The sequence below is a fragment of the Phacochoerus africanus genome, chromosome 8 (genome assembly GCF_016906955.1).
Source record: "Phacochoerus africanus isolate WHEZ1 chromosome 8, ROS_Pafr_v1, whole genome shotgun sequence".
NCBI classification, from domain to species: Eukaryota; Metazoa; Chordata; class Mammalia; order Artiodactyla; family Suidae; genus Phacochoerus; species Phacochoerus africanus.
In genome coordinates this window covers 76,761,037-76,903,331 of record NC_062551.1, presented here as the reverse complement: position 1 = coordinate 76,903,331, position 142,295 = coordinate 76,761,037, and the positions used below count along the sequence as shown (strand labels likewise).

At 52.9% G+C, this 142,295-nt stretch overlaps 1 protein-coding gene across 1 annotated transcript; it reads right to left on the bottom strand.

Moving 5' to 3' along the window:
• Positions 1–24,927: 24,927 nt before the first annotated feature.
• PAX7 (paired box 7) lies at positions 24,928–132,479 on the bottom strand. The gene is made up of 9 exons (XM_047790584.1): positions 131,632–132,479; positions 128,826–129,061; positions 128,157–128,286; positions 127,120–127,248; positions 74,230–74,429; positions 69,688–69,853; positions 68,063–68,265; positions 35,896–36,142; positions 24,928–28,047 (listed from the first exon to the last, which is right to left on the bottom strand). The coding sequence occupies exons 1-9, from the start codon at positions 131,714–131,716 to the stop codon at positions 27,932–27,934; spliced, it is 1,512 nt and encodes a 503-aa protein (XP_047646540.1). The 5' UTR covers positions 131,717–132,479; the 3' UTR covers positions 24,928–27,931.
• Between the last annotated feature and the right edge of the window lie 9,816 nt (positions 132,480–142,295).

The following is a 142,295-nucleotide window of genomic DNA, read 5'->3' as shown; positions in this document are numbered from 1 at the left end:
GTAGATTTACAACGTCGTGTTAGTTTCTGATGCAAAGTGATTCAGATCTTTTCATAATCTTTTCGGTTGTGGTTTATTACAAGGTGGTAAATGGAGTCTCCTGTGCTATAGAGTAGGATCTGTTTATCTCTTTTACATGCAGTAGTTTGTTTCTGTGAACCACAAACTCCTCATCTATCCTTTATGTCTGTGAGAATAGCTGTGTTTTGTAAATAGGTACCTTTGTGCCACATTTTAGATTCCATATATAGGTGATATCATATGGTATTTGTCTTTCTCTGTCTGACTTTTTCTTGGTATGATCATGCTGTCAACGGCGTGATTTCATTCTGGTTAATGGCTGAGCAATGTGGGATTCTCTGTTTAGACGAAGTCATGCTGATGGCTCATGGAAGGTGGCCTTGGTGCCTCTGGGAAGTTTTCTATTCTAAATTACTTGTATTGTCATTGGAGCATCACTTTCCCTATGTCGTAAATGCCCATTTGAATGGTTTATTGAGTGGACATGCCATATCTATCACCCTATTGTTGGGCCTTTGGGTTGGTCTCATTTTATTTCACTTTCCTGGGCATCCCCTTACAGAGAGCTTTGACCCATCATAGGTGTTTTCTTTTTTTTTGGTTTGTTTGTTTTCTTTCCCCTCTGAGGCTTGGATTCCCAGGGGTGGAATCCCTTGGCCAATTATTATGAAGATGTTTCATAATCATGATTCCCCCCCCATTGCCATCACCTCCAATCAGTTTTGCTTTAGCCACTACTGCCTTATAACAGACAGGGCTCTGACCCAAGTGACATGAATTTCATGTTTGTTTCCCCTCAAGCATCTCCAAAGTTCCTGAATCCAAGACCCCTAGAAGCAGGTACAAATGACTTTCCAAGCCACCAAGGATGGTCCTGCCTCAATGTCGAAGCGGCACAGTGAAAGACAGAAAACTCTGCCACCTGCAACCAACCTGTATTCCAGCCATCTCCACCCACCACTCATCCCTCTCCCTTTCTGATCTCCTCGCAAAAGATCTTAGCTACTCTGAGCATCCTTTATCTTTAAAGTAGAGTTAACCTTCCACCCATCTGCATATTGGCTGGTAATTCTCCTAAGATCGATGCCGTTCTAAGAGGAGAGTTCATTCACTCATTCATTTCTCAGTACATGTTTAATTACTGCTGCATCAGTCTCCAGATTTGATTCCTCCTTGCCCACAGTTCCGTCTATGCTCATGGGTTCCAGGCCATCATGGGTGTGGGACTTGAACTTCTCTGAATGTCCATCTCCTCCTCTGTGAGTTGGGAACAATGGTACCTGCAAGATGGTTGTGCAGATTAAATGATATATTGTGTGTACTTAGTAAGCACCCAGCAAATGTAGCTCTGATAATAATTAATACACTGTTATGACATTGCATAAGAGGGTCTCAAACAACTTCTAAGAGAGTCATCTTCCTCCGTTTTAGGGTGACCAATTGCCTTTACTCTGTTCCAGGTGTGTGGCTATAGAGGGGGAGAAAGGCTGGTACCGCCTGGTACCTGCCAGAGGTTCTCCAGGGCTTGTTCATGGGGCTTGTTTCCCCCCACCTCCCACCCCCACCAGTGTCTGGTCACCCTCCTGTCCATGACAGAATCAGGTACAGGTGAACTGAAGATTAGAAAGCTTTAGAGGGAGACCAGACAGATTAACTATTGGAACGAGGCAGGGCCCGAGTGTTAGAATGATGGGTGACAATGTTGGAATATTAGGACGTGAAAATGACTTGTGTTAAAATGGGTGGATATTATAACAATGGCTAGAACTTTACACAAGAAGATCTTTGGCTTTGGAAGGGCTTATTCAAGAGATCTCGTCTTTGGCTGAATTTGTAGATAAGCAAAGCCGTAGGGGAAGAAAGGCAGTGTAACTTTTCTGGAGATTGGTGGTGGTGGTGGTTTTAGGTGGAATTGTGAGGAGGAAAATTCAGAACCATACCAGCACCCTTTGTATATTACAGCCTGCACGTGGGAACAGAATGTGAAGTTAGGAGGCATTTTCAAGATGAAAAAGCGTGGCGATTTAAACGAATGTTGGTTTGGGGTGGGCTGTTTGGGGTTACTTGCCTACCCTCAGGGCCCTGGGCATGGCACTTACGGTCCCTCTTTTCTTCCTTGGGAGGTTTGTGGAAATATGGGCAGACCATCCATTTCAGACCAGATTATCATTCTACAGGTAAAGATGAGGAGGCCTGGAGATACCACGGGATCTGGTCACGTGGGGGCTTTGCAGAACTACAGGTGGAATCTGACCTGACTCTGCATCTCCTATCCCCCTACCCCAACCACCTCAGCTGCCCCTTGGGTCATGGCGTGACCACAGTGCCCTTGCATCCTTGGTAACCTTGCCTCCTATACTTGGCGCTAGTGAATGCTGATGGAATGAAGCTCATTGTGACATGTCATTCTCAGCCCACCAGCTATTGATGTGCCTTTGGTTCCTGGGGCATGTCTTATTTAGTGATATCTTTTTGCTGGAAAAAAAAAAATAGTTGGGAAAAGACAGTCATCTGGTCTACCTAGAACACTTTACTATGGCAGTTTTTAAGAACTAGAGTCACCAGCTCTGCCACTTCTTAGCTGTGTGATCTTAGGCAAATAACATAACCTCTCTGTGACTCCGTTTTTCCACTGATTAATGGGGTTAATTGTAACCTCACAGTGCTGTTGTGAGGATTAAATGAGATAATGACTCTGGCGCAGTACCTGTAACGGAACATGCTTAATTAGCATTATTCTATTTATAGCGATAACCTGTAATAATTTGTAATGATAATCATTCCTTCCGGCTTCCCCTCAGCTCCCACCACCCCATTCCCTGGATGCTCACACCTTCATTTTTCAGTCCCTGGTGTCTGCTTCAGACAAAGTAACTCGATTCACCTCCAAGTACGAACATCTTTCCAAGTGATAGACTTTGTGGAGCTTGGAGTTTCTTGATGAACTGAAAGGATTTTTTTGGTAATATCTCAAAATCCCTTAGCAAGCTGGGAGTCACTGCCTGAGAGGAAATAGGTACCTGCCAAAGGCCTGCTACATGCTCTCAAAGTTAGTTCTCTCAGCCTCCATGCAGGAAACGTATCATTATCTCCACTTTACAGATGGAAAAAAAAAAAAAAAAGGCACAGAATCCAATTACTTTGGCCAAGGTCAGAGAGCAAGAAAGAGATGGAGGTTAGATCCTGAAAATCTGAATACTTGACCCTAATTCCCATTCTGTTTCCACTAGGACGGCCCATTTTCCTTTCTGAGCTGGAGTAGGACCCAGTTTTCATCTTTCCCAGGGGGCAGGGGCAGGCAGGAGGGTCGAGTGGAGGGGAGGATGAATCCAGAGGAAGAGGATGTGTGGTCCACGTTCACAAAGTCCCATGAAGTGCCTTGCAAACAAACAGCTGGGCGACATGGCAATGAGTCTGGAATTACTTTGGCAGTTTCTGGTGCTGGTGTAGAATAGCCAGTGGTCACTTTCTCCGTAACAGACTGAGTGTGTCCCTTGTGAGTGAGGTTTTCCATGCTGGACTGTTGCAAGAGGGGATGGAGTTGAAGCAAATCAAAGTGCTTGGAAAACAAAAGCCAATGTGCTAAGAAAAAACCAGGGGCTCTAAGCCTTGCATCTTATCATCAGTGTTTCTGCTCAGGCTCCCTTTATATCACGAAGGCGAGGTATGAGGATGATCCTGCTGAATGAAGGTACCTCAAGCCAGGCTCTTGCCTAGCCCAGGCTGGGCTGCAGATGAGCCAGAATTACCCTCAAGGAGGGAAAGGCTGGTGGAGAGAGTGAAGTGAGAACACAGCGGATAGGAACCAAATCTTAAGGGCAGCAGCTGGAGGACTGGGAGTGCAGAACCCAGCCCTACCTCCATCCCCAGCAGACGAGGGGTCAGGAGCAGAGGCTCAGAACCAAGACCAAGAACCAAGGAAGAGGTCGGAGGTCTGCTCTCCAGGGATTCAGATACAGATCTAGGGGTCCAGGAGGCTCACCCAAAGCTCCGACCAAAGGGGTGTGTGTTCAAGATGGCAGGCTTCCAGACCCAGGGACAAGACAGATGAGCCAGGGATGACCTCATCAAAGTCACCGGCTTGGGCAAGGAACAGAGAGCTGCTCCTGGGAAAGACGGCCCCCCTGGCTGCCTCCCCTGGCTGCTCCTGCTGAACCCCAAAGTTCTTCATGTAGCCCACAGGGCTGGAGCAAAGCCGCAGGCAGCGGCTGCCCATCCTTTCGTCTCCAGCCATAAAGAGACAACAGAATGGAAAAATAATTAAAAAATGAGTGTGGAGGTTGCGGAGGGGGGTGCCATGGTAGGGGGGAGCGCGGGGGCTGGGGAAGTGATTTCCAGAGAAGAGAGAGATGGAGGGTTGGAGTGGCTGGCGTTGCGATAACCAACAGATGCGATTCTTCAGATAAGCGTAGCAATTTAGATAAATCTCAGGCTTTGGAGCTGGTTGCCTGCGTCCCTTCTCCTCCGTCTGCCTTTTTTCAATTTTATCTCTGAGCCAAGGGGCGGGGGGGAGGGCCGGGAACTCTGAGGGGTGAAGAGACGGGAGGAGGGGAGGGCGGCGAGGGGGGCCAACTTCATCTTCGGGGACTTTGGCTTTTCTTTTTAATGTGTTTTTCCCAGAAGGTGGGAAATGCCAACACACACTCGGAGACCTAGAAGGCGGCCTATGTTTTTTAAAAAGCGGCGGACAAAAATCAAAATATTTGAAAATGTATTTCATGGTAATTATGTCATATTTCATGGGCTGGTGCCACTACTGAAAGAGAGGCTGAATGCCTTAATTTGTATAGAAATTGTAATCATTTGTTCATTTCAAGGTGAAAATTGCATTTTTTAATTTAAATTGTATCCTGCATGATAGTCTATTATCTAGTAAAATTGTCTCCATGTCTGAATGCCTTATATGCAGCTGCAATGCTTGTTACAAATCCACTTATATTCATAAAAGCAGGTGGACATCTCAGGAAATGGAAGCCGTTGTGTGCACTGCGTGCGTGGGGACGCGTGGGGATGCGGAGGCTCCTCTTGCCCATCTCAGTCCTGCCTTCTCGACCCCCCTCCCGGTCCCCCGCCTCCGACTCTCATGTCGGCATTTCCAGATCCGATTAACAAATGATCATTAGTGGGAATAAATGAGGAAGCTGCACAATGTGGCGGGAGAGCTCAGACCTGTGTTTGGGGACGGGGCAGGGCTCTCTCACTACTTGGCACTCTGGGGGGGTTGCATCCTTGATCCTCACTCTGGGCCTCAGTTTCCCCATCTGTAAAGTCAGAAGCCTGACTTCCCTCTGCTGAAGCTTCTGTGCTCACGTGGCAGCAGAGTGGTTAAGAGTCTGGGTCTACAGCCTGACTGTCTGACGCTGAATCCTGGTTTTGCTACCAGCGAGCTGTGTGATCTGAAACAAATTCCTTAACCTCTCTGAGACTCAGTTTCTTCCTCTTTAAAATGGGGGAAGAACAGGAGTTCCTGTTGCACCTCAGTGGGTTAAGGACCCGATGTTGTCTCTGTAAGGATGCAGGTTTGATCCCTGGCCTCACTCAGTAGGTTAAGGATCCAGTGTTGCTGCAAGTACAGCATAGGTCGCAGATGTGGCTTGGATCTGGCATTGCTGTGGCCGTGGCTGGCAGCTGTAGCTCTGATTCAACCCCTAGCCCAGGAAATTTCCTATGCCACAGGTGTGGCCATAAAAAGGGAAAAAAAAAAAATGGGTAACAACAAAATCTAGTTCATCTACTTGTTGGCAAATAATGGCCAGTGGGCCAAATCTGCCTGTCCCTTGTCTATACAGCCTGTCTGTTTAGAGGGGTTTCTACATTTTTTAATGGTTGAGAAGTAAATCAAGTAGTTCCCGTCGTGGCTCAGCTGAAACAAATCCGACTAGTGAGGTTGCGGGTTTGATCCCTGGCCTTGCTCAGTGGGTTATGGATCCAGCGTTGCTGCGAGCTGTGGTTTAGGTTGCAGACAAGGCTTGGATCTGGCATTACTGTGGCTCAGATCTAGTGTTGCTGTGGTATAGGCCAGCAGCTACAGCTCTGATTTGACTCCTGGCCTGGGACACTTCCATATGCTGCAGGTGCGGCCCTAAAAAGCAAAAAAAAAAAAAAAAAAAAGTAAACCAAACACGGAGCAATGTAACTGTGGCATGAAATTATATAACATTCAAATTTAAGAATCTATAAATAAAATTGTATTGGAATACAGACACACTTGTGGATTTATTTATTTTTTATTTCCAGGGCTGTACCTGTGGCATATGGAGGTGCCCAGGCTAGGGGTCAAATCAGAGCTACAGCTGCTGGCCTACACCACAGCCACAGCAATGTGGGATCCGAGCCACATCTTCGAGCTACACCACAGCCCATGGCAACACCAGATCCTTAACCCACTGAGTGAGGCCAGGGATCGAACCTGCATCCTCATGGATACTAGTCAGGTTCACTAGCCCTGAGCCACAATGGGAACTCCACACATGGATTTATATAGGGCTGCTGTCACCCCACATCAGAGTTGAGTAGATGCAACAGGGCCCATAGGCCTGCAAAGCCTAAGGTATTTACTGTTGACTCTTTCAGGAAAAGCTTGTCAGCCCCTGGAATAACACGAGCGAAGTGCTCAGCCCAGTGTCTGAGATGTCAGAAGCAGAAACATTAATTTTTTTTTTTTAATGGCCACACCCATGGCATATGGAAATTCCTGGGCCAGGGATTGAATCTGAGCCATAGCTGCAGTAACACCAGATCTTTAACACACTGTGCCAGGGTTGGGATAGAACCTGAGCCTCCTCAGCAACCTGACCCACTGCATTCAGATTCTTAGCCCATGGTGCCAAAGTGGGAACTCCAGAAGCATCAGTTCTTGTTTGCAAGACTCTCCTACTACAGGTTGGGCGGTTTAAAAAGTTTGAGTGTTAGGAAGAAAATCAATCCACCAGTATTTACACAATAGTTATCATCTGCCTCATAGATACAGAATTTCTCTTTGGAGCAAAAACCAGAATTTGGGGACCTCGTTTTCCCAGAGGAGATTTACCCAGAGTTAAAAAAAAAAAAATTCGGAGTTCCCGTCGTGGCGCAGTGGTTAACGAATCCAACTAGGAACCGTGAGGTTGAGGGTTTGATCCCTGGCCTCAATCAGTGGGTTATGGATCTGGCATTGCTGTGAGCTGTGGTGTAGGTCGCAGACGTGGTGGCTCGGATCCTGAGTTGCTGTGGCTCTGGCGGAGGCCAGCGGCTACAGCTCCGATTAGACCCCTAGCCTGGGAACTTCCATATGCCGCTAGTGCGGCCCCAGAAAAAGGCAAAAAGACAAAAACAAACAAACAAACAAACAAACAAATAAATAAAATCCAGAAGTGCCAGAAGGGACTCTGGACCAGAAGAAAGATGCTACTCTGGGCCTTAATTTTCCATGTAAAATAGATCCCTTCCAGCAAGAGGTACAACTTCGAGTGCCCCATGCCACGTGTAAAGGGTTAGTCTGCTCCTAGGCATGTAGCACCTGCCCAGGTGATTCATTTCTTCCTCTCCTTTCACTGGAGCAGAGTCCTTGGTGATTGGAGGACCTGCTTAGAAGCACCTACTCCCATCTTTTAGCCCAGCTCCTTCCTTCCTGCCTCCCCTCCTTCCTCCCTCCTCTCTCACCTTCCCTTCTTTCCGCTCCTTTTCCCTTTCTTCCTCCCTCCCTTCTCCTTCCCTCCTTCCCTCCTTCCTTCCCTCCTTCCTTTCTTCCCTCCCTCCTTCCCTCCTTCCTTCCTTCCTTCCTTCCCTCCTTCCCTCCTTCCTTCCCTCCCTCCCTCCCTCCTTCCTTCCCTCCTTCATCCAATGATTTCTAAGCACCTCTATGTCCCGGGCACTGTCTTGGAGGAGATTCCAGGTGGTCCTTCTTAATTCCAGGCTCCCTTTGGCAAAAGAGAAAGACACAGGCGCTCAAAGCCAAGCTGCAGGTCCTTCGGTGAGTGACTTTATCTCTGAGCCTTGTTTTCCCAACCAGAAAATGGAACTAATAATTTCCTTCTCCCTCACAGTTTTATGGGGGTGGATTCAAAGGCATGGTGTGTATCAAAATGCCTTGTCAACTGTAAAGAGTCATGCAATGGTTATTTAGGGATTTGCCTTTTTCAGGCCTCAGGTCAAGGATGACTGGCCCCCAGCCACACAGCTAAAAAATCATCTAGGTGAGTTTAACACCAAGGCTTCAGTTATGGACTCAAGGTTTTTGGGTTCATCTTCCCTGCCCTCTCCCCCAGTTCATGTATTGAAGTCCAAACTCCCAAAGTGATGGTGTTTGGAGATGGGGGCTTTGGGTAATTGGGGTTTGATGAGATCAGCAGGGTGGGGCCCGATGATGGATTTAGTGCCCTCATAAGGAAGAAGAGACACAACAGCTCCAAGTGTACCTGGGAAGGGCCAAGAGGGCACACAGCAAGGAGGCTGCCATCTGCAAGCCAGGAGAGCGTCCTCACAGAACCTGATCACACTGGCGCCCTGACCTCAGATTCCCAGCTTCTAGAACTGCGTGCAGACATCTACGGTGAAGCCCCAGTCTATGGTAGTTTGTTAGAACAGCTTGAACAGACGAAGGCCCCCAGGCTCGTAACCACTCAACACGCTTCCTCCCTGGACCTAGTTTATGAAGGGAAGAGAACACCAACCTTCTGTCTGCAGCTTGGGGGAATTTGGGGTAGGACAGTGTTAGGTGAGAGCTCCAGGGTCTCCGTTTCCCCACTGAGGGTTGATGCTGACTGCGTGGCAGAATCAACTGGGGAGCTAAAATAATAATAATAACAACAATATGATCATGATGGTAATGACCATTGTGATGATGATGCTAAAGATGCTCTGATTTAATGGTCCAGGGGGTCTGGTCGTTGCCCCTCCCCCTGTCCCACTCACCCGTCCCTCCGGGTTTCCATACAGGGTATTTCCTGGGAGGAGGCCCTTCCCCAGAGAGCTGCCCTCTGAACATGAGAAGATTCCCCATCCCTTCCCATCAGCCCCAGGGACATGAACAGGTGCCACGGAGCAGGGAGGGGAGACCGTTCACAGGGCAAATCCATCCATGCCTCATATCCTGCCAGAATGCCTGGAGGGTTCCCAACACCTCCATGCCAACTCCTGAGAGTCTGGGAATGTTGAAATGAGTCAACAAGAGCGGATCCTGGGGATGGAGAGCTGGAACCCGGAGTCCCAGGCCTGCATTCCCAGCCAAGGAGCATTTGCATCGGTGAAGAGGGGCCAATGGTGGATTGATGAGCAGTAGCCAGGAGTTGGCAGATGGGGCACTTTCTTGGCAATCTTCCAGGCAATAATAACAATATTTCCCCATAACCGCGGGCCTGCTACCTTCTAGATGCTTTGCTTACATCATATCATTGAGGACCTACTATGTGCCTGTGTGTTCCCTCCTCTCCCACCTCCCCTCCCAGCTTCCGGCACCATCCTCCCCTGCTTGTCTTCTTGTCCCCAGTTGCCCCCTCCCTGGTTCTTTCCCCAAATGTTCCTGTTTGTTTGAGCTCTAAAGGCTGGAGTGCCCGCAGCCCATCCCTCCCTCTTTTCTTCCATTTTCTACTGCATTCGCTCCCTAAAGGGTCTCAGCCAAACTTTAGATACCAAGCAAATTTCCAGTGTCACCCATGGAACATCACCCTCCTCCAGCTACACAATTGTCAGGTGGTGTGGTCTCCACCTGAGAATTCTCAGCTCTAACATAGCCGAGCAGGCCTGATGAATCTCTGCCCCCCATCTTATTAAAACAAAATCCAACGCTTTGCCACAGTCTAGAAGGCCTTGCATTATCCGCTCCTTCCCGCTTCACCCTTCCAATCTCCTACCCCAAATGAAAGACTGATTGGCTGACTCAATGTCCGAAGGTGTGAATGAATGACTTTACCTGGAAGGGCCTGGGCTGAGAGTTAAGACAGGGGCTCAAGCTCTGGTTACTCTGGAGCTTTGGACAGCCCTCCCCCCAACCCTCGGTCCTCTCTGGGCCTCTGCTCCCATAGCAAATAAATTCTTCTATGAAGTATGTATTGTTACACCATTTTACAGATGGAAAAAAACCATCTTGGAGGGGTCAAGTCCACGCCAAGGCTGGTTCCAAAGCCCACCCACACTTCTCACTGTGCTTCTGCTCTGAATATGCCTCTCACCCCAGACTCCTCCCCTAGGGTCCAGGTTGGGGCCCCTCATTCTGCAGACCCCTCCATGCCCCAGGACTTGGCCATTCCCAGACCAGCTGCACAAGCCTGGAGAAGGCACTTTATAAGACACAGCACACTGGACTGAAAATGGGCACACAGCCCCATCCAGCTGTCTTCCAGAAAGAACCAGATCAACGCTACTCCAGGGAAGATGGACAAATTCCGTCCATTTAGTGAGTCTGGACGCAGCGTGGGCTGACCAAAGTCTCCATCTCCCAGCATCTCTGTAAAGGAGCTAACCCCCTCCTGATCCTCCTCTAATCCCGAATTTCTCTTCTGTGCACGGTGGGAGGTTTAGCAGCCTCCCTGGTCTCTGCTCCCTAGGTGCCAGTAGCAGCCCACTCACCCAGCTGTGACAACCAAAATAATCTCCAGGCTGCCCAGTGCCTCCCTGGGGACCCAAATTGCCCCTATGTGAGAACGGCTACTCTAAGCCTAAGTGTAACTTGATCCTTATGTGTTCTATTTTACAGGGTGATGACCATTAGCCTAGACGGTTATTGTCTACCTGGCAGGCTTCTGATGCTTAGTAGCTCGTGTTGAGCACCCACTAAGTGCTAGGCAGAGACTAATTCAATCCTCACAGCGGCCCTTTGGGGTGAGTATCATCATTAGCCTGTTTTATAGATGAAGAGACAGGCACAGAGGAATTGGGTGAGGCCCTTTGTCTCTGTGTCTGCAGACCACCTGCCACAGCTCGGCTGTGTGCAGTCCACGGGCTCTCATTCATGTTCTCATTCGCTCCCAGCAACTTTGCAAATCATGGTACCCTGATGCTCAGATTCCCGGGAGGAAACTGCGGTCCCTGTGGTTTCCATGAACTCACCAGTGTCCCGCAGCCATTGCAATTGGCAGAGCCTGGGTTTGAACCCAAACTTTCCGGTAAAGCCCATTATTTTCCTACCTCTCCCCAGATGCCTTTAGAGACTTGTAGATATATCTGCAGCCACTTAAAAATCATTCACTTACTCAACAAATATTTATTGGTGCCCATTCCATGCCAGGCCCGGTGGTTAAGAATGTGGGCTCTTTGTCATGTGTTAGAGACCCTTTGCTGAAATATCTAAGAATAAGTCGCAGTGCGATCTGGCTTTTGCTCCAAAGTATGGAGCAGGGGTGGGGGGACGTGGGCAAGGGTACAGATGAAACAAGCTTGGATGAGAGTTGGTAATTATTGAAGCCAGCTGATGCTACCTCTTTGCTCTAGTGGAATTTTCCATCATAAAATGTCTTTGAAGTGCGGATACTGATTCCTTGTCTGGGTTCAAGTCCCAGGTTCGCTACCTATGGTATAATCTTGGGTAATTTTCTCTGCCTCTCTAAACCTCGGTTTCCTCATCTGCCAAGGGAGGAGATGATAATTTGTAGCTTGCAGGTTCTTGCGAGGGTTAAAGGAGATAATACAGAGAGTGGGACAGTTTCTGAACAGAGTAAGGATCTGGCTGCGAGCAGGACTCCTGGGGGCGGGGGGCTCGTAGCAGCTCATCCTTCTTCACAGCAAGGACCTCAGTGTCTCCAAGGGGATGGGGAGACCTAGCCTCATCACAGAAGCCCTCCTAGCTATAGGTATCCTTGGTCCACCTCCAGCCTGGTCGCCGGGGACCTCTACACCCTGTGATGGCCCTGCAGGGACTCTAACCCTGAGTTACCCACCAAGTGACACAACTCCTAATCCCCATGAAGGACTCTGAGTCCATGCCAGTGCCCCCCTCGGTCCCAGCTGTGACGACGACTCATCTGGAATTCCTGGTGGCCGGACTGCCAGCAAGATGCTTGCAGAAACCTCAGATGAAAGGCCCTTCCTGCCCATTTGGCCCTCTCCCTGCCCTCTCTCTGTTCTCCTGGGGGGCCGGCCCCTTGCCTTCATCTGCTGTCTGCCCTGGTTGAATGAGTTTAATGTTCTCAGGCTCTTGGAGGTTGGCATGGAGTGTTGGCAGCCCTCCAGAAATTCTGACCGGGTACAGGGCATGTCCATTCCTCCCTGTCCAGCGCCTGTGCCTGTCCCCTGGGCTGCTGGGAAGGGATCGTCCATCATCCTCCCAGACGGTCTCAGTCCCGACTGCAAATTAGAATCACTTGGGACACTTAGAAAATTACCCCACTCCCACCATGATGATGGTATAATTGGCTGGGGTGGGTGCAGTCAGGGATGACGGCCACTGGGCTGGATGCTCCTTCCCTGAGCTCCCCGCTGTCTGAGCCTCACTTATTGCCAATGAAGTTTTCTTTTCTTTCTCTCTGTCTTTTTTTTTTTTTTTTTTGGTCTTTTTAGGGCCATACCCACCATATATGGAGGTTCCCAGGCTAGGAGTCAAATCAGAGCTACAACTGCTGGCCACAGCCACGCCAGATCCGTAACCCACTGAGCAAGGCCAGGAATTGAACATGTGTCCTCATGGGTCCTAGTCAGATTCGTTTCCGCTGAGCCACAACAGGAGCTCCAGCCAGTGAAGTTTTCTACTTGTCTCTTCCTAACTCCCGGCTGCTTCTGAACAGGTCCTAGCATAGACCAGCCTCTCAGGAAAATGTTTCTTGGAAATGAACTGTTTTTATCTATCTATCTATCTATCTATCTATCTATCTATCTATCTATCTATCTATCTATCTATCTATCTATCTATCTTTTAGGGCTGCACCCTGCAGCATATGGAGGTTCCCAGGCTAGGGGTCGCATTGGAGCTACAGTTGCTGGCCTACACCACAGCCACAGCAACACCAGATTCTTAACCCCCTGAGTGAGGACAGGGATCGAGCCCACATCCTCATGGATACTAGACGGGTTCGTTACCGCTGAGCCACAATGGGAACTCCAGAAAGGAACTGTTTTAAACAGATCACACCAATGGGATACATATGCCCTTATTCAGTTCAGCCTGGTGCTGAAATCATCATATGCTATCCCCAGATTCAGCTCCTAATGTTTACTTGGATCCTGGTCATCATCCTTGTAGACAAAAAAAAAGTCTTCTTTTTTATTTTAAAAATTTTAAATATCTAGGATTCACTACCTTGCTTGTCAGCCCACTGCCTTATTGGGAGGCCATAGTTTTGAGGTGCTAAGCCCAGTGGTTCAGGGCAGGGTCTGGGATCCTTTAGGTCTGGGCTTGACACGGCTCCACTACTCCCTGGGGGTGACACCCAGAGCTGGACCCCAACTTCTTATCATAAGATGAGCCGTCCATGGAGTTCCTGTTGGGGTTCAGTGAGTTAAGATCCCGACTTAGTGTCCATGAGTCTGCAGGTTCAATCCCTGGCCTAACTCAGTGGGTTAAGGATCCAGCGTTGCCACAACTACAGAGCAGGTCACAGATGCGGCTTGGATCTGGCATTGCTATGGCTGTGGTGTAGGCCAGCAGCTGCAGCGCCAATTGGATCCCTAGCTGGGGAATTTCCATAAGCCAGTGATGTGGCCAGAAAAAGAAGAAATAATAATGACGCGCTCTTCTGAGAATGAAGAGTGATAGCATATGTAGAATGCTTAGTGCAGTATCTAGCACGTATCACATGTGTCATTAACAAAATCTGTACAAAAATTGAGACACTATATTGTACACCTGAGACTAACGTAATATTTAAAATCAATGATACTTCAATTTTAAAAAGCTATGTAAGCCCTTCCCCACGCCCAAAAAAAGTATTATTAAAAAGAACTATTCTTAGTAGCTACTTTTGATAATGTTAGGCACCTCCAAGCATTAAAACTGTCTGTAGAATCTGGGGTGCAAGAAGGCATAGAAGACTGGGGTCCATGGGCAGAAACTTCATGGACCAGGGGCCGCATGGATCCCATTCATTTGCAGGTGGAAAGATCCAAAACGTTGTCTTTCTGGCCATAGGACCAAGAGAAAATGTACCTGTGAGCCAGAGAGTGGGAGAGAAATCTCTATTTTCTTCTTGTTGTTTTAACCTATGCCCTGTCCCAAGGACAATCCCCGCAGGGGAGCTGTACCACCATGAAGACAGGGGTGGCGCGTGGATGCCTAAAAGTAGAGAAAACCTACCCTCCGGATAAAGGAACCAGGCAAAGGGGCCTCGTGTTGTGAGCAGTGTGGGAGAAGTCCCAGGGTTTTATTATTTTTAAATCTTTTTTGCCATCTCCCTGAAGGCGGGTCTCGTCACAGGCAACTGTGTGACATCATGGGAGGCTAAAATATTGAGAGAACCCGGTCATTTTGGCCAGAAGGGCCAGAAAAGGGAGCCCCTGGGAGTCAGAGGATATGTGGGAGGTCTCCAAGAGGAGAGAAATGGGCAAGGTGTGTGAACTGGTATAAGTGCCAGATTCACCTTCAGGCTGTATGTGCATAGAACACACATGAGAACACAAAGCAACACGGACCTACTCTATAGCACAGGGAACTATATTCAATATCTTGTAATAACCTATAATGGAAAAGGATTGATTTATCTATCTATCATCTATCTATCATCTATCTATTATCTATCTATCTATCTATCTATCTATCTATCTATCCATCCATCCATCTATCTCTGAATCACTTTGCTGTGCACCTGAAACTGACACAACACTGTAAATTAACTATTCTAAAAAAAAGAAAAATATATGCTTTTCCATTTGCTCAAATCTTATATTGTCTTCCAGTAAGTTTTAAGTGTTCTTCACATAACTTCTGTGGTTTTCTTTTAAAATTTATTCCTAAATAATTTCATATTTTTTTCATTACTGTGAATGGAGCATAGCCTTCTGCTTCTGCTTTTAGGCAATCACTGCTTATAATAAAGAAAATCTATTGTCTATTGTATATTTAACTTATATGTAGCCACATGTGTTTTCTTCAGTCTAGTTGATTTTTTTACTAGACTCTTTTTGACTTTCTAGATTTGCTATCAGCAGCAAAAACACAGTTTTACATTCAATTTTCTCATCATCATGGTAAGCCTTTCCTTAGTGCTTTCATTACCATTTTTTAATAATAAAAATAATTGCTCTGACTTAAATAAAAAACAAAACATAGCAAAGACTTTGAAGACTGAAGATGATAAAAACCACTACCTGGAGTTCCCGTCGTGGCGCAGTGGTTAATGAATCCGACTAGGAACCATGAGGTTGCGGGTTCGATCCCTGGCCTTGCTCAGTGGGTTAAGGATCCAGCGTTGCCGTGAGCTGTGGTGTAGGTTGCAGACACGGCTTGGATCTTGTGTTGCTGTGGCTCTGGTGTAGGCTGGCAGCTGCAGCTCCGATTCAACCCCTAGACTGGGAACCTCCATATGCCATGGGAGCGGCCCTAGAAAAGGCAGAAAGACAAAAAAAAAAGAAAAGAAAAAAGAAAAAAAATAATAAACCACTACCTAAGTCTCAAGCTAACCCATAAGTGATACATGAGTAAGACAGACTCAAGCAGCATGGCAAAGGCTTTGAACACTGGGCTGAAGTTGAAACCACCATTCAAAGAAGGCAAGACAAATCTTGAGATCTGAACTTAAATAGGTTAATTGTCTACTAAATTAAAACAACAATGAAACAAACAAAAACCCTATTTTCCAGAGGGTTTTAATAGGATCCAGAGACTCACAATGTAATGCTCAAAAAGTCTAAAATTACCTGACATATCAAGAATCAGAAAACTCTAAACCAATCCTCAAGGAAAAAGATAATCAACAGATGTTAACTCTGAGATAACCCAGATATTGGAATTATTGAAGTCTACTTAAAATCTTTCACCATGAGGTAAAGGTGAATATTCTTGAAATAAAGGGAAAAATAGAAATTCTTAGCAGAGAAATAGAAACTACGAAAAAAAGACTAATTGGAAATTTTATAACTGAGACATACAGTATCAGAAAAAAATTTTAAATTGTTGGGCAAGTTTAATGACAGAACAAAGATAACAGAGATAATAGTCATTGAAGTTGAGAACAGATCAATAGAAATGATCTAATCCAAAGAGCAGAGAAAAAAATATTTTAAAAAAATGAACAGAGCCTCAGGGACCTGTGAAACAATAAGAAAAGGTCAAATGTTTCTATTCCTGGAACCCCTAAATAAGAGATAGACACAGGAAAAATATTAAATAAAAAATAATGGCTGGGAGTTCCCGTCGTGGCGCAGTGGTTAACGAATCCGACTAGCAACCATGAGGTTGTGGGTTCGGTCCCTGGCCTTGCTCAGTGGGTTAAGGATCTGGCGTTGCCGTGAGCTGTGGTGTAGGTTGCAGACGCGGCTCGGATCCCGTGTTGCTGTGGCTTGGGCATAGGCTGGCAGCGACAGCTCCGATTGGACCCCTAGCTTGGGAACCTCCATATGCCGTGGGAGTGGCCCAAAGAAATAGCAAAAAGACAAAAAAAAATAATAATGGCTGAAAATTCCCCAAACTTAAATGAAAAGACATACATTGGCAGATTCAAAAGTTTATAGAGCCCCAAAGAGAGTAAGACCAAAGAAAACCAGGCCCAAATACAACCTAATTAAACTTCTGCAAATCAAGGATAAAGAAAATTCTTTAAAGCAGTCAGAGAAAAACTATGTTACATAAAAGGGAATAACAGCTCAGGAACTATGAATATCTCATCAGAAACCACAGAGGCCAGAAGACACTGGGACAACATCTTTTCAGAGAGAAAATAACCATTGACCCAGGATTCTATACCCAGCAAAATATCCTTAAGATACGAAGACGAATTAAGGTATTTTTAGATGGGAGTTCCTGTCATGGCTCGAATGTGGCCCTAAAAAAGATATTCTTTTTTTTTTTTGTCTTTTCCGGGGCCCCACCAGTGGCATATGGAGATTCCCAGGCTAGGGGTCTAATCAGAGCTGTAGCTATCAGCCTACACCACAGCCACAGCAACACAGGATCCAAGACATGTCGTTGACCTACACCACAGCTCATGGCATCACCAGATCCTTAACCCAATGAGCAAGACCAGGGATTGAACCCACCACCTTATGGTTCCTAGTTGGATTCGTTAACCACTGAGCCATGACAGGAACTCCTTTTTTTTTTTTTTTGGCCTGTTTTTGAAATTTATATAGGTAGAATCATTTGTATGTTATCTAATTGTGATTTTATATTGAATTTTTTTTTGTCTTGTCTTTTTAGGGCCTCACTCACAGCATATGGAGGTTCCAGGGGAGGGGTCTAATTGGAGCTGTTGCTGCCGGCCTAAACCAGAGCCACAGCAATGCCAGATCCGAGCCACATCTGTGACCTACACCAAAGATCACAGCAACCTGGATCCTTAATCCACTGAGTGAGACCAGGGATCGAACCCGAAACCTCATGGTTCATAGTCAGATTCGTTTCTGCTGCACCAAGACAGGAACTCCCCAAGATATTCTTAGATGAAGGAAGACTAAGGGAATTCTTAACCAGCAGATATGCTCTAAAAGAAAGATTGGAGGAAGTCCTGGCTAATGGGAATTGATACCAAAGGGAAACTTGGACTTCAGGAATAAAGCAAGAGCAAAAGATGTGGTATGGGAGATATCTGGGTAAATATAACACATCATTTTTCTCCTCTTAAGTTCTTTAAAATATGAGTATGTTTTCTTAAAAGCATTACATTATTTGGGAAGTTTCAATGTATGTCCATGTAACACACACAACAATGGCATTAAGGTTTTAAGGCTTCTATATTTTACTTGAAGTCGTAAAATATTAATGCCAAGTAGATGGTGAAAAAGTTAGGTATGTATATGGTAATCCCTAGGCCAGTCATTCAAAAATAATATAAAGAGAGCGAGCCAAAAATCCAAAAGTTAAACTAAAACAAAACACTGAAATATATTTTTAAAAACCCAAAATAAGGCAGAAAGAAAGGAACAGAGAAATTAAAAATGAGGTTACAAACAGAAATACAATGAAATGGTAAACCTAAATCCACCTATATCAGCCATTACATTAAGCGTATTTCAAGAGTTTATTCTTGAGTTGTTATTCATTATATTGTATATCACACTGTCCTATTTAGGAAGATACCAGGGAAAACCTTCCTTTAGCAGGTTTCTTATTTCTCATGGACATTGGTTCTTGGGGAACACATCATTTCTCCCATCTTCCATTGGCTGCCAGGAAGCTCCAAGAACATACCCATAATGTTAATAAGCATTCCTACAATAAGAGATCCTGTGGTCATATGAGTATGTGAAACACAGGGCTAAAGAAAGTTAAATCAATTTTTTATTCTGACATTTTTAATCTTCATAACTGCCTTGAAAGATGGTACCATCACTATGCTAATTTTATAAGTGATGGGAAAACCGAGTCTTCAGAGAAGTTTAGATTTGTGGTCCAGGTTTACCCAGTTGTGGTGTTAGGATTGGAATATTGGACTTCAGAGTCTACCCCCTTTGAAATGCTCATCCTTATGGCATGGGCTGCTCAAGGGCTGGCCTCAAGCCTGGCTCAGCAAAAGGAGGGAGTTCTATAGCATCGGGCAGGTGTGACCCAGCCCAAAGAATCACAAAATCCAGCCATCCCTACCCCAACACTTATCTAAGTCCTTCTGCCTTGGAATGCTCATGCTGATGCTACTTTTATCTAAAGCTGCTCCTGATGACCCACAAACCTGACACTGACACCGTAGTCCTCACTCTGATTTCTCCCAGATCCACTTTCCTCTCTTGGAGGCTTTCTCCAAGAAATAAATTTACAGGGCAGGGAAGGGGGCTTCATGGACTTCAGATGCATCATGGAAGTAACCTCTTGTTGGTAGCTGTGTACCCATGGCAGTGGAAGAGAACCAGACAATTTTTTGCTAAATTTCTTGTATAATGGGTTTCAATTCTTAACTCCCCTATAATAGGATTTGAAGTCCATACCCTCTCCATGCCTCAAAATGGATGGAACGGACTCCTCCCAACCCTTGACTTTGGGCTTGCCCATTACACTTGCCTTGGCCAATGGATTTTTAGTAGATCTGACAAGAGAAGAAGCTTGAAATTGAATCCCCCTCAATGCCCTTAGAACTGTAGTGATCTGTAATCATGGTCCAGTCTCTGCCTTCTTCATGGGCCTCCCAGAACAAATATCTTCAGGCTTTGAGCCTGAAGCCCATCTGTATTATTTTTCTATTGCTGCATAAAAAAAATTATTAGAAACTTAGTGGCTTCAGCCAAGTCATATATTATCTCATGGTTTCTATAGGTGAGAAGTCTGGACACAGTATACCTGGGTCCTCTGCTCAGGATCTCAATAGTTGAAACCAAAATGCTGGCCAGGGTTATGATCTCATCTGAAGACTTGATGAGGAGAACGTTTTTCCAAGCCCATTCAGGGTGTTGGGAGAATTCAGTTCCTCATGAAGGACCAAAGTGCCATCTTTCTTGTTGGCTGTCCATCAAGGGTCACTCTCGGCTCCTAGAGGGTGACCTCACATCCTAGCAATGATCCTCTCATAACACAGCATCTCACTTCTTTAAAGACAGCAGGAGAATCTCACTCCAGTCTGCTGTGATGGAGTGATGTGATGTGATGTGACATAATGTTATCACTGGAGTGTCTATCCCATCCATTTTGCCAGATAACATAACCATGTCAAGACAGCAATCCCATTATCTTCACAGATCCGACCCATGCTCCGTGGCAGGGGACTATATATGGCATGTACACCAAGGGGCAGAAATCTTGGTGGTCATCATAGGGTTCTGCCTACCACACCATCTAAGCCTAAATTAGCCAAACCATGGTCAACCTACCAACCCATGCGGGTGAGAATTTAATGCTTGTTGTAAGCCACTAGATTTTGAGGCAGCTTATTATGCAGTATTGTTATGGCAATTGGCTGGCTGATACACTTCTTTTCAAGAAGCATTGCCCTCCTTGTTCATACAGCATCCTATTTCCATTTTGGGGAGGGACATTGCAGTGATGGACAAGACAGTGGGACCAGCCAGTGCCTCCTGGATGGGGGGACCTTGAGCCAGTTTACTTCACTTGTATGGACCCATTACTCATCTGAATAGTGGGACCCACCATGCCTACTTCATCTGGATGTTGGGAAGGTTAAATAATGATGGATGAGGGCCACCTGACACATAGTCACCTCCATAAACATTAATGTCTCATCTCTCTAAAGCTCATATTTCTAGCCAACATGCCTATATCTTTGGAGGATGTATGTGATATGAATTCTGGGAGGGGCCACTGCACTGCTGATACCCGTGGGTTGCCTGAATGTCGTTTCCTCACCAGGGGAGCAGGTGACCTGCAGGGCTCTCTGACCTTGTATGGACTCTCTGTCTGAGCCAGATTGTGGAAGGCATCCCTCCCTGGTTTCTAGAGACCCTGGGCATCTATCCTCAGACAAAACCCCAGCTCCATCTCTCCCATACTTTAATTTTACATTAATTAAAAATGTGACTTGGGAGCCTTCTGTTGGAGAGCTCAGTCTCTGTCATTAATCAGCAGTGGGATTAGGCAAATGACCTTAACTGTCTGATCTTTGGTTTCTTCCCCAAACATGAAGGGTAAGATTCCCACCTCACAAGGTTATTAGGCAGATGATATGACAAAAACTGTATGCCCGGGCCCATCACAGGAGTTTTGCAGATGGTGTTCTCATTCCTGCAGAGCAGAGACTGTCTATGCCCACTCTTTTAATGCTACACCCTGCCCCACCCTACCTCCAGGAGAAGAGCACAGAGCAGGTGCTTAAGGAAATGTTTGCTTTTGCCTTCTCATCTTTAGCCTCATTTGATCCTTGTGTAAACCCATGGTGGCAGATGGGTGTGGTAGTCCTAAGGGTTGTTTTCAATAGTTCTGCCTCCTGCTTCCCAAGCCCAGGTGGATTACGCTTCACCGTTCCCTTTCAAGTTCGTTGTGGCCATATGATTTGCTGTTGTCAGTGAAGGGTGAGCAGAAGTGTCCTGTGTCACTGGAGTGGAAGCTTTAGGAGACCACGCACAATTCGTCACCTCTCTTTCCTTCTGGTACCAGCAACCAGCAACACTGAAGATTATGCCTATTCTCAGGTGGACTGGTAAGAGTATTAAACATGAATAGGAATAAGAAAAAAGGGAAACCTTTGCTGTTTTAAGCCATCTAGATTTGGGGTTGTTGGGTACTGCCTTCCAGCTGGATAGAGTTGGTTTAGACTTTAAAGGATGAGGGGAAGTGGCTTGCCTACAGTCACACTGAAGGGACCTGGGGCCAAGAGTGGGGCTTTACTTGAGAAAGCACATTTGATTCTTTCCAGGGGAGAGAGCAGAGGTGACTCAAGCTCTGTACACACTCTCCCCAGTGCCTCTGGGGAGGGAGTCCTTGTTCCTTGCTACGGCTGTTCACATGATCAGGAGCAGGAAAGTGATTCTCTGCTCAGAGTAAGTCGGTGGAAGCTGGGGAGTGGAGGCAATGGAGTTCTGGAACCTGTATTCTCGGGTTGACTAGACATTGTAGACTTAACTTTGCAACAGACAGGTGGATACTCAGAAGCCCCCGTCTCTGTTCTGTGTGCCCCTCCCCATCTCAATGTCTCCATTTATCTCCTGTCTCAGGAGCCTCTTTCCTTCACTAGTAAATTTTCTCAAGGAGAAGCTGTGAATTTCATCCACCGTAGGGTGTGTCTGCCAAATGAGACCAGGAACAGAGACTGCTACGTTACGCAGCATTGCTGCAGCAGTAGCTGACTGAAACACTTGTTTAATCAATATCCATTCTTCCCTCCTCCCTTAGGCACAGAAACCTGGTTTTACTCTGGATAGTAGTGTGCCTAGGCAGGTGACTATGTTTTTCAGCTTTCCTTGGGGGTATAAACAAAGGTTGTTAAGTGGAACTCCCAGGAAACCTTTCTAAGAAAGTGCCAGAGAGCTCTGCGGGGGTCCTAAGAGCAGGTCTGCATCTGGAGTAACTTGGCATCTTACATTCAGCACCCAGCATTTTGTGCTGCTTCCCCAGCACTGGTGATGGACAGCTCTGAGTCACCTGGGCACTGTCTGAACTGCTTCAAGACCAGCCTTTGGCTCAGTTTATTGTCATGGTAACCTAGAGGATCCTTAGATATCATATAGCCCATTTTTAATAAACATATTGAAATAAGGTCTGAGAAGGGGAGAAAATTGTCTCAGGACCCACAGTGAGTCATGTGCAGATCTCAGAGTAGAACTTGACTAGCTCTTGACTCTCCCTCATATCCTCCTGGCTTACTGAGATATAACTGCTCAGTTGGGCTGGAAGGTAAGTAGGGAGAAGGACATAGGGTGAAACATATTTGGGAGCCCTGGTCCTGACATAAGCTGCCTGGATTCCACAGGGGGCTGGTACAGAGCTCATCACACTGCAGGGATCCTATGTGGAGAAGGATGCTAGGAAGCCTTCTGATTGGTCTGACCCTGGGAAGAGAACTTAACTGGGTTGATGGACACAGGTCCTTCCTCCTGTACACTTCACCCAGCCTTCATGTACACTTTCTCCCAACAACTCCCCCACCTGGCCCCTTCCTGTTCAAATCATCCACATAAACCAGGACCCAGGACTGACATGGGTGCCCTGGTTTAGATCCAGGCGAACACGTGCGGTAGACGGTGCTGGTTCTTGCCCAGATGCCCTTCTCCCGGGCCAGGGTACCTGTCCCCTAACTGATGTGCATGTTGCTGCTAAGGACTCACTGCCACACCTTTCTCTGGAGAATGGCCCTCAGCCCATTGGAGCCACTTTAACCAGAGGCGTTTGGGCACGTAAGCCCTTTACCCACCCATCGACATCCCCAGGGACAGCCAGCAGCCAATGAGTGACTGAACTGTGCAAAAACAGTCCCTTGGTCTTAAGGTGAGACTAACTCCATGTTTTATATTTTATTTTATTTTATTATTTTATTTTTACTTTATTTTATTTTATTTTTTGTCTTTTTAGGACAGCACCCACGGCATATGGAGGTTCCCAGGCTAGGCGTCAAATCAGAGCTGTAGCCACTGGCCTACGCCACAGCCACAGCCATGCCAGATCCAAGCCACATCTTTGACCTACACCACAGCTCACGGCAACGCCAGATCCTTAACCCACTGAGCGAGGCCAGGGGTCGAATCTGTGTCCTCATGGATGCTAGTCAGATTCATTTCTGCTGAGCCACGACGGGGACTCCTAACTCCATGTTTCAATGCACCCTCCAGAGCTCCCTGCAGTGTCAGGTTGAGGCTAGACTCCAGGCCAAACCTCCTTTTTGCTTGGCTCTGCCCCCTGCCCTATCTTGCTTCCTTTACTCCCTTACGGATTTCTCTCTCAATAATTCATTTGCCCAAGAATCTCTGTATCAGACTCTGCTTCTAGGGCAGTATGTACGCTTCTGCGGTCTCTCCCACCCTCCAAATTCTGTACCCTGAGAGGTGGCCGCAGACAGTCCTAAGTTTAGTGGCAGGAAAAATCTGTCCTGGTGAAGAGGACCAAGGTTTCCCCAGAGAGGTGCTTGAGAGTGTCATCCATTGATTATTTTTTCTTTTTAGGGCCACACTTGCAGCATATGAAGTTCCTGGAATCGAATCAGAGCTGCAGCTGAGCCCTATGCCACAACCAAGGCAACACTGGATCCAAGTCACATCTGCGACCTGCATGGCAGGTTGCAGTAACCATGGATCTTTTACCCACTGAGTGAGGCCAGGGATCGAACCCACATCCTCATGGATACCAGATAGGTTCTTAACCTGCTGAGCCACAATGGGAACTCCCATGGATCAAATACCGAAGAAACTTCTTCTCTGTGTCCAGCATCTGCTTAGAACCGGGGGACCTGGACGAGAGAAGTGCAGTTCCTAACCTGACCCTCTAAATTACAGGCTTTTGACTTAGCCCCTGAATCCCTTTTAAGGGCAGCCACACCATGGGGATCAATTGAATACATGGAACCTCAGAGATGCTTTTAATTTCTTTTTAATGTATATGTAACAGTTACGCCTGAGTTACAGAGGAAGCGCTTACAAGCAGGTAGTTAAAGCAAATGCCAGTTTCTCTTTCTAGTCTACTACTCCATATAGCTGAATAAATTATGGTGCGATTATATTTAAACACACACCTTCGCGCCCACACGCCCACACGGACACCCCACTCACACTCTCAGGCACACACGCACGCACTCCCACGTGGAGGAGAAATGGCTGTGAGTCAAACACGGGAGCAACCACGTAGCAGTTACTGGGAAGAAGGAGTGATCTAGAGGGCTAGGCAGAGAGTTCCCGGGTGGGGGACTGGCCTGGTTAGAGCTGACAGAGAAAGCATTCGATACACAGAGGTCTCCAGGCTTTTCAAGACGGCAGCTAGAGGATCCCCCCACTTGGCCTTGGTTTGGTGCCTCTGCAGGAGGGGAGGTGAGATCTGTCAACCTCAAAAAGCGTCCAACAGTCAAGGGCACATTAGGGAGCTCGATGAGCACATCGACCTGAGAGAGGCCTCAGAGCATGTCTTTTGGGGGCCATCAAGGAGTTTCCCAAGTTTCAGGATCCGAATCTCCGAAGGCTTCACCCACTCCATCTCAAACGGCAGTCGGTGGAGTGATCAAAATCTGGGGCCTGCCATGTTCTCGAGCCACAGTCGGATTGGAAATCTGACCTTCTCGTGTTCCTTCTGGGCCCACCTCTCTCTTGATTCCACTCTCCTTCTCCTCTCTCCCTTCTCCTTCATGCTCCTCTGGCAAAAGAACGGCAAATGGAAATCAAGGAAAACATAAGAATATAAAAGCAGAGCTTGGTTCTCACACATCACTTTTTTTTTTTTTTCATAGCAAGAGAGAAATACCAAATGAAAAACAAAGCAATAAAAATGAAAGAACCCAAGAGAGCCCGGAATGTATAATTTGAAACACACAATATGCAGATATATCCCTACAGATGGTCCCTGGCACTAGCACGACACGCACTGTGGGGGGGGGGGGTTCTTTCCATTTTTAGTATATATATATATGTATATATATAAAAGTCAACTTCCTATAAACGAACAGCACATCACCACGTTTCCAACTAATGTACAATGAGCTCAGAAGAGGGGCCCCCATAGGTAGGACCAACAGCTACTTGTGATAAGTTGGAGGAAATAGGTTTTTGTTTTTTGTTTTTTGTTTTTTGTTTTTTTTTGCTACAGACTCTATTTACAGGGATGGATTGCGGGGGGGGGACTGTTTCTGGGGCAGCCTAGCCACTGGGATTCAGGCCTTCTTTCTCAGCCTGTGGTCCACCCTCAAGAGTTTAAAGCCTTGCAACTCTTACCCAACACCAACTTTCTGGTGAAGTGGCAAGTGGCCGACACGAGACTGAGTTGTACAGATGGAGTTGGCTAGCCACATAGTACACTGGGTTTAAGGAAAACCTGCTGGGGTCAAGGTCTCTTCCTGAGGAGTGTGGGGGCCCCTGGGGGAAATAAGTCCTGATTTCTACCAAGATGGTGGCTTGGGAGAACTCCAGAGAAGAAGGACTTCTTGAGAAATCATTTGGTTTATTCCCATTTCGCCACAGGGGGCAGATATTTGGGATTGGTCCTAGCGCTGGAATGTCACTTCCTAGGCGTGGGGCTGGGTGGTTTCGAGGTCACCTGCCTGAGATCCCTGCTCCTGGGTAATATACGTTGTAAGGAGACTCATAGCATGTCTGAGACTGGCCTCCAGGGGGGAAAGATCAACCATTCAAGGAATGTGAATGAAGAAGATGGTTGATCTTAAAGAAGAGCTGCTTTCTGGCTGTGATAGCAACAAAAGCAGGGACTGGGTCACCAAGAGATAATACACTTTTTCTGTCCAGAACTTGAAGAACCCCAAGTCTCCTGGGGTGGATGCTCCCATTGAAACCTTGATGGCTGAACTTGATGGACCACACATGTCTGGGTGTCCGCTGCTACCAAACACCATTTATCCTCAATCAATGATAGGTTCCTCTAAACCAAAGGTACAAGCCTCCTTGGTCATGGTCCAGGACAGGCTTGATATTACTGAGTATGAAGATGAGAAGCAGGTGAGCATTTGTCACAGAGGTGATGTCCATGCAGGAAAGTGTCCCAGTATCTTGCTAACTCAGCTCCCCAGCAGAGAGAAACTCAGATGGATTCCCCAAGCAGCAGCCTTTCCTTCTGGGAATGTCTCGTTGGCGAAGGGCAGGAGGCGTGGGTTGAGCAAAGAGGTGGCTGCAGGGGCCCAGATGGGGACAAGCAATTTGGTCGCGTCTTCATGGATTCAATGCTGTGTCTTCCGCATCAAATGCCTTTTACCCAGAAGCACTTGAGAAAGGGGATCCAAGTGTAGATTATAACGACGGTGAAGATAAATACAGTTTTGCTAAACAGGTGGAGGTGGTGAAAAGTTCCAAAGGAGGCTGTGGTCAGGGGCTGGAACCATTCCCCAAAGGTCTCAACTTGTAAAGAGAAGGGAGCTTGGGAGAGCCCCTGGAGTGGCCAAGGAAGGAGATTCGGCCCTCTTCTCCAGAACCTTCAGTGTCCCCTCTGCCCAGGGGTGGTGGCTCAAAGATTGGCCACATCTCCCCATCCAGCTGAGCTGGATCAACACACAGAGGCAGCACAGCTGAGAATGTGTCAACACTGAAAGACACCACTCTGGGTGGGATAGGGACACTTCCCAACCCCTCCAGGGCCAAAGGCAATCGGTCGTCTTGTCTGTGGGGCAAGCAGTCCCTGATGACCCAAGAACCCTCTTCAAGGACTCCAAGAAAAGCTCTCTGCACCCCTGGTGGCTTAAAGGGACTCATGGACAGAGGGATGCCCCATTCCTGGAGGGGTGGGCATACAGGGGGTGGGCCTGGGTCTCTGAGGGAGGCTTTGTGAGAAATCGAAGCTCCATGGGGTGTGGACTTGGAGGCATAAAGCTGAAGCCTTTGGCAACAAAGGTTTGCAGCCCATGAGCAGAGGGACCCCAGTTATGAAACCCCTTTCTGAGCCTGCCCCTTCACTCACATGTCCCCAAGGCTTGATCCCTTTCCCCTGCCATTGATTCAGTGACTGAAAAAACTGAAGGGTCTGTGGGCTTCCTGGGCCCCAGGTGGGCCGGGTAAGCCTGGGACTTAGCTTCAGTCTAAGAGCCCAAAGCTGCTTCTGGAGGCCCCTTGGGTCCTGGTTCCCTGGGCCCTCCCACTGCTGACAAGCCCCACCCACATGGCCCCACCCCCGGGGCTAAGTCTCTTCCTGGTCCTCCCAGTGCCCCTGCCTGGGCTGCATTCCACCCTCCACCCAGCAGGAGTGTGTGGTCCTGAAGTCTTTAGAATTCCTGGGTGATTCTCTGGGAACACCTCAGGGCTATGGTCCCCTCTCTGCCAAAATCCTAGTGTTCAAAGGAGGAACAGGCTGTGGTTCTGGCCCTGAGCCAGAGGCCCACCAGGGAGGGTGGGCTCCCAGCACAGCCAGCCCAGAGCTCCACCTCCACTCTGGCCAGGGGATGTGTGGAGTTGGGTGCAAAGGGCTCCAGGACCTCCCCCTGGACAGCATCCTCCTATGGGTGCCCAAGGTGTTCTGTTCAGGGTGAGCTTCCATCTCTGCATCTGAGATGGCACAGAGGCCATGACAGGACCTGGCAGGGAGGAGACTGAAGGCTGACCGGAGACCCTCCTGGGGCTAGAGTGAAGGGGCAGACTCCAAGGGGGTCACTCCAGATCCCTAACCACATGCGAATGGTGGGCGGGCTGCTCGTTTTCAGAGGGCTGGCCATGAGAAGGGGGTGGGCTCCTTTCCTGGCCTCCTGGGACCCCAGGGCAATGAAGGGACTGAGGTGGGGAGGCTCATGGATCAGTGAGGAGTAGGCTGGGACTTGGGCTGGGGCAAGTCGCCCCAGGGGCCCTAGTAGGCCTGGCCAGTTTCCACAGGCAGGAGTCCCAGCACAGCTGAGTGCTCGCCAAGCTTCATGCGGCGCTGTGTGGAGAGGCTCACGTTTTTCGCCAGGTAATCAACAGCCGCTGGAAAAAAAGAGAAACTCCTAGAAATTGAGGTTCTTTTTGCTCTTCTTCAATCTGCCCTATATCCATCCATCCATCCATCCATCCATTAGTTATTCATCAATTCATCCATCCATCCTTCTGTCCATTGATCCATCTCTTCTCCCATCCATCTATCCATCCACCCATCCACATATCCATCCATCCAACCATATATTTATCCACCTGTCCTTCTATCCATCCATCAACTTCTCCATCTATCCTCTATCCATCTGTTCATCTATCCATTTATTTATTCGTTAATTCATCCATCCATCCTTCTGTCCATCTATCCATCTCTTCATCCATCCATCCATCCATCCATCCATCCACATATCCACCCATCCAACCACATATTCATCTGTTTACCCATCACCTATGCATCTATCCATTCATCAATTTTGCCATGCTATATCTACCCATCTGTCCATCCATCCATTTCTTCAGGAAACTCTTTCTCTTACTTCCTCTCCAGTCCGTCAGCAAACATTTGTTCAACATTTATTATTTACCCAGCTCTCTTGTGGGTTCTGTAAAGAGGTACAGAGGGTATTACATTGTTTAGTGTAGAAACGACCCCTCTTTCCAACACGCCTCTACATATCCCTACAATGGGGGACATCCAGCGAGTCCTGTGGTGCCCGGGGAGTAATGAGGGCAAAGTCCTTCTGCCTTTTCTGGACCCTGAGCCCAGCTCATGGATGAGGCAAAGCAAGACCTCAAAGCCAAAGGAGCTTTTGTGAGTGAGCTGAGGGGTCCACGCAGAAGGAGGGGCCCGGAATCTGTAATGCAGGGGGCTGAGACCCTCAGCCTTGTCCATACTGGTCACCCAGAGGAGAGGGATGAGAGTCCGAGGGGGTGTAAGTGTGAACAGTGGAAACCAGAGTTTCTACGAAGTAGAAACAGGCATGAATATTCACATGTGAGCAAACCTTGCACGTGAATGTGCACCCCGATGTGGGTGAGTTGTGTGCACCTGCGTGAGCAGACCAGTGGGAACAAATGTGCCTGCACAAGTAACTGTGCACAGTTCTACCTAAGCCAGGTCCTGGGTACTGGTGTGCTTGTGTGTGCACAGGTGTGTCTGCCTGTGTCCGGCCTTGACTGCCCTAATTGTGCCAGCCTCAGGCTGCTCCAGAAATGACTTCTGACCAAATGATTTGACTGGCATGTGACCAAGGCCTCTTGAGGCACAGAGATGCTACGTCCCAAGCTGGAATCTCTGGCTGTGGCCATTCCAATCCTCTGGGGTCTCTAGGATCCAGAGGCGAGAGGAAGAGGGAGGGAGGGCCTCAGGAAACATGAGGCCTGGCCCAACACCCTCGCTGTCACCTACCACCTGCTGGGGGACCCTACAGAGGGAGAGAGAAAGAGAGAGGGGGAGGGGGAGAGGGAGAGGGCACGCTACATGCCTCCCCAAAGTTGGGGGCTCTTGCCTAAGGTGGGTGGGTGGAGCCTGGAGGTGGTGGGCATGGCTGGGGGGCAAGTGGGCAGTTGAGATGGGCTGTATCAATAATTGAGATACCGCAGGCTGTATTGCCTAGGGGCTCAAATGACTGAAGTGCAAACCCTGCGGGTGACAACTCTCAGTGTGTGCTTTGGGGCACACCATGTCACTTTTCCAAGCTTTGGTTTCCTTAAAAACAGTAACAGCACCTAGGGTGAAGGGTCCTTGAGAGCATTACGTGAGAAAAAAGTCTATAGAATGGTCAGTTAGCACTGTGGCTAGCACATAGGGAGCTCAAGAGATGTGGGCCCCTAGTATTGGGGTTTTGTAAGCAGACGTGCCCTTTGATGGGGACAAGAAGGAAAGGAGCAGCAAACGGAGCAATTCAGAGTCCCAGGTGGCTCCTGCTCATGTGGCTCTGAGTATATCATCTTCCTCTTCAGCCCTGTTTCCTTTGTCTATAAAACGGGGAGAACAAATGCCAGCCTCCTCAAGGGCTGTTAGGAGGATCAAATGAGATAAAGTGCTTTAAGATGCTGGACACAGGGGGCTGAGGGCATGGCTTCTTAGATTCCCAAAGGATGTGCAAATGCCCTGGGGTCTTCCTGGAGCATCTGTACCTTGTGCCTCTCAGCTTCCCAGGCTCTAGGGCCTGAGCTGAGCTCCCTGGGTGCTGCCTCTGAGGTCCCTCAGCCTCCAGGCTCCCAGCTGGTAGGACAGAGTGGTGATGGCCAGCCTTGTCTGGACCTGGGTCTGCCCTGGGTCTGCCCTTTACTCTAAGTGAGGTTGAAAGAATCTCCCATGTTTGGGCTCAGGGGGAACCTAACAGCTGGGGCCACACCACCTCTGTTCCTCGAAGCAGGTCTTATCCAGGCTCCAGGTCCTCCCTACAAGGAGGTCTCATTGTCAGTAACACTGTCAGAGCAGTATTAACAGGGAGAGGAAGAAGGCTAACATTTACCCAGAGCTAAAGCTCGATGCCAGTCCTCTTCCTTCCTTCCTTCCCTTCTTTCTTCCTTCCCTTCTTTCTTTCTTTCTTCCTTTCTCTCTCTCTCTCTCTCTCTCTCTTCCTTCCTTCCTTCCTTCCTTCCTTTCCTCTTTTAGGACCACACCCATGGCATATGGAAGTCCTCAGGCTAGGGGTCAAATCAGAGCTGCAGCTGCCCCCCTACACCACGGCCACAGCAACACCAGATCTGAGCCGCATCTGCTAACTACGCTGCAGCTCAAGGCAATGCCGGATCCTTAACTCCACTGAGTGAGGCCAGGGATCAAACCTGCATCCTCAGGGATGCTAGTCAGGTTCATTGCACTGAGCCGTGATGGGAATTACCTGCCAGTCTTGTTCTAAGTACTTTCTGTGCATCATCTCATTTAATTCTCACGACAACTCTGTGAGGCTGGTCTTATTGTTATCATCCCCATTTTACAGATGACAACACTGAGGCCCTGCCCTGAGAGACTGTATAACCTAAAAGATCACAGGGCTGCTAAATTGTGGAGCCATGATTCAAACAGGCAGTCGATTACCGGCTGCTAACCACCCCCCACCAGCTCCACCCAGCGGCCTCCTAAAGAATTTCCCCTGGGTTGCACACAGCCCTTGGGCGCATATACAGAGAGCTCTACACCCCAAAGACTGCATTAGCCCCATTTTCTACTCCAGGAAATTTAAGTGACTTGCCTGAGGGCACAGCTCTTCCTGCGGGTGGGACACAAAGGTCTGGCTTTGAATGATGATGGTGGGAACCATGAAGCAAGCATTTACTAGATGCTAGGCAGACACTATCCCATTTAATTCTTTCAACAGCTCCGCGTGTTAGGTACAGATGTTCCCATTTTACAGATGTGGAAACTGAGCCTCGGAAAGATGGCTGACCCAGAGGCATGCACAGGGCACGTGAGCTAGAGGAGCCTGAATTTGTCCTGCCTGCACCTCTCCAGCCTCTACAGCCTCTCCCCGTCACCAGCCATGGCCCTGCGCACGTAGGCGCTGGTTGTCAAGATGAGCAGAGAAACACCAAGAAGGGGAAATTTACCGACGACCCAGCCAACTTCAAGGGCACCTGTCATCCCGCAGAGCCTGCCTCTCCCTGGGGTCAAGCCGGGGTCTGGCGAGGGCAAAGCTGTGACATTTCTCATTACGGCCTCCGTCAGCGGCCCTTCCTGTCCCTCTGTCTCTCCGCGTCTCCTCTCCTCTGCCTCGTGCCCGGGCCTGGGCTCTCGACGTCTCAAATTAGATTAATCGGGAGTTGGCAGGAGATGTGGCAGCGATGCCAACCAGTAAACAAATCTCAGCCGTCAGCGTCTCGTCAGCCCGCGGCCCCAGAGGAGGACCCTTCTAGACACAAATTCTTATTAGACTTGTCAGATCTATTAAAATTCTTTTCACACTTCTGCGTTCTATCAGCCCCATCATTAGTACAGCCCTGGCCTCTGGGAACATTGGGGCCATATTAATCTGCTGTGTGCCCCGTCACTGCCCCCTGCCCCCACCCCTTTAGGGATGGGGAGAGACAGACGGATGGACGATGGCAGAAGAAAGAGGGGAAGGTGGGAAGGCATCCCTGGGAAGATGAGGGGTCCGGGGAGAGGAGATGGACTCTGCTGCTTAAGTTTGGGCCACGTGCACACTCCAGGCACACCTGCCAGAGGCTCTCCATGGCTGCAGGTGGGGCCAGTGCACATCCGCACGTACTGCCAGGTGAGCTCAGGCAGATGGCCTCTCTGGGACCCACTTGCTCATCTGCCCAATGGGAATAACCCTGTACCTTGTACAGGCCGGCCATGGGGATGGAAGGCCAGACTCATAGTAATGCTCAATAAACGATTCCCTATCTTTCTTTCCTTCTTTCTTTCTCTCTCTCTCTCTTTCCTTCCTTCCTTCCTTCCTTCCCTCCTTCCCTCCTTCCTTTCCTTCTTCCTTTTTTCCCTTTTTTTTGGGGCTGAACCTGCAGCATATGGAAGTTCCCAGGCTAGGGGTTGAATTGGAGCTGCAGCTGCCAGTCTATGTCACAACCACAGCAACACAGGATCTGAGCTGCATCTACAACCTATGCCACAGCTTGTGGCAATGCTGGATCCTCAACCCACTGAGTGAGGCCAGGGATTGAACCCACATCCTCATGGATACCAGTCAGGTTCTTAACCTGCTGAGCCACAAAGGGACCTCCTCCTTTCTCTATACACGTACATTTTGTATCGTTGTACCTTGAAGCCATGTACGTACACACGTTAGTGAACACACACGAAGACATAAATCTCTGCCCACGCAGAGGTGCATGTAGTGTTGTGAACATGAATCCACACCCAGGTGTGTCTAGATGTGCATCATTACTCAGTGTCTTACACACATTTGTGGTGTGGCCCAAAGAGAACTGAGTGTGCAGTGAGGAGAACTGGTGACCATCATTCGCTTTCTGTGTGACCTTGGGAAAGTTCCTAGCCTCTCTGAGCCTTAGCTTTTGTGTCTGCAGCCGGAGGGCAAGTTAACACCTACTTGGGTGAGGTTTTTGAGAGTCACACAAAATGAGGACCATAAATTTCTCCCAGTGCCCAGTGGGCTGACCGCATGCATGAGACAGATGCGGGAGAATGACAGGTGGCCCCAGGCATATTCAGAGCATCCTGGAACATGAGACCGTGGGAGCCCCGTCATAGGCGGATTCGGCTGCGCATGAACATGAGCCTGTAGTTGGTGGGAATGCGTCCCTGGGCTGTCCCCGAATGTCAAAGATGAGGGGGATGGTACCATGGGAAAACCTGGAAGTGACAGAGTCTGATCTCCAGGCCCCCATTTCACAGATGGCAAAACTGAGGCTCCAAGAGTTGGGTGACTTGCCCAGAGTATGGTCGAGTGGGGGGCAGACCCTCCCTCAGGCCCCTCCCAGACTGACCCTAAGGACTGTGTGGGGTTGGGTGGAGGGGGACGGGGTCTGAGCTGGGGTTCCCTCTGGGTTGGGCCTGAGACTGATCAAACCCTGGAGGAGCCAGGGCAGCGAGAGTGGAGCTGGAGGGGGAGTGATGGGGGGAGAGGGGCCAGAGGAGGGAGGAAGAGGGGAGGGAGTGGACGTCACTCAGGCAAGCTTTTCCCCAGCAAAAGGGAACAAAACTCCCTTCTCGCCTCCTGGGCCCTTTTCCTTTTGATCCCTCCCCCCTCGCGGCCCCCATGCTGACTTTGGGGTTAATTTTATTTCCGAGTTGGGCAGGCGCCCCTGGCGTGGGGCACGGGCTCCGGGTGTGACTAACGCCTGCCCCAGGCCGGGGCTGCCGCCACCGCGGGAGCTGCTGTAAACTCTTTATCAAGAGCATGTGTGTCCCACCCCACGCCTGAGAACTTGGGCTGGGCCAGGGGTCAGCCTGGCCCCTCTGGAAACACTCCCCAGCACGTGCGTGCCCCCTGCTCTCAGATACACACATGCACACACATTGTATGACCCCAAGCACACAAAGTCACACACAGTTAAACACCCAGGTGCACAACTGGACACAGGTACCCACAGTCACACCTATCACACACTCAAGCATGCATACACCCAAGTGTACACTTCGCACGCACAGACTGCATGCCCACACACGTACTCCCAAATACACGCACTCATAGACACACTCAAGCCTAAGTACCTGCTGATGCACATGGAGATGCCACACAGCCACACCTGTATTTACACTGACACATACCCCTACTACCTGCACACGTATTCCTTACACATTCAGAGTGACAGATGTCACACAGGCACATCCATAGACACCAAGCCACGTACACACACCTGCATGCACATTTAAACACACATGTGTAAGCGTCGCAGCCGCATATACACTCATACCACCAAATGTGGGCACACGCGTTCACATACAAACCCACAGGCTACCATGTGCCCACAATATGCTGTTATACGCACACAAGTGTGAATCCTCATATGCACATATACTCGCATGTGCCACTCACACACTTTCATATGCACACTCACTAATACACAAAACGTGTGCACTAACACGTGTATACCAAAACCCGCACACAACACACACACAGTGATGTATCCATGACACAGGTATTCACACTCACCCAGATTCATATGTGAACATGACACGCACAGGGGAGGGGCCGTGAACACAGCTGGAGGCGGAGGCCGGCACAGCTGGCCCTCATTTAGCCGTGGAGGCCAAGGCCGTGTGGGGAGGGGTGGGCGGGCGAAGGGTCAGGAAGCAGAGGGCAGTGGGGCCGGGTCAGGGCTGCAGCGGGGGGCAGAGAAGGCCCTCGGGCTGGGAGGTCTCACCCTCTTGCCACACGCCCTTCTGATTAGTTTGACACCAGCAGGTGAGGCCTCTGCCAGAGGAGGGGCAGGAGGGGCAGCCCGTGACCTCGGCTCCCTGGGCCGGCCCGGCCTGCCCTGCTGCCGCCCTGTGCTGCCGGCAGCTGGGGGCTGCGGCCGAGCCTGCCTTTGGCAGCCTTTGGTCTGAGGGTCTGTGGTCCCTGCCTCCAGGTCAGGGGCCAAGGGCATGGCGGCCCGGGGAGGGGCAACTGAGACCAGCTCCAAGTTTGGGGACACCAAGGCTGAGGATGGGGGGAGGAGATGGTAGGAGGAGAGAGCTCAAAATACAGCTTTGCCTTATGGGGAGGGGCAGAAAGGGGCAGGATCTCTCCCACGGCGTTGTCTGACACGGCCACCGCCAGCCACATGTGGCTCTCGAGCACCTGAAATGTACCTGGTGCAACCGGGGACCTGAATGTTACCTTTTTCTTTAATTGTATCTAATTTAAATTTCAAAAGTGAAATTCCATCTAAGTTAGTGGTTGGAACGTTTTCAGCAGGAAGGTTTAGAACAACTTGTGTGCGTGTGTGTGTGTGTGTGTGTGTGTGTGTGTGTGTGTGTGTTCGTCTACTTCCTCCATTGTCAATTTGATGAAACAAATGCAGATTGTGTAGTTCCAGTGAAAACTTAGTGCCTGAATGAAAATGGGTTGAATTTCAAGGACAGTGTGTGAAAAAAAAGAATGTAAAAGAGATCTCATTAATAACTTTATATGGATTACAAGTCAAAATGGTCCTCTTTTGGATATATTGGGTTAAAATAAAAAATATTAGTATCCCAATTGTAAAATGTGGCCACTAGGAAATTTTAAATGACATTGGTGGCTCATATTATGTTCCTTTGGGACAGCGGGACTCTAAGACAAGAGCAGTGTGAGTGCAGGGATCTGGGTCAGCATCATCTTAGGACAACTGTTCTTTTCTGGACCTCGATTTCCCCACCTGTGAAGTGGCTGCCCCACCCCCACCCCAACACCACTTTGCAGCACTCTGCAAATAAACCAGAGGTCCTTGGGCGGGGTGGCGGGGACACAGGGAGGGAGGGGGACGCCCAGGGCGCCAGGCACTCACTCTGGCCATACTGGCCGTACTGGTAGCCAGCCACGGGGTCCACACTGTAGCCGGTGGTGCTGTAGGTGGGCGGGCAGTAGGACTGGGAGGTGGGCAGGCTGTCTCCCGGCTTGATGGAGTCAGCCCTCTGACTGCAGCTGGCCGAGATGGAGGTGGCAGAGTCCAGGCCGCCGTGCAGCGGAGAGATGGAGAAGTCAGCCTGGGGCTGTGGCGGCACCGCACTGGGGTTGCTCAGAATGCTCATCACCTGTGGGGGAGAGAGCGTCAGTGCCGGCCGTACCGCAGGCGTCGGGGGCTCAGACGCAAGTGTGAGCTGAGGCCAGGCCAGGCTGGCCTTGGACAGGCCAATGCTGGAGTCACTCTCTTGAGGTCCCTGCAGCCTTGAGATCCTTGGTTCACCCTTGCCCTGTGGGTAAGATGCTTAGTCGTTTCTCTGGTTAAGTTCTGGCCCCTGGCCCTTCCCTCTACTGAGAACTTTGGGGAGCAAGACAGGCCTAGTTTACCCCCCACCCCATTCCCAAGCCTGGCTCTGAGGGTTTCCTCGTGCCTGTTTGCTGAATGGATGAATGCCTCTGTGCATGCATGACTGAGTGAATGAATGAAGAACCAGCTAATTATGCCTCTCTCGTCAGACAGGGAGCTCCCCTGGAATAGAGACCTGTGTCTCCCCCATCAGACTGGGAGGCCCCCTCTTCCAACATAAATGTTAAAGACTCCAGATCTGTCCAGCTTCACCCCCAATCCTGTGCTTCTTGACTTTGAACTTCTTCCCTACAACACCAAATGTACACAGCCAATGCTTTCAAAGAGCCTTCCTGGCACCTTTGATTCTGGCAGCTCCTGGATGTCTGTGACCACCCCCTCACCTGCTTTGCCTGGCTTCACTAGCAGGAAATTACCATCAGTGCTGGCAACCTCTAATGCCAAGGTGAGGCTTGTGTCTAGAAACTCAGCTTAAAGAATTTGGTGTTGGTTCATTGGTGCGTTCACTTATTCATTCAACAAACATGCATTGATGGTGATTATGGCTCCAGGCCTCAAGCTGGGCCCCGGCATTTCAAAGGAGGAAGAACCATGGTCCCTGACCTCGGCAGGGGAGTCTCTGGGTGGGATGGGATGGCAACTAGAAGCTGTCAAGATGTGGAGGTATAAAGGCATGACAGAGGCATCTCAGGGAGCCCAGAAGAGAGCACCCAGGAGGCTTGGTGGTCCAGTGACCAGAAAGACTGGGGAAAGGCAATGCAGGCAGCAGGTGCAGGCAGCAGGTATAGACAGGGTGAGGGGACAGGGGTCTCCTGGTCAGTCCAGAGGAGAAGAGGGGGAGATGGAGAGACAGGCAGGCCCTTGTGGACCTGACCTGCAGGGCCTGGGACCCTGGGTGACCTCCTGGTAATGGCCCTGCCCATGGAGGGCAACCGCAGGGCCAGGGGCGGGGAGTGGGCAGCCTTGCTGATACTGCGCTGTGCATGGAGCTGAATCCATGCTGGGCACACGGTGAGCTCTCTGATGTCCCTACCCAGTCCCTGGGGAGAAGGCAGCCTTCGGGCACTGGTGCAGGGATCGTCTCACCAACCGGACGTCTGGTGAAAATTTTTACCTTCCCATTTTCGACCCGTCCCTGCCACAAGCATGAGGTGTGGCCGGGGAGATGGCACAGCTGTGGAATCCTCAGGCCAGGGGCAGACCCTGAGCTCCTCCACTTACTGGCCGTGCAGCCGCCAGGGGCCCCTTCACCCCTGTGACCACTCCCATCCTCACGGTGTGGCTGGGAGGCTGAGAGGCACTCTGGGCACGGGAAGTGCTTGGGTGTCCTGGGCCCCAGAACCGCCAATCCCCCTTACCCTCCCCACCTCTTAGCCACGAACTCACATGACCTGCCCTGCGGAGATGAGGAGGGCAGAGTCATGACACCCATTTCTCAGATGGAGAAACTGAGGCCCAGGGACGGCTGCGGCTTCTTCAGATCTCAACCCCTTGGGCGACCCCTAAAGCCTGATAATGTCAGGTCTGACTCTCAAGGATGGGTTTTAACCGTGGTAGAGGTTCTCACTCCAGATGCTTGCTCCCTGGGCAGCTATTGATGGGGGTGGGGGGTGGGGGGCGTGGCTCCTCTGGAAGCCCACAAGCACTGCCTCCCCCGATTCTTCATGCACCCAGCACACACTCCCCTCAGCCCTGGGGGTTGCCGCTCTGTCCTTTCATTCCCCACCCCCTCCCAGAGCCAGAGTCAAGGGCACTCGGCCTAGTGGGTCTGCTCTTATCTCCACCGCCACTGGTGCGGGTTTAGGTGGGACTATATGGTGTGTCATTCCAGTGAGACGGCAGTCACGGGGGTGTGGCTTGGGGACAAATTGCCTGGACGACCTTGGGCAGCAGCCCTGTTTTGGGGCTGAGGTCTTCCAAGCTCACTGCTGAATACACTTCTGAGGGCTCTGTCATGGCAGGGTCCCGGGGGGCTGCTGGGGTGCCGGTGAGAAGGACCCCGTGAAGAGGGTGGTGTGAGAAGGCATCTGACACCACTGGGCTGGGTTTGATGCTTTCCGACTGTGGAGGAGTCCTGGGCCTGAGGAACGGGCTGTGTGTGTGTGTATAGTGGGGCTGGTGGGGGAACTCGGGAGTCTAGCACCACCCTGGGGTTAGGAGAGCCGAGTCTCTTTCAGATTAGTTGCTGGATTCCCAGTCTAGACAAAACTTTCCATCTAAATTAAGAAAATCACCATCCATCCCACTCCCCAGCCCATATAAACACTAACCCTGCTCATCCCTCCAAGGAGGTCCAGTCCCTAAGAATAAACTCAGAGGCTTGGGGGAAATACGCAGAGCTCATTTCCTTCAAAGACAACGGCAGGGTTGGGGGGGACTCTCATGAGAGTTTGACAGCTCTGGTGAGAGCGCAGTTGCATCCTTCCTTCCTGCCTATACCAAGATGCCAAGCCAGAAAGGATGGGATGGGGGGAGGCCACGGCGGGGGGTGGTTAGGGAGAGGGTGAGGGTGCTTTGAGAAAAGGCTGGGAGCTGGGCACAGACCCAGGATTCATGTTGCAAGGCAGGGACCTACCGACAACCACTGTCAAATCTGACCACACCCATGGCTCCTCAGTACCTCCTGGATGAACAGGGCAAAGGCTTCTCGGGACTGGACCCCTGCCTGCCTGTCCCACCTCCTTCCACTCCTTCCTACCTTGCACTTTATGCCCCAGCTATCCCAAAGGATATTGTTTTTCCCTAAGACATCCTTCATTCATCCACTTATTCATTCATCAAACCTTTCACAGAGTGCTACTGCGTGCCAGGGTGGAGATAGGGCTGGACTGTGAGCTCCTGGACGGCAGGATGGAATTGCGTTTCATCCAGCTCTGCAGCCCCAGTGCCTACATTGTAGCCGCTACATGCTATAAGCTCAGAAAAGCCTGTTGAATTCATGTGTATTCACCTTTTTTTTTTTTCTTTTTAGGGCCGCACCCACGGCATATGGAAGTACCCAGGCTAGGGGTTGAATCAGAGCTGCAGCTGCCGGCCTACACCACAGCCACAGCAACACAGGATCTGAGCCGAGTCAGTGACCACAGCTCACGGCAAAGCCAGATCCTTAACCCACTGAGCGAGGCCAGAGATCGAACCCACCATCTCATGGTTCCTAGTGGGATTCATTTCCGCTGCGCCATGATGGGAACTCCCATGGAACTTAGTGTTCCATGCCCCCAACCCTGATCTCTGGGCATGGCCATGCCCAAGCCAATGCAGGGAACTTAACAAATATTTATTGAGCACCTAATATATGCCAGACACTGAAATACAATAATGAACATCAGCAGCTCCATGACCTCCTGGAGCTGCCAGTCAGATGACAGAGGCTGCCAACAAATGAACAAATAATATAATTTCCGAGGAAACAAAGTGTATGCAGAGTCGTCAGTTAAAACCTCTCCAAAGAGGTGACATCCAGTAAGACTAAAAAGATCCAGCCAAAGGAAGGCAGAGCAGGGAGTTTTCCAGGGAGAAGAGCCAGCAAGTGCAAAGGCCCTGAGGTGAGTACACATGCAGCAGGTTTGAGACATAGCAAGAAGGTAATGGGAAAGATGCCGGGAGCAGCTTTGTCAGAAGGGGCTCAGGGGGGCTTGGACCCTGGGCCACTAACAGACAGCTCAGAATCCGCTCAGGCCCAGGGAGCTTTTCCTGTAATGGGATTTGTTCAATGGGATTTTCCCTGGAACATCAAATCAAATTCACATCTGGGCTAGGTGTGAATGGGGGATGTGAGACATCTGCCTGCTTGCTCCCGGAGTGCCTGGAGGCCTGGGGACCAAAGGGCTGCCACTGTCCCCAACCCTGGTCTCTGGGCATGGCCATGCCCAAGCCAGTGCAGGACTCAACTGAAGAGAGGTGGGAGAAGGGAGCAGTGAATGATTTTGCAAGTACATGGGCTATTACCCCCATTCTGCAGATGGGGAAATCGAGGCCCAGGGAAGTGAAAAGGCTTGCCTGAGATCACACCGCCAGTGTGAATTTAGCCCGAGTCTCTCTGACCCCTAGCTGTGTGCCTTCCCCACAGCTAGCTGTGCTGGACAGCATGGAGAGACAGGCCCTCGGCCACCCCACTGCTCAGAGCCCCGCAGGCCCAGGCGGCCCCCTCCGGCCTCTGGCTGCCCATGGAAGTCCCTCTTTGCCCACGGAAGCAGGAAGCATTTGCCCACAGTTAGGGGCCCGGCCAAGGTCTGAGGCCTGCAAACTTTTGAACTTGAGGAAGTCCTGTTCTGATGAGGTAATCCACCCCCCTCAAGAATGCTAAGGCCTCTCCCCCGGTGGGTTTTACTTTTTTCCCGGTGAGCTTGCTTTCGCTAATGTATTACTTCTTGGTACGTTACCGTTACTAACTCAAAATCAATACCGACCTCCACATCTGTAAGGTTTTATCTGAAGGCAAATCTCTGGGCTGTCCATCAGCCTGAGTGACAGCCATCCTTTCCTCTTCCCCCCACCCGCCATGGCCCCCACCCGCCCCCAGCCCCTTCCTCTGCCTCTGCTCTAAATCAGTCCCAGCCTCCACCAGACTAAATCAATAAGGGGCCAGCCTCACCCCCCTTCCGCCGCTGGGGAGAGGCTTGTAGGTTTTGGGGGGGTGGGGGCCGCGGGAGCCCAGCACCAGCCCCCCCCCCACATCCTCTGCTCACCGCCCCCTCCCGCGGGACGTGCCGGCGCTCCCCTACTTTAAAAGAAGGGGATGGGAAAAATGTAATTAATTCCCTCCGTTCCTGAGCTGGCCCTGAGGGCCTGGGACCGAGGAGGCTGAGCTATGAGATCTGCACCCTCTGTGATAACCGAACGTGGCTTTGGGAGCGAGGCTGCAATTAGAAGGGGTGATCGCCATCATTGGGGCTCTGTGGCCGGGTTCGGGGTGGGTGAGTGGGGGCCGCAGCAGGAAGCAGAGGGGGGAGAGAGGGGTGGGGCCTGAGACTGGTGAGGTCAGGAGGGGGCACCTGGAGAGGCGCCTGGGTCCAGGATGAGGCCAAGGACCACAGGACCAGTGACCAGGGGACAGGTCGGGAGCCCTGCCTCAGCAAGGCTGGAAGGCGACCCTGAGGCCTCAGAGGGACAGGCTAGCACCAAGGGCCCTCAGTCCATCAGGGTACCCAGGGGTTCCCTGCAGCACTGGGGGCCAGAACATCTGCATGAGCATCCATGCTCTGCCGCTGACCAGCTGTGGCCCTGGGCAATTTCTTTAACCCTCTGTGCCTCAGTTTTCTCATCTGTATAATGGGAATGATAATGATTGTAACTACCTCTGGGGCTACTGGAAGGATTAAAGGAATCAATGCACAGGGGATGCTGAAGGCAGCGCCTGGCTCCTTACTTGTTCTCCATAAGTGCAAGCTCTCTTTCCTCCTGCTGCACCTCCTCTTCCACCTGGACTACATGAGAGAGGCAGACCCAGAGAAATCTTCCCTGTTGGGGACCCCGTCTTTTCCATCTCTTGTCCCATGGGGCCTGGCACACAGTGGGTGCTTTCGGAATGGAGGATCCATCTGCCTGCGCTCTGGAAAGGGAGCCAGGTCTGTATCACTTGCCCAGATACCAAGCAGATCTGGGGCAACTCAGCTCATGACGTGCCTTGGTCCCTAAGGGTCCCTGGATGTGCTCATTTGTAGAGAGTGGGTCATATCTTAGGACACGGGGCCCTGACGGTGAAGCTGTGAAGTCTCCAGACTACAACAAGTGAGGCCCTGAATTCACACACCTACACACCCCAGGTATCGCGCAGAGCAGCCCACGGCACCTCCATGGGGACACACACCTGAATCCCAGAAGGTGAGACAACTCAAAACGCCTCTTCTCTGGATTGTCAAATAGCTTTGCATCAAAACCCCAATAAGCCATCATGATGAACTTTGCCTCTGCACAGCTACTTTTCTTAAACTCACTGATACACTTACACACACGCCTGCATGGAAACGCACCGAAACACACGCATGAGAATGCTAGGAGGCACCTCAGAGCCTGGCGCATCTTCAGAGAGGAGAAATTGAGGCTCAAAGAAGGGGCGAGTGTCACTGCAAATTGATGGCCATACAGCTGACCACGGCCCCTCCTCCAGCCCCCAGGCTCCAGTCTGCCCCTCAGATGACGGGCTGGCTTGGCACCTGAATACTTTTATCTCCAAGCCTCGGATCCAAGGGCAGCCCTGCCTGGCCCACCCTCTGACTAATTCATGCCTGACTTGCACAAGAGGTGGGTGGGGGCTTTTTGGGGGAGGGGCAGCCTGTCCCCACCACCAGGGGAAGAGAAGGCAAGGGCACAGCTTGCAGGGATGGAACGCAATTTTCGCCTGGATTACATGACCTGTGTTTCTATGGACCACAAGCTGTCCCCGGCTGGGGGATGCTCTGGGGAAGCCAGATTCACAACCTGCCCTGATCCCTCAGGGGTCTGGGGCCTGGAGCCCATCTCTGTGTCCAGATCAAGCGCCCGCGGCAGGCTAAAAGCTAGGGAGAAGGGACAAGGCTGCTCCCGGGGGATTTGTCTGCTCAGATATTGTTTCTCCACCTTGACTGCCCAGTGCAATTGCCTGGGGAGTCTCTTAAAAAGCTGCTGCCAGGACCCCGCCCTTTAGAGATTCTGATTAGTTGGTCCGAGAGTCTAGGCAGCAGGATTTTTTAAAAGCTTATTCCCCAGGTGATTCTAAGATGTTGCCAAGTTTAAGAACCACCGCTCTCAGATCATCACTCTCACTGCTACACACGCACAATACGACCCCCTATCCACACCCATGTGGGTGAAATCATGAGTGTGCACACAAAATACATACAGACGCTTGTGCCAGGAAGCACACTTCACTATGCAGACAGGCCAACACGGACACACAAAGGGTGATACACATGAACAGCCACCCACCCGCACGCCATTCACACACTTCAAAGACGCACCCAGGCAAAGAGACCCCCACATGTTTGTTCACACTGCAGCCCCTCAGCCCCATAATCACCAGCACAGTAATGCAAGCCTACGTGCCTCTATTCACAACCGCTCTAGCCCCCAACAGACACCCAGACACACATCACATAAAAGCGCCCCCCCCCCATCCTGCCGCCTGTCCCCAGCTCCATGCTGGGATTAGTGCAAGCGAGAAATCACCCACCCGGGCAGCCATCCCACCGCCGCTCCCCCTCTCTGGCACTCAATTCTCCGCTAAGAGGATCTGGGCCCCCTCCCCTCTCCCTGCCCCCTGTGGACAGCGGTAATGGGCTTCGGGTGCTGACTCTGAGCTTCCAAACAAGATTTCCTGCAGATCTCCCTGTCCCCACCCCCAGTCGCCCTCCATCTCTCTGCTGATGGCCCTCGCCTGCCAGCTCCTCCACCATCCACATCTCGCAGCGCAGCCCCCATCGGTCTGGAGAGCTGGTGCCCAGGCATGGCCAGCAAGCTCCCCTCCCCTGCCCTGCCCTGCCTTGAGCCCTACCCCAGCCCCCTGACTCTCATTTGTCCCCACCCAGGCTTCCATGAAGGTTTCTCTGAGAACACAGCACCTTATGGTTTCCAAGGCATCTCCCTTAAATCTTCAGAACTACTCTATGAAGGGCTGTGACCCCATTTCTCAGATGAGGAAACTGAGGCATAGGAGGCGCTTACCCAGAATCACCCAGGGGATGAGTGGCAGCATCGGGGCAAGAAACCCTGACCCCTGGCTTCTAGCCCAACACTCTTGCCCTGCACCAGTGTGCTCTTCATTTACATAGAGGGCTCTGAGTCATTCTTAACCCAGGGTGTGTGTGTGTGTGTGTGTGAGTGTGTGTGTCATATGGGTACATATGGGAATATCACACGGCTGCGATTAGGGTAGGCATGCATGCATGCATTTACTTATGGAAGTATTGCATGTATGTATATCTGAATTTTATATGTGTGTTTGTGAGTCTGTGTGTGCATGTATATGAGCATGGCGTGTGCAGGTGTGAGTGTTGTGTATGTGCGCACATGTACACATGGGAGGATGTGTGCAGGTGTGTGAGTTCTGTAGGTGTGCTTATGCGTTCGTGTGAGCGTTGTGTGTACACTGCATGTGACGTGTGTGATTCTCCTGTGTGAGTGCTGCTGCGGGTACAGCCCATGTGTCTGGGCACATGTCACATGTCCGGTCTTCCTCTCTAGTTGGTCTCACCAAGGCCACATGCTGGGCCCTGGGGACTTCTGAAGCTCCGAGGGCACTCGGTGAACACCCGGCCATTGACTGCCGTCTCTGGCCGGGAGGAGACTCCCCACCCCCAAAATCCGGCAGCTTCTCTTTTCCTTCCACGTGGGAGTTCAACAGACCGGACCCGAAAGGACTCAGGAAACAGGCTGTTTGATTGGCGAGGAAGGCTAGAAGGACGGTTTCTGTGGAGGGAGGGCTCAGCAGGGACCGTGGTGACAACGCCAGGGCATGTGGAGGGACATCCTCTGGGAGGCGAAGCCAGAAAAGGTTGAGATGTCTTGGGCTTGGGCCTCCCTGAGAGAAAGTGTTCAGCCCTACAAGGGTCCCCCTTTCTGCCCTGGGCAGAGATGGACCTCAACCTTGGATTTGACCAAGAGCTGCTGAAGGCTGATGGGCTGTCCTATTCCCCGTGCCTGGCACATAGTAGGTGTCCAACAAGCGTTTATTCAGTGAGTGAATTCATGAATGAAGAAACGAATGAATAAATGTATGTATCTGTTCATCCCCAGCACAAGGCCCGGCGTGGCGCTGGGCGGATGAAAAGAATAAACGGGGGGTCATGGGGAGTGCTCGCACCCGCCCCTCTGCTCAGTGGGTCTCAGAGCCCCCTCCTCACCCCAGAGGTCCTTGCGGGCTTAGCTCGAAAATGGGGGGGATGCATAGAATGACTTCCCACTCATTGTCCAAGAAGCTAAAGACTCTCTACCCCTCTCTCCCCCCATCTCTGCCACGCACACGCACACACACAAATTTCCAGTATTTGGTCTACAAGATGTCAACCTCCAAATATCCGGAAACTTCTGGAAATATCTAGAAAACCAGCAGGAGGTGGTGAGGCTGGGGGTGCCGGCTTTGGCCTCCCCCTACAGGTGGATCCCGGGTCAGCCCAAGTCTGAAGGCGTCTGTGCCAAGAAGAGTCCAAGGGCCCCTGGCCCCTGGCGGGGGCTGGAGCTGCTGAGGTGCGGTGAGATTCAGGGACTGGCTCTGATGGCGCGAAAATGGAGGAGGGGGGATTAGTGCAACTCTGCTCGGCGGCGCTGGAGAAGGAAGGGGCCGATCGCCGGGAAAGATATGACTATTTAAAGATAATGATTGCATAAATTTAATTAGCACACTTTCACGCGGCAAATGGCCGTTTTGTAATTAATGTATCTGGCCTTACTAAGCATGAAAGATCCCATCTCCTCCCCCTCCCCTGCTGCTCCCCCTCCTCGGAGGCCCCTAATGAAAGACAGAGAGCAAGTGACAGAAACAGTTTGTCAGCTGGCTCCAGGTGTCAGGGGCCTAATTGGCTGGCCGAGGGGAGGAGGGGCAGCCGCCGGGGCTGAGAGTGGGAGGGAAGGGGGCCTTCTTGACTTTGGCGGGGCCCACGTTGAGAGAGAGGAGGAGGGGGACCAGGAGGTCTGGGCTCCCGGGCTCCCTGGCAGTGGTGGTGGGGGAGCTCCCCCTCGGTAATTGCCCGAGACGAGGATGCAGATTGGCCATGGCAGCAACTGAGTGGTGGCAGGGAGGCCTCGTTAGTACCTGGGCAGACAAGCTGGCAAGTATCACAATGCGTTAAGGACTCAGAGCCATGATAGCTCAGGCCCCGCTGGGCGCCCCCAAGGAGCAAGATCCCTTAAGTGGGCAGAATGAATGAATGAATGATTGAACCTCAGTTTCACCTTCTGTAAAACAGCCCCTGCTTATTAAGAGGCTCACAAGAAAATCTGATCGTGCCCTTCCACGGTTGAGCACCTACTATGCGCCAAGCACCTGCTATGGGCAGACTGCACCACCATTCATTCCTTCCCCAGTTGTCCGAAGGATACGGTTTTAGTCTTTCTTGAACTGGAATGCATGGCACCATCCATAGCACTTGCCACAGCTGTGGTAGCAGCCAGGCAGCATCGTTGTCAGGCAGCGAAGCTTTCTTTGAGGGTTTCTGAGAAGATCAAGAAAGGGCCAGCGTCTAATCATCTTGGGTTCAATGACATAGGGGCGTTGGCTGGTCTGCATTACAGATCGGGAAACTGAGGCTCAGGAAAAGTAAAAAACTCGCTGGAGACTGTACAAGCAGTAAGTGGTGGGCCCGGATTTGAACTCAGAAGGTGTAACTCCAAATTTGCATCTCTTTCTTTCTTTTTTTTCTTTCCGGTCTTTTTCGGGCCACACCCACGGCATGTGGAGTTTCCCAGGCTAGGGGTCGAATGGGAGCTGTAGTCGCCAGCCTACACCAGAGCCATGGCAACGTGGGATCTGAGCCACATCTGTGACCTACACCACAGCTCACGGCAACGCCAGATCCTTAACCCTGATCGAGGCCAGGGATGGAACCTGCGTCCTCATGGATGCTAGTCGGGTTCGTCAACAACTGAGCCGTGATGGGAGCTCCTGTATCTCTTTCTAACATCGACCGCAGGGACCCACTGCAAGGCCAGCTCAGCACCCTCTCTCCCCCTGTGGTACCATCCCCCCTACAGGCTGCCTAGCCCCAAGCGGGCCTGGCCCCATGGGGAAGCCTCTCTGTTGGGTGGGTCTAGCAGTCAACTGCAATAACATCCCCCAGAGTTAGAGCTGCCTGGTTGTCTTGGAAGGTGAGCAGGTAACAGGGTTGAGAGGGTTCCAGCTGCCACGGCTGACCCTTGTGCTGGGGCCACCATGGTGGCCTGTGCACTCTCATCTCTCTGACCCTCCACCAGCTTTACCAGCTGCCCTCTGCCAGCCTCAACCCCTGCCCAGTTTTCTTGGAAGAAGGCAGGGCAGGGAGGCCTTGAGCCAGCCGAGACCGGGTGGAGCAGGGCCCCGCCAGCCCTCTCCTGGACCAAATTCAATTTCGAAGCTTAATGAGTTTGCAGAGGAGCCGGGTGTGCTCACTGACGCCACTCCTTGCCGGCTGGGTGGTTCCCGGCCGGGCCATGGAGTGCGCAACGGCCTGAGCAGGGAGAGCCCTGGGCTCCATCGAGAGCGGCGGGGGCACCGAGCGAGTGAAAAATGTCAGAGCAAATTGCTCTTGACAGCGTTAATATCTGCACCTCATAGCAATAATTACATGTAAATAAATAGCAAAATCACACTCAGCTGGAGGCAGCTTGGGGAGGACAGGCGATGCTAAGGACCAGCTGGGGACCCGGGATGCTCTGCTCCATCCTTTTCTTTCCTTTTTAGAGTCGCTACTCCCCCCTCCCCCGCAACCAGATTCTTGCTGCAGCACAGAGCAGGGCCCTCAAGATCCTGGCCACTCACACCGAAAATGGAAGGGAAAAAGAAAACCTTTGGATCTGACCACCCCCCCAAACCCTACTATGTTCTCACCCAGTTTAGGGGGACAGCTGGACCAAACATCCTCCCAGTCTCTTTCTCTCCTCTCCCTCTCAGCATGAGCCCATGTCCAGGTCTCTGTAGGGAGAGGCCTCTGAAATCCACATCTCTGCCCCTGCCTCTCTCCTGGGCACCCTCCCGGCCTTGACCTCTGCACATGAACCTTCATCCAAGTCCGGCACCCTCTGTGTCAGCTATGACTGCATCACCCTCTCGGTCACCCAGACTCCAGTCATCTTTGCCTTCCCCCCTCAATCTCAACACCCACACCAAGTCACAAGCTGACATGACGCAATTCCCCGAGCGTCCACTTGCCCTGATGCTAATTAATTGTAGGACGGTGGTCCACAAACATGGCTCCACAGTGGCAAAGAGTGCAAAACGAGCGTGCGCTTCGAAAGATAATACACCAAAGTCCGTTACATCCCACCTCTGGGGCTTCAGCGGGGCACATGCTCAAGGGCTACCAGAAGGACTTTGGGGTGAAGGTTGAGGAGCCCAGTGTGCAGCCAGGGTGGCCTCTGGCTGCCACGTTTGGGGACCTCTTGGTCTGATTTGGCGCTTTTGCCTGTAAAAGCCAGGACCGGGGCTCCTCTGTGCCTGGATTCACAACACTTAGCAAAAGGCCTTTGGAGGAGTTTGCGGGAGGAAAGGAAAGGCATCAAAAGGAAGCTAAAGGCTAGTAGGAAGGGGAGGAAGGACGAGAAAGGCACGGGGAGGTAGGCGATGAGGAGGAGGAAGCTGTCACCCAGGGAGGCGACACCTTCCAAATAAGCCCAGGGATGACAGGTAGCTGAACTGAACTCAGGAGAGGGACCAGGGGCCTGTTCTCCAGCGCCGCCGAGGCTCCCCCCACTTCCTGTTTGCACGGTGGAGGGTTCCCACGGGTTAGGGCTCCGCTGCTCAGAGGGCCCGGCCCTCCAGCTACTTTGCCGCCCGCCCTGCCTGCCTCGCCGGCACAGGGCAGGGAACGCAGGCTCCATTCTTTGCGAAACAAATATCTTCTCCGGAGCAGCCCCCGCGTCCCACACTGTCTTGTTTAGCTCACCGACTAATCCACTTAGGGAGGATAAAGCGCCTGTGAATCCCCATTTGATAAAGGCAGCCACAAAATTAGCAGAAACGCGCCCACGGCTCCGATGTACCAAACAAACAAGAGGCTGGGGATGGCCACGGAGAGATGCTGTCTCTTGGCCCGCCCCAGGCTGGGAGAGATGCGGCAGGAGATAGCCGCTTTCTGCTGGCTCCGCGGGCTGGGAAGGCGATGCCCCAGGTTCTTCGGGAGGGGGCTGGGCAAGGTGGGGGAAGGAACCAGAACCCCATCGCCCCATCTTCTATTGCATGCATCCCAATGCAGCCAGTTCCTCAGCTCCCAGTCCTGCCTGACTCCGTGACCCTGTGCTGACCACACTTCCAAAGGTAACCATCTGTAACCCTAGCTAACCCTGTTTCAATGCTTACTTCACGCCTAGCAGCCTCTAAGCGTTTCCTGTGTTAACCTATTTATTCCTCATGACAACCCTGTGAAACAGGTATTGCTGTCCTCCACATTTTATTTTGTTTTATTTTATTTTATTTTTATTTTTACGGCCGCACTTTCGGCATATGGAAGTTTCCAGGCTAGGGGTAGAATTGGAACCGTAGCTGCAGGCCTACGCCACAGCCACCACACTAACACCAGATCCTTAACCCACTGACTGAGGCCAGGGATCAAACTCGCATCCTCATGGACCCTATGTTGGGTTCTTAACCCCCTAGGCCACAACGGGAACTCCTTGTCATCCACATTTTATAGATAGGGAAACTGAGGCTCAAAGAGGTCCAGTCACTTGCTCAAGATCCCACTGGTAATCACTGCTCCCAACTGGAGAGGTGTTATCTAAAGCTCTCCCCTTCAACCATAACCAATTTGAACTCAACCGGCATCTCCAACCATGGTCACTGACTCCAAGAGAGGTCCCCAAACCACCTGGCAGCACCCCCCAACTATCTACAGCCCCCTGTCCTGCCACTCTGCATCAGAACCTTCAAAGGGCTGAAGCCTGTATGTCCCCTACCTGATTTGCTGACTGTCAAGTTCACCTTCCAGGGTCACTGTCAGAGCCAAAGATATTCTTCTGTGCCTCACGTCCACCTTTCGTGCCTCTGCTGTCAGGGCTGGAGGGGCCTTCCAGCAGGTCCCCAGAGGTCTCCTTGCTTTGCCCAAGGGACTCTGGGCCCTTTGCTGACAGAACCTCTTAACCTTGGTGGAAGGAGTACGAATATCACACAGATGGAAAAACGGTCTTGGATGAAAACTCAGCTTATCTGACCTTCACTGGCTCCTCTGGGGGCAGCTTGAAGGAGAGGTCTTCTCTGCTCTTGGGTCCAGGAAGAGGGGGGTCCAGGAGGGGATTCTGGAAGGTTCGAGCCCTGTGCTGCCTACATATCCACCAGCTCTGGCTTGGGGAGGAGGGGCTGGTCCCAGGCCTGGGGGTGGTGACATCAATCACAGGGGAGCTCTTGTCAGGGTGGCATCTGGAACTAAAGGGAAACACTCGTCAAAAGGCCAAGACTTCTCACCCTGGGATCCTGGGGCTCGGAGATCAACCCCTGCCACACCAGGAGGCCGGGCATCTGGGCTTCAGGCTTGGGCAACCCCCTTTGCTTGGAGCAAAGATCCCTTCCAAGACCCCTGATTATAGGGGAAAAAGGAAGCATGGAGAGTAGCTGGGCTCTGGCAGTTTCCCGCATCCCATGGATGGAGGGACCCAAGGAGAAGTTCCTTCTGTCCCCAAGGCCACACAGCTATGAGGTGGTGGGGCTGGGATTCAAACTTGAGTCTGACTGCAGAGCGGGGTCTGTGTCTCCCTCTGCACCTGCCCCCTCCCTCTCCTGTGAGCTCACCTCTCTCCAACCGTGGTTCTGACTCTCCATCACCCCTGGCTCCCATCACCCCTGGCCTCTCCCTCTTTCTCTCTGCCTTTTGCTTCCTGCCCCCGTCCCTGTCTGAGCGCCTCTCTCTGGTGGCTCTGTCTCTTGTTCTTTCTGTCTTTCTTCCTGACTCCATCTTTCTCAGTCTCTGAGTGTCTCTCTTTCTGTCTCTCCTTCTTCCTGCCTCTCTCCCTTTGCTCCTCCATCCCTCCTTTTCCCTGACTGTTCTGCATGTCTGTCTGGACCTACCTCCCTTCTCTGCACCAGCATCTCATACCCCGATTCAGTCTGTCTGTCCACTTCCATGCCCCTCTGCCCACTACCCCTACATATGTACAGCAGGGCTGCCTCCCGAATTAGTCCAATTGAGGCTGCCAGGCCAGGAGGCCAGGCTCGAACCCTGGTCCAGCTGATAGCACAGCCCTGGACTGCAAGGCTGGAGGACCCCTCAGCTGATCTTCCCTGCTCCCCTGCTTCTTCCAATGGGTCTTGGGGCAGTCGGGGGTGTTGGTGGGGTTCGGCTTCCCTCCAAGGCCCCTTCCTTTCCCCTTCCTCTGCTGCCCAGGGTGGTCCATTCTGAGTCGTTCAAGGAGCTAAGGGGGCTTCTGAGAGCTGGGGAATTAGGAGGGCATAGATGAGGTCATTTCAGGGGGGAGAGGGAGAAAAGGGGATGTACACGGGAAGTTTGGGGTTGGCAGAAGCAAACTATTACATTTAGAATGGATAAGTAATGGGCTCCTACTGTACAGCACAGGGAACCGCCTACAGTCTCTTGGGTTAGAACATGATGGAAGATAGTGTGTAAAAAAAAGCATACGTGTGTGTGTGTGTGTGTGTGTGTGTGTGTGAGAGAGAGAGAGAGAGAGAGAGAGAGAGAGAGAGAGAGAGAGAGGGAGAGAGAGAGAGACTGGGTCCCCTTGCTGTATAGCAGAAATTGAAGGAACATTGTAAATCAACTATACTTTAATTAAAATTTTTTTTAAAAAAAAGGTCATTTCAGCCAGTTCTTCTCAAACTTTCTTGCACACGTAAACCCCCTGGGAGCTTGTTAAAATGCAGGCCTGGCGTGGAGAAGCAAGGGTTTTATTCTGGCAGCCCAGCACGGGGGAAAGAATTTAGTCCCTGGAGTGGGCAGACCTGGGTTTTGGATTCTGACATTTGTCCCTTGCTGCTGACCTTGAGCTTTGTCTCTCTGAGTCTGCAAAATGGACATGATGAGTCTAAAACTTCAGGGCTCAGTAAGGACCGAACAGCTAACCGGGCAAAAGTGCCTTGCTGAGCACCCCCTTAGTTTTGAACAAATCGGGGATGTCGTATGTCTTTATTATGAAAGCTGCTGGAGGAGCAACTCCAGTTCTTCAAGGGCCACACCAGGGCAGGAACCTAGGCAGGATAGCCGCTTTCCCTGGAGGCACAGAGAGGGAGCCTGGAGGTGGCTGGGGTTGGAACCAGCATCCAGGGGCTCAGGGAAGGATGCCTGGGGCGTTAGGGTGGGGGCGGGCACTATCTGTGCTGGAGAAGGAAAGACAGCCGCTGGGGGAGGCTCAGGAACTTTTGCCCCTGGGCATCACGTCTCAATTTCAGCCTGGATGCATTGCCTTTGTGTAAGACTCTTGCCAGGGCTCTCATGGGACCTTAATCCTCCGATGCTTCAGGTCAGACTCGGGTCTGGCAAAAGGGTCGCCTGCATGCTGAGCCCGCAAGCTCTCTGCGGGCCCCAACACATCAGTAGGATGGAGGGACAGGAGGGGTCTCCTTGTACAGTGCTTGATGCCTGGAAAGATTTCCCAAGGCTTTGTGTCAAAGCAATGATTGCCCCCCGTGCCATTTGGAGCAGAGGCAGAGATGACTGTGAGCGCTGTCCACGGACCCTCTGAATTGATCGGGCCATTGCCACAACCACCGTGCCCTTGGAAAAGCTGGGCTCATCCCTGAGTCTTCCTCTTTTTTTGTTTTTATTTTATTTCATTTCATTTTGTCTTTTTAGGGCTGCACCCATGGCATATGGAAATTCCCAGTCTAGGGATCAAATTGGAGCTGTCGCTACCAGCCTATACCACAGCCAGAGCAATGCGGGATCCACATGGTACATCTGCGACCTACGACATAGCTCACGGCAAGGCCAGATCTTTAACCCATTGAGTGAGGCCAGGGATCAAACCTGAATCCTCACGGATACTAGTCAGGTTCGTTACCACTGAGTCACAGAGAGAACTCCTCCTGAGCCTCTCCAGACAGTGAAAAGTGTATACGGCTACTGCCGGTGTCTTTATTGTGAGAGAAGACAGTGAGCAAACTACTTCAAGGAAGACTTCTCGCTGGAGAGGGGTCTCGGTTCAATTCAAACAGCCGGCCCCTGAGTCACATCCTAAAGAGGGAGGGATGGGGACCAAGAATCTGATGCGACGTTGATAAGGTGAAGGCCCACTAACTATTCCAGTGCTTTGGATGTGCCAGGCCTCGGATGGCGCCTTCTTTAAAACACAGACTCCCTCACTCCCACAATGAAACTGCAGCGTGGACCTATCAGGGTGGAGCCTGGCAAGTTAGATTTTTAGCAGGCTTCCAGATCATTCTGAGGATGAAAACCACTGACTCTAATACCATCCCCTCCCCCTCCAAGAACCCACTCTCCAACGATCTTGACAAAACCAGATTCCACCTGTACCCCCAAAAGGTGGGGATTCTGCCTCCCCACGACCTCTGCCCTCTGCCATCACCAGAACCCCGATGGCTCTCTCTGTTCCAAACAGACAGCGCGGTGGAGGTTTAGGGTGGGACCGTGAAGGCTCCCTTTTGGTCTCACTTTACATAATCTGACTTCCTGACACCTCTGGAACCTGACAAGGACGGTGGTGGGAAAGCAAAGCCGGACCTCCAAGCGGTCAGTCCCACCCAGCCTGGGGGACCTAAGGAAGGCTTGTCACTCTTGTCAGGTAGGTTCGGGGCCACAAATACCTCCCTACTGCCACACCCCCTTTCATCTGGGGGCATCCCCCCCTCCCTAGAAGCTTCTGATTTCTGGTTTGCTTGCCTGTCTCTTGCTAAACTAACTGGAAGGCCTTTGAAAGCTGGGGCCTTGGAACCAGACCCAGGATGGGTGCTCAGGGTCCAGTGCAGGCCTGCCGCTGCTTACTGGACCCGCCCACCATGTGCCAGGCTTTGCGCTCAGGCCACCGCCACCAGAAAAGCCTGGTCCTTGCTTTGCCGGACAGAAAGTTAGAGTTCAGAGACAAAACTGCTACCCTGGGAGGGAGCTCAGCCACCCAAGCTGGAGGGTGGGGGAAGCTTCTCAGATGAGGGGAAGAGGGCTTGGCTAAGCCATGAGACTGTTCCCCATGGTGCACTGGCTTAGGGGACTGGAGGAGGACGTCCTCACTGGAGGCGCTACCCAGGAAGGGAGAGTCTATCTGCGGAGCTCACTCCCTCCCCGGGCCGGCCCCGCCTCTCGGCCACCGAGCCACCACCGGGCCACCGAGCCCCCGCGCACCGAGCCCCCGCGCGCATCGGACGGGCCGGCAGAAGCAGGACTCACAACCGCACACCCCGCGTTCGCTCCCTCGCTCGCTCGGCCCGGGCGTTCCGGGGGCGGCCAGGCTCGCTGCTGCTCCCCGATCTCAGGCCCAGGCAGGAATTAAGCAGGCCGCCGAGCCCGAGCGCGTCCTTATCTCGGGGAGACAGTTGTTGGGAATCACTTTGAGTGGTTTTGTCTCCCCGCATTTTCCACTGTCAGGCGGCCTCGGGCCATGGATCAAAGGCGCGGTGGCTGCGGCGGCGGCGGCGGCGGAGCGCGGGGAGGGGCGGCGCGCGGATCTCGCCCGATCCCCCCCCCTCCACGCCGCCACCCTCCAACTCCAACCCCATCCTCATCCCCCGTCCCGGACCCAGGTCGGCGGGCCCGGAGCCGCGCCCAGCCCCGGCCTGGAGCCCATGGGCGAGCTGGATACGGGGAGATGGAGGGAGCGGGCAGTAGGAAGGGAGAAATGAGGGGTGGAGGAGTGGCGGGAGGGGGCAGGAGGTGAGCCGGCGGGGAGGGGCTGCAGACAGAAAGAAGGGGTATTTGGGGTAGAAACCGGGAGAAGAATGAGAAAGATTAGGGGAAAGAGAACGGGGTGGTGGTGGGGGACTTGATTTGAGAGGAGAGAAGGAGAAAAATAGTGTGAGTAACAGATGGGGCTAAACGATCAGGAGAAGCGGCGGGGGGGGGGGGGGGGGGGGGTTGAAGGGAAGTAACTGGGAGAGGAAAGAACTAGGAAGCAAGAAGAAAATCCGTGCGGGGTGGGGAGTGGAAAGCAGTGGTTAATTTCCCATCAGCTGCATCCAAGAGAAAGTTCTAGACTGAAGAATGGGACATGGAGATGAGACTGGCTGGAGGAGGAGACCAGGAGGGCAGCCTGGCTGGGCAGGGCAACGGGCAGAGGCTGCCCTTCCTCCAAAGAAAGGGCTGGCCCTCCTCACTCAGAAGGAAACAGAGGCAGGACTGGCTGAGGCTGCGCAGGAGTTGGGTGACACTCAGGCCTGACCTTACAAAAGTCACCAGGGATGCCTGGAAGACCCTGGCCCAGGCTTGGATACTCCCAGAAGCCCCAGGAGAGAAACCTCCTCTGCCTCCTTCCTCCCCATCCGCCTCTACCTCACAGCAGAGCTCCCTGGGGCAGCTTATAACACCTGCCCTAAGCCCTGAAGGTGTTGGAAAAACGTTCCCAACGGGACCCAGCCAGGGGAGAGAGGGGGCCGGTGGGGAGGGTCTGGAGAGAAGGGGAGTCCTGGGGCAAAGGCTGGGGCAGGGCAGGAGCCTAGGCAGGGAGGCAGGAAGAAACATGGAACTCAAAAATGCCGAGCAGAATTAATTACACAAGTGGAGATCTAGGGCCTGGCCCTCCACCAACTCTCTGTGTGGCCTTGGGAGCCCCCATCTGCAAAGAGCTACCCCATAGTTGTGCCAGATGCTAACCTGCTCAGCCTCTATCCACACACTTACTCCTCAGGACTGAGCTCTAGGAGTTGGGAACTATTAGCCCCACTTCACAGATGGGGAAATTGAGGCAGAGAAGACAACCTGTTTGGAATCACACAGGTAGAAAGTGACTGTGCTGGGGATGCGACGCAGGGCCTGGAGATTCCAGAGCTGCTGTCCTGACGTCTCTGCTCTTCTGCCTCAGAGAGCACTGAGAATAGCCGAGATCAAAGGGTTTGGAGTCTTTATAGATTTCACCAGTGAGTGGGAAACGGAGTATTTTTATGACATGTACTAGCTGAGAGCATGGTCTCTGGGGCCCGGCACACCAGGTTCAAGTCCAGGCCCTGATACTTCTTAACAGCTGACCCTGGACAAATTTTTTAAGCCACATGGTACCCCTGTCCCCCATCCTATTGCTAAAATAGAAATAATTTCAAGCCCTGCCGTTCCAAAGGAGATGTTATAAAGCTTAAATGAGGTCATCTATAGAATGGGCTTAGCACAGCATCGGGCATGTGGTATAAATACACAAGAATCTGGACCGTGATTACTATTACTTAATATTTGTCTAGTAATAGAGGCATTTTTAAGATGCTAATACAATGTGTTAAATGCACAGGGAAAGCACAACTAACCCATGAGAGGATGAGGGAAGGCTTCTAGGAAGGGACCGGGTCTTTAAAAGTAAGTGGGAGCAGGTTTTGGGATGATGACAGGGGGCTGGAGGACTCCCAGGCAGAGGGAGCAGCAGGTGCAAAGACTTGGAGGCAGGGGACAGTATGGCCTTTTGGGGACCCTCAAAGTCACCCCTTCCTCTCCTATCTGGGGCCTTGCCTGGCCTCCCAGGTTCAGTTGCCTTGCCATCCTGGAGGCCTCTCTCCCACTGGGGACCCCAGGGATGGACCTGAGCAGCTCTGAGTCTGCCCGCTGTATTAATCGCTAATCTCTCTCATTTCCTTTCCCTGTATCTGCCGGGACTGCCTCGTTCAGGGCCCCCGTGCTAATTAGAAAGAAGGACAAATCCGCTATTTGCATTCTTTCTCACCAAGCCAGACAGGTCTGGTTGGCTAACCTCCGCCCCTTCCCACCGCCCCCCCCCCCCCCCCCGCCCACCAGGCCCAGGCTGGGGCCCCCGAGGGTGGGGAGGAGGCAGAGGATGGAGAGGAGACCTAGAGGCTGTGACTCACGTGCTTGTACAAAGGACCGGCCGGAATCATGGACTCTGCAGGGAGGTTCCTTACTAGCAGCTGGTCTGTCTCTTTCATCGCACAGATAGGGAAACGGAGTTCTGCCAGAGCACGGGGGCATGAACCAACGTCACTCAGCCAGTCAGAAGCAAAGTCTGGAGGGAACTCAGATCACCTGACTCTCCAACCTGTGATCAGGCCTGGCCTGGACTCAGCTAGACCTCCAGTCCCAGAAAAGGATGGCTAAGTCAATTTCTTTTTTTTTCTTTTCTTTTCTATTATTATTTTTTTTAATTTGAATTTTAATTTTATGGCCTTGCCTGCGGCATACAGAAGTTCCCAGGCAGGGGATTGAATCTGAGCTGGAGGTGCATCTGCAACCTATGCTGCGGCTGTGACAGCACCTGATCCTTTAACCCACTGTGCTGGGCTGGGGATCGAATCCACACCTCAGCAGTGATGGGAGCCCCTGAAGTCAGATTCTTGACCCACTGTGCCACAGCAGGAACTCCTCATTATGGTTTATCACAGGATATTGGATACAGTTCCCTGTGTTATACAGTAGAACCTTTCTGTTTATCCTTTCTGTATGTAACACTTTGCATTTGCTAATTCCAAACTCCCAATCCATCCGCACCCCCTCATTTCTTTTCTTTTCTTTTTTGTCTATTGAGGGATGTACTTGCAGTATATGGAGGTTCCCAGGCAAGGGTCAAATTGGAGCTGTAGTCTCTGGTCTACACCACAGCCACAGCAATGCCAGATCCGAGATGCATCTGTGACCTACACCACAGCTCACAGCAACGCCTGATCCTTAACCCACTGAGGGAGGGCAGGGATCAAACCCGCATCCTCACGCATCCTAATCAGATTTATTTCCGCTGAGTCACAATAGGAACTCTGCCCCCCCCCCCAATTAGGGCAGGGAGAAGCAGAGAGGGAAAAACTGTCGCTTATTAATCTCTTGCTATTTGCCGAGCACAGACTGAGATGTTTCACGTGAACAGTCTCATTTATTTCTCAAAAATCTTACAAGCTGACTAGTGTTGGCCCCATCTTCCAGATGAGGAAACTGAGGCTCAGAGAGCTTATGTAGCTTGCCTGTGGTCACATCACAAGTAAGTTTAGAGGACCTGGGATCCAAACTCTGGCCTGCACAGTCATTCCATGGAGCCCGTGGTGTATCTGAATTGGACACCATTTTAGCATTTGCCAATTACGTGCTGCTGTCTCGTTGGCACCAACCTCCTCCTGCTTCCCGTATTTTCTCCTGAGTAAATGCTACCTCCCTTTCAAGACGCCTTCTCCAGGAAGCTTTCTTTGACTGTGCCCTCTCTTCTCCAATCTCCGCTGCCCTCCTTATCCTGTTTGACCAGAAATCCCACTAATCAATAGCGGGGAGTTCCCATGGTGGCTCAGGGGTAAGGAACCCGACTCGTATCCATGAGGACTCAGGTTCAATCCCTAGCCTCGTTCAGTGGGTTAAGGATCCCGCATTGCCATGAGCTGTGGTGGAGGTCACAGATGCGACTCGGATCCCGTGTTGCTGTGGCTCTGGTGTAGGCCAGCGGCTACAGCTCTGATTCGACCCCTAGCCTGGGAACTTCCATATGCCGTGGATGCAGCCCCAAAAAGAAAACACAAAACAGTCAGTAGCAGACTCTCTCATTGCTCTTTGGTGGCGAGCAGGGAGGGGTAAGGAGAGTGTCGTTTCCTGTCAAATAGACTTGGTAAGGGCAGAGGCCACGTGCATTTCTTTTTGGAGCCTCCCTATACGTTGTGTTCATAACGGGAGCTAGACGAATGAATGCAAAGGGAATTGCACGTAATAATAATCAAACAAACTTTTCCACAAAAAGCTTCTGGGGCACAGACCACAGCTGTGTGTAGCCAGGCCTACAACATGCCTGGGGGTCACCAACACTTTGTGGAGGCCTGCGATGGACCAGACACTGAGTTCTGTGCATCGCCAGGATGAATCCTCCTGCACTGGGTACCGCTGCCTCGCCTGGGGTCTTGCTGGAGCCCATGGTCCCTGACATCAGGTGGTGCCTGGAAATATCTAGGTCCCTCCTTCCCCACTTGTCTGTACCCAGCCTTATTCTACCCCTGGGGAGGGGCGGAGGTAAGCTCTCACCCACCCCTTCTCAAGGTGGGGCTCCTGACTGCTGCAGATGTATCAGTGGTGGGCCAAAAAGAAGCCCAGAGCATCTCCTGAAGGCGGCCTTCAACCTGATCTTGTCCAGACCTGGGGAGGTGGGCTCAAGATGCCACCTTCTCAGAACCTCGCTCAGTCCCTAAGAAAGGAGAAAAGGCCGGGATGATAAAAAGACCCCAGAGTCACCCAGAAGCTAAGCAATAAGCCGGGGCCCCCCAGTTCCGAGCAGGGCCTGTACATAAGCACGGCTCACCCTCATCACCAGCATTCTGGAAAGTTCCTGATCCCAGGATCGCCTTTCTCCCCCCCTCCCCATCCCCTCCACACAGGAAAAAGGGGCAGGGAAGGCAGAGACATAAACACGGTCTGTTTTCAGAGAAGAAGAGCCTCCCGCCAGGCCTCTCCCTGTGGGCTAGAGCGGGGCCTCTGATAGACATGAGCAGGTGGCTTTGTTCGGCGAGCAGCCACCGGGGGCGGGGGGGGGGGGGGGGAGTGGGGGAGGAACTCAGCTTTTCCCACTGAGGTAGGTTAACCGTGGACAAAGGCTGAGCTGGATGTGAGAGCAGGGTCTTGGCAGGGGCTGTCCCCCGGGGGCTGGAAGGGCCAAGCATGCCTGGGACCCCGTGGCTGAGTCTCTGAGCCTTAGCTCATCCTCGCCCTGGGGAGGCCTGGACGGGGATCATGGCAAAGGGGTACTCGGGGTGTGGGGAGGCCTGATGGGCTGAGTGGACACTCCCTACAGCCTCCAGTTGGTACCCTGATCAGGGCTGTGGCCTGGACTGGCAGACATAGCTGGCCGAGGAGGGGGTGTCTGGGAGCTGGGCTGTTACTGGTGTAGTGGAAGCCAGTTGTGGAGTGCAGATACTGCAAAATGGCATTTAGCTTCAGGTCCAAGAAAATCTGGCCACAGACTCTTGGTCCTTTCCACAAGCTGACCCCTGACCCCACACTGTCACCACTGGTCACTGTGAGAAATGGGTATGTGGGTGGATAGTTGGGGTGACTCAGCTTTCCCCCAATCCTGGGAAAACCCAGTGTCAGAGCCGGTGTCCTTCCAACTTGAGCTGGTCACTCCTTCCATCCCAGCTCATCCTTCCCCCGGGCTCAGGGGTGGAGGGGAGAGGTGGCCTTTCCTATGCTTTCGGCAGAAAGGGGTGCTCCCTGCCTGCACCCTGCATTCTCTCTTCCCAAGACTCTGGAAACCAACTCAAGCATTTTCCAGGAGTGAAGTGGGGGGAGAAGGGGAGAGGAGGGGAGGGGGGAAAGGAGAAGAGGAGGGGAGGGGGGAAGGGGAGAGGAGGGGAGGGGAGGAAAGGGAAGAGGAAAGAGACAGAAGAGATGGGGTGCCAGTGAAATAGATTTGGGAGGCCAGGGCACAGATAGGGGAGGGGGTAGACTATGACACTTATTAAGCACCTACTATGTTGCAGACACTGCACTCAAATGCTCCCGTAGTCCTCACAGCATTCCCTGAGAGGTAGGGTGATCACTCCAGTTTTCAGAGGCGTAACAGGGAGCCCAGAGACGTTAAGCAAGCTGCCTCACAGCCACACAGCAATTTGGGAAGTGGCAGAACCGGAAGTCCAACTCAGGGCTACTTGTCGGCAAGGGCCAGGCAGTTTCTCTGGCCCCAAGCTTCCTCCCACTCGCGGGGCCTGCGGGAGAGACCTCCTGAGAGAGGGAGAAGTGGGAAGAGAGCCTGAGGAGGCCAAGGAAAGGAAGCCAGAGACAAGAAGAGCAGCTGGGAAGGAAGGAGCAGGAAGGGCTGGGCGGGGCTCGGAGGAGCGCTCACTCTGCTGGGGTTAAAGCCCCATGTTCCTACAACCCGCTAAGCCGGAGAAATGAATTCTGATCCCTCCAAAACCCAACCTTGGAAAATGTGCGAGAGAAGGGTCTCCTTTCAGGGGAGCAGGAAATCCTCCACACCTCCTCCCGACGCCCCGGTAATGCCAGGATGTCCCCAATCTGCTTTGAGGAATGGAGAGATTAAGAATAATAAAAAAATTGCAATAAAATATGTGTGAAGGAGGGGGTAATTGTGGACAAACGCAGCATTCAAATTCATTTTTCAGCTCTTTTACACACCATTTCAATCTTATTTTCTGCTTGTTAATGAGATCTTGTTGCCTGGGCTAGGCAAAACCTTCCAATATCAGGACGTAATTGCACATAATTTTCTCTCCTACCAGTGATTTGCATCAGTTTTTAAAAAATTCTGGGCTATTTAACACCCCACAATCCCCCTCCCCATCTTCCTGCCTACAAATCTCCCGCTCCCTCCTCCTTCCCCGTCCCTGGTCCAGCAAGACTCATTTTAAATGCTTATTATAAACGCAGTGTCGCCAATAAAGGGGACAAAACACACAGAGGAAGTGAGTGAGGAAGAAGGCGAAGGGAGTTTCCAGGGGCCACCACTCGAGGAACTCGGCTCAGTTCCCTCGTGGGAGGGGACTCTCTCCATCTTATCCCCCTGGGGATGCTGAGAAGGTGAGGGGCGTGGTTCAGACACACCTGCCTTAGAATCCCATCTCCACCACTCACCTGCTCAGTGGCCTTTGGCAAGTGACTCAACCTCTCTGAGCCTGTCTTCCCACGATCTGTGGGGCTGGAGTAATGTCAGAGAAGCCAAGGGCTGATGGGATATGGCCCCCCTGTAGGTGTTCAGAGGCTGGGGCGTCTTTCCTTGTTGGATCAGCTCCCCTAGGGGCCTCAAAGGATGCCAGGAGGGCAGTGGTGGAACTTTACTGTGGAGAGGCCTTTGGGAGACCCCCTTCATAAAGAATGGAAAAGCCTTGAGCTTTTTTCCTACTGGCTGAGGGAGGAGGAGGAAGCTGGCTTTTGAAGGTAAGACTAGGAAGCTGGCCATGCCATTAGTTGCCACCGTGGCCTCAGGCCTCAGTTTCTCCTTCTGGACCACAGGCATCACCTTACGGGGCAGATCCAACCAATCAAATGGCACAGTGGGCTCTGGAGCCATGCGAATCCTAGCTCTGCCACTTTCCAGAACCTCCCACAGGGCCTGGCAGGTGGTAGCGGCTTAAGAAATACTTGTTAGATTGGTGGATGGATGGATGGATGGATGGCCCTGGACAAATGCACACTCTCATCTGCAAACCAAGGTCAAAAGGGCACTGCCGTGATTCGCTGCCCAGTGAGCCCAGCCATGGCTGGCCCATGGTCAGCGTTTACGCCACGTGAGCTGTCAGGGTCCCTATCACGTGCGCAGGAGGGAGGGGCGAAAAGACAGTCAAGAAGCAGGAAAGGGGGGAGTTCCTGTCGTGGCGCAGTGGTTAACTAATCCAACCAGGAACCATGAGGTTGCGGGTTCGGTCCCTGCCCTTGCTCAGTGGGTTAACGATCCGGTGTTGCCGTGAGCTGTGGTGTAGGTTGCAGACGCGGCTCGGATCCTGCGTCGCTGTGGCTCTGACGTAGGCCGGCGGCTACAGCTCCGATTCAACCCCTAGCCTGGGAACCTCCATATGCCGCGGGAGTGGCCCAAAGAAATAGCAAAAAGACAAAAAAAAGAAGCAGGAAAGGACACGGAGGCCTGTGTACTGTGATCGCGGCCGTGTGACGAACGGCACACTTAGAGAATATTTGTCGTTAGTTCTGTGTCCGGGAAACTGTAAATATGTAAATCTCTTTACAGGTTCCCTCACAGGAAGCTCCAGAGAGGAGCAAAGGGGATGACGAATGAGGGACATCGTGAAGAAGCCCGAGGAGGGGTGGTGCCGAGACAGAAACACCCCCTTCCCATGAAGCAGCAGCTCAGGGCGAAGGGTCTGCTCGGCCTCTCACCTGGCCGTGTGATCCTGGCCATTTTCTCCCTCTCTCTGGGCCTCCGTTTCCACTTCCAACCCTGAGAGCATCTGCACCTGAGACAGCCTGGGGGAGAAGGCGGCTCTAGCTGCTGCTGCCCCCGCAGACACCTGTGCACAAGCCTCGTGGAAGCCCCCAGCCCAGGGCGGCCTGCCCGTGGCCTGCAGCCCAAATGACCCTGGACATAGCAGACTCTGGCTCCCGAGTCTTTGCACCGCAGCTTGGACAGCTCAGCGCTGCAGCTCCGAGGGGCTTCCTTGGCCTGTCTCCCCCATCACACCGGGGGCTCCCCAAGACCGGGCTGTGCTTCCACCATCACACAGGGGCATCTAAGGACAAGGGGTTTCCTCTTCCGTCAGACTGTGAGATCCGGGGGACAGAAGCCAGGTCCCTCCTCTCAGACTGAGAGCACCTCAGGGCAGGGGCTTTGTCCCCCATCAGACGGGGGAATTCCTAAGGGCGGGCCTGGTGTTCCCTTTCCATCTCTACTGTCACTCCCAGAAGCGGGCCCTGCTCATGATTCCTACACATGGGCCAATATGAACAGGTCCATCTGCAGGAGTCAGATCACTCAGCGATGTCACAAAAGGTCCTTTGGTCCTAAGCTGTCCTGAGCTGGTTTCTAAGAATTGTTTCCGAGCCCACCGACCCTTGGCCTGGAGTGAAGGGGAGAGTATGAGCTGGGGCTGCGCGTCTCAGCCGCCATGAGCCATCAGAGGCGAGGTCTCATGGGCAGCATGAGAGACCTCTTCCTTACCCCCCCTTCAGAAGGCCCAGGGCACAAAGCTGCACCATCCATGTGCTGAGTGCCGAACGCCTGATCCTCTGAGGCTGTGCTTTGGGCTGGGTGAGGGCCTGGCCCCCCGAGGGAATCATGCCTCTGGGTCATCTCAGCCTCTTGGGAGGCTTTTCTCCATATGACTCAGCTCCAGCCTCAGTGTTCTCATCCATGACATTGGGCTGAAAGAGCTCCCCCCTCCACCGAGCTCAAGGGCCTGGCTTTCCGAGATGATTTCTTCGCGTGGCCAGCCAGTCCCTCAGCTAGAGAGCGAGTATGGGCATTTCTGAGAGGCAGGTGGGCAGTGTGAGTGGTTAAAATCTCAGGGAGCTCCCGATGTGGCACAATGGGATCAGCAGCGGCTTGGGAGTGCTGGGGCTCGGGTTCCATCCCCGGCCCGGCACACTGGATCCGGCGTTGCTATGGCTTAGTTCCAATCTGATCCCTGGCCCAGAAGCTCCATATGCCATGGGGTGGCCAAAAGCAAAACAAAACAAAACAACAAAATCTTGGGCTTTCGAGACAAGGGTTGAATCCTGGCTCTGCTCCCCAAGTAGATTAGTGTGTAGGAAGAGGATTGGAGCATCACGGGGCTCAGAAAGTTGAGCTGTCCCCGTCAACGCTGGTATTACACACATCACCTGCTTTGCTGTTGTATGATATTTAGGGTCTGTTCTGCCACTGACTCATCCCCAACGCTGTGAACAGGGCCTGGCGGGTGGCAGACACCCCATACTATGAGTTCTATCAGAGCCAGGGGCTAAGAGCAGAGCCAGGATGAGTAAATGACTCTTTTGTGAAATTCCCCTGGGCAGTCTCTCTGTGGAGTCTCTGAGGCTTGGAAGGACCCACTTCCCAGGCTGGGTCTGAGATAAGGACCCAGGTCAACCCTTGGAAGGCACGTCCTCCCCAAGCAGCAGCAAGCTGGCCAATGCCGCAAGCCCAGGTGCATCAGCAGAACCCCAACCACATCCCCAATGTAATCCCCTTGGGCTTTTGTAAAAACGAGGGCCAAGGCCATCTGAGACCTGTGGTCCTGGATGAGGGGAGAGATGCCAGCCCCACAGCCCAGGTGGAAGCCCCATCCCGGGCTCCATCCCGGGAAGCGTCCATCCTCTCTCTGTTGCCCAGGTGACTATGGAGAAACCCCTCCGGCTGGGGCAACAGCACATGGCAGCAGATCTGTCTTGGTGGACCAGCCCCACACCCACCCCTCCCAAGACCACAAAGATGTGCTGAAGATGTGAGGTGGGTCTGCTCTGATCGGGGAGGGGGTCCTGGGAGTCAGAGCTCAGCAATACCAGGGACTTCTGTATAAGACCCAGAAACACCCCCTCTCGCTGCCTTCTTCCTTCAGGAAGTGTGCATAGCTTAACCTCACACACAGAGTTCACACGCAGAGAAAAGCACACACAGCCTGCCCTTGCCCTCGTGTCTGCCCTGCGTGCAGCCCCCTCCCTGACTCCAGCCCTTCCCCCACTCCCCCAGCAGCTGTTCACCTCCAGGTCCCCTCTGCCCCTGTCAGACCCTCCATCTGTCTTCACACCTTCAGTGGGAACCTCCGGATGAGTCCTCGAAGTGAGCCCAATCCATCACCCCCCACCCCCCACAGCCTCTGCCCTGAGGGATGGGGAGGAAGCCCTGGGGGTCTCTCCGAGGAGGGGTGAGGGTCCAGCTCAGGCGGGGAGAAGGTCAGGCTTGGTCTGGCCGCTCACAGTGGTGGGTCAGTCTCTCTTCCTCCCTGCCCCCCCCCCCGCCCCGACCCTGAACTTCATTTCTGGGCCCAGACAGCACATGGTAAAACCTTACTCTTGAATCCCATTGCTGGCCCACGCTTCAAAAGCCAGGGGCCCCCTGTTTGCTAGCCTGTCCTCTGCCCTGTGACAGAAGGTCTGCTCTCTCGATAAACCTCAGCCCACACCGAGATGCGTGGGCCGGGAAGAGCAGTGGTCAGGAGCCAGGTACCCTGAACACTTGGGCCTGGCCCAGCCAACGGGTCCTGGGCCCTCCATCTGCAAAGGGAGATGGAGAGTCCACTTAACCTCAACGTCCCTTTTCAGATTTCCGAGAGATGCTCCACCACCATGTTTTGTACCAAAAGGCCAGGCCTGGATCACATTCTCGGGTCTCTGCAGTCATCCTCATTGAGCCGGCTCTGAATCTCGTCCTGTCTAAACTTGACTCTAGAAGGTTAGCTTGGCCAGTGGCACTGGTGAGATGGAAGGTAATGGCCTTGAACCCCAAAGAGGCCAATTAGGTTCTATTGGGAAAACATTCTGGTCTACAGGTGGCATCACCCCAGCAGGTGGGTCCACTAGGACTTGGAGCTTTGCCACTAGGAGCCCTGCCTTCAGCTGCTTGCATTCATGGGGCACTCAACACTGCCCTGGACCTGGGCTAAGTGCTTCAAGGACATTCAATCCCCAACAACCCCCGAGGTAGGCGCTAGCATCATACCCATTTTGTGGATGAGAACACTGAGGTGTGGAGGGCAGAAGGGATCCTGCCCACAAGTAAAGGAAGAAAATGAAATGCAATTAGCCCTCCATGACACACATGAATAGAAGCAAAGGGGAAGGACTCTACAACATGCGGAAAGTTAATATTTGGGGGAATATTCTAGACCAAGAGTGGCCATTTTTTTCTATATGGGCCCAGAAAGTGAATGTTTTAAAGCTTTGCAGGCCATGTGATCTCATTCTCTCTCTCTCTTTTTTTTTTTTTTTTGGTCTTTTTTGGGGCTGCACCCATAGCATATGGAGGTTCCCAGGCTAGGGGTGGAATCAGAGCTGCAGCTGCCAGCCTACACAGCAGCCACAGCAACTCGGGATCCGAGCCTTGTCTGTGACCTACAGCACAGCTCACGGTAATGCTGGATCCTTAACCCACTGAGCGAGGCCTGGGATAGAGTCCTCATGGATCCTAGTAGGGTTCCTTACTGCTGAGCCATGATAGGAACTCCCACATGGTGTCTTTTCCAATTACTCAACTTTGCTGTTGTAACGAAAGCAGCCATAAATATGTAAATGATTGGCTGTGTTCCAATAAAACTTTATTTACAAAAACAGGTAGCTGGATGGAAGTGGCCTTGGGGGCTGTAGCTGACCTCCCATTTTGGCTCCTTTTTTTCTTTAGGTAACACATTTTTCCCATTAACTTTATTGTCCGGGCAGTGTGGGGGGAGGGACAAGGGGGAGGCGGAGGAGAACTAATGTTTCTTTGGCCCCGGTTTTGTGCCAGACTCTGTGCTAAGTGCTTTGACCTGTCAGCATGTCGAATGGTGAGAACACCTTTCTTTAAAGGTTAGCAACTCTACTTAGTCACTCTTTTGTTCAATGGGGCTTGAAGATGCTCCCCAGCCTAAAACCCTGAGGAGTGGAGCTGGGATTTAAGCCCCCTTCAAGATTCGCCTTTTCTGCCACGTAACGTTTGCATCACAACCTACGTTCTCAGATACGTTCTCACACACACATGAGGGAGGTGTCTCAGAAGGTGGGAGGTGGGGTAAAATGAGAGCCTTGGATTTAATTCCTACCCCGTAGATACTTGAGAGCCTCTTAGAGCTGCAGAAATGAACTCAGTAGTTCTTTCACTTCACCAGGACTTCCAGCATCACCAAGGTCTTCTCCCAAAACCCACCAATAACCACAGCAACCACAGCTTTGTCTTTCCGGCTCCAAGTCAAGATGGCCCCACCACTTCTAACAGCACCATCAGACAATGAGTTTCATCAACGACCCGTTACATATGAGTGAACAGAGTTCCAAGACCCAATGGGAATAGAGTTCCCAGGATAGACCCTCCCCCTTCCCCCCAACAGGTCTCCACCAAGAGGACGTGGTCCTGCCTTTCACTCATGGGTCACTCGTGATGAAAGGCTATAGATGGAGTCCAGGATGGACTCCAGGAAGGGCTCCTGGTTCTAGAACAAAGCCCCAGTCACAGTCAGCATTCCATAGGAAACGGTGCAAGGCTTCCATCAAAGTGCCACGTGCAAATGCCTGACTTTTATGGACTGAACAGCCACGAGAGGGGTGACAGACCAGTTTAATAAGCTCTGGGTGGCTGTCAGCTCAGGAACAAGTCTATCACACGATGTTTGTTTCTGGGTGGCAAGACATATGGGAACCTGTGATGGAAACCTTTTCTCTGCATCCACCCACCGAGTCACCCGGGACTGCAGCTTAAAGATGCTAAACTCAGGAGAAAGGGTCACAGAATAGTGACAGGTAAAGGTGGAAGGAGCATTCTGCCTCCCACTTCAACTCCCTCAAGGTGTCCAGCTGCCAGCAGTTTGGTGGAAAGTAGTGAATCCCTCCCCCAGGGACGGCGATGGGCCCCTGGGCAGAGGGGCGGGGCCACCTACCTGAGGAGACAGGCCGTTGCTGACGGGGTTCATGTGGTTGGAGGGCGCCGCCGGGTTCATGAAGCTGTCGGAGTAGCTGGAGAAGCTGTGGCGGGCTCCGTAGGCGGAGCTGGTGTCTGCGGCCGCAGCGGCCGCCGCCAGCCCCCCCTGGTGCATGGTGGACGGCGGGAGGGGCTGGGGCCGGTGCACAGTGCTGCCCCCATCTGCGGAGAGACCCGGGAGAGGGCCTGAGCAGGTGGCCTCACCCCAGAGGGTGAGGGTAGGCAAGAACCTCGGTCCGGAAGGCAAGCCTTGACCCTCCTTCCCAGCCCCCATCCAAGGAGGGAGCTGGAGAAACCACCTTCTCGCACCAGTTGTGATGGGATGACTGGCTTCTGGTCAGGACACTAGGGATCGGCAACTCTTGAGGGACAGCTGGTGCCAGGCAACATTCCAGACCACCTCTGGGTACCTACTGTGTGCCAGTCCTGTTCTCAGTGGTTGCTGCATAGTAGGTGCTCAATAAGCCTTATCTGCCTGAAAGTCAGGCCTCATTGAGGTTTCTGTCCATCTGCCTGGGTCTGTCCTGATAGGATTTTGTGAGCATCGACCACTCACCAGGTCCTTTTACAAACAGTGTCTAAGGGTATGAAGCAAGAAGGATTCCCATTTTACACATGGAGAAACTGAGACTCAGCGGTGTCAGGGCACTTGTGCAAGGTGACAAGCCTAGTGAGTCAGGGCTGGAGACTGAACTGCCGTTCTGTTCCGAGCTGCTGGGCTGCCATTCCTCTCCATCATGGCCCCTCCAGGTATCCCTCCAGCAGATGGGACTGTCACCCCTAGCAGCAGTTCAGTTTGTCATCAAGAGTCACAGGGAGGCCTTTCCTCTCAGCTTCTAGAACTCCAGCCTGCCAGTCCTTTAAGAGGGGCTCCATGGGGCAGAAGTCAAGTAGCAGAACCCCTAAAATGTGCTGGGGGGAGGGCGGAGGGAGGAGGAGGAGGGCAGACTAAGAGACTGGAGCCAGGGAGGGAGGGGGCGTACCCTTCTCTGCCTACCTGCCTGCCACGGCCATCATCTCTTCTGCATTTTGTTGTGGTTTTGCTTTTTAGGGCCGCACCTGTGGCATGTGGAGGTTCTCAGGCAAGGGGATCTAACGGGAGCTGTTGCTGCAGGCCTACGCCTCAGCCACAGCAACATCAGATGCGAGCCGCGTCTGCGACCTACCCCACAGCTCCTGGCAACGCCGGAACCCTAACCCACTGAGCGAGGCCAGGGATGGAACCCGCAACCTCTTGGTTCCTAGTTGGATTTGTTTACGCTGCACCTGGACAACAGGAACCCTCTTTTGCATTTTAATGAGAGTCATGTGACTTCAGTTTGAGAAGCTGTTCTAAATATGTGCATGGAGGCTACCTCGTTCATCTTCACTTGGATGAAGAGCCAGAAAGTTCAAGGGCAGGACCCCACCTCTTTTGTCTTAATAGTCTATCTACATGAAAGCAAACACATGGTCATTAAAAAAAAAAAAAAAAAAAACCCGCAGAAAACCCTTCTTATTCTTTCTTTGTTGAGGAAGGAGTGGGTGGGGGAGGGGAGGCTAAAAGGGCGCAGCTGAGATGCCAGGGAGGGGCTGAGCGCTCACCTTGGGAGATGGTGGTGGTGGGGTAGGTGGAGTCTGGCAGCTGGTAGGGGGGCAGCGTGGGCATGCCGGTGGGCGGGAAGCCGCCTGGCAAAAGGTGGTTGAATGCTGCCAGCTGGTTGGCTCCGGCCTGCTTACGCCAACGGGCACGGCGGTTACTGAACCAGACCTGGGGAATGAGACAGGAGCATGCTGAGCCCTCAGCCTGGCTCCCGGCAGAGAGCTGAGACACAGCTAGAACCGGCCCCCAGCCACAGCCTCCGTCCAGCGGGCCTCCTCCTTCAGGGAGGAGATCCCCACCTTCCCGCAGCTCAGGACAGGCGGCAAAGTGCTTTCATAGGCATCATCCCATTCTGTCCTCATGACACCCAGTGAGAAGGTCACTACCAGGATCCCTATTTCACAGATGAGCAAACTGAGACCCAGAGAGAGGCGGGGACTTGCCCAAGTGACAGCGTGAGTGGAATCTGTGTGGCTCTCAGGCTGGCGCTTTCACTGCAGCTGTTCCATGTCCAAAGGATGCCAGCAGGTGAGCATCCTTGTTCTGACACCCACGCGCTCACTCCCCACCTCCTCCAGGAAGCCCCCCAGGAGGAGGCCACACATCCAGAACCCACTTGGTTGAGACCCACCTCCAGACTCTGAAAACTAGGTCTTTGTCCAAAGCCTGAGGCCCTGCTTGGCTTATGCTGCGCGATCCTCATCCCCCACGTGGGTGGAAAAGCCCACCTCACCCAGACACGGGGATTGACTGAGCATCGTGGGAAAATCACGTTACATCTTTTTTATAACTCAGTGAATCTTATTACATTTACAGTTGTACAACCATCATCACAACCCAATTTTATAGCATTTCCATCCCAACCCCCCAGCGCATCCCCCTACCCCCCAACTTGTCTCCTTTGGAAACCATAAGTTTTTCCAAGTTTGTGAGTCAGTATCTGTTCTGCAAAGAAGTTCATTGTGTCCTTTTTTGAGACCCCACATGTGATAGCATAGGACATTGGTATCTCACCTTACATCTCTGAGTCTCCCTTTCCTTTGAGCCCTGTGCTAGCCCTTCGTGTGTCTGTCCATACGGAGACCCTGCCCTCCTAGTTCCATACATAGAAGGGGGAGCCGAGGCTCAGAAAGGTCAAATCACTTGCACGAGGCCACACTGCTAGTCATAATGGATCTGAGGTTCACACTTCAATCAGTCTGGCTTTCTAGAACCCTCAGGTCTGGATTTGCAGGAAGTTCCCTGGTTTGGGCCAGAGAAATATAAGAATGAGTGTGCAGAATGGGGCTGCCCTGGGGGAGCACTTCTGCATCTTTGGCCTTTGCATATGCTGTTCCCTCCAGTCCAAACACTTTTCCCACTGCTGGCTCCATGGCCTGCAGGGCTCCACAGAAATACCTTCTCCTGCTCCAGTGATGAGTCCTTGCATCAAAAGTAAGTCCAGGCGGGTCCCTTGCCCCACTTCTCTCTGTGAGGGGTCACACAAACAATTACGGTATTTAACCGTTTCTTGGTCTCCCCCTCAGGCCCTATGCCCCAAAGGCAGAGGCCAGGCCTTCTGGGCCAGTGCTCACAGATCTATAGGGATAGGCACTGAATGAATGAATGAATGAACAATGGGAGGCAGAGATGGCTCTGGCTGGTCTTTGCTGGCCCAGGGCCAACAAAGCTCAGTGGGGAGATCTCACCTTGGGGGTGAAGACCCAGTCTAGGCCTCCCCTGGCACGGATCACTTAAGACTCCAAACCTCTAGACTATGTCTGCTGACCTGTGGGAAGGGAGTCTCAGTGGGGCTGGAGGGGTGTTTAGGGGCCCCGATCATCTGTCTTTTCTCCGAGGGGAGAAACGGGGTTTGGCTTTCTAGGCTGGATGAACAGAGCAGCTGGCTCTGACCTGCTTAGGATTCAGAAAGAGAGGACATGCGGCAGCCAAATCAGGATTGAAAACTGGCTCCCGCACAAAATCAAAGTCATCCCAACCTCCCCAGGGCAGCGAGGGCTCCCCCAGGGGTGTCCTGGGCAGCCAGTCAGACTGAGGCTGCCTCTGAACTGGCGAGGAATGGGCAGTGTGTCCTGTTTTGGGGGGAGGGTGTGGGGGACCGTTTTGTTTGAATTCCCCCGAAGGGTGGGCTCCTACCCGTGGTGAAGAGATGTCCCGGAAAGTGAAGGACGTGGACATTAAATAACCCCTGACCACTCCCATCTCCTCCAGGTCTGGGGCTTGTGGAAGAGAAGGACTCAGCTTGGCGCTCAGCATCCTTAGCACCTAACAGCTCTCAGTCTCCTTGTTTAATGCACAGAGAGGCTACCTGGCAGGTGATGTTTTCCTACAGGGCTTTCCCCATGTCTTGTTTCCCCTTGTGTGGGTGTTTCTAATTGCCTTCCTTTTATGAGAGTGATATGCATGTATTTTATTTTATTTTATTTTATTTCTTTTCATTACATTTCATTTGCTTTTTAGGGCTGCACCCATGGCATATGGAAGATCCCAGACTAGGGGTCCAATTGGAGCTATAACTGCTGGCCTACACCACTGCCACAGCAACACCAGATCAGAGCCGTGTCTGTGATCTACACCACAGCTCACAACAATACCGGGTCTTTAACCTACTGAGCAAGGCCAGGGATCGAACCTGCATCCTATGGATACTAGCTGGATTCGTTTCTGCTGTGCCACGACGGGAACCCCCTGCCTTTTTTTTTCTCAGTCAGCTTTTGTTCATCCTTTAAAAGCTCAACATGTATTGATCCCTCCTCTGCTAGGATCAGGCCAAGTTCTGGGGCTAAGGGTGGATGGGGAGACCCAGCCCTGCCCTGGGGGCGCTCAGAGTCTGATGGGGGGACAGCATGTGGAGGACGGCTGCCTTGTCCCCCTCACTGTGGGTCTGCCTGGGCTCTGGCTGCTCCCCCCTTTCCCAGCCCCCCTCCATCTTTGGACCTTGAGTGACACCTGTTTCTGGGTCCCCTGGGCCAATAAAAGCACTGCCCTGACAGCCAGGAAATTTTACAAGGAGCAGGCAGGCTTCAAGGTGGTGGGAAGCAGCCGTGGCCGCCAGACGTGGGAATGAGAAAGCACCCAGGAATGTGCCCAGGAGAACAGCTGCAGGAGGATCAGAGGCGGGGGAGGGAGGCCCCGGGGCCGGGGGCAGGCTCGGGTGTCATCCCCTAGGGGAGGCGAGAGGGGGGAATGAGATGAGCTGGCTGCTGCTGCCCCTGCCTTCCCTCAGGTCTCCCTCAATGGCAGCCAAGTGTCCCCCAGCCCAGAGCGGGGGTGGGGAGGGCAGAGGAAGGTCCGCTGGTTCCCCCATTGCTTAAAGGCCAATTTCCTTCTAGGACTTTATTGCTTTCAAATGCCAGGCTCTGAGTTCATGTCTCCCTTCCAGATGGAAAGAACTTGGGCTTGGCCTCTCTTGAACTCTGTACCCCACGCAGGTCGCTTCTCTGAGCCTCCGTTTCTGTGCCTGTGACTTGGGAAGGGACCGTCCCCAGCTGACGAGGTGGTCTGAGGTTCCACGGGGTCAGGTGGGAGAAGCCCCGAACACTGCAGCTGGCACAGAGGAGGTGCCCAACAAAGGCTGGTCCCCCTTTGGGTAGAAGCACCCGCAGTGAGAAGGACAGGGGTAAGCCCTGCTGCAGACCCGCCTCCACCATTTACAGAGAAGCCAGGCCAGAAACTGGTTCCCACTGGAGCTGTTCATCAGACCCCTCTTTTCCTCCTCCGCGTGCCCCCCTCAAGCCTGAGCCCTTCCCAGCGGGGAGCCCCCAGAGATGCTGACTCGGAAAACAACTGTAGACCTTGCACAGGAATCTGAGTGCTGAGCCTGGGGAGAGGAGGCGAGTCCCCTGCCCCAACCACAGGCCTGGAACTCCAGGCAGACTCTGCCCCTTATGTGTCCTCCCTTTCCCTGGACCTGCAGGTTAAGAACCACACACTTAGAGGGTGTGGAAAGGATGTTCGAGATCTGCCCACCCTCCCCTGGATGCTTCTAATCTGCTGGGAAGATTCACCCAGTCTGCTTGCATGCTTCCCATGACAGGGAACTCACTATCTGTCTTAGGAAGCTAGGAACTCTCTACCCATCTCTTCTAAGCTTTTTATTCCAATTCCTTCCTCCCTCCTCAGGGATTTGGAAATCATTCTATTCCCGAGCCTCTCCTCTGGCTGAACTACCATCCGTCCTTCCTCCTCCCCTCGCCCTTTCCTCCCTCCCTTTCTGTCTCTCCCTCCATCCCTCCTTCCCTAGTTTTCCTGAAGCACTTGCCAGGGCAGGAAGGACGAAGGCCATCCAAGTCCTCACTGATGCCCCTGGTTTCTCTGGGGCTGTCCTCCGCTTGGACAGTCAATCAGTCATCATTTGCTGCCCACTTACTCTGCATCAAGTGCCAGGGGCACTGCTTGTCCACACAGTCCCTGGATGGCTTGCTGCTGACCCCTCCCCCACTCCCACCCTAGGAGTGGGGCTGTCCCCCCCTGGCCACCCCCACCTTCTCAGTCACGGGGTCCCTGGATGATGCCTACCGCACAAACCCCCAGTACCGCCTCACCTGCACACGCGCCTCGGTCAGCTTGGTCCTTTGCGCCAGCTCCTCGCGGGTGTAGATGTCTGGGTAGTGAGTCCTTTCAAAGGCCTTCTCCAGCTCCTCCAGCTGCTCGGCTGTGAACGTGGTCCGACTGCGGCGCTGCTTCCGCTTCAGAGGGAGATCGGGTTCTGACTCCACGTCCGAGCCCTCATCCAGACGGTTCCCTGTGGCCAGGCGAGAGGGAGGGAGAGGGTGGGGACCTAGTGAGATGGAGGGGTGCTTTGTGCCCACCTTCAGGCCACTGTGGCCCTGAGGATCTGATCCCTCTTGAGCATGAGAAGGATGTTCCCCACAGCACTGGTTATCAGAGTGAAGGCTGGGAAGCAACCTCCCTGCCTAACCCTAGGGGACTGGTTAAATACTTTACAGCTTAGCCACAGTGGATTTTTTTTTTTTAATCCCCTGCAGTTGGGCATTTAAGTTATTTCCAATGACATGGAAGGACATCCATGATATAGGATTCAGGGGGTGGTTTCACAATGATGAAACACCTTTGTCAATATTCCTAGAACTGTATTCTTAAAAAGGGAGAATTTTGCCATATAATCACTGTACCTTAATAAATCTGACTTTAAGAAAAAGGCAAGGACCTGCATGGTCATTGCAGCACTATTCACAATAGCCAAGACATGGAAACAACCTATATGTCCATCGACAGATGACTGGATTAGGAAGATGTGGTATATACACACAATGGAATACTACTCAGCCATAAAAAAGAATGAAATAGTGCCATTTGCAGCAACATGGATGCAACTAGAGACTCTCATACTAAGTGAAGTAAGTCAGAAAGAGAAAGACAAATACCATATGACATCCCTTGTATCTGGAATGTAGTATGTGGCGCAAATGAACCTTTCCACAGAAAAGAAAATCATGGACTTGGAGAATAGACTTGTGGTTGCCAAGGGGGAGGGGGAGGGAGTGGGATGGACTGGGAACTTGGGGTTAATAGATGCAGATTATTGCCTTTGGAATGGATTAGCAATGAGGTCCTGCTGTGTAACACTGGGAACTATGTCTAGTCACTTATGATGGAGCCTGATAATGTGAGAAAAAAAGAATGTATACATGTATGTGTAACTGGGTCACCATGCTGTACAGTAGAAAATTGACAGAACCCTGTAAACCAGCTACAATGGAAAAAAATAAGAATCATTATATTAAAAAAATGTTTTAAAAAAAGGCAAGGTACAAAGCAGTGTGCAAAGATCAATCCCACTTTTGGAAAAACACACCTAACACATTGCAAAACACTTTGCCCAGAAGATGAACAAATGTTAACCTTCATGCTGACGGAACTTTAGTTTTCTTCTTGAAACTTACTTCTAGTTTAGTATTTTTTATTTACTTTTATTTTTTGTCTTTTTAGGCCTGCGCCCATGGCATATGGAGATTCCTTGGCCAGAGGTCGAATCAGAGCTGCAACTACCAGCCTACGCCACAGCCACAGCCACTATAGCTCACAACAATGCTGCATCCTTAACCCACTGAGCAAGGCCCAGGGATTGAACCCATGTCCTCATGGATACTGGTCGGGTTTGTTACCACCGAGCCATGATGGGAACTTCAAGTATTTTTTAAATGATCATTTAAACAATGACACTATTGCATTTGGGGAAAATATTGCAAAAACTAAGGAACGGAGGAAACAAGAAGAAAGGAAGGAATGGAGGGAAGAAGCCAATTCTTGTGCCCAAGCTCGGCAGTGAGGCAGCTGAGATTCCAGGCCTGGTTCTCCCCCACATGCTCTGAACCATGACCCTAGGAAGGCTACCTTCCCTCCTTGGGCCTCGGGTTCCCTATTTACAGAAGGAAGGGTTTGGACTTGTGATTTCCACACCCAGGCCCCTCCTGAGATGTTCCAGGATCACTGAGTGATCGTCCAGGCTGAAGAAGGAGACCCTATATGATGACCTTGGCTGTGTCCATGGCTCCCAGGCCACCATCCCCACTGATTTCTACCCTGGAGCTGAGGGGTTGGTAAAGACCTTTGCTTCCTGTGCAGAGAGACCCTAGGAGTCTGGGCTCCCTTGAATGGGCTGTCAGGCCAGGTATCTACTCCTGTCCCAGATCCAGGTGAGGGAGGCTGCAGGAAGGGCTTGATCAAGCTCCTCTGCAATCTGGGCTGAAGACACCCTGGGGTCTGAATGGCTTCTCTGCCCCCTTCAAGCCTGGCCTCTTGCCCCTCCCTGATCCAGCAGAAGGAATGCTAGCAAGGAGTTCTTTAGCCAGGGCTCTGAAGCTGCAACCCCAGGAGCTCTGAGCTCTAGCAAGCATGGAGGAGGGGGCCAGGGAGAAGAGGAGACAGAAGGAGAGGGAAAAGAGAAAGCAGGCAATCAGAGGTTTATCTTCCTCCTCGCTGCTCCTGCTTGTTCCAGTTTTGTCTTTTGCTTCTTTTCTCTCCCTCTTCTCCCTTTCCATCTCCATCTTTGGTCTTCCTGGAAGCACTTCTATGTTTTGTCATTTGTTCATTCTCCAGAGCACTGGTGAGCACCTGCTCTGTGCTGTCCATGGGCTATACAAGCTGTTCTCGCAGAGCTCACCTGAGTCAGGCTGGAAGAGCCTCAGAGATCATGTGCTCACACCACAGATGGGAGAAACCAAGTTACAGAGGAGTAGCACGACCGGGCCAAAGTACCTCGGCAAGTGTCTCCATCCATACTCGGACCCTGCTCTCCTGTCCCCCATCCTGTTCTTACCCAACAGCTTCAAATGTGGGTTACATGAAAAGGTCAAGGCTCCTCCCACAAGGAACAGCTTTCCTCCAACCCTGAAAAAACCTAAACACCTACTGCAGCTGCTTGGATGTCAAGTGGGGGTAAAGCGAAAGGCATTCCAGGCCAAGGGAAGAGCACGTGCAGAGGTGCAGCGTGTCCCAGGGCATGGTGGGAGATGCCATCAAAGGGCTGCATCCAGAGCTGGTAGGTCATCCAGCCTTGGGCAACGCCCTTCAGCCCCGGGTCCCCTTCCCTCCATCCTGCTAACTTGGCCATTGGGAAGTCATCCTTGCTTCTCATTGGCCACTGATTTTGACGTCACTCAACAAGGGCGCCAATGGCAGGGAGACTTGCCTATGTGGCTGCTTGCCTCATCCCTAAAGGCAGAGACTTGGGGTCAGATCCAGCCCCTCCTCTGCCCTTTTCAGCTGCCCAGCTCCCTGTCACTGAGAGGAGGCCACAATGGGCACAGCTGGCACCCTGGGGTACTTTTCCCCAGCATGTCTTGGATTCAGAGCCAAATATAACTAATCCCAAGGACTCATTTCCTGAAACTCACGGCATAATCTCAATTTTCTGACGTCGACAAGGAGAGGGAGCCCTTGGGGCTTCAGGAGGAGGAAACAGAGGTTGGCAGGCAGGGAGGGAGGCCAGCCCACAAATGGGGAACGGGGCACCGGGCTCTGTCCTCCAGTGGGGACCCTTGAGCTCAGAAAGGAGCTGAGTGAGCTGGGGATCAGGGTTTTTTTGGGGATAACTCTGTGAGCAGAGATTATACTCAGAGCTGTGAGGGCAGACTGGGGAGGAGATGGAGAGCCCTGGTCTGATGGAGGAGGCATAGCCCTGTCCTGGGAGAAACCCCAGCCTGATTAAGTCTCAGGTGAGTTTACAGCAGTGCCATCCAATAACACTTCCTGTGACAACGGAAATGTTCTAGGTCTGTGAGGTTCCACGTGGTGTCAGCCACGTGCGGCACTGAGCACTTGAAATGTGTCTAGGGCAACCGAAGATCTGAGTTTTTCATTTTATTGTTTTCTTTTTATGGTTGCACCTGCAGCATATGGAAGCTCCCAGGCTAGGGGTTGAATTGGACCTGCAACTGCCAGACTACACCACAGCCACACCCAGCCACGTCTGTGATCTGCCTGTGGCAATGCTGGATCTTTAACCCACTGAGCGAGGCCAGGGATCGAACCTGCATCCCCATGGATACTAGCCGGGTTCATTACCACTGCACCACAACAGAAACTCCCTGTAGATAATATTCTGACCCATGTCCTTGGAGCTGCATCCTCATGGACTATGTCAGATGCTTAACCCCCTGAGCCACAGCGGAGATCTCCTTATTTCATTTTTTTTTTTTTTGGTCTTTTTTAGGGCCACACTCACAGCAGATGGAGGTTCCTCGGCTAGGGGTTGAATCGGAGCTGCAGTGGCTGGCCTACACCACAGCCACCACAACATCAGATCCCAGCCGCATCTGTAAACTACACCACAGTTCAAGGTAACGCCAGATCCTTAACCCCGAGTGAGGCCAGGGATCGAACCTGGGTCAGGATGGATGCTAGTCAGATTCGTTTCCACTGAGCCACGATGGGAACTTGTTTCGTTTTAATTCAAATTTAGCCTCACAGGGCTGGTGGCTGCCCCACAGGACGGCCTGTCTTTAGGACACCGATGGTCCCTCTTGGGCAAGGAGAGGACAGGCCCCAAGCTCTTTCTGCACATGTAGTCTCCAGGTAGAAGGCAATGATACGCTTTGTTTTCACGCTATTTGTTTTTATGGTTCCCATCTATTTATAGGCGAATTGGTTTCTTTGAATTCAGTTTTTAAAGATACTTTTGCACAAAGTAAAATATTAAGGAAATGACAGGATAGGCTGTAACCAAAATCCTGGGTGTGTCTCACAAAGGACTAGCTGGGGGATAAATTCAAGGTGCTTTGGAGACCAGACTTTGGCCAGGCCTCAGCGCCCACTCAGGCCTCGTGAGTATCTGATGCCCTTGCCGTCCAAATTACCTGCAGCTTTCTAGGTTCCTCAAGGAATTTGGTTTACTTCTACCTTGTCTCCTTGTCCCTGCTATTCCGTTATTCACCAAGGATCTAGGAACTCCTTGAGCCCAGAGGCACCCAGATGAGAAAACCCAAACTGGAGAAGGCAGAGTGGGGCCCATGGGTCTCTGTTGATTGAAAAGATCTGAAATGACCCACTAGGATGGTGGTGGTTGCCATAACAACCTTCTGGATAAACTAAGTGGGGAGAGCAAGGCTGTGTCCCACTAGCTGGGACAATCCAGCGAACTCTCAAGAGAGCCAGACTCTAGTCTGTGACTTCAGGCCCCTGGAAAAGATCTCCCGTCTTCTCCCTGGCCCAGTGCAGGGAAAGAGACCCCCATGCTGGGTCTGGGCCAGTCTGAAGTGTGCCAGCCCTCGTTGGAGGTCTATGAAGCCAGCACTGCTAGTGATTTTACAAACCGAGAAATGAAGTTCAGACTGGATCAGTAACCTCAGAGAAGCCACACCGCCAGGAAGTCCCTGCTCATTCCTGGAGAGAGCTGGGGAGGAAGGACAGATTGGGAGAGGGCTTGGGGGTGCCCTCAGGGGCAGTTCTGGTCTAGTCAAAAGTCCCTGTCTGGAAGGCCTGACCCTGGATTCTGAGCTCTGTCTCTACCCTTGCTGTATGGCCTTGAATGAGTTGCATCCCCTCTCTGGACCTCTGTTATCTCAGATGTAAAAAGGAAGATAACGATACATCTTTGCACGCCTCACTGGACTGCTTTGAAAATGGAATGAAATGAAGACTACGGGAGTAATTTGGAACCTGTAAATGGCCCATGAAGGATTATTGTTATTATTATTATTGATGAAGCTAATGAAGATGATGATAGGGCAAAGGGGGAGCGGGGGTCGGGGAACGGGACACAAAAAGCCCTGATACCATGCATCGTTCCCACTTTGGTTTCCCCATTGCTGCCCACCCACCTCCCCAGTCATGGGAACCCTTTAGCCTCAGAGTTAAATTAATCAAGAGGATTAGGTGGACTTGGCCACAGAGGGGCCCTGCTGGCTGGGGCTGATTCCTCCATGTTCAGAAAGCCAGTGGCCTCTTGGAGAAGCCTAGGCAGCTGGCACAGGGAAGGGGACACGTGGGGAGAGAGGACATGGGTACGCATTCATTAAACAGAGGCTGGATTTGGGGTGAACAGTGGGGGAGCAGCCTCCTGGCCACCCTCCTGGTTCCTGCCCTCCCCCTCTCAAGCAGCTGCAGATGGGAGCCCAGGGGATTGGGGAGGGGGCAGAGCCTGGAGCGGGTCTCTGGAGCAGGTCTGGAGACAGCCCCAGGAGAGGAATATGATAAGGGACCCTCTCTCCTGGTTCCTAGATCCTGCCCCTGCTTACGGATGTGGAGAGACTGCAATAGAGAACAAGGAAGAAACAGCCCCTTTCTTTTTTAAGCTTTTGTGTGTGTGTGTGTGTGTTTGTCTTTTTAGGGCCGGACCCATGACATATGGAAGTTCCCAGGCTAGGGGTCGAATTGGAGCTGCTTCTGTTGGACTGCGCCACAGCCACAGCAATGCAGGATCCGAGCTATGTCTGCGACCTACACCACAGCTCACGGCAATGCCAGATCCTTAACCCACTGATGGAGGCCAGGGATCGAACCTGCGTCCTCATGGATGCTAGTCAGATTCGTTAACCGCTATGCCACAAAGGGAACTCCAGAAATAGCCCCTCGCTCCTGGCCCTCCCAATCTTATGGGCAGGGAGAGGCAAACAGCCTCTGTTTTAGGAACTTCCCAGCCTAATGGAGGAGGCGTCACCCCTACGTGCTGGGAACTTCCCAATCCAATGGAGGCAGCACTACTTCTAGATGAATCTGGGGCCAGGACAGGTGTCAAACAGGAAGATAGCTCCATGATTTAAGAGGAGTCTGAGGATAGAATAAGGGATGGGAGGGTGACAAGACTTGTTTGGCTTGCCAGAGCTTGAGAGGGGGGCAGGAACGAGGCTCAGGGAAGAGTCCAGCCCAGGCCAGGCTGATGGAGGTACACAGAAAATGGCTGGGAGGCAGCTCTCCTGTTCTCTAGCCCAGTCTCTGCCCCCTCCTTTGAAGCCCACCAGCATTCACAGCCCCTGACCCTGGAAGCCTCATTTGCGCCAGCAAAGCCCCACCACCACGGGCCCTGTCCTTGTGTCCAGACTGGCCCTGCCACTCCCTGTCCAACTCGACTTCCTAAATGGCCCAGCCAGGCTGTCTCACACCTCCCTGCCTTTGAACTCCAACTTCCTTGGCTTGAAATGTCTCCCCCTTTCATTGGCACACTCCTACTCATCCAGCAGAACCCAGCAGGTGGGTGTCCTCCCCCAGCAAGTCCTCCTGGGCCTATCCAGGCCAGGTTGGTTCCACTGCTCATCCTTGGAGCTCTCACAGGTCAAGGAGAAACATCAAATGTGCCTGTTTATGGGTCTCTTGGTCCCACTGGACTGGGAGAGCCTTGAGGGCAGCAGGGACAATGCCTGGCATACAGTAGGGGCTTAATAAGACTTAAATGAACAGGGCTTGGCAGGATGATCTCAAAGTCCCTTTCTAACTCTGACACTCCACAGTAGTCACTACTTGGGGAGTTTACAGACCCTTTCTTTGTTCCACAACATCTCTCTGGACAGAGGGTCAAGCAGGCAGGATTAGCCCCATTTGACAGGTGGTCAGCAGAATCTCAGGCCACTGAGGCCAGGGAAAAAACCCATGACTCAGGACTCCCCACCCAGTGAGAGCCAACTTTGCCACAATTCCCAGGTGATGGAAAATTCCATTTCTGACCAGGAAAACCAAGGTGGCTTCTTCCCCATCCCACCCCCCAAATTTTCCCCGTACCCCCTTTTGCCAAAGCAAAAGCCTGAAAATGATATGGTCAATTTCTGGACCTTCCCACCTCTCTCTAGAAGGCAGGAGGGAGCTGACCCATCTCCAAACCGAGTCCTTGTCATCTTAGATGCGTGGAAGCCAGCCCTGGCCCTGAGTTTGGGGTCCCTATCTTAGCATCCCCCAATTCGGAGATGCCCTCCCAGCCCACTGCTGAGCTCCCCCATCCCCAGGGCCTCCCAGCCCAGCCTTTATTACAGTTTAACATAGGCCAGCTCGGAGCTGCGGCAGAGAAATGAATCACATAATAGTTGATATGCGTTTTAATCAAGTAATTCGGGCAGAGCTGAGAGCCGGCGCGTGTGGGCCGGGTGTCGCTGAATACCAAACAGGCCTGGGCGCAGGTCTCGGAAAATGGAAAAGTCATTTACAGCTCAGCTGGGGGCCCGGTGAGCAGGGGCTGTGGCAGGCGCCCTCCTGGCCCCTCCGCACGAACTGCTCAGCTGTAACCAGTGCATGGGGCGTGCAGCTTGGTAGGGTCTGCGGGAGCCAGGAGCTGGACCAGACCGCACCCATGGGCTGGGTGATAGTGGGGGGGGGGGGGTGGAAAGGCAGCGATCAGACCCCAAGTTATACCTCCCTGGAAGCAACACCTCCCGTCCACCTCCTCCGCCCAAACTTCTCGTGGGTACCATCTCAGCATCACCACCCAGGCGTCTAGGTTGCCGACCTTACGAGTCCTTAATACTCTTCTGCTCTCACATCAAAGCACCAAAACCAGGAGACTGAGCATCCCAGTTAGCGGTGAACCCACCCTCCACCCCACACTGATCCTGCCCCAGTGTGTGCTTCTGATCTACCCCTCTCTCCCTGGACTCCAGCAGCTGTCTCCTGCCCCCACAACCTCGAGCCTTCGCATGGACTGTGCCCTCTGCCTGGGGCACCCTCCTCATCCCCCTCTTGGTCTGCAGTTTGCAACGGGCCACTAAAAAGCACAGGCTACTAGGTGCAAACTATTATATAGAGAAGGGATAAACACGACCCTGCCGTATTGCACAGGGAACACTACTGAATATGAGAAATCATGATGAAAAAATATGAAAAAGAAGATATACATATATGCATAACTGAATCACTTCGCTATACAGCAGAGGTTAACACCACATTGTAAATCAACTCTACTTCAATAAATAAATAATAAGAAAATAAAAGTACAGGCTACTGACACATTCTGCCTGGATTCTGCAGATTCCACATGTATAAAATACAGATAGTGATGGGACAGTCCCCCCGCCCCACCAAGAGCCACCGTGCTTTGCAGGTTTTGCCACAGCACATATCGTCAGATATGCTAAAGAGTTCACTTTACTGCCCCCCTGCCTCATCATCCTGCTCGTCACTAGATTACAAGTGCCACGCAGAGGGGCATTTTTGTCTTTTTTGTTCACGGCTGAACTTCCATGGCTTGGCACAAAGTGGACACCCGAATAGCTGTTGAAGGACTGAATGAAGGAATAAATGAATGAGTATATTAAGGCCATGAAAGAGTGCCAGGGACAAGTGAGTGCTCAGCAAGCACAGGCTTCCATCAAGCCTCGTTCTTTTCCCACTCACTTTGGGACGACTCCTCCAGGAAGCCTTCCTGAAGGTGTCCTCTCCAGCTGGGGCTGAGGTGCCCAGTGCCCTTATGGCTGGCGCTCAGCAAAAACTTTCTGCATGGATTCACTTCAGTCCTGCTTGCTCTCTGAGAGGCCTCGGGAGGGTCTGGAGGCCTTGGTGAGGTAGGGATCCAAACAGGCTCAGTCTGACTCCAAATCCTACACGATTTCTCAGCATTTGCGATGAATCAACAGGCCCAACTTCACTCCACCAACACAAAGAGGAGCGTATCCTTGGAAAGCCTGGGTGGAACTTTTGCCATGAGCACAACCTAAACTTGACAAAACTTTCTCTTCTCCAGGTAGTGCCCGTCTAACCCCAGTAGGAGGTCTTTAAAAACAACACAGAACTAGACAAAACCAACAAAACTCTGAACCTTTCGGGAGATGATTTACATTACAAATACGGGGATTCTCTGATTGTGGGCTTCTGTGCTCACAGTATAGTCCTGTCCTCAGACACTAGAGGGCACTCTTTATACATTCCTGCCAAGAAAGGGCATATCTAGGAAGAAGGAAGTAGTATTGCTTGAAATGGTACTGTGTCGTTGCAGTTCCAGATTTCAGAGCCATGACGGATCCAGAGCTCTTTTTTACTGAACAGTGAACCAAGCACGAGGCAGGTATGGGAGAGAGGAGAGAGTGGGTAGAGGGCCAGAACTGTCTGAGCCAAAGGCACTCAGATAGGGAAGACTTCCTGGGGGCAGAGAATTCAAAACTAAGGTTTGTCTGCTTAGGACAAGAGGTTGGAGCCGGAGATGTCAGAAGGGCCCTCCAGCTCCGTCTCTTTAACCCACTGGTGTCCTATGCAGCAAACGTGGAGTATTGAGGGGGCCGCAGCCGTGTATCAGGGGAGGGGAGAAGGCAGGATATTTCCAGGAGGCACCTTGGCAACAGGAGCAAGTCCACCGTAAGAGGAGTTCAGTTCACAATCCCCTTTAGCCTCTTGCTGAGACTTGAAGACAGTCTTGAAAACAATCACCAGTTCTCCTTTACTTCTTCGCTGAGTTATTTCAGTTGTTTACTCAACAAACTCATTTACTGACAACAGAAAGAGCAGCGACTCGTGCTGGGCAGATGGCAGAGCCCGCTCTGTCAGCTCCTGCAAGAGGCCTTGCCAGTGGGGTCCCGTCTTACAAAGTGTGGTCAGGGTTGCCACCTGCAGACCATGGGGCAAGGCGGGCAGAAGCCGTGGGATCAGACAGACCTAGATTTGAATTCTGGCTCTGCCTCCCACAGCTCTAGATGCTGGATGTGTTAGTGGACTCCAAAACCTCCTTCTCCTCCTTTCCATTTTTATTTTATTTTATTTTTTGTCTTTTGTCCTTTTAGGGCCACACCCATGGCATATGGAGGTTCCCAGGCGATGGATCTAATCAGAGCTGTAGCTGCCAACCTACGCCAACGCCACAGCCACTCTGGATCCGAGCCTTGTCTGCAATCTACACCACAGCTCATGGCAACACCGGATCCTTAACCCACTGAGCGAGGCCAGGGATCGAACCCACAACCTCATGATGCCTAGTTGGATTTGTTTCCACTGCGCCACGATGGGAACTCCCCCTCCTTTCTAAAATGGGGGCAGTGGTGGGAGCCAGGGGGGAAGCAAAGAGAAAAAACTGTGTCTGGGGACTGAGCTCCAAGAGTGGGGGAGACAGGGTGCCCTGGCCGAGCAGACCCCATCTTTCTTCTTACTCAGCAGAAGCCTGGCAGGTGGGGAACTGGAACTCCAGGCTCAGTCCCTCACCTGCTGTGAGACCTTGAACATGTCACCTGTCCTTTTGGAATCTCTGTTCCCTCATCCATCCCCTGGGAGTAAGACCAGCCATCGGCCTGGCCCTCAGGGGGTTGGTGTGGCTGCATAGACAGGCACCTCAAGAAATGCCAAGGGCTGCCCGTGAGGCACTGATCACAGCCTGCTCCTCTACGAACTCACAACTGGGGGGCACTCCTCTGGGCTGCAATTTCCTCATCTGTAAGATGCGGAAAATCATTGTACTGACCTCATAGAGTTGTCATACATGAAAATTAAATGCATGACGGCAAGATGAGGCTGACAACACTGCCGGGTATACAGTAAGAGCTCAACCTATGTTAGTGATTATTATCATTATCACGATTGTTATTGGCGCCGGAATACAAGAACTTTATCTACCTCTGTAGCGTCCCCCAGAGGCAAACACATTTATCTAACACAAAACACAAAGGCAAGAAGTTCCCACTGTGGTGCAATGGGGTCAGCAGTGTCTTGGGAGCACTGGGATGCAGGTTCGATCTCCAACCTGGCACAGTGGGTTAAGGATCCCGCGTGGCTTAGGTGGGGAGTGCGGCTCAGATCTGATCCCTGACCTGGGAACTCCATTGCCACGGGGCAGCCAAAAAAGGAAAAAATGAAAACAAAAGCACAAAGGCAAGGGATGAATGCATGCATGAACAAATGAGCAAGTGAATGAATGAATGAATACCCTTTGTCATTCCTGTCTTATTCTCCTATGACAGAAGTTTTGCACAAACCCAGCCATGTCTATAGACCCCATATCCCATCCCCAGGGGAGCCACCCCAGATGCAGATGGTGCCCACGGAGAGAAGCGGGTGCAAGCGTCTTAGGCAAGTGATCAGCTGGGGCAGAAATGCTGGCAGACACTACGGGGCCAAAGAGGGAGGCAGGCCGTCAGAAAGCTGGGCCGGGGGAGGCCTGGGGTGAGGCCTTGAGATCAGCGGAGGGGAAACGGCAGCAGCTGTGGCCCCAGTGGCCAGATGAAGCTGCCTTGCATGGCAGCAAGGAAAAGGCAGCCTGGCCACCTGTTAGCGCTCCACAAAGCCACGGTGAAAGGACCATATGCCTGGGAAGTCAAGCCTGCCTGGACCCTCCTTCTCCCCACCTCCTGGCCCCTCTCTCTCCCTCCTCAAGGCTGGAGGCTGGAAAGCCGAAGCCAATGGAAAGTCATCACAGGAGGCAGGATGGAAAATGGTTTCAGGAGCCTGGCCCCTGCCTCCCTCCATCCATCTCAGCGCTCAGCCCTGAGGAAAGGCTTAAACCTGGGGCTCACTATGCCCCTAAGACTGGGCTCTGCGACCTCCTATAGCAGCACTGGGAGTGGAGGCCACACGAGAATGAAATAAAATGAAATCAAATAAATAAAACTAAATTAAAATAGCTGCTGATGTGTTTTGAGCTGGTTGGTTGCCTTTCTTGGAGCAAGTCATGTGGTCCCAGCGTAACACTAAGAAGTGACTGTTACTGTGCGCCCACATTACAGATGAGGAAACCGAGGCTCAAAGGGACAATCTTAGTGGCAGAGTAACAGTAACCCAGTAACTGGCCCCAGAGGCTCCATCTTAACCACCAAAGTGACCCTCGTGAGCCTGGCATTCAAGGTCCTCCCCGGCCTCGGCCCACACATGCCTCGCCACAGGTCACCCCCAGGCCTTGGTCACCTGCTGTGGCCCTGAATGGTGCCTTCACACTGCTTCCTACTGTCTCTCGTCCCCCCTCCTTCAAGTCTGGGCTCAAAGTCCACCTAGTCCAGGAAGTGCTCCATGACTGCTGCACCCTGAGGGCTCCCCTGGAATCCCTGTGCCATTGGTTCCTCCATGCCACCCTCTCAGCGTAGGGCATCGGCTCCTGCTGGGGCCCAACCATTACATTTTAATGCTTGTGTTCTGTTTACCACTGTATCTTATCGTCCTGTTTGTAAAAGGTTCATTTGAGCTTCTTGAGGATGGGTACTAGGTCCCCCCATCAAGCTAGGAACATCCTGAAGTAGAGGTGACACCTCCATAATAAGGATGGGAGTTTCTTTTTTTGTACTTTTTTTTTTGGCGGTTCCCACAGCATGCGCACGTTCTAGGGCCAGGAATCAAACCTGCACAATAGCAGTGACAAGGCCGGAACCTTAACTAACTGAGCCACCAAGAACTCCCAGACAGGCATACACCCCAGGCAGAACTAGGCATACACCCCAGGGTGGGGTGATTGGGCATGGCTCTCTGTCCCTATCATTCTGGAATGTTCTAAATAACAGTCTTCAATAGGACCTGCAACTGCCAGTTAAAAAAAGAAACCACGGACCTCACCATCCCAGACACAACCAGGAGAAATGACTCAAGCTTCCCCAAAGTCATAGGTTCTGTCTCAGAACCCTGGGTGGATTCTTCTTCCATCAGGAGTCATTTCTAGCCATCCAACCTCCAAATGGCCCCACTGCCACCGTTCTTTAAAAGGGCCTCCCAGACAACTGAAACCTGACATCGTATTGCAGATCAAGGTGCACCTACTGGGTGCCCCACGGACCCACAGGGACAAAAGCCATCGCTATTAGTGGCAACCACTGCTACAGAAACAAGAGGATTTGCCAGAATCCTGAGCCTTTGAAGAGAACCGCTCTCGGATAGGCACGCAGGGCTCTGAGCTGATTCTAGGGCGTGGATTTGAAGGTGAAGCAGGATCACTGGAAAGGCAGCTGGATCTTTAATGTCGCCTAATGGAGGCTGGGCTCCCTTCTCAGAAACAGGAAGACTTACCTGAGTAGCCCACCCAACAGAACAGACTTCACCTCTGGGGACCCACACCAAAGTCTTCAACTTGAGTTACTTCACCTGCTGCTGCCCCCGGGGGACTCCACATTAAAGTACAGAGTGTCACTGCAGAGGCACCCCCCCAAAAAAAAAAGCCTGCTACAGGCAGCTGGCACCCCAGCCAGAGGAGGGGACAATTACCTTGTCCACAAGGAAGGTCCCCAGGGAGACTATGGGCTGATTGGAAAGACTGGGGATTCCTGATTGGAACCCTGGAGTTTGCTCCTGACCTCGCCTCCAACTTGCTGTGTGACCTGTGGCAAGTCCGAATCCTTCTCCGGACCCCCTTTACCCCATCCCTGAAAACCAGAGGTCCTCCTGGGTCTCTGGGAACGACCCTAAGAAGGGGGCCAGGGCTGCACCTGATTTATTCGTGACTTCACACTCCAGAACCCTGCACACTTCCTGGCCTACAGGAGGGCTTTTGATAAATGCCTGTTGCTGCATGAAAGAATGATTGATGGGGGGGAGGTACGGAGCTTGAGAAGGGACAGGGATTCTGAGTTGGGGTGCAGATCATCTGGTTCCTGTGGGGGCAGGGATGGATCGATTTCCTGACACACACACCCCCCCCACCCCGTATTCTGCCTGGGGCCACCCCTGCTTCCCTCTGGTCCCAGATTCTTCTTCCCCTCTTAGGGGAAGGGGGTGGGGAAGGCATCCCGTCCCCTCCCCTCCCCTCCCCTCCCCCGCTCCCCTCCCCGTGGGCCCCTTGTGTCTCCGGCTGGTCACTGGGCAGCCTGGCCTTTCATGGCATATTCTCCCCCTGCCCCCTCCCCATCTTCTCTCCCCAGCAACCCCGTCCTGCGGCGCTCCCATCAATCTGCGGCACCCCAGCCTCTCCAGCTGGCCCGGCTGGGCTGTTCCCAGGCAGAGCAGGTCCACAGTGGAAGGTGGTGGAAAAATGTGGACAAATTTCTGATTTGCAACACTCTGGGAAAGAGTTTATTGCCATTGTTTGAGGACGAATGTATAAATAAAGCAAGGCGAAGATTGCAGGGGGAGGCTGATGAAAGGCAGAAAACGAGAAATTTTATGGCCATAAGGAGCGTACTCTAATGGTGATTTTTGAGGCACTGGACCATGGTAGTTACTTAGCCAAATGATCGCTGTGAAGCTGGGCAAGGCGGCTTATTTCTTAATTACTGTTACGTATTATGTCGAGTGGACACCCCAGTCCTGGAGAACTTGGTCTTCAAGCCGACACCAGCTCGGAGCCACATCCCGGTGCTGGGAGGCTGGTGGGTCCGGGGGGGGGGCATCACCTCCCCCCATCAAGCGCCCCCCACCCCACCCCTGGCCTCATGCCCTCTCCCCACTGCCCAGGCTTCTGCCCCCAGATATTAATTCATCTGCTCGATGCGAGGTGTTGAACACGCGCAGGTTCTGAGCCAGCTGTGGGGGACACAGCAGAGGATGGAAGAGACATGATGTCCCCGCTGCAAAAGATATTTGCAAAAAGCAGCTAGGGGCTCCTCTGGGGCTCCTCCTGCAAAATAAGTCAGTGGACAGGACAGAAGGTGGAAGGAGGCAGGCTGTGTGGTTGGGCGGCGGTGGAGGGAGGAGAGGGATGTCCCTGGCATGCTGTGTCACCTGGGCCAGGTACACGGCCTCTGTGAGCTTCTGGTTCCTCGCCCGGGAAAAGAAGGGCGAAGACTAAATGATCCCCTTTCTGCTCTACCATATTATGGTTCTGAGAATCTAAGATGCCGTGATTCTTTTATTTTTAGAGTGGGTGAGGTCGATTTTTTCAAAGGTGATCAGCACTTGTCTTAAACACTGTCATCTTCTTTGAACAGTTTGCTTCTGTCCCCCGTGGCCGTAATTAAAGGAGGAGGGGTTACTGCTCATTCAGGGTCTGCTCTATGCCAGGAACTCCACACGCGTTGTGCCCTTTCACAAAATGCTCACAATCACCTCTTGGGGCCGGTGTTTTTTTGTAAACGCTTGGAGAGGTGTGAGATCTGCTTCTCTGCTAAGTGGCCACGCTCCCTTCAGCCCACGCGTGGGGCCCATGCCTGAGCCAACATATGCATATTAAGTAAATCAAGCTGCATTGTACACGAGTGGTTCTCAAGCCTCCAGGCATCAGAATCCCTGGGAGGGCTTGTGTAAACACAGATTACTGCCCCCGCCCAGGGTGGGGGGGGGGGTCTGATTCCATAAGTAGAGCCTAAAACATTCTATTTCCAGTAAATTCCCTGGTGGTGCCTGCTGCCGCCCTGCGGCCCGGGGGGCCACACTTTGAGAACCATTGTTCTATAGAAATTCAGAGAAAAGCCACAACAGCTAATGAACAAAAACCAAGCTGCTCTAGGGAAAAGGAAAGCCAGACAATTCATCTTACTATTATCAGCATGGAAATGGAGGGGCTGAAAGAGTGCAAGCCCGCAGCGCTTCATGGCACTAAAACCCTAGATCTTTTTCACAGTGATGGAGAAGAAGACACTCAGGCCAAGGGAAGCCCAGCCAGGGGTCAGCTCCACAGGTAGACTTTCTGCTCTGGGGTCCTTGTTCCTGCAACTTGGCAAGGTGACTGGGTCATCAGACCACAGCCAGAGATGCCTGGAATCCTGACCAGGGCCCAGCCTGCTGCTGACCCAACCCAGCCTCTGGACTCCCCCTTGTCTTTTGCGTTCAGCAATCAGACATGCACTGGTTTTAGCAGGAGAGAGACCTGCCATAGCTTCAGAACAGTGACTTTAAATGGCTGAAGTCCTGGGCATTCCCGCTGCGATGCAGTGGGTTAAGAATCCAACGGCAGAGGTTGGGTCACTGTGGAGGCACAGATTCGATCCCTGGCCCAGGGAACTTCCACCTGCCAAAGGTGTGGCCATTAAAAAAACAAACAAACAAGCAAACAAAGGCTGAAATCTGGGAACTTCCCCAGGCCATGGGTGTGGCTTAAAAAGAAGACAAAGTAAAATAAATAAATAAATACCTGGCTGAAGTCACGGACACCGCCTGACATCTGCCCCATCCTTGACCTGTCTTCCAGCCTCCTGGCTTGAATTATTTGGAGGCATGATATTTCCACTCCAGGAGGACAAGGATTTTTATCTGTTTTGTCCCCTGCTTTATTCCCAATGCCCAGAAGAGGGCCTGACCCATGGGAAGAGCTCGACGCAGATTTGTTGAATGAAGGAAGGAATGAAGACATGCTCACTCATGGAATGAATGCACTGCTCTCCTGCCCCCACCCCCGCCCCACCCCCACCCCACCCCCTGCCCATGCCCAGATCTGTGCATGAACTTGCAACGTTCCAACGGAAGTTCCGACGGTTGGCTCTTCAGGCCAGTGTGATTATCGGTGAGTATGTTAGAAGCATCCTGCACAGTGATCTCATTAGAAATGTATTTATGCATCGCCAGACACCTGGCATGCCGCTGAAAGCCCCGGCTGGCCAGCTGAACCATTCCAAGAGGTCTGGAGGATCGACGCTCTGTAAACCGACACACAGGTACTCCACCGAATCCCCTCAGCCATGTCCAGATGTTCGGTCCACTCAGAGGCGGCCCAAATGCTCACGCGGTGGCTGAATGAGGGTCTGGAGACAGCATCTGGGGCTGCAGAACCCAACGGCCCCCCTGGACTTTGAGCATCGCCTGGGAAGGCATCAGCCATCTTTGGAAATGGGTTGCTGGAGGAGCCTGTGTTTAAAGGAGTTAAAATCCAATTTGATCCTGCTGCTTACGCCTTTTCTAGTTTGATGTGTTTTTGATAAAAAAATTTTTTTGATCAATAAAAATAAAATCTGTTACTCGAACCCTGGGGCAATTATTGCTCTGGTCCCAGTTTCTGAATCTTGATGGAATAAATAATGGTCTTTTCCCCCACTGTGGCCAGCCACGGGTTAGGGACGTTAAGCTGGCAGGGAGGGGGTGGAATCTGAAAAACAGATTCTCAGAGGGCAAAATTGTGCTTGGAGATGGTGAGGGATTGGGCTTCCCAGTTCTGAGGACCTAGTGGTACCCTCCGTAGGCATGACACAGTGACAACAGGCATTTGCGATGCTCTTATCCGGTGCCAGGTGCTGTGTTTGGCACCCGTAATTCGCATCATCTCACAACACTCAGAGCTGGCAGGCACTGATATCAAACCAGCTCTAAGGATGAGACTCAGAGAGGGGCAGTAACTTACCCAAGGTCACAAAGCTATCTGTGGCTGTGCCAGGACTTGAACCTGGTCCATCAGGGGTCTGAACCCATAGTCAGATCCCTTTGCCCCTCCTCCCCCTTTCAATATGTGAGGGCAGTGACCAGGTCTTAGAAACTGTAGAACATTCGTAAGCCAGTGCCTATACCTTTTCCCTTCTCCCCAAAACGCCACGCAGTGTTCACGCCAAACCGCCCTGCTAGGGCTGAGGAAAAGACCGGGGCTCTCTGGTCCGGGGTGGCATTGGTGGGAAGGGACGCAGACCTAGGGCTGGATCTTGCACTTTGTGAAACACACATGGAAGGACCCATATCTACCGTTAGCAATGGTCCTGCAGGTGTGTGCATGGGTGCTCACAATTCCTAGGGCTTTCACTTATTGTTATATATGTATATTTCTGAACAAAAAAAGTTGCTCTTACACTAAAAGAATCTGAAGTATCCTGTAAGAATTCGGGGTGGGAGCAGCGATAGAGGATGGCTTGGTGACCTCAGAGGCTGAGCTAGACCTTACCACTAGGAGGCCAGGGGACCTGGGAGCTGGATTCGGAGTGTCAGTGGTGAAAGAGAGGGAGATGGTGGAGGGAGGGTCAGAAAGCGAAGGGGATGATCAGGGGGCCTGGAGATGCCAAAGGTGTCACGGATGGAGGCATGGAGGCTGAGAATGGTGGTGGACGAGGGAGGACAGGGACGCAGAGTGCCTGGCACGTACCCAGCTCTGCCAGCACCTCCCGCATTTCATCCTGACATCTAGAGCAACGAGGAATTTTATCATTCCCATTTGTACTTTATTTTACTGGCCATGCCTGTCGCATTCAGAAATTCCCATGGGCAGGGAATCTAACCTGCACCACAGCAGCCACCCAAGCCACAGCAGTGACAATGCCGGAACCCTTAACCTGCTGAGCCACCAGGGAACTCCATCGTTCTCATTTTTTTTTCTTTTTAGGGCTGCATCTGCCTCATATGGAAGTTCCCAGGCTAGGGGTGGAATCGGAGCTGCAGCTGCCTGTCTACCCCAAAGCAACAGCAACATTGATCTGAGCCACGTTTGTGACTTATGTCGCAGCTTGCGGCAATGTGGGATTCTTAAACCACTGAGTGAGGCCAGGGATCGAACTTGCATCCTCACGGACACTGTCAGTTCTTAACCCACTGAGCCACGGCTGGAACGCCCATTCCTCATTTTTCAAATGAAGCAACCGATGCTCATGTTAAGCCACCAACTCCAAGATACAGGATTCGAATCCAAACCAGCCGAGCCTCCTGAGAGGCTGGGAAGGGAAACGCCTCCCCGAAAGCCCAACCTTTCCCTGGCAGCCCTCCTCCCACGCAGCCCAGGGGTCCTCCCAGCCCCAGCCTCCAGCTTTTATCCCCCCAACAGGCCAGGCCGCCTCCCTCTAATTAGATTCCCCTGGAAATAAGAGTGCATTGTACTGCTCTGCTAAAGGCAAACTGATTTTACAATTTCTTTTCTTTCCTCCTCTTTAATAACTCACAATGTCTCAAGGAGGTTTTACTTAGGGCCTGCACACTGGAAAATTATTCTGTCTCTCATGCACTCATTTTTCTCTGGAGGGAAATTGAAAACTGGATTTCTCCTCCATCCCTGGCCCCCTCTCTTTGCCTATCTTATGCCCAGAATATGCTAGTCTGTTCCCGAATCCTCCCTTGATCCTTCTCTACCTCGAAAGCAAGCCCCCACCCCCTCCCCGCGCCTTCCTGCCCCACAGCTTGGAAAGGTTGGCAGCCCCCCTGATCTTGGGAACAGTGACGAGTCTTTCAAAAGTTGCGAGATGGGCGGGAGGGCGGGTGGGCAGGAGACAGGCGGTTGGGGAGCCAAAGGGTCCGCTCCACTTTGAGATGCATTTGCCTCCAGAGAACTGGACGGGCTCCAACACTTTTGAGGTGGGAGTTGGGTGAGGGCAGGGCCTTTATTGGGCCCATCGGGTTCCCGTTAAGTGTCAGGGAGTAAATTATAAACAAATGGGTCCCATTTCCATTTCTGAAAGCATCTCCGGCCCTGCCTTCGCCCTCCGCATTTAAAGGTACATCCCCTTAAGTGATGTCTGATGGCACGAGGGGACCAGGTGAACCTCGGGCTGTCATCTGTACAGCCTGTAGCCCCCACCGGCCAGCTGGCACCCACTCTTCAGGCCCTGGAGCCAGATCAGGGATGACCTGTGGCTGACAGACAGATGGACAGATGCCTGGGCGGGGGGTGGGGGGGAAGACGGCAGACCTGGGCTCCGAGGGGACAGCTTTCATAAATGAGGGTTTGAGTGCTCTGGCCCAGTGGGACGCAGGAGGGCAGAGGAGTTGCTTGCTGGAGAACGAGGCCTGGGTTGGGGCTCGGGGCTGGCATGACCGTGGCCATGGGCTAAGAGGATGAGGAGGGGCTCAATGGATCCCGAGGCCTGGGCACTCGGCACATGTGGGAAGGAGTGTCTCTGGCGCCTTGAGCGACATCCCCATGTCCCCCCCACTTCCCAGCTCCTACTGTCCCTGGGGAGCCAGAAATGGGAGAAAGACACAGCGACACCAGTGCACATGACTCATATTTCAGCAGGACCATGTGGCGGGCACCGAGGTCCAGGCACTTATGATCTCCTGTAACCTTGACAACACCCCTCCAGGTAGGCGCTGTGACCCCCCTACTGTACAGATGCGGGCTCCGGAATGCAGAGAAGCCACAGGAGCCATCATTACGGCTCCCAGAAGGGCTCTCTAGGTACCAGGCGCTGCTAAAAGGCCTTTCATGAATGAGTTCACTTAACCCTTGCAACATGTTGCAACCATTATCATTCCAATTACAGATAAAGAAACCAAGGCTCAGAGAAGCAGAGTGTGGGTTGGTCTCAGGTCTGGCTCAGGCACCAAACCCCCTGTTTGGGAGGGGGAGGCTTTCCTGCATGAACTTGGTCTCTAATGTTTGACACTTCCTTTTGGTGTGTGTCAAGAGAGTCAGCTGGTTCAAACTAGGTACAACAGCCTGAGAGATGGCGGAGTACCCCCTCATCGGGGCTCTACTTAGAGTCGAAATAACTGAGACCAGAGAGGGGGTGGGACTTGCCAGAGGTCACAGAGCAGGTTAGCTGGAAAGCCAGGACTGATGTCAGACCCCCCTCTAATCCCAGAGACCCATAGACACTCTCAGAGTATGTCAGCAATGGTGGTTGGGGGGAGTTGGGGGGGGTGAATGACAGCAGGCCTCCAGGACAGGGCTCTGTAGCAGGTGTTGCTGGTATGGCCCCTGTTTTAGTCAAGTCCTGGGGTCAATGACATGGGACAGAGGTTCTGTGTTCCAACAACGCCCTGAATTCCTCCCACCCTCCCTTGCAGATCTGGAAGCAATGCCATCTGCTGCCACCCCCAGTCTGAGGGTGCTTCAGACTTGGGAAGAGGGAAGGAGGAAAAAAAAGGAGATTAAAGCCAAGTGCTGAGTGCTGATCAGTGTCGACCAGGCTGGGGATCAGAGCACCATCCTTCAGCTCCCCACGCGGAACCAGAGGCCGCCAGCAAGATGCACTTTGGAGACGGAGACCTGGGAGTCTACATCCTGGGGGACCTGAGCCGGGTCACTTAGCCTTTTGGAGCCCCAGCATCTAGGAGGAACACGGGTGCTCAGGTAAAGCATCTGTCTGGGGAAGAGGAGGCAAAGGAAAGACCTCTTGTTCTTGTCTTCATCCCTCCCAAGGGCCCCCAAGGAAAACAGTCTCTGGTTCTTGCCACAGCCTCAGGGCCCTGACATGTTGCAGGAAGAAACTTGAGGAAGACGGGCCTGGCTGGGGAAGGGACCCTGCTATGGCTGAGTCACTGTTTGCCCAAGGTTGCCTAAGATGTGTCCAAACAAGAACCAGCCAGGGTCCTCCTCCAGGGCCTCCAGACACACCCACCTGCCCCAAACCAGGACAAAGGCAACCCCCCTTCTGGGAAAGGCCATCGTGCCAACCCAGGAATCATCCAGGTCCAGAAAGCAGCTTATGTAAATGCATGCAAAATAGCTAACACCAAGTAGGTGCTTTGCGATTGGGAGCCATTATCAGTGGAATTTTCATTTAATGAGCACCTACTAGGTATCAGGTGCTTTCTCACAGGTTCTCCCTTCTAAGCTGCCTTCCAGTCCAGGAGGGTCCTGGTGGTTCCTGGGTTTTGCAGGTGAAGAGGTTGCAGCTGGAAGAGTGTAGCTCAGGCATCCACGTGGCTGGACCATCCGCAGCTCTAACTCTGGGCCAGGAGTTAGAATCACTTGGGGAGCTTTTAAAAAATACTGTCCCCTCCGTTTGATGTCATGGTCTGGGGTGCAACTCAGGCACTGAGATTTTTAAAAGCTCCCCCACGGGACTCCCTCATGCAGCCAGGGCTGAGAACCACGGCTCCAGGAAGCCCAGACTTTGCTCCAGATTTTCACATCTCCTATTCAGCTCTTAAGGCAGCAAGTTTAAGAGCTTTCAGAGGAGAGGGGAGGTGCGGGAGCCGGGAGGGGGCATGTGTCCCACTGACCTTGGCTGGAGGGAGAGAAGAGCAAATGTTGGACCCTCTCCAACCCCCAGTGCTGAGGTGCCGGGTGGGCAGGAGCCCCTGGGACTGGGCGGGGAAGTCATCTCATCACCTCCTGCCTCTACCACAACCTCAGAGTAAACCCCACCCCTGCCCCCCACCGAATCTGCCTCTGTACCCCCAGGACCTTATGACTTGTAGAGACGAATGGGTATGTATTTTCTTAAACCCAACCTCAGCCCCTCCAGCTGCATCCTCCAGAATCCGGAGCCTGGAATCTGTCCTCCTTGTGGGCCATGGTTGTGGGAAGATCTAGGCTTCTTGGAGAGAGTTTCCCTTTATGGGGGCTGCTGCAAGGTCAGGGGGGGTGTGTCGTCCAAAGCATCCTTCCTTCCCCTGACACTCTCTGAGGGATGCAGTGAAGCTCAGGCACAGAGCAAACCTCTCCCCACCCCTTCCCTTTCTGCAGAATTTTACACTTGACCAAGAACCTCAGAGTGGGCATTATTTTTCTCCCCCAGTTTACAGATTGGGTACAGGCACAGGGCGGTAAAGCAGCTTGCCAACAGCACGCACAGCTAGCTGTGGCAGGTCAGGACCTGAACCCGGCCTCCTCAACTCAGCCACTGAGTCAAGGGCAAGCCGTTGAGGTCCTGCCACCTTTGGATCTGCAGCACGAGGGAATAAAGTCAGATCAAAGGAAGAACGACCCAAGCTTAGCAGTCCTAAGCCCTAGAACCGGCTGCTATGGGGAAGCTGTAGGATGTCCTAGGGGCCTTTCTGGATGACCTCAAAGCACGCCTGCCCCCCTAAGCCTGCAGGGGAGCCGAACTCCCAGATATTTCCACCACCAAGCAGTCTGCATTTTCCCCCAGGTGAGTCGGAGGGGAAATTCAATCTTGTTTCCTTTTCTCTGAACTTGCCAAAAGCTTGTTTGCTTGGAGGCCCGTGAGGCCTTGGCTTCCCCGTTTTCAAATAATTGACTTTCAAAGCCTGTCTTCGGGTGGAATGCTGCCATGTACCACCTGGGTGCACGGCTGAATCTCGAAGACTTTGCCAGCAAATGAATGGGGAGGGTCCGGGCTCTGATTGGCCAGATGCCTCCCAGAGTCATCTCTGGGCCCCACCAACTCCCCACCCTAAAGTCTTGCCCGCAGCCTCTGGCTGGCATGGAGCTGACTCCAATTGGAGGCTGAGATGGGCAGGGCAGGCGGGCACTCGGGAGGATCTTCCTGGGCAGCTATTACAGAGAATGGGGTACTTGCAGGTGTGTTCATCTGTGAGCCCTTTGAGGGACAGAGGCACACCCAAGGTCCCCAAGCCCACCCTCCCCACCAGGCCAGAGGAGCTCAGGGTCCCCCGGACTGAAACCAGACCAGTGTGTGTGGAAGGGGCAGGGACAGGCCAGAGGTTTGGAGTTGCGGAGCTGGGGTTTTTTTTTTTTCCCTCCAGATTAAATTACTGTTCCAAACAGAATGAGCTGAATTGATGCACAGGGTCTAGAGAACGGAAGTGCAGATAACCGCCTCCTTCCCTTTTCCTGTAAGAAACCTCACCGTTTCTACAGGTGAAACACCCCGAGCCTGCCCACGCCCACACCTGTCTCGCTGCAGGCACAAGACAGCCGGTTCCTCCGCCTTCCGCATTGGCTGGAGACCCGAGAAGAACACGTGCCACCGGTGTGTTGTCAAGGCCACTGGGGCTGAGACCTGGGCCAGTCCCAACCCCTCTCGGTCTTTCGCTGCCCCGGAAGTGAAAGTAAACAGCTGCCACATTTATCAAGCCCTTGCAGTGTCCAGGCCCTCTGCTAAGCATCAGGCCATCTCACCCACTCGGCCACCACCTGTGATGAAACCCCATGGTGGACGTGGGGAAACTGAGACCCAGAGAGATGAGGCCATTTTCCCAAGGACACACAGCAGAATCAGGACTGGAATTTAAGTCCAGCTGACTCTAGAGCCTGGGAGTTTGGCCCACGTCCTACACTACCGTGTTTAGAATCACTGGAAGCCAGAGTGGGAGCATAGGCTGGGCCTCACCCAGAGGGAGGCATGGTCCCTGGGGGAGGTAATGCATTGTCCTGTTTCCCCCGGATCCAGGGTTCACCTGTCATATGTCTAGGGGAACAGTTTGTGTCTAGGGGATCAGGTCCCAGAATAGGGAGCTCCGGCCTTCTCTTCCTCTAGGTCCTCACCTTTCTCATCTGTAAAATGGGCGAACTAGAGACCTAGGGGTCCCAAAGCTCCCTGCCCCCACCCCAGCCCTGGTCTGACCCTCCATCACTTCCTGTGTGGCTCTGAGCTACTGAGGTCACCCTTTGGGCCTCGATTGGCCCATTTTGTAAAACAGGGTGACGAGGCTGCTTTGCAGACGGTCCTGAGCATCACAGTCTTGGAAGAGCTCGGAACAGGGTAAAGGGCTGGCCAAAGGTGATGGCTGGGAGAACTTCCCAGCATGGCTGCCCCACCCTCAGCCCTGGGAGCGGCTCCGCTCTCCCTCCCTCCCTCCCCCACCCGGGCTTTTTCTTCCCCTTTCCAGGTCATCAGCTCCCCATTTGCTATGCCTCCTGGCCTCCTCTGGGTTTGGAAGACTCTCCACAGTTGGGAAGGAAAAGCCCAGATGTGGCTACAAGGCCGTGTGGGGGCCAGGACAGAGGTCACCACCGCCTCCGAGGGAGGGGATCATCTTTCCAGCACGACGGAATCGTCTCGGCCCTGCCACTAATTAGCCGTGTGACCTTGGGCAAGTCACTTAACCTTTCTGGGGCCTTTGCCCCTCCATCTGTGAAAGTGAGGGGGTCAGACTAGATGCTTCCAGAGCTGACATGCAAGGAGGTTCTGATGCAGGAGGAGCTTCTTTCGGCTCCAAGTCTCAGTCTTTGGTGCAATGATCTGGAGGAGCTGAGAGTTTCACAGTCCTGGGTGGGAAAGCACTCTGCAGCCCCAAGATCCCATGCTCTTAATGCCAGTGCATTTAAGGTGGGTTTCTGGCTCCCTTTCCCTCTGGTCCCTCACTAGCAGGGAAAAGGGAAGACGATGGTACTAGCGAACCATCTTGGATGGGATGGCAAAAGCTGGCCTTAACTTCAAGGCCATGTTTAGGTCTCATAAGGGGTTCCTGGCCTGTTGGGAGAATGTCAGCACAGTTTATCCTTGACCATGGGGCTAGGCTGAGTCTGTCCTCTAAACTCAGCAGGTGCATTTGAGGATACGGCCAATTCCTCTGCACCCTCCAGACTATTCCAGAGGACTAAAGAGTCAGAAAACCCTAAATCAAATTCCAGCTCAGCTCCTTTCTAGCCAGAGGCTCAAAGGAACATTCCACGTCACCGGTCCTCCATTACCATCCGTAAAAGAGGGCCAGCAATGGCTCCAGGAGTTAACAGGGGGTCATGACAGGGCTGGGGCACATCAGTTCGCACCTGTCAGATCAACAGTGACAAAACAACTGACAGAGCCCACCGCTAGTGAGGTGTCAAGAAGGAAGCAGCCTCTCCTGCCAGCCTCCAGAAAATGACATCTTGGGCACACAAACTTTTACCTCTAGGACAATGCATACTGCACCGGCCCACTCTGTCAAAATAAGCATATTATGGAGTTTCCGTCGTGGTGCAGTGGTTAACGAATCCGACTAGGAACCATGAGGTTGCGGGTTCGGTCCCTGCCCTTGCTCAGTGTGTTAAGGATCCGGCGTTGCCGTGAGCTGTGGTATAGGTTGCAGACGCAGCTCGGATCCCGCGTTGCTGTGGCTCTGGCGTAGGCCAGTGGCTACAGCTCCGATTCGACCCCTAGCCTGGGAACCTCCATATGCCGTGGGAGCAGCCCAAGAAAAATGGCAAAAAGACAAAAAAAAAAAAAAAGCATATTATGGATGGGCACATCTCCCTGCAGAGAAATAGCTCAAGAAATCAGGCTTCCAAAGAATTCACAATATTTAACTCCGGGGATAGACAGAATGGGATGAAAACTTTTTTTTTTTTTTTTTGCTTTCTATAGTTTGGGTGTTTGACTTTTGTTTTCACATTAAACATGGAATTCTTTTATAATAAAGAACTAAGAGAAATGTTTTTGGATGGTAAAAACCAGCTTTTTCTTTTTTTTTTTTTAAGCCGTACCTGTGGCATACGGAGGTTCCCAGGCCAGAAAGTGAACCTGCGTCACAGCAGTAATAACGCCAGATCCTAAACCTGCCGAGCACCCAGGAGCTCCAGAAACCAGCTTTTCTTTTTTCTAATTCCCGGCAGAAGTCTCGTCTGCAGCTATAGCCTCTCTCACAGGGCAAAAGAATAAGTGAGTGAATGAATGAAGTAATCAAGGAACAACGAAACTACTACAACCTCCACGACTTCATAAAGGGCACCTACTGTTTTTTTTTTCTTAGGGCCACACATACAGCATATGGAAGTTCCCAGGCTAGGGGCGGAATCAGAGCTGCAGCCGCTGGCCTACCCCACAGCAACAGCAAGGTGGGATCTGAGCTGTCTCTGCAACCTAAACCACAGTTCTCAGCAACACCAGATCTTCAACCCGCTGAGCAAGGCCAGGGATCGAACCCACGTCGCCAGGAATACGAGTGGGTTCATTACCGCTGAGTCCCAATGGGAACTCCAAGGTCCCCTAACCTTTTTCAGACCACTGACGATCCCTAAGCATCTCCTGCAAGGCAGCTGGGGCAGAGGTCACCATCTTTAGGCCTGTGTTGAAGACAAGATTACCAAGCTCAGAGAGGACGAGTGACTTGGCCAGGGCTTTGATCACACGCTTCGGAAGTGCCCACTTCAGGCTCTGGGCGGCCAACGCTCCTCCTCTTACCCTCCCAACTCAGGGGTCCTCCCCCACCTGCCAGCAGCTCATGGAAGAGAGGCTGCCTCCTGGCCCTTGAGTGCCCAGCCCACCTGTCACCCCGCTCCACAGTAGCTGAGGACACCAGCACCTGCTGAAACCAGGCTGAGCTCAATCAGGGACCAAAAAATAAATACGGCCACTCTCTGGGCTCCGGGAGTCTGGCTTCCACCTCTTCCTTGGAAACGTTCTTTGATTTCAAAACAGGCTGGAGTGTAAAACCAACAAAGCTTCCTGCGCCCATAAACAAACAGGCAGCCGCTTAACCTCCCTCCTCCGGGCGTCCTCCGCCCACCCCCTGCCCGTGGAAGGCAGGCGGAGGGCAGGGCTGAGCGCCATTGTCCCGGGTAATTAATTGCTGTAATAAGGAGCTGCACCGAGCTTCAAAGGGCAGCCCAGCCATGGGAGCAGGAGCCCCGGCTCCTGTGTGCAGCCAGAAGCCAGCCTGGGCTCCAGGGCGGCCTCTGCACCTGCATCCACATGCTGAGGACCTACTGTGTGCGGGCCCGTCACCAGGTGCTTGGCTTTTTCCAACCCCGGAGCTGGATGTCATTCACCCTATTTTACAGATGAGAAGACGGAGGCTCAGAGGTTACACGGCCAGGGAAAGGGCCAGACTGATGGCACCCAGGCTGGGCTTCCAGGAGATCTGGAAGGAGAGCTGGGCCAGGCCCTTTCCCTCTCATCAGCCTCTGCTTTCCCATCAAGAAGATGTGAAAAAACGGCAGCTGCATGCAGGCCATGTGGACACAGCAGAGCAGGTTTTCGGGGGACGGGGCACGGCGGCTGGGGATGGGGGAGAGATCAGAAAGTTTCTGGCAAGAGGCAGAGAAAGTGCGAATTTGACTAAATAAAGGCACATCCATTTCCATCTCTTGAACTTTCAAAGCCTGAATCCCTCACAGCCCCCTCCCCCTCAGTGCTCCACCCCAGGAACCTCTTGCACTGAATGGGCGGCAGCGTATCTGTCTGTCTGTCTGTCCCCCACACCAACAAGGGGCCTCTGAGGGGTCCCACATTGTTCTCTGCTTCAGCCCAGCGCCTGCCTGGTATGTCGTTAGCACTCAACAAAGACCTATCAATCCACCGACAACAGGGTGTCAACTATCTCAATCCTCACTCATCCCCCTTATTCTGTGCCCCCTTTCTGACACTTTTCTTTTCTTTTCTTTCTTTCTTTCTTTTTTTTTTTTTTTGTCTTTTTGCCATTTCTTGGGCTGCTCCTGCAGCACATGGAGGTTCCCGGGCTAGGGGTCGAATCGGAGCTGTAGCCGCAAGCCTACACCACAGCCACAGCAATGCCGGATCCAAGCTGTGTCTGTGACCTACACCACAGCTCACGGCAACGCCGGATCCTTAACCCACTGAGCAAGGCCAAGGATCGAACCTGCAACCTCATGGTTCCTAGTCGGATTCATTAACCACTGCGCCACGATGGGAACTCCTCTGACACTTTTCTCTTCACCCTTCCCTTCTAGCACATTCGGGCCCCTGTGATGCTCCAGGCTCACTCAAGTGTCTTTTACCCACATAATTTCATGTAATCCTTACAGAAACCCTCCGAGGACAGTATTTTTAAGCTCCATTTTACAGGTGAGAAAACCAAGGTTCGGAGAGAAGAAAGACCTTCTTCTTTGGGGGGTTCGGCCACCCACTGCTTCTCCCCTAACTCTTTCCACCTCCTGATCATCTTCCCACCCCTCCACCCTCAACCCTCTACCACCTACCCCCTCCTCGGCCATGTGCTCACAGCCTGGGTCCCTCCCCACCTCGGAGCTCCCTTCTGTTTTTTCACTCAGGATTCCTGAGCCCAAGGAGCTGGGCTTGTTTATAGCCCTTCCTGCCCTGTTGCCTTGGTCCCAGCTCAGGTCAGCTCTCTGGGGCTAGTAGGGACTTTTGAACGTGCTAAATGCAGGTTACAGGGGTCAGGGGTCACAGCCCTTCCTTGGGGGAACTTTGACTTGAACCATCCATAAAATAGCAACTCTTATCTGGGGGGGGGCAGCTTTCTTAAATTATGATGATTCTTCAACCACTTCTCCACCCCCCCGTGCCTCACTCATCCCCCCCACCCCACCCCCGCCTTTGGTCTCTCTGGATAGATTTGGCATCTGGATTTCCCGTTTTCTTGCCTCTGATTCTGTCCTTAAGCCAGAAAAAAATAAGGGGTCTGGGGGACGATCGAGCAGAAATGAAGGGAGGGGTTTAACATGCGTTGCAGGCCCGCTTCTGAGCAGACCAGCGTTTGAGGCCTCAGCTGAAGCCAGCCAGTAGGCAAGCGGCAGAGCCAGGACTGGAACTCGGTCTAAAGCAGAGGGCCAAATCCCCGCAGGGGAATGGGGCCCACCCTGGCAGAGGCTGCCCCAGCCCAGGATCTACCCCTGAGCTCCCTGTCTGCGCAGAGTGGAAGAACCGCCCTACAGCCACCCAAGTGTGTCTGCCCGAGGGGCCTCTCCAGGCACAGGGCCCTCCGGGCTTTTCTAAGTCGCTCTGTGGTCCCTCTTCCCTGCCTACCCAGCCCTTTTGCAAAGCTGGGATGAAGCGGCACTGACCTGACTGGATGGTGACCTAGCTGAGCCTCAAGACCAAAGAGACTTGTCCCAGGGCCCCAGAGAGCAGGGTGACCAACCATCATCCCAGGTGGCCTAGGGTTTTCTAGGTATGTGGGACTCTCGGTGCTAAAGCTAGGACAGTCCCAGGCAAACCAGGGCAGTCTGTCACCATCCCAGCAAGGGAAGACTGGGGACAGAAGCCAGGCCCCCGGCCCCCAGGCCCCAGCGTTTTCCTCCCACCTGCTACTTGCCTAAGGCCCCTTCCCCTTTCCGTCCAGCCCCTCTCCAGGGAAAAACCACCAGGGAGGATGTCTGCAAACCCTTCCTGGCATCACTTCGAGGGAAGCTGTTCAGAAGGTGAAGGCAAATAACCCAGGTCTAGGAGTTCCCATCATAGTACAGTGGTTAACGAATCCGACTAGGAACCATGAGGTTGCGGGTTCAGTCCCTGCCCTTGCTCAGTGGGTTAAGGATCCAGCATTGCCGCGAGCTGCAGTGTAGGTTGCAGACGTGGCTCGGATCTGGCGTTGCTGTGGCTCTGGTGTAGGCCGGCGGCTACAGCTCCAATTCGACCCCTAGCCTGGGAACCTCCACATGCTGCAGGAGTGGCCCTAGAAAAGGCAAAAAGACAAATAAAATAAAATAAAATAAAATAAAAAATAACCCGGGTCCGATTCTCTAGCCCTGATCATCAGGGATGTTCCCTTTTCAGGCCCCCTCCATACCCACATTAAGACAGGTGTGGGTGGGAGAGAGGGGTGGGGGGAGGGCTGGCCTCAACCCTCAGCAGAGGCCTGGCTGCCTCTCTCCCCTACACTGCTCCCGTTTCTCCAAAGTTCCAAGTCTCAGGAGCATTTAGTGAGCATCTACTCTGCCTACAGCGTCGTACTGAGTCAAGAGGATCAAAACAGACTAAAACTGAGTTAACTAGTCCTTGCCCTCCAAGAAAGGTCTCGTCTGGCACAGGAGATGGAAGCACAGAACGAAACCCACTGGGGCAGTGACTCTGCAGGACACCCACAGACAAGCACCCAGGCATACACACGCACACACACATGCACAAGGGCGCACACACCCACACACACATCCAGACCCATCACAAGCACACACATGCAACACACTCCCCTTCCCAGTGAGAGGGAATCTGGAGTTTTCCCCTTACTGTGGCTTCTCTGAGGGATGATCAGGAAAAGGTCCCCGTCCAGCACCCCAGTGACATCTTATACCCCAGGCCCGGTGTCCTGGCGCCCAGGCCTCTCCAGACAACGGCCCTCTCAGGGCGAGCCCAGCGGCAGCGCGGCCCATTCAGAAATCCAACCCTATCACTGGATCTAACCTCCGTGTTTGGCCTCAACCCGCATCCTGCATGCAGCCTCTGAGAAACAGGGCGAGGAGGCCTCTGGCCGCAGCCAGGCCGGACATGCCTCCCAGCCGGCCCTTCCTCTCTTGCCTCGCTTTCCAGAAATCACAGCCACCTCGACGGAAAAGCCCACCTGTGTGAGGACACACCTGTCTCCCTTCCACCCCCCTCCTCCCCCACCGGGACACAGGACACGATCAGTAAAGGCAGTCATGACAACAGACAGGATGAGACAGAGGCTGGACAAGGGGATTCTCTTGCTCTTCTCCAAAAACACCCACCCTGGGGTCCCTCCAGCAGGGCCGTGCTGGGCAACATATGGCTGGAGGATGGGCATGGGGGAGGGGCGGGAAGGCCGGGGGAGGAGGGGCAGGTGGGGGCAGGGCAGAGGAGGAGGAAGGGGTGTGCTTAGGAAAAAAGAAAAACCCACACAAAACCGACAGAATTCCAGCCGATTATTCCTCCCGCTGCAGATGTACATTAATGCAGGAGAAGCGGGGACGGAGCTTTGGGCCCGGGAAAGAGAAACAGTCGCAGTTCCTTTTAACAAGCCGTTGTCTGGCTTGATCTTGTCACTCTAAAGAGGGCCATTGAGGGGCATTCATGCGTCGGCCCAGGGGGACAAAAGGACCCAGTATATATACTGACTGCTCAGTTGCCTGCGGGCCTTGGGCCTTTGTCTAACCTTCGCTTAATAAACTTTTGGGAAGAGTTCATCAATCCGCTTCAATAGCTGATGTTCTCATTTTCAGAGAGAGAAGAAAAATAGCAGAAGGCTGGCGTGGCTTTTTTTTTTTTTTTTTTAAGGAGGCCTTCTCAATAAGAAGGGGAATGAGAAGGAGAGAAAAAGGGAGGAAACCGGCAGACACCCCACTTTAAAGGGAAAAAGAACACATCACAACCGCAGCCACAAATTCTAGATGGGTGCCCAGACAAAACCGCTATTCATCGGCCCGAGGTCTGCCTCCAGCTGAGCGTCTCCGGGGCCGCTGGGGCCGGGTCCCCTTGGCAGAGGCAGGAAAGGCTGCGTTTGTCACTGCAGGGAGTCGGGGTGAGAGGAGAAATGTCTTAGAAGGGAAGTGTGGCTTAGAAGCAACAGCGGGCAGGAGGGGTCTCTCCGGGGTCTGTGTTAGATCTGGGGTCGCGTGGTGTCCTTCCCATTGGGGAGATTGTAAAAACTGGAGGTGGTAGGGATTTTTTCCTTTTTTTTTTTTAATCAAGTGGGTGGTGGAGTGGGCAAGATCGGCAATTTTTTCTTCCTCTAAGCAGTTTTTTTCCTTCTCTAAATGAGGCTTCTGCTTCAAACACCACAAGAACCTCCACTCTCAGGCTAGGGGGCGGTTTCAAACCCCAGCCCCTCTCCTGGAAGCCTACCTCCGCCCACCAAAAGCTCTGCTTTAGGTTATAGGTAGTCTTCCCCTGCCTGCTCCACCCCAAAGGAATGAGACCTAGAAATTCGCTCCATGGATTCCAGGCTACACGGTGAGGTGGGGGGAGTGGGTTGAATTGGGGTGGGGGTGGGCACAAGTAAGACAGGATGCCCTTAAAATTCCTGGAGTTGGAGTTCCCGTCGTGGCGCAGTGGTTAACGAATCCTACTAGGAACCATGAGGTTGCGGGTTCAGTCCCTGCCCTTGCTCAGTGGGTTAACGATCCGGCGTTGCCGTGAGCTGTGGTGTAGGTTGCAGGCGCGGCTGGGATCCCGCGTTGCTGTGGCTCTGGCGTAGGCCGGTGGCTACAGCTCCGATTCGACCCCTAGCCTGGGAACCTCCATATGCCATGGGAACGGCCCAAGAAATAGCAAAAAGACAAAAAAAAAAAAAAAATTCCTGGAGTTGCCGGGGACACTGTACTAGTTTCGATTCTGTATATGTTAACTCACTTCTCACTCCTATCCTATTTTCTAACGTACATTTATTTTTCTCATTTTACCTGGAGAAACCGAAACTCAGAGAAATGATCCCTGATCTGGAGGCCAATAGCAGGAAGCTGAGGTCCGAACTCAAGTCTGATCAAATGCACATTTCAAAGTTCTTGACGAAGCTTATATTTTAAGGTATTATTATTATTATTATTAATAGCTACAGAGGAGTTCCCTGGTGGCCCAGCAGGTTATGGGCCTGGTGTCACTGCTGTGGCATGGATTTGATCCCCGGGCCCAGAACTTCTGAATACCAATACCGTGGGTGTGGCCCAAAAATAAAAAAGCTACAGAGGTTATGCTTCTAAAATGTGCCGGGCCTTGTCCTAAGACTTTATGTGCATTGCTTCCCATCACCCCAGTGAGAGGGGTCCTTTCTATTATTATAACACCCATAATACAGATGAGGTGACTGAGGCATAGGGGAGAAGGAACTAGCAGACAGCCAGACAGGCAAAGCCAGGACTGAACTCAAATCTGACTCAATGAAAGGCCGACGCAGGACAATGGAAGGAGATGAACAAACAAATCCGACTTTGGCCCCTACAAGCCTCAGAGGTGCAACTCCCAGGTCTCGGTTCAGGTTTTGAAGGGCTGGCTCCCAGACACACACACACACACACACACACACACACACACACACACACCCTCCAAGTCTCTCTCACACACACACACCCTCCAAGTCTCTCTCACACACACACACCCTCCAAGTCTCCCCAGTGGCTCTAGTTCAATGTTTTACAGGCCTAATGAGTGTTGACAAGTTTAATGAGTTTGTTTTAAAGAGGGGAGGGGGGACCTGGTCAAGTTGAGATTTCCGAGTCAAATGAATTAGTGGAGGCCGCCAGACTTCAGCTGACAGGCCTGGAAACCCTCCCACCGACTACAGCCTTGAGCCACGGACCCGGCCCCCTCAATGGGAGCAGGGCCCCACGCCTGACACTGGGGACTCCTGGGGAGGCGGGGGAGCGCACGGCGGCCCTTGGGTGCCTGGGTCCCAAGTCAAAGCCCATGTCTTCATCCTGCCCACCCAGTGGGCCCCCCTTCTGCTGGACTCTCCTCCCCCACTGGGTCCCCAATGAGAAATTTGATTCAAACCCAGTTTGGCACTTGTTTGCATATTGATTGCGTGGTAATTAAGTGGCTTCATCTGCGGAGGGGACTCGCCACCTGCATTTCTAAGCGCCCCAGTCATGGGCTGGGACGGGGCCACAGCCCTCGTTTCTGACCGTGCAAACCGGAATCCAGGGAGACCTGCTTCTGGCTGCTAGAAGGGTCTTACGTCCATCGTGTTCTCTCTTTTTTGCCGCATCGAGATGAATTGGAAAGGAGCTTGTGCAAACCTGACCAGCTCCAGATGAAAGAGTCGAGTTGAAATTAAATCAGAATAATTATGCCAAAAAGAAAGGAATACATACGCGCTTCTGATGTCACTGTGTCATACAAGGCACGTGCAAAGCAAGATTAACTCTCCCTTTCACTGGCTGCTCCTGAGCCACTGAGGGGCTGACCTGAGCCCTGGACCCAAGGCCAGAGAGGCTGGGGTTCAAACTCCTTCTGCCTCTTTCTTTCGACCTGCTTTTGGGCAAGTGACGTGACTTCTCTGAGCCTCGGTTCCCTCGTCTGTAAAATGGGTTTAGGTAAACCCGTGCTGTTGACAGGGTAGTGGGCTGTCATCCCATTTATTTTCGGAGTTGCGTCGCAGCAGCAAATGATCATGACCTCTTCATCTCTAATTATCATCGCCTTGCAAATTAGTACATGCGACCTTGCAGCCCGTCCAATGTTGGGCTTTTTTTTTTTTTCTTTTTTTTTCCTCCACTAGCCTTGACTGGTCCATGAAGTTCTCAGGGGGCCTCTGGTCGCCCTTGCTGCTCGCCAGGAGGAAGCAGGCGAGTGGAGATTCAGAAGGAGAAAGGATTTGCATCCTTGTGCGTTGGTTTTGCTTTATTATGTCGTGTTTTGTCGTCTGTTAAGGAGAACAGAGTTGGAGCTGACACATCTCAGGCTGGGTCACAGCATCCAGCTGGGATTCCAGAGACCATGCGCCCCTCCTGCCAGTGCCCAGCGCTCTCTCACACGTGATTATTTAGTGGCTATTTCCCCCTGGGAGGCGGGGGGGGGGGGCTCCCCTTCTTAAACTTTCCCCTAATCTCTGGTCTGAGGCCGGAGACTGGTGAGAAGTGAGAATTTCTTTACAGACTGTTTTCCCATTCCAGCTGGGAGCGCAGAGCTGGGGGGCAGGGGGGCCGGGCGGGGGAGGGGTCACTCCAAGTCAAGTGGGCAGACCCCGTGAATCGCCTCTCTGAACAGGGCTGTGGTGCCTCTCTGGTGAGCTCTTCACTTCCTAGGTCTTGCCATTGTTCAGGGCTGCAGCCAGCTGCAGGCGTTAATCTTTAGCGTGTTTGCAATCCCGAGAAAGAAAGGCCCCCACATGCAACAGGGCTGGGCTGGAGGCCCAGGGGATGGGTGGAGGCTGAGAAGCCAGAGGGAGGAGGGGGACAGGCATGTGACCGCACAGGCCCCCCCACCCCCCGGGACAGAAGGCAGCATCTATGCACGCTGGCATGTGAACCTTTTGTTGTCACTTGAACCTTTCCTGGGGAGCAGAGGAAGGAGGCTGGAACTCCAGGCAGCCCTGGTGTCCTTTCCTGGCTCAGCCACTAACTAGTTGGGTGACATCGGGCAGGCGACTTGAGCTCTTTAAGCTTCTGCTGCTCCCTGTAAAATGGGGGCAGGTGCCTTTCAACTGTAGACGAATGCTTTGGTTGGACCGGTGCCTGGTGGAAATGACGGAGCCCCAGGACACATGGTGGACCCCCCGGGATGACCATCCCCCACAGCACCAACAGACGCACACCCCTGAGCATGTTCACACTAGGTCTTAATCACAAGGACACACCCACACATGCCAACAACCTAAGACAGAGCCTCCCACCCCATCTAACCAGGACCTGCTCCACCTTCTTCCTGACTCCCCAGATAGGATCTATTAGCAACTACAGGTACATGGTACAGAGGCAACAACAACAAAACATACACAAGAAAGAACACGCCCGTAACACAGAACCCAACGTCCACCTTTCAGCACACTCCCAAGGCCACGGGGGACATCTCAGTCCATCACCCCAGATGCAAGTCAGAAGTGTGGGCAGGGTACCCCACAGAAAAACACAACAAAACACAAGTCAGCAGGCCTTCTTCTTGCTGAACCTTCTGTGAGTGACAGGCCCCCTGCTCTAGAGAGTAGGGAAGCCACTCCCAGGGACACAGGACCCTGTGAATCAGGGGAGGACATTCCCAAGTCAGATGCCGGCCCAGAGCTGGTGTGTCACTGCAGGAAAGTCTGTGGCACCTGGATTCCATGACTGGTTCTGTCATTTGCCAGCTGTGTGACTCTAGGGAATCCAGCAAAGCTCTCTGAGCTCTGCTTTCATTTGCAAAATTGGGATAATAAATATTCACAGGGCAGGGCTGGGGGTTAAGTGCCAGTTTCTGTAGCTATAAATGGGCTTCTTAATAACCCCTCCTTTGAGGTGCTCTGGGAGGATTTCATGAATTCATTCCAGAAAAAGGGCTTCACCCAACACTTGGCACGCAGTCAGCACTCAAAAGGCTAGTCCCCTAAGTAGAGGTTCAGTAAATGGCTGTCTCTTTCCTGCCATCCAGGTCTAAAGTCAAATATCACCTCCTCCAGGCAGGCTTCCCTGATAATGCATCTACCAACACTTCCTGGGTCAGCTACTTCCTATTAGGACTCTATCTTCTTCAAACCCTTGCCAACCTTCTGAAAGTATTTCCTTATTTGAGGATGGACTCTTGCCTCCCTTCCCCAGGGTGCAAGCTCTGGGAAACCATGGCCTTGGGTGGTTGCAGGCTGTACTCCCAGACCGGGAAAGTGCCTGGCACAGAGTGGGTGCTCAGTACATTGTTAAGGGAATAAAGCAGAAGTTCTAGCTCCCGCCTCCTGGGGAACTGGTGGGGGGAGGGGAAGAAGGATGGTGGAGGTTGCGGGTGGATGGGCCCTTCCTTTTCCTCCCACCTCTGCCCTCCCTGCATACACACACACACCCACCCCCCCCACCCACCCCCCACACACCCTTGGGAATGTGAGTCCCAGCTGCAAGGCCAGCCTTTCCGATGCCTGCTGCCAAGGGGCCTGGGAGCCTTGATGGGTTTACCTGGGTGTTAATCCCACAACAATCCCCCCTGGCCTGACCTGAAAGCCAGCCTCCATTCTTGTCCTGGGTCTAATTAAGTGCCTGAAATGCCACTTCCCCTTTCAAACCAGGCTGCTTTTCTCTGAGGCGAGTCAGGTAAAGCCCAGCCTGCTGCTTTGAAGCAGAGGAGGCCGGAAGCCCAGGCAGGTGCACGAGGGGGAGGGGGAGGCATGGAGGGGCCTGGGGGAGGGGGGGGCTTCTGCTTGTCCCTCCTCAGAGAGGACAAACACCTGCAAATCTCCTAACTTGAGGTGCTTAACCTCTTGGGGACCCTGAGCTCTAAGAGACGCAGGAAAACTAAGGATCCCTCCCCAGGGAAATGCACACGCACATACATACATATGTTCATGTATACACACATGTACCCAGGATTGAGAATTCAATTCTGGGGCTTCATAGTTACTCCTGAAGCCTCTATAGTTCCTGGGCTAAGTTGACATGATGCCACTTTCCTTTAAATATGTATCTGTATCTAGATGGATGGCTGGATGGCTGCATGGATGGGTGGGTGGGTGGATGGATTGCTGGCTGGATGGATACAATCTAGGCATATAAATCTAGACAGACGGAGTTCCCGTCGTGGCGCAGTGGTTAACGAATCCGACTAGGAACCATGAGGTTGCAGCCTCGATCCCTGCGCTTGCTCAATGGGTTAATGATCCGGCATTGCCGTGAGCTGTGGTGTAGGTCGCAGACGCGGCTCGGATCCTGCGTTGCTGTGGCTCTGGTGCAGGCCAGTGGCCACAGCTCCAATTCGACCCCTAGCCTGGGAACCTCCATATGCCGAATGAGCGGCCCAAGAAATAGCAAAAAGACAAATAAAATAAAATAAAATAAAATAAAATAAAACAAAATAAATAAAATAAAATAAAATAAAATAAAATAAAATTAAATAAATCTAGACAGACAGTTACACCTCTAAACTCAACAAGATTATCTCTGGGAAAGAAGATTCTCAATGTTTATTTTATACTTTTTTCCAATTTGAAATTGTACAGGTATATATTACGTTTAAAATATATCTTTCAAATTCATATGAAAAAAATACATACAGCCATGTTTTCAAGCCCCTAATAAAACAATGCACGTTTGGCTTGGAAAACTCTTCGTGGAAAGCAGTATGGATTCCTGATTCCACACGAGCTAATTTGCGGGTCTTTTATCTCTCTTTAATCACACACTCCCTAGGTGCCAGCCAATCTTTTCTATGTTTTAACTCATCTGCTCCTTTTGTAATTTTTATTTCCATTGGTAGATAAGGAAACTAGGGCTCAGAGAGGTGAAGCAACTTGCTCAGGGAACACAGAGCAGGCAGGCTGTGCCTGGGTCTCACTGAGTCCAGTGCACCTTTCGTGGCCCAGCAGTGGCCACCTTTGGATGTAAAGGCTGAAGCGAGAAGGAGTGTTTGGAATTGGGGACAGCAGGACAGATGGGGGCTTGCCCTGCCAGCTGTGTGGTCCCTCAATAGGGCCAGGTAACAGTAATAAAAAGCGAGGGGACCCGGAGACTTTGAAAAAAATGTGCCATTCATGGTGCCTGATCCAAGAGTCTGGAGATGGGGGCTTTGTTCTAACTCTGTTCTCCATTTGCTGTGCAACAAAGAACAAGTCTCTTCCCCTCTCTGGGCTCCGGTTTGTGCATCTGTAAAATGGGGCTTTGCAGACATCAGTGGCTCTCAACTGGAATGGTCATCAGAATGACATGACTCGGGCAGCTTATCCAAAAGCCGGTCCCCTCAGATTGTCCCAAATCAAGACAGTGCCCAGGTATACTTGGCAAAAACACTTAGGTGGCTCTAGGGCACATCCTTCGGCCCTCCCGACCCATGGGTCTTTCCATCTTCCCCACTCTGCATTGAATCCTTCTTCCAGGACCAGGCCAAGAGGGTGCTGCAATCCAGCTGTACCCCCAGTGAAGCACAGAGAGGGTAACTGCCTCCCCCTGGTCACCCAGCAAACTGAGCAGAGACACAAGAAGGAAACTCCACTGTCTGGAGACCTGCTGAGCTATGCCTGTTCTAGAGAGACCTCCCAGCCAGGAGAGAAAGTTCCCTAATCAGGGGCAGAGAAGAGGAGGGAATCATTTGTCACCAGATAAGCAATATCAGCTTATCTCTGAAGACCAATAACCACAGCCCTGGGCTCTGATTGCAGACGTCAACAGCTTCTCCCTCCTCCCTCCAGAGTAGCCATGGACAGGCAGGTGCTGGTCCCCCACTTCTCCTAGGACAAAGCCCTGCTCACCAGTTGACTCCATGGATGGGGAACGGCGCTGGTTTTGATGTCTTCCCCCCCAACACAGACACGCCCAGAGCATCAGAGCTTGAAGGGTCTTCATGCACTGCATCACCCTTGAAGCTCCTGTTCGGAATCCCAAGGCTCCCAGGAACGCATTTTGAAAACCACTAGGCTGATGGCACCTTGCCATTGTTCCAACAAAGGGGCAAGGACCAGAGAGAGCGTGTCCGGAGTTACACTGCAGTCAGTGCTGAAGCCAGGGCCTCTTCATGGGGTCATTCACAGGAGGATCTGAATTCCAGCCCTAGCCAAGCTACTGTGGCTACTTTCTCTTGCTGCTAAAAGGACTCTTCCCAAGAGGATGAAAAGACCCTTAGGAGGCCAGAGCTGTGGCATCTGTCGGGTCTCAAGATCCCAGGAGGTGCTCATGGGTGGCAGTGAGGGGACTGGCTTAAGCCCCAGTCTCTGAAGCCTGAGGATCTAGGGTTCCTACGAGACGGGGAGGGTGCTGGGGCTGCTCTGTTCACACAGGGCAAGAAGCATTCTGGATTTGTGCCCTTCAGGCTCCTTAGGGTACAGGCATCAGCGGCCCGTAGCCCCTATTGGGAGAGAATTACCTCCACTTCCTTGGGCTCAGTTCTCTGTGCCTCAGTTTGCCCCTCTGAAAAGGAACTTAAAAGCATGTGTCACATGAAACACAAAGGGTGACAGGGATGGGAAAGGGCCATATTTCCCATGCCTTCACCCCAAGCCTTTGAATTCCTGGGAACAAGACTTCCACCAACTCACTTTGTTACTTTACCAGTGCAACTGCCAGCAGACCAGGGTGAGTCCCCCTGCTATCGGGCTCACTCACACCAAGGAATTCCAAGGTCCCTGGAACTGATCTACCCAGCCATGGGTTCAGAACACCTGGGCAGCAGGTGGGAGGAATCTGGGAGCAGCTGCTTCTCTCCCTCCTTCTCCATCTCAGGCTGGGGAAGCCCTCTCCTAAAATCCCTCCACTCAGTCTCTGCCCGCCATCACCTCTGCTCCTCTGCCCTCCTTCCCTATGATGCCACTGCATTAACCTTCTGACTGGTCTCTCCACCCCTGCCAGGACATTCGCTCCCCAGGCCATCGCTCCCCGGCCTTAACTCCCCACTGCCCTTGGATAAGTCCTGACTCCTTAACTCAGCCTCGAGAAGTCCACAAGGGAGGCTCTGGTGGTTTCATTCCCAGCACGCAAAGAAGGGCTTCATCAATACGTGTGGGATGAACAGATGAGTAGCCAAGATGCCTTTGAAGCCTTTCCAAGTCATCGGGGTCAGGGCCTGGACCTATGCTATTTCAGGGAGGGGAGCAGCTATGGTGGGGGAGGGGTGGGAGTGGGGCCCTGGGTCACACCTGCCTCTTTACACCTAGAGGATGCTGCCACCATCTCCTCCATCCCCACGTGGGGCTCACCCCCACCTTCCCACCTTGTCTGCCAAAGCTGCTCAGCCTTTATGGGAAGGTGGGGAACGGAACTCAGGAGGGGAGGGAAGTTCCCACCACACATCTCCTAAGTCTGTTAGGCTCTGTTTCTGCCTTCTTCCCTGGGCCTCTGTTGAATGAAGATCTGTCTACAGGGCCCGCTGATTTCTCTTAGTTAAGGATAAATCCTATTCATTGGTACGAAGCTGAGCACCTGCCCCTACCCTATGCTAGCTCAGTCCTAACATGGTGATCATTTAGAAATTTCCGGCCCCTATTATTTCTGAAGTCTTAGGGGTGTGGGCTCTAGGTTGAAAGAGGTCTTGCAGAAGGGATTGGAGAGGAAAATTTTATTCACTCTCCCAATTTGTCCTGCACTTTCTGTAATTATACTGTTGACTCTTCCCAGTGCACTTTGAAATTGTCACCCACGGGAGCATCTTGAAGATGGGGGCCCTGAGGCTCTCAGGGGACGGCCCTCAAAGTCACCCAGATCTTTCAGGCTCCTGGACTTGCCCTTTCTCTTTCCTCCTCCTCCCTCCTGGCCCCCCACCCAGGCACCTCCACTAGGGTATCTGGCAGGCATGGCCTGGCCTCACCAGACATCACTGATCACAGACCAGCAGGTGGACGCAGCTGGGGATGATTTTCAGAGGCCTCTGGACCCGACTCCCCAGCTTCATGGAGAAGAAAGGCAAGGTCTGAGAGCCACAGCCACCGCTGCACGTAGCGACAGACACGCCTGCTTCCAGGGCTCTTTCTCCTCTCCTCCACCACCCCCTCCCAAGAAAGCCACCCACTCCAGGCTCCTTTGCGACCCTCCCCACTTCCACGGGCCGCCGGGGGCAGCTGACCCAGCAGAAGCTCGGCAGAAGCCCCAGAGCTGGGTTTTGTTGTGGGGTTTTGTGCGTTCTGTTTTGTTCCGTCTCCCCGCCCCTGCCAGCGCGGGGCCAGCCCCCTCCCCGCGCCGTCGCGGTCCCCGTCGCCTCCCCCTCTCGGCTCCCAGCGTGCCCGCTCTTGACTTCATCCACTAAGTCAATAGCCCGGGCGCGGGCGGGCCGCTCCCCCCGCTCCCCCGCCCCGCGCCGCCCCCCGGTTTTCTTCTCGGGATAATGGGGGCTCTTTGTGGCCTAATCAGCCTCCTGAGGGGCCGGGGGGCCGGGAGCGCTTCCCCCGCGGCCGTCGGTGAAAATGAAAGCGGGATTAGGCCGGGGCCTCGGCCCACACCATAGTAAAGCGCCACCAGGCATTCGCCCCTTCAAAGCCCCTTTCGGGGGTTTGGTTACTTTATTTCTAAAGTTGTTTGTATTTCTAAAGTGGCCATTGAGGCGCGAGCGGGGACTGTGCCGAGAGGGCGCTGGGAGGAGGGGGCGGCAGGGCGGAGGGGATGCTCTGCGGAGCCTCCCTCTCCCCCTCCTGGGACCCGCTGACCAGTCTCCAAAGAGCCTCTCCGGGCCCTGATTTCCTCTAGCCCCGGGAGGTGGGGAAGGGCTCTTAGCCCCATTAATCAGATAGGGAAACTGAGGCTCCGCGCTGGAAGTCACTGACTCAAGGCTCCACCCTAGAAGATGCGCTCCCGGGATTCAAACCCACCACGCAGCCAGGAGGGGAAAGGGGGGGGGAGGGTTGTTTCTGTGTTTTAGGCGGAGGCGTTAAGGGGCATTGATGGCGGGAACCGCCGGTGGCGGCGGCTGCTGCGGGGTACAGCTCTGAGCTCACCAGCTAAACCTCTCCTTGTCGCCTGTACAGGCCATCTAAAGGAAAGTCCCAACCCGAACACAATCCGACCCCTCCCCAAGGGAGGGAAGTGCAGCCGCACTTATTAAAGAAAGTTCCAGAACCTCTTTTCTTACGGTGGACTCTCAGTACCTCCGATAAATCCCAGAGATGCCAAGGCAATAATTCAGAATTTCCCCCCATCGCCAAAGATGGGGGGGGCAGATATTTTGAATTTTGGTGTTTGTGGGGGGGGGCGGTGAAGGGAGGAAAGGGAGGGAGGCATATGGAGGTGGAGAGAAACACAAGAAAAGGGTTTCTCCTAGCTGCGTCCCTTTCCCCACACACATACATTGGATTTTTTTTTTTTCTGTAGGACTTTCTGACCCTCCAAAGGGTGAATCTGAGCTCAAAAGGTCCAGACATGAAGGAAAACTATAAGGGTGAGAACCGAGAGAGAGGGGGGACCAATGCAAACTCTAGGGTCGGGTTCTCGAACTGAGGCTGGACCAGGGGTGTCAGCTGCATCTGTGATTATAAGACCTCAGACAGAGACCCACTCCTGCAGTCTTTCACTGAAAACCAGAGAGTCCCAGAAGGTTTCTTAGGATTCCCCCAACCCCTCCCAACCCCTCTCAACCCCAAAGCCGGCACCGTAGAAAGGAACTCCAGCTTGAATCTGATATTCTTGTCTACACAGCCCAGATGAATCTGGGGCGGGCTTCTTGATCCCATGTCCACACGAAAGTATATGCAATGCATCGCCCAAACACACACTTGGCCTGTGGAGACAGCCCCTCGGAAAAGTGGCCGCTCACTCTGCTGCGGCTCTGTTGGGTCTGGGTCCCAAAGAAAGGACCCCAGGAAAGTTCAAGGGGAGAGTTTTCGAAGCTACTTCTTGGCCGATGCCCCACCCCCTTTTCTGTCCTGGTCCGAGGGCCTCTTTGATCTTTGGTCGGACAAAGAGCGCAGTGAAGGCCAGAGGCCGGCAGCTCCTCCCTCCTCCCCCTGCTCAAACCCGCGGCGCTTCGAGGGCCTGGCGGATCTCTGACTCCAGAGATAGGCTGGATGAAGGCTCGCTGCCAAATTCAACAACGGCCCCCAAATACATCCTGCTGTTGTGCTCCTACCTAGAGCTCCCAAACGCAAACACTCAGAGACATTTCACCACCCCCCAACAGTCACGAATACCCAGACACACAAAGATAGCCTGGCAAGGAGGCTGGTGCACCGGGAAGGGCAAGTAAACCCTCACACAAACACACACGCTGAAGCACGACTGTTCATCTTGGGTTTTTTAAAATTTTCTGTCTCTACCACCTGGCTCAAAATCTCACAAAGGTAGGGACTTTCTGGATGTCTCAGGTATTCCTGGGCCCTTAACACAATGCCTGGCACATAGTAGGTGCTAACAAATTTTTTACAGAATGAATGAAGAAATTCACACCCTGAGAAAATGTCTTTTTTCCCCTTTTTTTCTGTTCTTTTTTCTTTTCTTCCCTCCCTCCCTCTCTCTTTCTCTCTCTTTCCTATTTTCCTTCTTTCTGTTTCTGACAAAAAAGGAGCACAGCATTGTGGTGCTTATCTCCTGCATATAATAAGCTCCTAAAGGACCCCTCCAAAATCGAATTGGGGATGAGAGGCTGGGTTCCACTGCCTCTGTTTTGGAAAGCACGCAGGAAGCAGCAAGGGCCAGACAGAAGGCAGGCTCTCAGCCTCACCACTTCCCCCACCCCGCCCCATCCGCCATCCGTCATCCGTCTTCTCCTCCCTGACTCCTGCTTCTGGAATCAGATGCTCCCTCAAGAATACTGGAGTCACCAGAAAACATGTGTATGTGAAGTTCTTAATGGGCTGAGGCCTCTAGAAGCGCAGAGACCCCTTTATACTGTCTGTAAAATTCTTCTTACGATTTTCTGTGAATGGCCAATTTCTTTGGTTTTTATCCCATTCTCAAGGGGGTCTGGGGTCTCCCAAAAGGCTAAGAATCTTTGTTGTAGTCCAATTCTCTGGTTTTCCGTGGAAGGAAACTGAGACCCAGAGGGGTTAAGAAAGTCGTTACAGATTACATCGCCAGTGAGTTGGGGCGGCCCACCCAAGGGCACTCTGCCCCTCCCTTATTCCTCCCACTGGGTCCCACTGGGTTCCACTGGAGATGGGGAGAGGAGGCCACCGGAGGCGTGACTCGAACACTCAGCCCACAGGAACTGGTGGGTGTGAACTTGATCCAGAGCAGCACGAAGCCTTCAGTTCGACCAGTGTTGTATCCTCACCTCCACTCCGCGGTGGCGGCGACGGAAGCCGGGGAGTGGGGATGGTGGCCTGCGCGCCCCTGCCTTGCCAAAGCTGGGAACTTGGAAAGGGTGGCTGCTAAAAACCGGAAGGCGGTGAACCTCCCTCTCCCAGGACTTTAGTCGGGACTGGGCTGTTTATTTAGCGACGCTCTGAATAAGGGTTCTCCGCCCCCCTTCGCTCCCAGTCCCAACCGGGACAGGCGCGCGGGCCGGCCCCTTTCCAGCACCCGGGTCGGAGCGCAGAGTCGGGGGGCCCCGCCTCGGGGTCGGCCTCCCTCCCGCCCCGCCGGCCCAACTCGCTCGCCTCTAATTAAGCGGCGGGATCGCAGCGAGCCGCCGTGCCGCGCTGTAATATGATGAACTGCCTTTGTGCCGGTGTCACCGAAAGCGCTTCTGATAAGAGGAAGCCGCGGAGGATCAAAAGGACGACAGCGGCTCGCCCGCCTCCCGCCGTCGCCCGGCTTTGCGCGCTCGCCCTCTCCGCCCGCGCTCTCCCGCGGGCTGTCTCCAGGTCCCGCGGTCTCTCCTGATCTGCCCGTCCCAGGCCAGCCTTTCGGTGGCTCCGCGTCTTTGTCTTTCCCCCTGCTGCTCTGCGCCTCCCTCGGCCCCTGCGCTCTGCTCTGCGTCCTCGAAAGCTCTAGGCAGGTTCTGTGATCCCGCGCTGGGGTCTTTCTCACGCTGAATTTTCTCATGCACGCGCACTCTCTTCCTCCTGACGCTCGTCTCCTCCTTCTGACTCTCTCTCTTCCTCCCTCTGCGGCTCTGGGTCGCCCCGGCCGCCGCCCATCCCTCCTTTGGTCTCGACCCGGGCTCAGGCCCAGCGCGCCCTCAGGGCCCGGAGGGCCGAGTCTTGGAAAGATCCATGAGCTGACCCGAAGTCTCCGGGAAGTCGGACTCTTCATCCACGGCAGGCTCGCAGGGCTCCCCGGCCCTGGCAACCCACCCGCACTCAGCTGCCCAACCTCGGGCCGGGCGCGAGCGCCCAAGGCGCCCTGGAAGGCCCTCGGGGCCTCTTCAGAGCGTGACTCGGGGTGCACACAGCTTCCCCTCACCCCTTTGTAGGCTGCGGGCGGCTGCGAAGCTTTTCCTCCCCCGGGGCAAAAGTTCCAAGGGCAGCCGACCCCCTTTGCCGTCCCCTTTCCTACACCCCTTCCTTTGGCCCCCACCTCCCCTTTGCCCTCGACCCCTTCTCTTCCTCCTTCAGGCCCCTCCTCTTTGCTCGCCCCTAGTTACCCCTGCGCTCTCTCCAGACTCCCTCCCCGCCTCGCCTCTCCCTTCCCCCTACTTTGTTTGAAGTTCTGGAGAGATCTATCTACTAATGGGGAAGTTTCCCCCTTAGGTCACCGTTCTGCCTTGATTCGATTTGGGAAGGCGAGTTCCCTCCCTCCCCCTGCCCGACCCGGCCGAGGCCAATCGCTCCCGAGCAGGTCAGAAAGCGCTGACCCCATTTCCACCTTTCCTCTTTCAGCCAGAATTGGGGGAAGGGGGAAAGAAGAAGAAAGGCGAAGGACAGCAAAAAACGGAGGGGGGCTGTCCCACCCTTCCAATCCCCTCTCATCCCCATCCCCAACTGGGTTTCCTAATTACCTCATTAGTCTGGAGTGGGAGTGGGAGACAAGCGATTTTTCTGGAATTCCTGGAATGTGCCCCCCCCTACTCATGGCCATCAGGGCCCCAAAGCCCCTGGAGAGCCTCCCTTTTGGGGTGTCTCCTTTGTGTTAGTAGCAGGAAGGCTTCCCCTCACCAGACACTGTCTGTTAAGTGGTGCTGAGTTCTGTCTGGTTTAGTCTCGGGGCATCCAGGGCCAGAGCCAGAAGTCTTGTACATTTCATGTTTATATCCTTGGCTGCCCATTAGGAAGGAAACATCATCAACTTTACTGATGATGGTAAAGAGAAATTCCAAAGAGGCCACCTGGAAGAAAATCTCATTTGCTCAGTCCTCTTTCCCTATGTAAAAATATATATGTTTGCATATAATATTTTTATATAAAATGTAGTGGGCGACAATCATTTTCAGAAAGACATTCTTAAAAAAAAAAAAAAAAGCCCCAAATAATCATCTTACTGCTTTAAGGCTACTGTTATATGTGCTTTTAAATCCTTCCATGTAAATTCCACTGAAAAATTTGGAAAGCTGTGAAAGGGGAGGGGGCCGCGGGGGTGGGAGGGGGGAGGTTAATCCGGGTTTAACGCTGCGATGCCGTCTTAGGACCAGGGTTAGCCTGATTGCGTTATCTCTTCCCAACATTTGAGACGCCCATATTTCACCCAGCCAAATAGCTCGGAGAGCAGCGCAGATGGCTGCCGTGGTCGCGCCTCAGGAAAATGTGTTATTAATATCTAAATAACTTCCCAATACTGTCTGGTAAATCTCCCCTCCACCATTCCAAATGATGAATTCGTTTGAAGTCTTCCCCCAGCTTCATCTTTTCAGTGTCTCTCTCTCTCTTCTCTCTTCTTCTTAGCCAGGCTTATTTCAAACTGGTAAATATCTAATTCCTTTAACGGCTGTGCCGTGCACACGAGTCTTTTAGGTACAAACGCCTGGAAACTGCCCGTGTGTGGCGGTGCGTGCCTGGGAGGTGAACAGAAAACCCGCACGCCCTCGCAGCGGGGGACCCCATCTTATTTAGAAATGCTTTTGGGAGCCTGGGACTGCTCGGGAACCTCAATCTGGGACACGAGCCCTTCCCTTGTGTGCCCCAGGGACCCTCTCCCGGTTCCCTGTGGAGTCCCAAAGGCACCACCCCCCATCCCTAGCGCTCAGCCCTTCCGCGGCTCCAGTACCCGAAACCCCACCCGCAGCCCTCCGAAGGCGTCCCTCGATCTCTGGGGCGGATAATTACCCGCCGCTCGCCTGTTTTCCCTTGTTTAAAGTTTGTTTTCTAAATGTCTTCTATTAGATTATGTTCGTTCATTCCCCCTCCAACCTTATCTCCTTCTGTCTCTTCTCTCCTTGCCCGTCACACTCGATTTAGGCACGAGTTTATCTGGCAAACAGTTTGCCGACTTTGTTTATTTACCGCGGGTTCTGGGGCTGCGAGCGAGCGCGCGCCAGTGTTCGCCTTTGTAATAGTTATCTCATTGTTGTTCTTCGTTAGTCTCAGCTCCCTCCACCCTGTCTCCCTTCCTCGTTTGGGGGGGATGGAGGAAAGAAAGGGGGAGTCTTGTCAGCCCAGTGTGTGATCGCTCTCTCGCCCAGAGCCCCCTCCGCTGGGATCTCCCCCTTACACACCCCGCACACCCCCTCTCTGCTCACCCCATCCCCCTACCACCCCGGCGCAGCAGAGCTCTTCACCCCCCCCCCTCCCGCATCTCCCCCTCTGGTTTCACTGAACAGTCACCACCGAGCGCTGCCTAAAGCCGGGGAATTGCCTGACACCCTCCCATCTTCCTCCGAGCCCCCATTATGCGAAGCTGATCCCACTCTGAACAGCCTCAAATCCCGCCTGGACTCTGTTTGATTAGATTGCCAACCCGGGGTAATCCTTTGATTTGGTGGAGTGTCAATTACCTTTCTCTAAACACACATTTACAGACGAGGGAACTTGTTGGTTTAAATCAATGCAGATTGTTTCTTGATAAATGGACTATCTTGGACCCCTCCCGCTCCCTCTTCCAAGGTCCCTCTCCCTGGGGGCCGTTCCCCTCGTCTTCGCCCGTCACCATCTATCCAGTAAACAATGCCCCTTCCAGGTGTGAAGCCGAAAAAACGTTGTGGGCTGAGGGGAGCCCGTGCCCCCCTTCCCCTATTCATTCGCTCCCCCGGAGCCTAATTAAATTTGGCAGGTCCTTGTACACACAATCAAAACAGCTTCCTCCAGTGTAGCAAACGACCGAAAACCGCATTAGCAGTTATCGCTGCTGCCAAATTAAATTGTTTCCCACCTCCTTTTACAAGTGTCTAAAACCGACACTTCGGGCTCTCCCCTCCTTTCCGATCCTTCTCCATCATTTCCCACTCCACACCTGTAAGTTTGCCGCTTTAAAGATAAATTAAGGAAAAATGCAAAGACACAAACCTACCACACGCCCGCGCACACACACACAAACATCCTTGGCCCCCATCTCAGACAGTCTTTCATACCCAGTAGTCAGCAAATTCTCAGAGGGACTTAGACATTGCCACTTTTACCCCATCGCTCCCCCACCCCAGGAAAATGCACACTCTTCTTCTTTTTAATCTTGTGACTTTCTCCCCTTATTTCATATCGTGACCCAGCTGGATTTTCTACTCTTGAGACCAATGTGGTCTGATCTGGTCAGTTTCAGCCCAAACTTGGGCATCCTCAGATGCAAGAGGCTTTGCTGCTCTTACTATTTATGACTGTTGTTACCGCTTTTTGAAATGATTGCTTATTTCCTCACGCTCCCTCCCTCCACTCCCGCGGTGGAATGGTCTGACTCTTTGCAAACCCCTATCAAATTTCCCACAAGAGTCTCTCTGGGTTCAGGTTGGGAAAATCTTTTTCTTTCCATGTCTCCTCAAACACTTTCCCACTTGGGTCCCTGCCTGTCTCGCCCCTGATCCTGGGAGAAGGGGTGAGGAGAAAAGGGCGTAAGTGGATGAGGGCAAAGGAACTGTCCATTTCCTTTTTCAGGTGTGCAGAGCCTGGCCGGAGCCCCCTAACCACATCAGTCTGAGAATCCTCACAACCAACAACCCTAATAACTCAGCCTTAACAAGGATGAGAGCAAAAAAAAAAAAAAAATATGAACAGCCTCATGAATATCAGCCCAAGGGGAGCAGGAGTGAGCTGTTCAGAGATGAAAGTGCACAGAAATAAAAGCTCAATTTAATCTGCTTTAAAACCCTTCAACTTAACGTTTGTGCTTCAAACTCTGAGAGTGAGGCCTGATTGCGGATAAATAGTTTCTTACCATGCCTGGAAGCTATTACACCCCTCTCCAACACAGTTTCCTATTCAGCAGTCCCAGTTTTCATTACCAGCTCTAATAAGTCTTAACATTATTAAATGCCAAGCGGACGATAGGAAAAAACGGACTCAGGGAGGGATCTCTCTTTAGCGCTTAAAGAGGAGAGCTCTTAAACCCCTTCTTCGGTGGCTCCCCGCCATGAGAGGGGCAACCCCCAGAGAAGGCATTTGTCAAGCACGAGAAGCCAAAACAAAGTTTGTGGGTGTGCAGCCCTCCTCCTGCTCTGCCCAGGGGGTATCTTGGCCTCTCCCCACCTGGACCACTGGGGTGAAGGATGGGAGGTCTTCTCACCTTTAACTTGGCCATGAAACTGACATCCCGGGCCTGGGAGAGGGAGGAGAGGTGCCAGCTGTGTGGTTTTATGGGGAGGCTCGCCACTGACCAAGGTACCTGAATCTGGAGCTGATACCATTTGTCCATAGACAGAAAGACAACACTCTCTCATCCCCACTGTCATTCGGCCCATCCGCGCCCATCTATAATCACACTGCATGTCCACACAGACTCCCCTGAGCCCCAATACAACCCACGGCACTCCGATCCAAAGGCCCGTGGCGAACAGCCACACCGAGAGACACATGCGCTTATATGGGTCATCCAGCCCCCAGTCACAGGGCCCAACATGCCCCACTGTCACTCAAAAACCACGGGGCTTTTGGGACACCAGAGCCGCCGCTTTCATTTCATTTCTGCAACTCCTCTCCAGATCCAGCCTCCCCAGCTGGCACTGCCAGCCTCCTCGTTAAACCCTGGGGACACTTGGAGCTTCCGGGTTCTCTCTACTGCAGGGAAAACCTCTGTCCAGCGAAGCTGCCTGTCAGCGCGTTTTGTGAGCCCAGATTAGCGTGGGAAACCCCTGGACTCCTCTGAGCCAGAGGGATCTATCTCCAAACCACCCAAACTTGCTCTCCTCTTCCTTTCCTTCTTTCTCAGAAGAAATTTCTCTCTCTTACAGACTGAAATGGATATACCCCCACCAGGCGCGCGCACGCGCATATACTTAAAGTCTTTCTGCATAAAACCCACCCTCCTTTGCTTCTCCCTGGGTACCTCTCAGAAGCTGTGTCTGCTCTGCCATACTTGGCCAGAAAAGATTATTCAAGTTCTCTGTCCCCCTCAACCCACAAAAACAAGTCCAACTAGGTCCCTTTCCCAACCGAACTGCAGTGAGGCATAGGTCCCCCTACGGGGATTCCCGGGCTCTGGACTGTCTCAGTGAAGCCAGAGGCTACTTGGCAGCACAGGGCCGCTTCCTGCTGCAGACCCTAGGCCCTACGGCAGTCCCGGCACAGCGGGGTGCCAGGCACAGCTCTGCTCCCTTTCTTCCCTGCCCTTTTGTCCCCTGTGGGACTGGGCTCCACTTGGGGCCCAGAATGTCAATAGCCCGCCCCTTCCCCAGCTTCGGGCTGCTCTCACACTGGGCCACCCCTGCTCCCCCCTCCATCCTTCCCCCCTCAGCCCAAGCTTGTGGGGGCTGGGCCTCACTGGGAGTTGTCTTTGGAAGCGGGCTTTGTCTGTGAAGTTCATCTTCAAGGTTGGGAGAGACTCCTGAAAACTGCAGGGAGAACTGGCCTGGGAGTTCTAGGGAGATGAGGAGAGGGGTACTTGAGAACCCCCTGGTAGGAAACTCAAACAAAATGTGCTTTTTACAAGTTTCCCCCACTTTTTTTCAAAGTCACTTTTTTTTCTTCTTCTTCTTCTTTGCTGGTTATAATGGCCCCTGCCTTTCCTGTCTGCCTGCCGCCTCCCAACACGTCTGTCTGGGAGCTTAGCCTGTTTTCCCGGTCCCGTCTTTGTGACTCTGGGTCTTCCGTTTCTAGTTCTTTTCCCATGTCCCCCCTTGACACGCACTTACCAAGCCTCAAAGAGACTTGCCAGGGGAGGGCTAACTGGGAAGGACTTTCCCTTCTCCTGAAACTTCCCTTGTCAGTAAACAAAAGCACAAGCCCCTCTCCTGGGCGTGCAGGCGCTTGAAAGATAAATGCCTCGCCTTGGGTGATCTGGAGAAAAAGCAGGGCACGGGGTTCAGACTCCAGCCTGCATTGACAGCCCTGCTAAAAGCCGGCAGAGGGTGTGTGGAGCTCCAATCTCTCCCCTGACCATCCCTGGCACCAGCCCCCACCCCTGCCCTGGGATCCTCTGACCCTGGGCGTCTGGGAACTTGGCCTTAACTCCTGGCCCCCGCTGGTAGCCTGCCCAAGAGGAAAGCACCTAAAAAGTGCACCCTTGGGCACCCCCGCCCTGCCTACTGCCTCTGAGCTGTGTCGGTTTGGCCCTGGCACCGCCGGACTGAGAATTAGGCGGCGGCCCACGCGGTCTTCGCTAATTTTTATTGATTGCAGCGGTCAGTCAACTGTCAGGCGGGGTTTCAAGGGACCGTTTAGAGAGCGTGTGCGGGTCTGGTTAACAAATTCATTTAGGGAGCCGCCGGCCAGCTCCTCCTTCCTCGTCCCCCGCCCCTTTGCCCAAGTTTCCCATAAATAATAGATCGACATCAGGACTAGCAGCCAAAACGCCAGCTCCGGAGGAGGACACACGGCCTGGAGTCCTGGGCTAGGGCAGGCGCGCCGGGGGGGGCGCAGTCCGCGGCGCACGGAGCGATGACCTGCCACGGGCTCCCTGGGGACACAGAAGCCATCTGGGTCCCGCTCTGTCGGCGCCCAGCCCGGCACCGGGGCGCACCAAGGGGGCGCTCTCCGCTCACCCCAGAGGCTCTGGGCTGTGCCGGGCGCTAAAGTTCTGGCCGTCAGTCCGGGTGGCGGCAGAGAACCACTGGCCCGCACCCTGACCGCGCAGGGAGACGCAGGCTCGGGCGTCGCCGGTCCCGGGGGCGGCTCCCTACCTTTGTCGCCCAAGATGCCATCGATGCTGTGCTTGGCTTTCTTCTCGCTGTCGTCCTCCTTCTTGTCCGCTTCGTCGTCCTCCTCTTTCTTCCCGAACTTGATTCTGAGCACGCGGCTAATCGAACTCACTAAACCTCAGAAATTCAAAGGCAAAAGAGCGAATATAAGTTGTTGGGGCCGCGGATGGCAGCAGCCCCGGGCCCTGGGAGAAGTCATGGAACCCATTCTCCCCCAAAACACACTCAGGGGGATCTATACCTACTGGGAGGCACAAGTATGGTCACCCACGTAGAGAATCACACCTGTGGCACAGACACCCACCGAGGGCATTCTTATGCATATCCTTGCACACTCGCGTGCTTTACACTATCACATCCTCTAGGAGTATACCCACTTCCCAGGACCTCCCTGCAGGCGCTCCAGCCCCTGCTGCTACTGTCCCCACACCCAGGTGTGCATCCCAGTCCTGCGGGCTTGGGTGCTCAGGTGCACACACCTATGCCCAGGTCTCTTTCCCTCTCACAGACAGCAAGGTTCAGGGCCTCCACATTTGGAACCCTATGGTGGCTGGTGGCAGCAACAAAATGATGACTTGGGGAAAGGGGTCCTGGGAGCCTATGAGCTACCGTATTAGGATGGACCCATCTCTCTAGGCCACTTCTCTGAGAAGGCACCAAGGAACTTTCCTTATCACCCAACATTATAGGGTAACTTTTGGCCCATTTTCTCCCTTCCTCCCTCCCTCCCTCCATCCTCCCTTCCTTCCTCTCTCCCTTCCTCCTCCCTTTCTTCCTTCTCCCCCCACCCTTCTTTCCCAACTTCTCTTTCCTTCTTCCCTCTTCCCATCTTCCTTTCAGTTTTGATTCCCTCCTGTGCCCTCACCCTCTCTGCACTGGGGCTCTTTCCCCCCCAACTTTTCTCCAAGTCCCAGTCATCCATCCCCCCCCCCCCCGTGCCGCCTCTCCCCTCCCCCCCCCCAGGACCTGAACCCTGGCCCGATTCCTGGCAAGCTCTGCCGGCTCAGCTGCCTTCTCACCTGAGGGCACAGTGCTGCGGTCACAGTGCCCGTCCTTCAGCAGCCGGTCTCGGATCTCCCAGCTGAACATGCCTGGGTTCTCCCTCTTGTACTCCTCAATCTTTTTCTCCACATCCGGAGTCGCCACCTGCTTCAGAGGTGGAGGTGGGAGAGGAGGAGTGGAAAGATGGGGTGGGGGGAGGGAGATACTTTTAATATCAACCTCCCAAGAGCCCCAGGCCAGGCTGGTGGCTCTGGTCACCATGCCTCTGTTCTGAGATTGGCTTCATCTTTTTAAGAAACCTGTTCCTGGCTCCCAGGAAGGCAGCCAGGCTGGGGAGATATGGAATAAGGTAATAACATAGAAACCTAATTAGGACCCCCCCCCCACTCGCTATTTCAGGCAAGACTGATTTTCCCTGGGCTGGGATGGTGATAGAGGGTCTGGGCAGATGAGGGACTTACTGGCCTCAAAGTCTTGGGCAATCTGGACCTCAGTTATCCCCATGCCTGAGAAATTCAAATAATGGAGGATGGCTGGGGGTGGGGACACTCTCCCACTGGACTTCCCATAGGAAGCTTATAGACACCCCGATGCTACTGGATGACACAGGGTAGGGAGAGGGGCTACAGCCAGGATCCCCCGACTATGGGAAGGCTGGCTGCCAGCTCAGCGGTAAAGACACTCACTCTGGGCTTGCTGCCTCCAATGGCCCCAGGCCGGATGGACCCAGTCTCTTGGTAGCGGCAGAGGATCTTGGAGACACAGCCATGGGAGACACGCAGCTGGCGGGAGATGACACAGGGCCGGATGCCGTGGTGGGCCATCTCTACTATCTTGTGGCGGATGTGGTTGGGCAGGGGTCGCCCATTGATGAAGACCCCACCAAGCTGATTGACCCGGCCTTGGCCAAGCGGGGTGGACACTGGGGAAGGGAAGGGGAGATGAGGAAAGAGAGAGGCATAGGGTAAGGATCCAGAGGAGACATTGCGTTTAGCCCTTTGACTCCAGTTTTTTGGGGGGCCCCCAAACCCCTGAGACAGATCCAGCAATTGCCCACATTTGGAGCTGTGGTAGTTCAGAGGTCATGGAGGGAAAAAACAAACAAACAAACAAACAAATGAAAACTGTCGTGAAGCCAAGGAAACGTTCAGCAGGAATGAAGAGAGGGGTCATGGCTGGTGACAAGAGTCCCCCCTGAAGGATGCATGTCCCCAGTCCCGCCACACTACAGGGAATGAGGACACACTTGGGGAATGCCTCTGAGAAAGGGAGGAAGAGAGCCAGAGATGAGAGGGCAGAGTCTATAGAGTCTGGTGGAGCCTGGAGACTCTGGGACCAATAGCTCTCTGGTGCCCAGGACTCAGCTCGGGCAGCAGGTCCACCTGCCTTTTAGAGAGGCCAGTCACGGGTGAGAAGTGGCCCACCTGGTCAGTCTCCTGCTCCGAGTGGTCAAGACTGATCCATTCTATTGGGAGCCAGAGGGACTGGTTGATCACTAGTATTTATAGCCCTGACTTGGGCAGCAGGACTGTCCTGCCCATAATTGAACAGGCACAGCAGAGGGGCTGGCAACATAGTGCCGTTGGTTGCCACCTCTGGGAGCAACTGCCTGTCTCTTGAGGGATTCTCCTTCCTTCCAACTCTCTCGGAGTTCTAATTTCGTTTGGGGATGATTTGGGGACATGCCCCCTTGTCAGCAAGCTCCTAAATCTAATACTCGCTTGTCCCCCAAAACTCATGAACTGCCCCTGCAGATTCAGAGAGGCTGGTACACAGAGGGGCCTGAGTCTCTGAGAGTGGGTGCCTTTGGGAACCAGGAAGACAAGCTCCCCTGGGTGTGTGCTGGGGAGAGGAGAGCGCCTGGGAAGCTTTAATGCAAAGTCCACACAATTTCCTCCCAGAAGGTTGGGGGCCACCAGTGCACTAATCCAGCCTCGATCCCCCCAATTTGGGGACTCAGCGGCTGCGGAGATCTGGCAGATTAGAACGATTTCACAGCCGCCAGAGTGGAGGGAGCTGACAGTATAATTGCAAGGGAGGAGGCGAGAACAGGCTGGGTTGCTGAGCTGTTCCTACCGCCTCCTCCCTCACTCTGCCGGTGCCCCCACCCCTTTTTATAAAAGTAGGTGTCTGAAGCCACCTTCGGATTTAATCAGAAATCATGCGTCGCCAAGTCAGAGTCGCTCGGTCTCCGTGGCGGGATATGCCATTACAGCTCGAGAGCTCTCAAGCGCCCAACTTTATATTCAAGAGCCTCTTTAGCGACCGGCGCTCGGCTCTCCTCAGTATTCTCCGTCATGTTGGGCAAATATTGTCCTAATCCGCCGCGCGTCCTCGGCCGCCTGTTTTACTTGCATTCGCTACAGGAGAGTGCCACGGCAAATCCCCGGGCTTGTGCGCTCTCCCGCCTGCGTGGCTGCTCGCGCGCACTTGATCACGGAGCCACTTTCCTCGCCTCTGTCTAATTCAGGGACCCGCGCCCGTCTAGCTGCCGGAGAGGACCCCCCCCCAACCTCCCCAGATCGCAGGCTGTCCGCCCATCTATCCCCTCCCTGCCTTCTCTCTTTCCTCAAGCACAAGGGGCTCATACAATTATAAGAAGAGTAATTAAAAAATAAAAGTCGCACCTTTCTCTCTAACCACTTCTCTCTAACAACCTGGGCTACCTACCCCCAGAAGCCAAGCGATCCCTCACTTGACAGGATGATGGCCTTCTGTTAGTTAGAAAACAAAACAAAAACGCAGGAAAGGGTCGTGGCAGTGCACTGCCAGCCCTTTCTGCAGCCGGGAATCTGTTCACCGCCCCATCCTTTCTGCTCACCCCAGGGTGCTGGATTTCTAGGGAGGACACATTATAAAATTATCACTTTCCCCTTGTCTGATCATTTCGGTGGCTTCTGGCTGTCTTGAGGTCTGCCCCAGGAGAGTTCCAGAGTTCTGAAGCCCAGGTGGAAAGTTTTGGGGGGAAATTGTTACTATTTATTATTTCAGATTAGTTTGTTTCCAGTCCCCAAAAGCAGGCTCTTAGGTTAGACATAGAAAAATCACACATTGTTGGTATTTCGAAATAAAAGGGATTGGAACACCATCTAAAAGGTGGCAAAAACAGTTCAGAACAAGAGTAGAAAGCGCGCAGACAGCCGAGAAAGTAGTAGAGGAAAAACGTATCTGAAAATAGTGGAACGAGTTGAAATTCACTAAGACTTGAAATTGACTAGGAGCCGAAATCCACTCAGAGTTCAGCCCTGCGGGTAAAGGCCAGAACCCAGGACCTGTGAACTGAGGCCGCGGGTGGGTGAAACCCACGCGAAACTGGACAAGTGTCGATCCCAGAAACTTCCCGGGTCTAGCGCCCGGACTGGGAACCAGAAGAGAAGGGGACCCTCTCTGCTGTCTCTGGTGCCGCCACCGGCCCGGTGGAGATCGCCACCTCTCCAAGGACCTCGAGGTCCGGGCGGAGCAGGGAGGCAAGGCAAGCTCGGGCACTCTTACCTTCAAGAGGAAATCCCGTGCGGGGATAGTTCTGCCCGGGAGCCGGCCGCATCATCCTCGGTACGGTGCCGGGAAGGGCCGCCATTCTCGCGCACGCCGGGGACGAATCCAGAGTCTGCAAAAATCGCTTCCCGTCCGCTCCCTTTACCCCTGCTGCGATCTCTTTCTTTCCTTCTTCTATTTCTTCTTTTTTTTTTTTTTAAACCTCTTCCCCCTCCCCGCCGCAAACACTCTCTACCCCCACCCCCCACCCCCGGCTGCAGTCGGTCGAGTCCAGAAGCTGGGGAGGGGGGTGAGGTGGGGGCGGAGGTTGGGGCGGTGGGAGGGAAGGTGGCGACAAGGAAGTTCAAACAAACAAACACGCCAACCCCAAGGCCGTCTCTGCCCGCTCCGCCCGGCCCCAAGTTGAGCGGGCGGATGCGCTGGGCAGGAGCGGGAGACCAGGCCGGGTCGCCGAGCGGGGCCGGGGGGGACGCAGCCGGAGTCAGGGCCCCCAGCCTCGGACTGGCGAGAGACGCGCTCTCGCGCTCCGGGCCAAAGTTTCTGAGCCGAGAGGCTGTGGAGTGGATTTCTTTCTCGTATTTATTTATATATTTATTCTCTCGCTCTCGCTCCCCTCCCTCCCTCTCCACTCTGACTCCTCTCCACGCCTTCTTTCCCCGACCACACTCGCTACTCCCTTACACACCGGCGTTCACCCCCCCACCCCCTCCCAGAAGACTTGGGGAGGGAAGAAGGTGCCTCTCGGGTTTCGGGGCTTGAGGGGAGGCGACAAGGGTGACGGGGTTGAGAAGAGAAGAGGGAGAGCGAGGGGGCGAGTGATCCGCTGGGTAAGTTGTGCAAAAGTGCTCACTGCAGTGCGCGGAGGAGGAGGAGGAGGAGGAGGGGGCAGCAAACGAGATCTGATAGGTTCGGACTTTTCTTTTATTCATGAGGAGGGAAGGGGGCCAGGGCGGAAGGGAGCCGAGGACCAATAACGAAAAGAAATCTCCAACGAATATTTTTTTTTTTCCTCTTTCCTAATCCCCGGCTCACCTCGCTTTTGGGGGAGAATTTGAACTGCCCATTAAAACAGAGGAGCAAAGGCGGGGCTTGGGGGTTGGAGAAGGAGGGAGAAGGGGAAGGGGGCCAACTCAGTCCCAGTGCCTGCCTTTGAGGAATGGGCCGGACCCCCAGAGTCCCCAGCCCATGGTGGCCCAAGGCCCATCTCCGCAGCCTGGCTGCATGGGAATGCCTGCCTGTCTGCCTCTCTTGAATTCTTGCCTCTTCTCTAGCCTCCCAGAGTCAGAGTCCGCTGTGTTTCACTCTTCTCCCTCATCTCACTGATGCCCTCTGAAATTTCTGCTGGTGAGGCCCACTGGGAATTGGCTTAGGTGACTTCGAGGGACAGGTTTATGACTTTTCCTGTGAAATAGCCTCTGAGCTCCAGTGTCTCTTTCTTGCCCGGCCTCCTGCAGCTCTGAGTAGCCCAGAAAGACTGCCGGTCTAGTGCTTATTAGAAAACTGGGTCTGCCTGAGTGTTAGGGACCCACCTCTTCCTCCTCTTCCAGCCCCTGCCCCTCACCCACCCCTAGCCAGGACTAAACACCTGCTCCTCTTCAAGCCCCCAACTCACACCCAGAACCCCTCTCCAGCAGGTAGTCTGGTGCCCTGAGGTCGAAACAAGTGGGTGCCCAGGATCTGGGAGTCAAAAGGGGTGAGGAGTGGGAGGCACAGAGTGGGCAGGACTTGGCACCACCCTGAGCTCAATTCTGAGTTCCTCCAGCACCAGTGGATTTGAGGGGAAGAGTCCCCATTAATCGGTGAGGAGTGGGGGTGGGGTGATGAGAGGTCCAGCAATTCTGAGCACCCCCCCCCCAACTCTCCCGCTTTCCTGGGCCTGAGTGACCAGACGCCTCTGCCTGGGGATACCGAGTCCGGGGGTGAAACGCCCTCCCAGCGGGGCAGGACGCCACAACTGCAGGTCTTTTGTCTCCCCCGGGAAAGTGTCTCCGGCCCAGTGCTGGAGGCAAAATACAATAAAATAAACCCAGCCCTCCAACTTGCCCCCAACCCCCTCCAGCCTGCCCCCTGCCCGCCCTCTCCCCGGGCTGGGGTCAGCCTCTTCTAGGCCTGGCGGCTCTCCTCAGGCTGGCCCCAGTGTGCCCCTCTCCCCTCCCTTTTCCTCACCTGTGACCTTTGCCCTTCTCAGCGTGTGACAGACTCCCGCTCCCCTGCCCTGATCCCAGTGGCTCAGGGCAGGGGGAGCCCTTCTGGAAACGGGGGCCTGTTGAAAAGCTGTTAAACTCACGCCCCCCAGTGGCTCCAGAATGGGGTGTGGGGGGCAAGTAGTTTTAGAAGGGACACTCCTTTTCCAAAACACGGTGCCAGGCTGCCTGAGTTATAGGGACCCTGCCAGGTTTTCTGGGACCCTTTGCTGTTTTGGAGCTTCTCTATCCAGTGCCCCCAAGAGAGATTGGAAGATGAAGTTTTAAACCCCAGTGTGTGTGCCTGGCGAGAATGAGTCCAGACTTGAGTCCCTTTATATCTCGTCTGGCTGGAGGGTCTGGCCTGCCTTGACCTCCAGAGGTGGCACTGACATAGGCGTGTAATACACACACACACACACACACACACATATAGTTCATTCATTTGTTCACTCATTCATCACTACTTTCCCTCCTGGCAAGGAAAGATTTAAGGTGCCTCTTCTCTTTGGGTGGAACGGGCCAGTGTGTTTGTGTGTGTGAATATGATACGTCTGTGTGTTCAGGTGAAGGTGGGTTTGTGTGCAGGTCTGCAGTCAGTTGTGCATCAGGCTGAGTTAAGTGTGTGCATCTCAGCGAGAGTCTTGGTCTGCATTTAGGTTTTTGGAGTGGCTTCCTCTTTGCTTGAGCATGGCTCTAAGTGCTCATCGAGAAGCTGTGAGCTGTGACTTGGTCAATTCCTGGGCAAGGGAAGCCCTCGGGGGTGCGGGGGCATGGCTGCTCAGGACCCAGTCCCCCTCCCACTCTTGGCTGCCAGTAAGCACTTTTCTCCCGAGCCCAGTGGGGCTCAGCCGGACTCCTCGGCTCAGGGCCACCGGCCGGCTGCTGCCAGGGACACTGGAACCCCAGGCGACGGGCTAGGGGCCACCTAACCCTTGGCATGATCCCTGCCCCCCACAGCTGCAGAAGACTCAGAGCAGCAGGTCCAGTCGTGAGCAAGACCTGGAGCGGACTCCCCTAAACCCTGTGCTGGCGGCGCCGACCCTGCGTTTCCCTGGCTGGGGGATTTCAGGGGCTCCCGAGGGGCAGGCGGAGGGGGAGGAAGGCGGCTGGGGGCGGGGTGGGGGGGGTCTGTCGGAATGAGCGTGGCGGTTCTCGCCTGTTGGAGACCAATTTCACAAATGATTTTTGCAACAATTAAGAAGTGTGGCGGGGTGAAATGGCAATTTCACATCCAGCAGGGAAAGGGGGGTTCACCTGGGAGCTGGGGTGGCTCCAGCTGGAAGGGGGGGGCTCTTTCCCTCTCCTCTCAGTTCCCTCTGCTAACCCCTTTGCCCCACTCACTCCAGGTACAGACATGAATCACCCCCCAGTGGCTGCTGTAAGGGAGATTGTGTGTGTAGGGCTGGATGTGGCTGGGAAAGTTTTCCCTTCCGCCCCTCCCTCCAGCCTCTCTGTCTCTCTCCCCTTTTCTTTCTCCCTCTCCTCCTCTCTCCCTTTCTCTGTCCTCTGTCCCTCCCTGCCCGCCCCCGCTTCAGTCTGTCCCATGAGCTCCTCCATCTCTCCTTTCATCCAGGCGCTCTTGTTTCCTCTTTGCCTTTCTGACTTCTCCCCAGCAGTTTCCCTGCTCTGTCCATCTCGTCTATGGCATCCCCATCACCATGGTTTCCTAAGGTATGTGCGGGCCTCCACGGCTCTCTGGGCTGTAACTCAGTCAGACCTGAATCCATGGAGGAGCCCTTCAGTCGGAGGGGGCTGGACAGAGACCTTTGGAAAGGGACCCTCCTCTGTTTGGCATCTGCCTCAAACTCTCAAAAAGAGATTGTCCAGGCCCAGCACCGCCTGATTCCTGACCTAGTGCCCTCAGGTTTGCACAATCAACCCTACCTCCCACCACCTCTCCCAGTCTGGCCTGAGATGGACCCCCCACAACAGGGCCACAACAAAGCTAAAGAGAGGAGTTCTTTACCCCACATTCCCAAAAGGGACCCTCCAAACTCAATCAACATGGGAAAGAAGGACGTAGGCCTGAGGGTCAGGAGCAAGCCCCTGGGTTGATTTCAACTTGGGACGGTGGCCTTTCTCTGACAGGAACTGACGGTGTCATTTGGGAAGCGGGAGGCCCGTGGTGGCTGTGGGGCTCCTTTTCTGGGGGCCCACGGGAGAGGACACCCTTTCTTTCAGATCCCTGTGCGATGAGCACTTTTTGAAAGCGATTACCCAATAAATCTTCCTTTAAAGGGTGATAAATCCACCTTGAAAACCAGGGGTTTTGATTTCAGCGGGGCCTTTTGCATTTTCAGAGGCTCTGGCCAAAGACATCGACAAATGGAATTATTCAGTCTTCAAATGTTTGATAATGAGAGAGGAGGGGGTGGGCATAGGGGTGGGGAGAGAAGGGGAATATCCAGGAACAAAGGACCCTCGGAGGCTCGCTCCAGGTTCCGGATGCCTCCCGCCCGCCCTCAGTGCCGTATTCGGAGAGGCATCCTGGAGAAAGAACACCTTTTCTCCCCCCTCCCCCACACCCCTCAATCTTTTATTTTTTCCTCTTAAAAGAAGTAGCACTCTTCTAAAAGTGACCTTGAAATATTTGCCCAAACCCAAATAGCAAAGATAGGGAAAACGGAGATGTTTTCCTGTCTGACACTTTCATTTTCTTCAAAAATAAAATAGAATGCTTTGGATTTCAGTTCCCAAAGCAAATAACAATGACGATAATCATAACAGCCTTCTCCCAGGCCCACTGCTAAACAGGATCTCCGAGGGCTCCTCCCTCCCTTCTTCCTCCAGCCCCTCCGTCCTCCTCTTCTCCCTTCCTCCTCCTCCCTCTCTCCACCTAGTCCCTTTTCTCTTCTTTTTCCTTCCCCTCTTCCTTCCCTTCCTCCTCCCCATCCACCTCTTCTTTCTCCTCCTTCTCAGACTGGTCCTGGGAACCTCTTACCTCCTCAAGTTCTGGAAGTAAAGACAGTAAGTCTGGAGACTAGAGGGGCCAAAATGCCTCTGTCACTCACCTTGTTTTTTTTTGTTTTTGTTTTTTTTGTTTTTTGTTTTTGTCTTTTTAGGGCCGCATGCACGGCATATGGAGGGTCCCAGGCTAGGGGTCAAATTGGAGCTGTAACTGCTGGTCTGCTGTTCTACGCAGCAGCCGCAGCCATGCGGGATCCGAGCCGCGTCTGCCACCTACAGCCCAGCTCATGGCAACACCGGATCCTTAACCCACTGAGTGAGACCAGGGATCGAACCCGCAACCTTATGGTTCCTACTCGGATTCATTAACCACTCAGCCCGACGGGAACTCCCTGTCACTCACCTTGATGTGGATGACAGCTGGAGCCTCCCTTCCTCCCCCTCCTCCCCCCTCCTCCTCTTCCTCCTCCTCCTCTTCCTCCATCTCTTCTGCTCTGGTGGACCTCCCTGCCTTGCTGCCTGCTTTCCCACTGGCTTTCAGAAATGCAGTCAAGGCCATTTTTACAGCGTGTTCCCCAATATCTGTAAAAACCTTCCCTCTGCCTAATACTCCCTCACTCCTTTCCATTTTTAGTGTGGGAAAGGGCCTCCCCAGGAATAAGGGAATGCCCCCTCAATCTGGTCTGGTGGCCTAAAGGGAATGGGGTGGGATGGAGGTGACAGCTTATGGGAGTGTGTTTGTAAGAAGATAGGAGACTGTGAGCCTGTGGATTTCGGTCTCAGAGTGTATGAGAGCACATGCGTGTGTCTGTACCTGTGCGTGTGCGTGTGTGAGCACACGTAGATCTGAAAAGGTGGAGGTGTGCATGCAGCAGAAATCTCCGTTTGCTGGAACGATCGGGGCCTGGGGAGGAAAGAAACTCCTCCCAAGCTCCCAGCTGCCTGAACAAAAGACCGAGTGTTGATCGCGCCAGGCTGCCTCCTCCGGTCCCTTTAGATCACTTCTCCAAGTTCAATTTGCACTGCGTCCAGCGTTAATGGGTTGTAGACCTCTCTCGGACAATTACCTTATCACAGCTGAGCATCTATGGAACTGGTAAAGCATTTTCATTAAACAAATTGAAGAGGGGTGGTGGCGTCCAGCTCCGCCTGGCCAGAGCTTGCGGCTCTGCAAGCATTCCAGGGAGGCCCACAAGCCCAGAACTTTCCCTCCAGGCCCCCAGGCTTTTGGGGGATGGGGGGACCAGGAATGAGGATGCAAAGATCAAACACTGCCAGGTCCCTACGTCAGATGAGCTTGCTGCGAAGGGGGAGCCGATGGAATTGGGTCCACCTCTCCTTGGGAAGCCCCCTCCTCCGTCCTGGAATCACTGGTTCTGTGTATTCACTTCTGTCACCTAAATTCCCTAATAGATCTTCAATAAATAGTCATTGAATGGATGGATGGATGGATGAATGATTCTAGCCCAAGCAGGATATCTGGCCTTGGGCAAAAGCCTGGGTGACCTGGCCTTGGATCTTGTGAGGCCAGTGATCTCTAAGCAGCCCTGACATGCCTTCAGTGTGCTACGACTTTCTCAATTCTTTTGGAGCATGGGGAAGGTGAATAACCATATATACGCAGAGAAAGATGCTCAAATGGAGCTCAAAATATGGCTTATTTGTACCATATTAAATAGCAGCGGTGAGCTGGATGCAAACACCTAGGCTCGTGTTTTGTCTGCAGTTGGCACTCAGTGCATGCTGGCTCCCTTGCTTCCAGCTTCCTCTGTATAGTTGGCCACTGGGTGCCTTTTGTATTCACCTCTGCTCTTCTAGGGCTGAGCTAAGCCACAGAGGGTGCTCAAGAAAGGGCTAAGTTGAATGATCATGTTACTCTTTGACCTTGGGCACCAATATTAATAACTTTTTTTTCCCCTTTTTAGGGCCACACCCATGGCATATGGAGGTTCTCAGGTTAGGGGTTCAATCGGAGATACAGCTACCTGCCACAACCACAGCCACAGCCACAGCAATGCGGGATCCTAGGTGCACACAGCTCATGGCAGCGCCAGATCCTTGACCCACTGAGTGAGGCCAGGGATCAAACCCACAACCTCATGGTTCCTAGTCATATTCATTTCTGCTGCACTGTGACGGGAACCCCAGTAACTAGCATTTTTGAATGCCGAGCCCATGCCAGGTGTTCAGACAAGCCTGTTTAATCTCAAAACCACTCTGGGTGGTCGATTTTAGCATCCGTGCTTTACAGCAGGGGAAACAGACTCAGGGAGATTCAAAGTTAAACTGAGACTGGTCCAAGAGCTATCTGGTGGTGAGGGAGGGGTTTTAACTTAGGCCTCCTTGATTCCAAAGGCTGCCCTTTTTCCTACTCCCATTTCTTCCCTTGCTGCCTCCGTTTCCCCTTTTGTAAACCTGAGAATCACCAGCGCTGAGTACAGGTGCATGGCAGGTGTTCAGAAGATGCAGTTGAAAGAATGAGTGAAGTCGAAACATCCTGACAACCATAGGATAGTAAGTCCTGCTATGGGAGTCTGTCGGGGTGGGGGAGGGTGGAGGACGGAATGCCAGCACCAGAGTTGGGAAGGACCTTTGAGAGGCCCTTGTCTGAGGAGTTTGCAGGTTCAGAAGCTCAGCTCCCTCCTGGGGACTCAGGGGAAGCCAGAAAGTACCTAGCCAGAGGGAGGAGGTGGCCAGTGTGAGGGGTACTCGGGAGCCCAGAGCGGGTACCAGGTCTTCATTGGAATGTATCGGTAGCAGGGAGAGTGCCCTGCATATTTGTCTAGGTGAATTAAAAGCACAATCCCCATTTCCCAGAGGGAGCAGTTGGTTCATATTTATACATTTAGTCTTACAGGTGTAAAATAGGTTTCCTTTATGCTTATATAATAATTTTTCATTTGAATTTCAAGGCTTTATTCCCTTCTTTGGATTCAAGTCTTCCACCTGAACCTGATTCTCTCCATAACCATTAATTCCTTCATCATAAAAATGAATTCCATCTAATTCTCTATAGTGGCAGTTAGAGCAGATCAAAAAGTGCCTTTGCAAAGGGGCTCCCCCCGCTTCCACCACTGTAGTTTTCAGCTCGCCTGCCCCCCCCCCAGCCCCACAATGCTGAGTTTCAGAAACCAGGGCTTGGAGCAGAAAAACTTATTTCTCTCGCTCAGGAAGTGTGTGTGTGTGTGTGTGTGTGTGTGTGTGTGTGTGTGTGTGTGTGTGTGTGTGCGTGCGCATGCGCGCGCGCACGCGCTGCATTCATGCACGCACGTGCACATCTGTGCACTCCTGTGCTGTAAAAAATGCTTCTCAGTTTCAGAAAGGCAATGACAATAATAATAATGGTTACTTGATACTTACGATGCGTCAGACACCTGCTAGGCACTTTATCAACATTATGTTATTGAAGGCTCCCACACATCCATGAAGTAGGTATCAGTATCTTCATATTATAGGGGAGCAGATGAAGGTCCAGAAATGTGGAATAAATTGCCCAGGATCACACTGCTAGGAGGTGGTAGGGCTTCAATTTTTTTAAAAAAATTAAATATTTCACACAGGTGTTCTTCTGTGGTGCAGTGGGTTAAAGATCCAACATTGTCACTGCAGCAGCTTGCGCCACTGGTGTGGCATGTGTTCGATCCCTGGCTTGGGAACTTCCACATGCTGTGGACGCAGCTACCCGCAAAATTTCACACAGACATAATAGAATGAGCACCTGCAGACACAGCTGATACCGTCATGCACGCCTTCCCAGCATCCCAGAAGAAACCACAGTTACAAATTAGCTGTGTATCATTTCTATACATGCTGAAGGAGGCTGAATCATAGCCCCCAAAGATAACAGGTCCTAATCCTTAGAACCTGTAAATGTTACCTTCAAATCAAAAAGAGTCTCTGCAAATGGGACTCAGTTAAGCATCTTGAGAGGGGAGGTTATCCTGGGTTATCTGGGAAGGGTCTCTGCCATCACAGGGGTCCTTACGAGAGAGGAGGAAAGAGGGAGTTCCATTGTGGCTCAGCAGGTTAAGAACCCAGCTAGTATCTATGAGGATGAGGGTTCGTTCCCTGGCCTTGCTTAGTGGGTTAAGGACCTGGCATTGCCGTGAGCTGTGGTGTAGGTTGCAGATGTAGCTGGAATCCAGCATTGCTATGGCTGTGGTGTAGGCTGGCAGGCGTAGCTCCGAATCCACCCCTAGCCTGGGAACTTCCATATGCTGGGGGGGCGGGGGCGGGAAGGGGCTACAAAGAAAAAAACAGAGGAGAAAACAGAAATTTGACAGAGACAGAGGAAGACAGGGTGTTGTGACCGTGCAGGCAGAGATTGGCGTGATGTGGCCGTAAGCCACAGGGATGCTGGCAGCCACCAGAATTTGGAAGGATAGATTCTCCTTTGGAGCCTCCAGGGAGAACACGCTTTGTGGCCCCTTGATTTCAGCCCAGTGGAAGTATGATTTAGGACTTCTGACCCCCCAGAACTGTGAGAGAGTAAGTTTCTGTTGTTTCAGGTGGCTGAGTTTGTAGTAATTTGTTACCATGGTTACTGGAAAGTCATAGACATGTTTTTATCCTTTACTACCATTTAACATTAAAATCTGTAGTGTTTACAATTTATGTAATACTATTCTGTAGATTTCATCCTGAAACTTGCTTTTCTTTCTTTCTTTCTTTCTTTTTTTTTGTCTTTTCGCCATTTCTTGAGCTGCTCCCACGGCATATGGAGGTTCCCAGGCTAGGGGTCAAATCGGAGCTGTGGCCGCCAGCCTACGCCAGAGCCACAGCAACACGGGATCCGAGCCGAGTCTTCGACCTACACCACAGCTCACAGCAACGCTGGATCGTTGACCCACTGAGCAAGGGCAGGGATCGAACCTGCAACCTCATGGTTCCTAGTCAGATTCATTAACCACTGCACCATGATGGGAACTCCGAAACTTGCTTTTCTTGCCTAACATAATGTTTTTAAGATTCAGCCTTGACACAAGTAGTACCGGTTTAAAGGCAAGGAAGAATCCCATTTTCCAGGCAAATACAGTTGGATCTTAAATGGCCTTATTTCTGCCTCTGAGGAACACTTTTCTGAGTGGGAGCTGAGGTGCCTCTGGCTGTCACCTTCTGTAAGGACAGGGGACCCAGTTCACCTCCCTGCACCCCCAGGTCTGGGGGACTCAGATGAGTGTGATTTGCCCTCGGGGAGGCTGTGCCCACTGAGGCAGAGGAAAGCTTGGGGACCTGGTTACAAGTGGACTCAGGGATTCCATGACTCTAAGACCTCCGAGTCCAAAGTTCCCAGCCATGAAGAGAAAGACACTCAAAAGGAAAACTCAGGGAGTTCCCATCGTGGCTCAGTGGTTAACGAATCTGACTAGGAACCATGAGGTTGCAGGTTCGGTCCCTGCCCTTGCTCATTGGGTTAAGGATCCGACGTTGCCGTGAGCTGTGGTGTAGGTTGCAGACGCGGCTCGGATCCCGCGTTGCTGTGGCTCTGGTGTAGGCTGGCGGCCACAGCTCCGATTTGACCCCTAGCCTAGGAACCTCCATATGCCGCGGGAGCAGCCCAAGAAATAG

Coding starts and splice junctions, on each gene's coding strand:
- PAX7 (XM_047790584.1), bottom strand. CDS start 131,716: ATGGCGGCCCTTCCCGGCACCGTACCGAGGATGATGCGGCCGGCTCCC. Junction 128,287..128,825: donor TTGGAGGCAGCAAGCCCAGA/GTGAGTGTCTTT, acceptor CCACCTCTGAAG/CAGGTGGCGACTCCGGATGT. Junction 68,266..69,687: donor CACCACCACCATCTCCCAAG/GTGAGCGCTCAG, acceptor GTCTCTCCGCAG/ATGGGGGCAGCACTGTGCAC.